The 119,724-nt window shown below is 46.2% G+C and overlaps 3 protein-coding genes, 1 long non-coding RNA gene and 2 pseudogenes across 5 annotated transcripts; 1 reads left to right on the plus strand and 5 right to left on the minus strand.

Moving 5' to 3' along the window:
• Positions 1–3,097: 3,097 nt before the first annotated feature.
• On the minus strand, positions 3,098–7,395 carry LOC105465858 (dopamine receptor D5). 2 transcript variants are annotated; one of them, XM_071093869.1, is made up of 2 exons: positions 7,020–7,313; positions 3,098–6,718 (listed from the first exon to the last, which is right to left on the minus strand). In XM_071093869.1, the coding sequence occupies exon 2, from the start codon at positions 6,663–6,665 to the stop codon at positions 5,451–5,453; it is 1,215 nt and encodes a 404-aa protein (XP_070949970.1). In that variant the 5' UTR covers positions 6,666–6,718; positions 7,020–7,313; the 3' UTR covers positions 3,098–5,450. The 2 variants fall into 2 exon arrangements, with proteins under 2 accessions (XP_070949970.1, XP_011712804.2); XM_011714502.3 differs by having other exon boundaries at positions 3,098–7,395.
• Positions 7,396–32,404: 25,009 nt separating this feature from the next.
• On the minus strand, positions 32,405–70,199 carry LOC105465857 (otopetrin 1). Its single transcript, XM_011714501.3, has 6 exons — positions 69,732–70,199; positions 56,894–57,030; positions 49,992–50,050; positions 46,614–46,744; positions 41,014–41,945; positions 32,405–33,388 (listed from the first exon to the last, which is right to left on the minus strand). The coding sequence occupies exons 1-6, from the start codon at positions 70,132–70,134 to the stop codon at positions 33,218–33,220; spliced, it is 1,833 nt and encodes a 610-aa protein (XP_011712803.2). The 5' UTR covers positions 70,135–70,199; the 3' UTR covers positions 32,405–33,217.
• An 8,666-nt stretch (positions 70,200–78,865) lies between these two features.
• Positions 78,866–91,929, minus strand: LOC105465855 (transmembrane protein 128). The gene is made up of 5 exons (XM_011714498.3): positions 91,515–91,929; positions 89,385–89,526; positions 83,589–83,747; positions 81,094–81,202; positions 78,866–79,580 (listed from the first exon to the last, which is right to left on the minus strand). Exons 1-4 carry the CDS (start codon positions 91,609–91,611, stop codon positions 81,103–81,105), a joined length of 498 nt encoding a protein of 165 aa, XP_011712800.1. The 5' UTR covers positions 91,612–91,929; the 3' UTR covers positions 78,866–79,580; positions 81,094–81,102.
• Positions 91,930–97,342: 5,413 nt separating this feature from the next.
• On the minus strand, positions 97,343–108,174 carry LOC139362253 (SH3 domain and tetratricopeptide repeat-containing protein 1-like; annotated as a pseudogene).
• A 100-nt stretch (positions 108,175–108,274) lies between these two features.
• On the minus strand, positions 108,275–111,270 carry LOC139362457 (uncharacterized). Its single transcript, XR_011621548.1, has 3 exons — positions 110,248–111,270; positions 109,746–109,904; positions 108,275–109,586 (listed from the first exon to the last, which is right to left on the minus strand). It is a non-coding gene; the product is annotated as an uncharacterized lncRNA (long non-coding RNA).
• Positions 111,271–111,679: 409 nt separating this feature from the next.
• On the plus strand, positions 111,680–119,457 carry LOC112423336 (zinc finger protein 669-like; annotated as a pseudogene).
• The last annotated feature ends 267 nt before the right edge of the window (positions 119,458–119,724 follow it).

Below are 119,724 nucleotides of genomic sequence, written 5' to 3' on the forward strand. Positions count from 1 at the left end.
TTCTACTAGAAGGAACCCAGGTCACCTTGGAAAAATGACTGATTCCAAGGCTTGGACAGGGAATATGAAAGATGAGTCTGACATATTTTGTGTTGAAAAGTAACAAACTACTCAAAGAATAATGCCAGCATGTCAAAAGGACACAAAAACCAACTTAAAGGTCTCCCACTAACCAAATCTAGGGCAACCTAAATCCAAGTATGGATACCCTCAGTTCACTGAGAGATTTGAGGGCAGGGACAGTCTTAGAAGACAATAGAAAACAGTGTTCTGAGTGTTGCTCCTAGACTGAGCATTGTGTTAATATCCCACAAATGGGACACATGTGTCCCCAGGTCCCATACTTGCAATGTCAAAATAGTATCTCATTAACAGTGTCAAGTAAAGGATTACAACCTTTTATAAAAACTAGAAACCTGGACCAGGCACGGTGACTCATGTCTGTAAATCCCAGCACTTTGGGAGACTGAGGCGGGAGGTTTGTTTGAGCCCAGGAGCTGGAGACCAGCCTGGGCAACATAGGGAGACCCCGTCTCTACAAAAATAAAAAAATTACCTGGGCATGGTGACATATGCCTGTGGTCCCAGCTACTTGGGAGGCTGAGGTGGGAGGATCACTTGGGCCCTGGAGTCAAGATTGCAGTGATCTGTGATCATGCCACTGCACTCCAGCCTAGACAACAGAGTGATACCCTGTCTCAAAAACAAACAAACAAAAAACTAGAAAACCAAGATTCTATGCCAATGTAAATAAATATATAAACAAATGTTTTTCCTTAAAGTAGAAAACCAACAATAAATTTAGAAAGATGATGGAATTTTTTTAAAAACAACCTTTTCACAACCACAGTAATAACTGATTCAGGGAACGGTCACTAATAAATGCTAAAACCAATGGATGCAAGTTTGAGAGATAATAGGACATCTTCATAGTCTCAAAGTATTTCTCCAAAGGAAATACTTATTAATTATAAAGGGTAAAACGGTGGACAGCACCGTAACCCCACGAGCAAAGTTAACGCTGCTGGTAATGGGACTAATTAACAGCACCTGCCCCTCTTGCCATGAGCTAGAGAAGTGCAGCATGGCTTCTGTGATATTCCCGCCCAGTGTGCATGACAGAATCTAATCACGGAAAAGCACCAAAAAACCTGAGTTGAAGGACAATTCTACAAAGTAACTGGCCAGGTAATCTTCACAAAGGTCAGCGTCATGAAAGACAAAGCAGCGGAACTTTCAAATTACAGGGGACAGCTAAATGCAACACATGGTCTTGGATTGTTTTGTTGTAAAGGACATTATCGTGAAGTCTGAATAAAGTCTGTAGATGAGATGAGAAAATTCCCTGTTTTTAGGAAATAGGCAACAAAATACTCAAGAATAAATGGGCATCACATCTTAGGTGACTCAGAAGAGAAAGGGAAGAACAGAGATAAGTGATACAGTGAAATATTGATGTTTGGGGGATCTGGGTAAACAATACTTAGGAATTCTTTGTACCATGTTGCAAGGTTTCTGTAAGTCTGAAACTGTGAGAACAAGTTTTTAAAAATAAAGCATAAAATGTAAAACATCTTTTCTGCAAATTCTTTGGCACTTTTCCCATGAAGAGGTGAAGTCTAATTGCCTCCCCTTGAATAAGATTTGGACTTAATGACTCACTTCTAACCAATGAATATGGTGTATGGAGGCCTGATTATAAAAGAAGATTCAGCATGTATCAGAGCAAGAAAGTTCTGGGGCATGTGCTTTGTGTTATATACACTCTGTGTGGTTCGTGTGCCCATTGCTCAGATAAAGAAGCCAGAGCTCAGAAAGGTGCCCAAATTCAGATGACTAATAAGTGGTGGAACCAAACTTCAAACTCAGGGCGGTGGAGCCTCCAATCCCAGGCAGGTGGACTTGTGGACAGGGAGCTGGGACCTGGAGTCTGTCCGCCTGGCCAAGGCCTCTTGGGTGCTGCAACATGGGTATTTGGGGCTGGATGATTCTCTGTCCACCACAAGTTGTTTAGCAGCATCTTTGGCCTCTACCCACAAGATGGCAGGAGCACCTGACACTGAGCTGTGACAACCAAAAATGTCTCCAGACATTGCCAAATATCTGTGGGGGTGCAGGGTGCAAAGTTCCCTCAATTAAGAACCACTGACCTACACTGAACCCTGGTTCCACCACTACTCACATGACCTTGGACAAACAACCTTGTCCTCAAGGTCCTCTGTGCCCCCATGTCCTCATCTGTAAAATGGAAAAATAATAACGTGTAAGGTTAATGTGAGGAATAAATAAGAATACAGGAAAGCACTTGGCCCATCATGTAAGAGCTACTTTGCCCATAACCCTAGGGTGCCTTCCCTCCAAACACAAAGCCGTGCACAGAGCAGGTACGCAATGAAGATCTGCTGTCGTATAGCTGTGGGGATGAATCAGTTAACCATTTCAGTAATAAATGAACAAAAAACTGAATGTTCCGATCTGTGAACTAGTGCATTTGCTGACTGAAGGTGTCCTGGCATCCTCTCTCACCATCAAAGTGCAGTTAGGATTAAAGACTCCACGGTCAGGCTACCTGGGTTCAAGTTGAGCTCTGCCACTCAACAGCTCTGTGACCACAGGCTGGTTATACAGCCTGCCAATGCCTTCATCTCCTCATCTGTAAAATGGGGTAATAAGGGTGCTTACCTCACAGGGCAGTGTGAGTCAAATTAATTAATACATATGTTGTACCCACCACAGGCTGAGTCTCCATCATGCCTGCTGCGATTGCTGCTATGGCAATTAACATTAATCCTATCATGCTCCTCTTTTATAGCCTTCCAGCCACACTCCTCCGAGGGCGCCAAGAACAACCCCATTTCCAAGCCTTTGCACTTGCCACTCCCTCTGCCTGGATTGCTCTCCTTTTCAGACATTAGCAGCCCTCCAACCCTTACTTCATCAAGGTCTCTCTTCATGTGCGTCTTTGGAAAGTCCTCCCCTGACCACCATAAATAAAACAGCAGCTTCACCACCCTGTTCACCCTGGGTTTTTTGCAACATAGCAACTACCCCTGCCTGGCGTTACCTATCCTGATCAGTACAGCACAGTGCAATGCAGTGCAGTATAGTACAGAACTCTTTATTGGCTTATCTCTCCCCCGACTCACATAAATGTCCCAAGACAGCAGAGAATTTGATTGACAACTATATTCCCAGCATCTAGAGCAATGCCTAGTGCATAGTACATAATAATGGTGAGTGATATTTTACAGGAAATTCCAAAGTCCTTACATAATCTATTTTCCATAACACAGAACTTGTCTAAACTGGAGCCTAGAACAGTGTTTTTCACAAAAGATTTTGCTCATAGCAACCCGTGCTTTAGAACAGAATATTGTAAAGACTTCCAGATCAGTTAGATTTGAGTTTCTCAAACCGTGACTGTGGACTCCAGAGAAACAGTAACAGGAATTCCACCAAACAAGGTTCACAAGGTGAACGGCATTGGGAACTGATACAGAAACTTCCCCAACTGGAGGATGCATCGTGCACAGGAGAAGCTCTAAGAAGTCCTATCGAGAAAGCAGGTATTGAACCTGGGTTTGCTGAACTTATTTCACCAGAGACCCCATCCATTAACATTTGCATCGCAAAGCACGATTGAGTAAACAGTGATCTAGTATAAGTGTTTCCATTTGCAGACACAGACGGAAAATGAGGCCCAGAAAGGTTAATTGAGTCATTCAAGGTCACGCGACCATCTCCTGAATCCTATAGCTGTGTACTTTTCACTGCTCCTAATGTTGCCTAATGGTTTGCTTAGCTATCCATTCACAGGAGGTCAGAAACTGAACACGGACCTCAGATTCCAGTATCATTTTGACTAAATTATATATAAAAATTGACATACTGAATAGGATTTGCTTTCAATCTCACTGTTCCAGAAATAGTCATTCATTCAACAAGTATTCATTAAGCATTATGTGCCAGGAACTGCACATTTTGCAGTGATCAAGATATGGCTGCACAGAAGACTGACAATAAAATTATCCTTAAAGAGATCAAAATTGATTGAACTGTCCTTGATAAAACTGCTTCAAAGCAGGGACTTGCAAGAAATTGCATATTCTCATTTCATTTGCTTCCATTAATAGTGCTCACATTTAGATCTGATGGTAATAATATGCTCTCAACTGGTGTGGGTCTGGAATAAAACACTCCCCTTGACTGTGCACACTGCAGAGAGCAAAAACAAAATGATTGGAGTCAGCTGGGCTTTTCTGTTGAGCACTTTGACCTACAGATATTCCAGTTTCAAGTTCATTCACATTTCATCTCTGGCTTCTACATCTTAGTTAAAAAGCATTTCCCTATTTTGCTCTTGTCCACTAAGGAAAATGCCTATTTAAAAATAGCGTTTCTTTTTTAAAGCATCTTGATTCACACATTTCAAAGCTCTTCAGAAAACATGATTTCTCAAAAGCCATGTCATTCTAAAACATGCTACAGATTTCAGATAGAGAAAGATTCAAGGTATTATTCTACATGATCTTTTCAATGAACTGATCGCAACTGTCTAGGAATCAGGTGAGTTGTCTTATGTTACTTCAAAAAGGATTCCAAATGAGAAAAGAAAAAAAAAAAATCTGGGCTTGAGAAGATCTAATGCCATGCCATTGAATCCAAGTTTCAGCACAGAGCCAACATGTGTATAAGCAATAAAAAGAAACCTGAGAAAACAGAAGCTCCTCAAGGTCCTTTGCCCTGGTGTATCTTTAAGGCCAAACTGTAAAGAGAATAAGCATGTACTTCCAGACCCAGCAAATATCTTCTTTGCATTTTAAGGATGCACTCATGGTTTTCTCAGAAGCAATCCTGAAGCCCAGTGCAGCAAAGCAAAGACAGTCACCGCATAATACAAATAATTTGTGTTTATTAGACACCAGAATAAATCAGGGAGACTTCTTCAGCTATGGTGAAGAGACACCCACCAGCACAGAGAGAAGAAATGACATGAGCACAGAGTCACGGGAATCCAGACACAGGAGAGCTGTGCTCCCACCGCATCACTGCACACACACACAAACTGCTGTTTAAAAATCAATTCAAACACAAACAAGTGACTGAACAAGCCATTAGTTTAAAAAGGGAGGGGAGAGCATATTTTTTAAGGACCAAGTATCACTTTTTTTTTTTTTTTTTTTAAGGATGCAGCACCATACTCTCTTCTCTAATATGATCATTGGTCCATCTCTGGTAGGCTGGGTATATTTGACTGAGTTTATTGCAACTGCTTCGGCCAATTATTTGAACTACCAATCCATGGGGTGAGGTTTCTAAGCACATGAACTACTGCACAGAAACACATGATAAAGGGAGAAGCACTGGAAAGGCATGTATTTGCGTGTGTGTGCATGCTTGTCAGTGTCTGTGCAGTTATGCAGATCCATGAGGGCGTTTCTTAATGCAGTTTAATGGAATCCATTTGGGGTGAAAGGTGTTATTTTGCCTAAAGAAATCTCCCCCTCGCAGTCCAGCTCCCAGACAGACTCTGCAACAGGGTCACCATCTGGGGATGTCTGATAGATCTGGGACATGCGATCGAAAGGACCCTCCTCCTCCTCATCGTTGTCCACCTCCGGGTCGCCGGGGGTAACAGCGTTGGGCATCATGTGGATGTAGGCAGCTGCGATTTCCTTGTGGAAGACGGTGTCTTGGTTGTAGGAGATGAGCTCATTGCTGATGTTCACCGTCTTCACCGGCGTGCGGGAGCAGACGTGGCTGCACCCCAGCAGCTGGGCAAACACCTTCCGGAAGTCGGCGTTGAAGGCATAGATGATGGGGTTGAGTGAGGAGTTGGCCCAACCGAACCAGACGAAGACGTCGAAGGTGGTCTCACTGACGCAGGGGAAGCCGGCCGGAGGGCCTTCGGGGTGTCCACTGCAGAAAGGGACCATGCAGTTAAGGATGAAGAAGGGCAGCCAGCAACACACGAAGACCCCCATGATCACGGACAGGGTCTTGAAAACCTTGGTCTCCTTCTTGATGGAAGCGCGCAGGCTGGTGTCGGGCGCGCAGGCTGCGCTGCTCCGGCAGCTCTGCGCGTGCTCTGCGGCCCTTTCCAGGGAGGAAATCCTGCGGATCTGCACCTGGGCGATGCGGTAGATGCGCGTGTAGGTCACGATCATGATGGCCACAGGGATGTAGAAGCTGACGAGCGAGGAAGAGATGGCGTAGGTTCGATTCAGGCTGGAGTCACAGTTCTCTGCCCTCACGTCGGGTTCCCAAACGTCCTCCTCCCAGGGCGTCCAGTTGGCCAGGTTGTTAGTCAGGTCCAGCCCGCCCCAAGAGCCCGCCTGGTCCCTGTGCCAGTTGAGCTGGACCGGAATGAAGGAGATGAGGATGGACAAGGTCCAGGCCAGGCCGACGATGACCAAGGCCATGCGCTGGGTCATCTTGCGCTCGTAGCGGAAGGGCCTGGAGATGGCCCAGTAGCGGTCCACGCTGATGACGCACAGGTTCAGGATGGAGGCTGTGGAGCACATGATGTCGAAGGCCACCCAGACGTCGCAGAACGCTCCAAAGGGCCAGTAACCGGCCACCTCGGCGACTGCCTTCCAGGGCATGACCAGCAGCGCCACGAAGAGGTCTGACACGGCCAGAGACACGATGAAGACGTTGGTCATCTTGGCGCGCAGGTGGCGGCTCCGCACGATGGCTGCACACACCAACACGTTGCCTAGCAGGGTCCAGATGATGAGTAGGGTCAGCAAGCAGGCGGTGACCACCTGTGCGGGCCCCAGTGGCGGTGCCCCCGCCGAGCCCCCCACAGTGTTCCCCTGCGCCAGCTGCTGTTGCAGCGCGAACTGCCCCGGGTACGCAGTGCCGTTGCTCCCTGGCGGCAGCATTTCGGGCTGGGCTGCAGGGGCGGTCTCTGGGCGGTCCCAATTTCAGCCCTGAGACCCCAAGGCAGCCCCATGGGGCACCCTAAGGATGCGCCCCCTCAGCCAAGGGACCCTCGAGCCCCAGAGGGCGCTCACCATGAGCTGCGCCGGGCCCCGGAGCGCGCGGGGACTTCTCTTGCCTCCTGAAGCGCCTCTGGCTCGGTGGCGATGGTGCGCCCCTCCAGTCTTAGCGCTGGGGACAGGAAGCGGCTGGTGCCCGCTGACAGCCAGGGCTGTTCTCGGGAGTCTGCAGCGCGCCGGACGGCAGCGGCAGCGGCTGTGTCTAGTTCAGAGCGAGAGAAGAGAACAAGCCGCCACTAAGGGGCTGGGGCAGGCAGCCGCGGGCGCCGGGCTGGCACTGCGGCGCTGCCGCGGTCCCTGGCCGCTCCCGGGCCCCGCGTCCCGCCCCCAGCGCCTCCGCGCCCAGCTCTCTCGAGCTCCCGCCCCACTTGTGCCTTGGCGACCTCGCTCACCGCGCTCAGCGCGCCAGAGTTTAGGGGAGATCCCGCAGGTCTGAGGGGCGCCCCAGCGCCAGACCCTAGCCTCGGGCCGGGGAAAATTCTCCCCGGGAAGACCGAACGGCGCTTGGCGCAACCCTGGAGCCCTAGCCCTGGCCACGCTTGGGGAACAAGAGGTGGGGTAGGGAGGAGGACGCGAGGGCTTCCGGAGGAGGAAAGAGCATTTGAAGGGTAAAGGGGGCAGCCTTGGATTGCCCACAGACCTGAGTCCCAATCCGGACTTTATTCCCAGCTCTGCAACTTTGAGGGCCCTACAAAACTTTACCTGGCCTTGGTTTCCTTCACCGCAGCGTGGGATAATGAATGATTCCTACTCCTGGGACAGTGTCAGAACTCGGGGAAGCCGTCTAGGATGAGGTGTCCAGTAGACAGTGTCTCCTAGGAACAGGCTCCCGCTTCCCCCAGCCCCTCCCTCAACACCCTGAGGCTGGGGCTTCACCTGACCTCTTGGGAGACTGTCCTTGCCCCACCACCGCCCTAAATCCTTGAGCGATTTTTCCCTTGGGGAATAATTTGGGATGAACCCAGAAGACAAGAGGAGGAAGAGAGTACCCCAGAGGGTTGGAAGCCTCTTCTTTGCAGGGCACTTTTACAGTCTTTCTCTTTTTCAACCTTGAGAGGGATGGATAAATAGCTCAGTGTTAACAGAAAAGAAACTGAGGGGGCCCAAAACCCAAACTGAAAGAAAAGAATGATGGCAAACAATAAAGAAGGCAAACAGTGTTCCTGAGCTCTGAGCGCACCTCCCAACTGACCAGTTGCATTTGTGAAGTGTTTTGGCCTCTGCTGGCCTTAAGCTCAGCTGAAGGCAGCTGGGAGAGAAAGGGATGTAACAGCAGCCAGCTGCACAGCTCCATCTGCGACCTGCTGGCCCAGACACCTGCAGCATGGTGAGGTCTAGAAACAGACTGGACTTTCTCCTCCCTTCCTAGTCTCCCCCTCCACCAAACACACCTGCACCCTGGACCAATACCTGCAAGTGGCCCAGCTTCTCAGACTTAGGCTACTCAGCCTACGCAGTCCCTTCCCCCAACCTCCTTCCCCTTCAGTGCTTTCTGCTGCTGGAGAGGGTAAGACCATCTGTCCAGGTGCCTAAACCTGAAACCGAAGGGCCATCCTCACCTCCTGTCTCTCCTCATCTTCTGGGAGCTGGACCACTCCTCTCGCCACTGACATCCCTGTCCAGAACTGTGCCTTCTCTACCCTGTTTGATGGTTGCGCTCTCCTGGCCTCCAGGCTCTGCCCTGACCCTCTGTCTTCCCAGCACGCAGTGATCTTTCCTGAATGTGACTATGCTCATGTCACTCCCCTGATGAAACACCCTCAGTGTGTTTCATGATCAGCTCCCTGTGGCCCCTGTTCCTGGCCCGGCATGCAAGGTCTTTTCCTCATCTTGCCCTCATCTTTGTCCATAGCTCCTGCTTCTCCTTTCACCACTCTGCATACAGCCTAGATTCAAGCTGCCACCACCGCCGCCACAGCCAGAAAAGAACACACATTGTAAACGGTCATATGGTACTTCCTGAACCTGGAATGACCTTCCCCCATCCTCTCCTCCTGGAGAACGCCAAGTCATGATGTCAGACAAGAACTTGGATTTTGGAGACAGGGGTTTGAATTCCAGTCACTCATTCTTTCATTCAGTAAATATTTAACAAGTACTGACATGTCCCAGATGTTGTTTTACTCACTGGTTATACAATGGGAGGGAGAGAGAGAGAGAGAAAAAGAGAGAGAGAGAGAGAGAGAGAGAGAGAGAGAGGTGCTATTCTAAAAGCTTGAAGTCTAGGCTGTGCACGATGGCTCACGCTGCAGGATGACTGTAGTCAATAATAACTTAATTGTACATTTACAAATAACTAAAAGAATGTAATTGAATTGTTGGTATTAGAAAGGATAAATGTGCTGGGTGCAGTGGCTCACGCCTGTAATCCCAGCACTTTGGGAGGCCGAGGCGGGCGGATCACAAGGTCAGGAGATTGAGACCATCCTGGCTAACACGGAGAAACTACCTCTCTACTAAAAATACAAAAAATTAGCTGATCATGGTGGCGGCGCCTGTAGTCCCAGCTACTTGGGAGGCTGAGGCAGGAGAATGGCATGAACCCAATGAGCCGAGATCACACCAACGCACTGTAGCCTGGGCAACAGAGTGAGACTCCATCTCAAAAAAAAAAAAAAAAAAAAAAAAGTTTAAAGTCTCGATAGGCTTTAACCCAGGAATAATCCAAAGAAATGCACAATTACAAATGTGACAAGGGCTGTGAAGGGAAAGTTCACAGCCTTATTGAAGTGTACGGTAGTTGGGGAGGTTGGCCAAGGCAAGATGTTTAGGGATGGCTTTCCTGGGGAAATTTCTCTTTGGGTTGAATCAAGTTAAGTAGGCAAAGGGGAAGACAGAGGGAAGAGAAGTATGGCAGGCAGGAAGAACCGGCACTTACTAGCTTTGGGATATCCGGCAGGTCGCTTGATCTCTCTGAGCTTCAGTTTTCTCATCTGGGAAATTAGGTAATAATAGTCGTTTAGAAAGTGTGATGAGACCGGCCAGGTGTGGTGACTCATGCCTGTAATCCCAGAACTTTGGGAGGCCAAGGCAGGCAGATCACGAATCAGATCGAGACCATCCTGGCCAACATGGGGAAACCCCATCTCTACTAAAAACACAAAAATTACCTGGGCATGATGGCGTGCAGGAAGCAGAGGTTGCAGTGAGTCAAGATCGCGCCACTGCACTCCAGTCTGGGTGACAGAGCAAGACTTCCTCTCAAAAAAGAAAAAAGAAAAAAGAAACTGTGATGAGACCAAAACAATTAACACATGAGTGTTCTGAACCTCCTTTCTCCCTCTGCTGTATCTGCAGTTTCTTGACCTGGGCTGCGCTCCAATGAGAATTCTAACTTGGCTTTTGTGATAGAGAGTGGATACATTATTAGACCTGAAAAGCTGGAGGAGGGAAGAATGGTCCCAAAAGGAAGAGACTGTGCTTGTCTTCACAATAAAGAGCAGAGAAGTGGGGAGAGGTATTGAAAGCTGTGGGTGGAGTTTTGCAGGGAAAATTGCATGAAAGAGGTGAGAGAACTGGGATCTGGGGGAATCTGGATAGGAGAGTAAAAGGGAATTCTAGAGAACAATCCCTACTGACTTCACAGAATTTAAGAAATGCAAGTAAAGGGCCGGGCACAGTGGCCCACACCTGTAATCCCAGCACTTTGGGAGGCTGAGGCAGGTGGCTCACTTGAGGTCAGGAGTTCGAGACCAGCTTGGCCAACATGGTGAAACCCTGTCTCTACTAAAAATGCAAAAATTAGCCAGGCATGGTGGCATGTGCCTGTAATCCCAGCTACTCAGGTAGTTGAGGCAGGAGAATCACTCAAACCCAGAAGTTGGAGGTTGCAGTGAGTCGAGATCACACCACTGCACTCCAGTCTGCTGGGCAACGGAGCAAGATTCGGGGGGGAGTTGGGGAGAAGGAAGGAAGGGAGGAAATAGAAATAGAAATGCAAGTAAAGAATTTCCATTTGAAAATTGCCTTTTGTCTGCTGAACATGAGACTGCTTGGAGACTGGGCAACATGGATCTCTGTAAGTTGTACAAAGCACTTAGCAATGCTCAAACCTCTCCATCTTTTCAGAGCCCGCTCAATCACTTCTTCAGAAAGGCTTACTGAGTCCTCTGCACTGAACAGGTGTCCTGTCTCCAGGAGAGCCCTGGGCTGGCTCCTAATACAGCTGTTAGGACCCTGGACTGCACCATCTTTCACATCACTGCCTGGCCCTCTAGAATCTCAGCTTCTTAAATCAAGAAATCGTGTCTTGTTCATGTCTGAATTCCCCAAGCGAACACAGTGAGTGGGTGCTTGACAAATCTTTGTCGGTAATGAGCAAAAAAGGGATCCTGTGCCCAGCACTGTGAAATCAATGCACAGAAGATGCAATCAAACCAAGAGAGGTGCATAGACGCTGGCCACACACGCTGACATTTGTTTCCAGATATTCCAGTCCCCCTGACTTCCACCAATCCATTCATTCACTCCACACGCATTTTTGATGGGATGGAGGCAGGGCCATACAGGTCGTGTAAGTCACAGATAGGGTGGGTTTGTATAATGAGTATAAAAAACTTCCAGCAGAAGTTGATAAAGTATATCAAGAAAGGGCTCTCTTCAAGATCACTCCACTGCACTCCAGCCTGGGTAACAGAGGGAGTTTCCATAAAAAAAAAAAAAAAAAAAAAAGCATGGATGGGGGAAGGGAGCTCTTTTTTTCTAATTAGCACAGGATTGCCTTTTCAGCTAGGGGTTCTGCTGCAATCACCTCCCAGACCCTATTCTAGGGCCCAGGGATAGAAACAGAATAAAAAACATATTCCTTGTCTTTCTAGGGCTTGTGTTATTGAGGAGAGAGAAATAAACAATTTCAAAATAAACAATGTCATACAGTGCTAAGTGCTATAAATAAAATCAAACAGAATAGCGAAAGAGAGAGTAGCTAGACTGGAGGGAAAAGCTGCTTCAGAATGAGTTGTCGAGGAAGCCTCTTTGCAATCAGAAAGGTGAGAAGGATTTAGTCAGGCAAATATCAGGGGTAAATTATTCTTGGAGGAAAGTGAGCCCAAGCAAAGGCCCTGGGGCAGAGATAAAGAGGTAAAGGGGTCAGGATGTCTGTAGCAATAGTGGCCAAGGGAGGGAGAGGTATGAGACAAAGGAGGTGAGCCCTGTTGCCATGGTGAGGGCATGAGGATTTATTCTAAGTTCCAGATACCTGGAGTTAAAGTCCCCTGAACTGGACAATAACTACGAGTCTTCATATCCCAATGCTACAGTCTTTAAGCCCCTGTTATAAGAGCTCAGAGGCTTCAGAGATGACAGGAAACACCAGAACGCTATGGTGGAGCATATCTAGGTGCCTTCTCCCAACTCAGACCCTTTGACTGTAAAAAGACACAGGTTTCAAGGCTGAGATCCACAAAACTCTAGCAAATACTGCACAGACACCGATCAATGATAGCACGTGCTGCCTGTCACCCTGGAGCACCAGGCAGGGTACCAGAGCACCCTTGCTGCGCCAGCCTCTGATTGTTGGTTATAGGGCGGTCTGAGGTAGTCCCAAAAGCTGGGATGTCCAAGGTAGCTGGGGTCAGTCAGGAGGCTCAGGGCAGTGGCAGGAAAGTATTTTCCCTCCCTGGTAGAGCCACAGCAGGGTATCAAGGCTGAATATCAGTGGCGAGAAGGACCATGACACAGCACCAAGATGTGGGGAACAAATTTTGTTGGAGCTGAATCCAGAAAAACAATCTTCTAAGCCACTCTCCTGCCCCTCATTTAATCATTGTGCTTTTGGGTGCACTTAGACTACTCTGAAACATTCAGAACTCTGTCAAAATAAAAGAAATACCTCTTTCCTCAGCACCTCTCCCACTTGGGCATCAGTCTTGGCTTCCTCTCTACTTGCTTTCACTTGCTCCTTGTGGCAGAGATGGCCCCCAGCAGATCCTTCCCTTTGGGTTCCCTTGCTGTCAGGTGGAGGCTAGGGAGTGAGATTCTGGCCAATAGAATGTGGGCAGAAGTGATGTGAACCACAGATCTGAGCCTTGGGAACATCCCACAGGATGAGCTCTTCCTCCAGCTGCTGCAGTGGTCTTGGAAGCCCCGTGTGTTCTACAAGTGTAGCTACAGATGGAGAAGGCCCATATGCTAGCTAGTCTCCAAAGATGGCGTATTAGGCCATTCTTGCATTGCTATAAAGAAATATCTGAGACCAGGTAATTTATAAAGAAAGAGGTTGAATTGGCTCATGGTTCTGCAGGCTTTACAAGAAGCATGGTGCTGGCATCTGCTTGGCTCCCAGGGAGGCCTCAGGAAGCTTACAGTCATGAGCAGGCACATCACGTGGCCAAAGCAGGAGCAAGCAAGAGAGAGTCCGTGGGAGGGATCTACCCCATGGTCCAAACAACTCCCACCAGGCCCCAACTCCAGCACTGGAGATTGCAATTTAACATGAAATCTGGGTAGGGATAAATATCTAAATTATATCAGAGGGACTTCCCTGGAACCTCCTGGTTTCCACGTCCCCTTCCATGCTGCTTCTGGGGTGGCCCCCTGGGAAGCCAAGACGGCAGTGGCTCTGATGCAGCATGGGGGCTGAGGCTCAGCCATGAGGGGGTTCACAGCTGCCACTTTGGTCTTTTGGAAACGTTGCTCATGAGAGTCTCCCCATTGGGCCCTAGTCACCATGCTATAAGAAATGAAAGTCGTGCGGAGAGGCCACATGGAGGTTTTCTGGTCTAGAGCACAACTGAGCTCCCAGAAAACAGCCAGCATCAATGGCTGGCCATGTGAGCCAGCTGGCATGGACATTCCAGACCAGTCTGTCCTTCTGTCACCTTAGCTACAGGGAAGGCCCATGACCCCAGAAGTGCCTGTCATTATTCTGAATTCTCTGAACTCAGCGGTCCACCGAGGTATGGAAGCATGTTTCACAAGGGTCCGATGGAGTTCTGGCCTGGGTTGATGTGTAGATGCTGGAGAGAGAAGCTGGGTTTCTTTCTGCTGGGGTGGCTCTGCTGGGATGTGGTGGGCCTTGGGTTTCCAGGTGGTCATTTTCCTTATTTGCAGTAGAAGGAATGAGGCCCATATTGAGAATAGAGCAAATTAGAGGGAGAGAATGAGAAAGAAGTAGGGAGAGAGGAAGGAAGAGGAAAGGAAGGAAAAAGAAGAACAAGGGAAGGAGGAGAGGAAAGAAAAAGATAAGGAAAATGAGAAGGAGGAGAGGAAGAGGAGAGAGAGAGAGAAAATGACTTCTTTGAATCTCTAAATTCAGGCATACCATGGTCTCTGCAATTACAAAAGTCAGTAAGTCACCCTTTAGCTGAAACATGTCTAAGTGGAGTTTCAGTTGTTACAACTGACAAAGCCCTGACTAGCACAAGGAATAAACAATGTTCAGCAGTGGCATGAGAACAAGGGACGACCTGTTTGATGGGCAGCACAGGAAAGGGCTGTCCAGAAAAGATGACACTTGGGCAAGAGGGCAAAGTGGAATTCACCAGCATGCAGGGTGGAAATACGACCCTAACAGAGGGAACAGCAAAGGCAAAGCCTCAGAGGCAGGAAGCGTTACATGTGAAAGGATACGTTTTTAGAACACTAAACATTCTCCCTGTTATCCAAACAACTGAGTGTCTCATCATTTTTTGGCCAGGTGTGGTGGCTCACGCCTTTAATCCCAGCACTTTGGGGGACGAGGTGGGCAGATCACCTAACAGGAGTTCGAGACCAGCCTGGCCAACATGGCGAAACCTCATCTCTACTAAAAATACAAAATTTAGCTGGGTGTTGTGGCAGACACCTGTAATCCCAGATTCTCGGGAGGGTGAAGAATCACTTGAACCTGGGAAGCAGAGGTTGCAGTGAACTGAGATTGCGTCACTGCACTCCAGCCTGGGAGACGAGATAGAGCAAGACTCTATCAAAAAAAAAAAAAAAAAAAAAAAAAAAGGACTGGGTTTCTCATCAGTTTTGGAAACTGAGTTTTTTCTGTATCAAGACCTTATGATGCAAAATATAATATAATATGCAGCTAGGTCTCCACAGCCTTCAGTCTTTCCCAGGGAGAGCTCCATGAGCTGCTTGTCTGCTGGGGATGGTGGTTTTGAGTAAGTAGTGGGTGTCCTTTCTTATCCAGGCTCTTTCCCACAAAGAGTTGGGCAGAGTTAAAAACTGCTGGAAACCAAGATCTCTCTCTGACATTGACTTGTCAGAGCTCAGCCTCATCAGCATAGGCTCTAATCAGCTAAGCAGCTAATAAACTCCTGCCTCATTTCATCCAGCCAGAGCCCTGATCTCAGGGGATGATAGAGAGGAAATGATCCTTTCACATGCCTGGCTCCTGCAAAATTGTACTAAGAGGATTTTCCTCGAACATTTCAGCACAGAGCGAGTTTTCCTAATCCAGTTAGCAAATATTCTTCTAGTTAAACTCACTGGCCCTCCTTTTTCTGAAGATGTATTTTAAATTGGATTTGCTTCACTGAGACAAATGGAAAACTTGATAAGAAAATGGGAGGGATTTTGCTGCACCCGCTGCTGGTATCGAAACAGTCAACTCTGTATGACAGCAATAAAAGCTCTGTTCCGTGGCTGCAGGATACATGCTGAGCTCCCAGCCACCAGCCCTGCCAATATGCTCAGCTTGGCACAGGGCAGGGAGCAGGGTGGGGAGGAGGGAATGGGGAGGGGCAAGTGGAAAGGCCCAAGTGATGAGCCAGCCACATCACCTCAAGCACAGGCCCCCTGATGGTGGCCCTAGAGCCTCCTCTTGAAACCCAAAGCTCAGTCCCTCTCCCCAGTTCAGGAGCGAGGAGGTTTCTGGCGGGTTAAAATGGGTAACTCAGGAGCTTGGCAGCTTTGAAAGGCAGCACTGTGTAGACAGAGGGAGAAGGATAGTCTTACAAAACAGTCCTGGGTTCAAATCCTCCTCTGACTTACCAGCTCTGGAACCTGAAGCAAGTGATGTAACCTCTCTAAGCTTCAGTAGCCTCATTTTTAAAATGGCACCCCTAATCCTTACTATGAAGAGATATCATGGGGAAATAAGATGCTGTACTTAGGAAAGGGCAAGTGCCTGTATTGGTCAAGTTTTTTTACAGCAATGCTGCATAACACACAGCCCCATGGTCTCAGCAGCTTAAAACAAGTGTTTACTTCTTGCTAATAATTTGCAGTCAGCTGGGAAGTCTTGCCTCGGACTGGGGTCCAGGCTCTGTTTGCTTCTGTGTGTCTCATTCACAGGCCAATGGTTCCTTGGAGCTTGCTCTTCTCATAATGCAGGGGTGGGGGTCAATGGGGTCACCCGACATCACATTCAGTTAGAGCCTCCGGTCAGACCAAGCGTGCACTAACTCTGCTCATGCGTCTCTAGCCAAAGCTGGTCATGTGCACAGCAAGAAATCTGCTCTGTCCACAGGGAGGTCGCAGGAATGTGGAAAGGCCAGGAAGGATTGTGAGCCAATAATACATCTTGACAGTCCACAATAGATGGAAGCTATTATATATTCATTATCTCAAACTGGCTCCACCAGCCAACCCCTTGTATCCATCCCCAGTGCCACCTCCTAATTCAGGTCCTTGATGCTTTTTGCTTGCACGGCTGCCAGAGCCTTTGGGTAGGTCTCTCTGTGTTGATGTCTTCACCCCCACTCCTATCTCCTCCATCCAACACTCTACCACCAAGGCAATCTTCCTAAAACACAACCACAGTGATCTTCATATTCCCTATGATTCCCTGCAACCCACATTATTTATCATTAATCCAATTAATAAAAATAAATGCATTAATTCCCAGCTCCTCAGTGTGTCCCTTCACAGTCTGCTTGTCCAGCCTCATCTCTTGCCTCACCAGCTTTCCCCAGCAGACCCCTCTCCCACCCATCCCAGTGCTGTCCTCTTCTCCCAGCCTAGTTCTTTCAGGCCCTGTGCCTTTGCACTTGCCCCTGTCTGAAATGTCCTTCCCACTTCTTCCTAAGGGGGTGAGTGCCCACTCACCTCTCACACCCCACACCAATGCACACTAGGATCTCCCCGAGACTCCAGGGTAGTAGCCACCACCTGTATTTCTGCAGCACACTGCATCTGCCTCTAGCACAGCTCGACAACCCACTGAAGTGGATAATATGTTCACTCGGTGCTGACTTGCCTTTCTTCCCCAGCTGCAAACCACCCAAGTTAAAGTCAGCCTCTTGGAGTCAGCCTTACTGGGGTGAACCCATTGATATGTATTGCATAAATGAACATATCGTGGCAGCAGTGATGAGGGATCTCCAGCTCTCCGTGTACTCTCTATGCTTCCCAGACTCTTGGGCAGTTGCGTTGGGTACTGACTGAGTTCTGGAAAACAGGAATGTGAGCAGAGTGCTGCAGCTCTCTTTGTCAGGAGCACCTAAGAATTGGCATGACTCTACACCCTCTCTCCTTCTGCAATGACCTCGTGTCAAGATGGCAGACCTGCAGAGATGAATGCGCCTGGATACCTGAGTCACCAGGTGGAGAAAACTCCTATTGTCCTGCATCAGACTCCACATATGACACCCTCCTTTTTCTGCACTGTCACCGAGGTTAGGGATTATTACTCACTGCAGCCTAGCCTAGCATTAAGTAGCTTGACTAATACAAGTTTGAATAAATGTTGCTCCATTTCCCATGGCTTCTGACTGAATGCTGTGCAATATCCACAAACCATCCAGATTGTGGTTTATAAATACCACCCTTTACTAAAAGGACCCAGAGCTCCTTGGAGAAGTGGCTGATGCTAAGGCTGGGGTAGGGAAGTACAAGGTGAGCCCAGAGTGCTGTGTGGTGCCAGAAAGCAAGGAAGCATTCAAAGAATGGCAGAGACATGTCAAAGGACACATTAATCAACTGGAAAGGGCTTCCACTGGCCAGATCTGGGATGATGTGAGCATCCAAATGAATAATGACAATGGTAGGTTATAGTCTATTGAATAAAATGAGAACCCATAGCTATAGAAAGAAAGAAAAAGGAAGGAAGAAAGGAAAGGAGAGAGGGAGGGAGGGAAGAAGAAAGGAGTCTTTCTTACAGTAGAATGCCAATGAATAAATATAGAGGGAATAATAGAAAACTCCATTTGCAACCATAGTCATAATAGTTTATTGAAGGAAGAATCATCACTGAGTGAAAATTTAAAAAGGTAAAGTATATTTTCATGGTCTCATAGCACTTCCACTCATATGGTTTATTAATTACAAAGAGAAAAAGTGTTAACAGTAGAGAAACCTGGCAGGTCCTCCCTTAATGAACAGAACAAAGTTAACGTCATCAGGAATAGGACAAATGGGTGCCAAGTGTCTCTTGATGTGACACACTGGGAACACAGCATCGCTTCTGTAGCATTCTTTTCCCCGAAGGAAACATCAGACAAACACAGATGGAGGGACCTTCAAGGACTGACCTGAACTCTTCATTGGTGTCAACCCCATGATAGACAAAAAGAGGTGGAGGAATTGTTGCAGATTAAAGGAGACTAAAAAGGCATGACAGCTGGATCAGGGGAAAGGTGCCTTGAGGGGCGTTATTGAGACTGTTGACAAAATTTTAATGTGAACTATTAGACAATTATCAAGGACTAGACGATTGTATGGCATCAACCTCAAATTTCCCGAACTTGAGCACTAGACTCTTCTTGTTCAAAGGGAGTATGTTCTGAAATGTTTAAGGGAGAGGAGAAGGATCCCTGCAACTGAATTTCAAATGGTTCAGGGAAAGATAATAGAGCAGAATAGACTACATAGATGGAGAAAGTAAATGTGGCAAATAACAATTGGTGACATGTGGGTGAAGGGCATGAAAGTTCTTTGCCTTACAATTAATTCTTCTGTTAAGTCTGAAATTATTTGAAAATAAGAGAAATGTTTTCAGCTGTGACTAACAGAAAGCCTGACTACTTGTGGCTTTTGCAATCCAGACATTTAGTTATCTAACGTAACAGGAATTAAGAGGAAGAAGGCAGGGGCTTGCAAAGGCTCAGTGATGTAGCTGAGCCTTTACAAGATTCCCTTTATCTTTGCAAGATTCCTTTTATCTTTTTGTCCAAAGGCACCACCTTCCTGAATATTACTGCTTTATACCCTTGGAGCCTCATGGTCACAGGATGGCTGTTATAGCTCCAGCCATCATCACCAAGTTCAGACTCCAGGAGCAAGACAGAGGAAGCTATGTCAAGGGAGCTTTTCTTGATGTGCCTCTTGCCTTTAACCAATGAAGAAAATCTTCTTAGAAGGATCCAGCAGACTTCTCCTTATGTCTCATTATCCAGAAGTGGACCACAGGACAGTCCCTACTGTAAACTCTCTCAAGTATCAGTGAGGAACAAAAGGAACAAAAGCCCCCAGCCTGGCTTAAACCAACCATGAGTCATAATCTGACACTGGACACTTTGTTTCCCAAGCAAAATCAGAATTTTCTCTTAGCAAGCAAAGGAACTACTCATGGGTGAGAAATTAACAGTGTGGGCCATAATTCATATTTGCTGCCTAGCATCTCCTCAGGCTGATGCCAAACGTGGGGTTATAGAGATGAAGATGCAGCTTCTATCCTTGAAAGCTCACAGTCAGTGCTTTCAGGGTAATCCCAGTAACCTCCTCATCACAATTATCCATCCAGACCATGCAGGTCCCTTTACTACCCAAATAGGAAGGAGTGCCAGAAAAAAGTGACCTCACCAAGTTGACTTGAGTTTTTCCAAAAGCAAATAAATAAATAAATAATTTTTGAACCTGCACAGCCAAGTATCAAATAAATATATGTATGTTTTTGGGGGGACTGGGGGGCGTGTTTGGGGTTTTTTGTTTTTCTGAGCTTCCTGTAGTATTGAAACTATCCCACTTCCTCTTTTTTGTCTCAAAAGATCTTAAGCATTGGGCCAGACACAGTGGCTCCTGCCTGTAATCCCAGTACTCTGGGAGGCTGAGGTGGGCAGATTGCTTTAGCCCAGGAGTTCGAGACAAGTCTGGGCAACGTAATAATATCCCATCTCTAAAAAAAAAAAAAAAAAAAAAAAAAAAAATACAAAAATACAAAAATTAGCCAGGCATAGAGGTGGATGCATGTAGTCCCAGCTACCTGGAAGGCTGAGGTGGGAGGATCACTTGAGCCCCAGAGGTCAAGGCTGCAATGAACCGTGATCATCACATCTGGGCAACAGAGCAAGACCCTGTTTCCAAAAAAAAAAAAAAAAAAAAAAGATCTAAGCATCCATTCGTTTTAGTTCATTTGAGGATAATTATTGAACTCCTCTTCTACCACCACTAGAGATACAGAGGGGGAGCAAACAGTCATTGGTCCTGCCTCTTGAGGCTCACAGTAAATTGGTAAAGAGGGACCACTATTCAGAGAGTCACACATCATTGTATGATCAAAAGCTATGACAGACGCAATGAAGGAAAGCTAGGTGGTGGTGTGAGGCTTCATGGCAGGGACACCAGACCTGATCTACAGGTGAGGGAAGACTTCCCCGAGGCACTGGCTTGAATGGAGAGCTGAAGGAGGAGTAGGAATTCACTAGAAGAAAGAAGAGGAAGCAGCAAGTGCAAGGCCCTGCTGCAGCAGGAGGGAGCATGGCACGTTCAAGGAACTCAAGGAGCTGGCAGTGTGGATTACAGAGGAAGAGTGCGACATGAGGGCAGTGGCTTGAGATGAGGCCAGAGAGGAGGGAACACAGGACCAAGGGGACCAAGGCAAGGATTTTGGTGTCCATCCAATTGGAGGGTGCTGAGCAGAGGAGAGGTAACCATGTAATTGCCTTTCTCAAATGCCCCTCTTGCCACAGTAAGGACAGACTGGTAGAAGCGGGGGATGAACTGGAGAGATGAGTGAGGAAGCTGCTCCAGAAGACTCATCAGGAAATGATGGTGACAGGGAATTGAGTGGTAGGAATGACAATGGGAAGAGATGAGTGGAATCCAGGTATTTGTGGGTAGAAGTGGCAGGTGTGGCTACTGATTGGAGATGGGGCTGCAAGGCTGTGAAGGTGTGAGTCCTTTACTCATCCACCTTAAGGGTCATGACCAACACTCTTGTAACAAAAGACACATTAACAAGAGAAAAAGCAGAGCAAATTTATTTATTACAAGTTTTATGTGACATGGGAGGATTCAGAAATGACAACCCCAAGACCCAAGGAAAACTGTTGATTTTTATGCTTAGGTTAGATGAAGAATGGACAGCCAGGAAGAAATGTGATTGGATAAATGGGTATGACCTAGTGGGAACAGACTGAAAGGGGACCCAGCAAAGCTGTCGGCTCAGATTCTTCTTAGCCTCTCTGTGTAGCCTTCCTTCCTCCCGGGTATGGGGCAGGACCCCTTCTGAAATGAGGGTTTTCAAAGGAGAAGGAGAAAGTAGAGAGTGACCTTTCTAGGTTTTATAGTTTGCTTTAGCAGGAGGGTTTCTAGGTTCTATGACCCACCTTAAGGAAGATGAATTCTGGTTTATGTTACTCACTTTGGAGGAACAAGACAAGCAGGAGAGAGGGTGTCAAGAGAAGGTTGGAAAGACCTTGCTTCTGAGTTCCTTCCAATATCCTTCAGTTCAAAATACTCAGGCTCAGGCACCACGCTTTGGGGTGTCATTTTCTGAGCCCTGACAGAGCATAAGGGTAGAGTCAAGACAGCCTTTGCAGCCCAGCTTGCATAATGGACAGACCCTGGTGCAATCCATTTGGTTGGAAATGTGGAGTTAGAACCGGCTGGCGATGCCGGGAGTCTTGAGTTCAGTGTTGGACACATTGAGTGTAAAGTGCCTTTGAGACATCCAAGTAGGCTGTTGGAAATAACCAGCCTGGAGCTGAGAGGTCAGGTTGAAAATCAGCATCCAGACAGCAGGTGGACCCTTGGCCATGAATTAGACCACCAACAAGAGCAAAGTGAGAAGTCAGGAGGACCTAGCAGGGCCCCTGAAAACTCCAAATGGCTAAGAAGAGGCAAAGAGCTATAAACAATCCTGAGACGGGGCGGAGGGCAGAGCCACCTGGAGGGAATGTGTTATCGAAGTCACACCCTGCCCCTGCATCCACTCCTGACTCTGAAGATGGGAGCTCGAGAAGCCAAGGGACTTGCTCTATACCCAGGTCACCCGACTTCATCCTGGGCAAACTGAGATTACAATCCCCGGCTCTCATTTGCCCTCTTTTCTGCTTTTGGGTTTTTTTTTTTTTCTTTATATACTCTTTTGTATCTTTTTCTAGGTACATAGTAGGTGCAAATGGATGTGAGGTACATGAGGTGTTTTGATACAGACATGCACTGTGAAATAAGCACATCATGGAGAATGGGGTGTCCATCCCTGTCCATCCTATCCTTCCTTCCTTCCTTCCTTCCTTCCTTCCTTCCTTCCTTCCTTCCTTCCTTCCTTCCTTCCTTCCTTTCTTTCTTTCTTTCTTTCTTTCTTTCTTTCTTTTTTTTTTGAGATGGAGTCTGCTCTGTCACCCAGGCTGGAGTGCAGTGGCGCCATCTCCGTTCACTGCAAGCTCCAGCCCCCCCGGGTTCATGCCATTCTCCTGCCTCAGCCTCCCAAGCAGCTGGGACTACAGGTGCCCACCACCACGCCCAGCTAATTTTTTTGTATTTTTAATAGAGATGGGGTTTCACAGTGTTTGCCAGGATGGTCTTGATCTGACCTCGTGATCCGCCCGCCTCAGCCTCCCAAAGTGCTGGGATTACAGGCGTGAGCCACCGCACCCAGCACATTTATCCTTTCTAATACCAACAATTCAATTACATTCTTTTAGTTATTTGTAAATGTACAATTAAGTTATTATTGACTACAGTCATCCTGCTGTGTGATCAAACAGTATGTCTTAGTCATTCTTTCTAACATCATCCCCACCTGCTCTCGGCCCCTTCTCCTCTTACCAGCCTCTAGTAACCATCCTACCACTCTCTAGCTCCATGAGTTCAATTGTTTGATTTTTAGATCCCACAAATCAGTGAGAACATGCAATGTGTGTCTTTCTGTGCCTGGCTTGTTTCACTTAACATAATGACCTCCCATTCTATCCATGCCATTTTCTGCGTCTGTACAAGGCACACAAAGCAGGGCAATGGGACTCAATGGATTTTCCACGCTGCTCTAACACCCTACTGCAAACCCGGTGGCTTCAAACAATGCAGATAGATTCTCTCATAGTTCTGGAGGTCACAAATCCGAAACAAGTCTTCCTGGACTAAAATTGAGGTGTTGGCAGGGCCCTCGGTAGAAGCCCTAGAGGAGAGTCCATTCCTTGCCTCTTTGGTGGGGCATTTTGAATTGTGGCCACATCACTCCAATCTCTGCCTCTGTGATCACATCACCTCCTCTTCTGCAGTCGAATCTCCTCTGCCTCCCTCTTCACTTATAAGGACACCTTGCAATTACATTGCAGTTCCACACAGATAATCCACGATAGTCTCCCCATCGCAAGATCTTTGAAGTAATCACATCCACAGAGTCTCTTCTGTCAACATCCCGTTCACTAGTTCTGGACATCAGGACATGGACGTCTTTCGGGGTTATCATTCCCCCTTTCACAGGCTATCTGGGCTGTGTACAGAACCAGAGATCTTGGAATCATCTTGGCAGCCTCACTCTGTGAGCAGAGAAACGTCTGTCTATACTCAGCAGCAATCCCTGGAGGCAGAGACTGGAAATTACACCTGCAACCATAGTAAGAGCTTGCCATGGGCCGGAATGGGTGCCATACCTAGAGCTGCACATGCATCCCCCTCGATTCTCTCAGCAGCCCTTTGAGGTCGCTCTCTTACTGCCACCAAGGTGCAGGGTGGTGAAGGCAACTCGGAGCAGAGACCTGGCCTCGAAGCCTCGTCTCCCTGAGAAAGAACCAATCATCAGGAATCCATGAACACAAGCACAAGAGGCAATCCAAGTCCTTCCCCAGAAGCCTCACTCTTCATTCAATCTGGCTGGAATCCTGCCTTCCCTTCAGGGCCCACCTTAGGGACAAGGAGCAACCAGATCCTACCACCAGGGACACAGTCTTCACGTATTTCTGCAATCCGTCTGCAGCCGATGGTCTGAATGAGCATCGTGTCATCATAGCACTTGTAAATTGTTGGAGGGGCTCCTCCACACTGAGGGAATGTGCTTGTTCAGGGAAGGGCACACTCCCCCATTTCTCCCCGAACCACACTTCTGCCATGGGACCCTGTGGACAGAAAGACCCTCCCCTTGCACTGTTGCTTCGTGTGGCTTAGTCTTGCTTAACGAACATGCGAGGTGTGGAGGCTGAGAACTGCGTGTGGTGCTGAGGGCAAACAGGGACCATCTGGAAATGCTGAAAGCATTCTGTTCAAGTGGTGCCTTCCCGTCAAGATTGATAGGCCCATGATGAGAAGATATTGCAGGAAAGCACGACCTGGACCGCAGAAAGGACAGATCAATGGGTGGGGCTTTATGTGCTTATCCCTCCCACAACCCTGCTGCAGACCCCACCCACGCTCAAGCTTAGCCCCTGTGGCTTAGAACCCAAGGGCGCTTCTGAGCTGAGGCAGACATCAGGGGGTACTAGTTAGGCTGGGTCAGCTGCAAGTAACAAACAAACAAAATACACAGCAAACTCTGGCCCTCAGGGCCAAACACAGCCCACCATCTATTTTTATAAATAAAGTTTTATTGGAACATAGGTGTATCCAACCATTTACACTTTGTCTATGGTTGTTTTCAGGGTTATAGTGGCAACAGAGATCTTATGGCCCACCCAGAGCCTAAAATGTTTTCCACGTAGCCCTTTATAGAAAAAGTTCACCCACTCCTGGCTTGAGCAATGACAACATTGAATTATCTGGCATCACAAGAACTCCAGAGGAAGGCAGCTCCAGGGTCACACAGAGGCTCAGCAATGTCATCAAGGCCCCAGGCTCCTGTTCCCTCCTCAGCAGCTTGGCCTTTCTTCTCAGGCTGGTTGCTTCATGGTCACAAGCCTGCTGCCACAGTCACAGGCTTGACTGCCTCTCACAAGCACATTCAAGCCAGGAGGAAGGGCAGGCTTCCTCCTCACCTCTTCTTATTTAGGGATCAAAATCCTTCCAGGGTGGCGCAGCAGAGGCCACTTACCTCTCAGTGTTTAGACCAGGGGTCAGCAAGCATTTCCTATAAAGGGCCACATAGTGAGTGTTTTAGGCTTGTCAGGTCATGTACGATCTCTGCAGCATATTTGTGTGTGTGTGTGTGTGTGTGTGTGTGTGTGTGTGAGAGAGAGAGAGAGAGAGAGAGAGAGAGCGAGCGAGAGAGAGAGATGACCCTTTAAAAATGTATACTCCATTCTTCTCATGAGCCATAGTTTGTCACCACGTGGTCTGGCACTCTTCACGTGCCCACCTCCGTGCCCGTCTCCAGGAAAGGGGTAGCAGGCTTACCCTTGATATCAAAGGTGCTTGGCTTAGACCAATCATCCAAAACTGATGTTTCAGAGATGCCTGCCAGAGGAGTGCAGGCAGCTATTACTGATGTCAGAAAAACAGAGCTCCACTTCGTTCTCCAGCAGGAAGGAGTGATTGGCTGCTGGTCCTCCCCTGTCCGAGGAGGAGAACGGAACCCACCAAGCTGCGGAGAGGTGGACCCCACGGATCCCCTCGCAAGCCAGGTCTGAGAGCGAGCAGAGGGAAGAAACTCAAGCGTCTGTAGTCCTCTTTCTCAAAAGCCAGGCTTAAAGCGCCATCTTGTGTCTTCGAGGCAAAAGGAGGTCAGGATGTGTGTGCTAGAAGCAGGCAGAGGATCTTCACCAAAGTCTCAAAAACTAGAGAAGGAAACATGGCGATCCTCAGGGCCCATGGAGGCCCCCGCCCCTCCCATGCCCTGCGATAGTCTGGAGCTGGGAGGGTGGCCCACGTGTCCACGCAACCACATCAGGGAGGCCCCGGGAGAGGAGGAAGCACAGCTCCTGCCCTCATGAGGCAGGCAGTCCCATCCAGGACTGGACTGGATGAGCGCCAATAAATAAGAAAACACAGCTGGCGGCCGGCTGTGAAGGGGCTGGACAGGGTGCCGAGGTGAAGCGTAATGGGATGGACAGTGAGGACTTCACTACAGAGGAACACCTATCTACACACGGCCTAAAGGGTGAGAAAGATGGATCCTTGCCCGGAGCCAGAAGTGCACGCCCCAGAGAGAGCAGCTCCTGCGGAGGTCCTGCGGGGCAGGCAAGGAAGGAATATTAAAGAGAGGAAGCCAGGTGTGGGTGCAGCCGTGCAGGAGGAAGGGCGATGGGGGAGGGGAGGCGAGGCAGAGGATGGGATTGGCATGAGAAGAAAATGAAGATGCAGAGCCCAGATCGTGACAGCTCCGATAGACCATGGGTAGCAGTTTGTATTTTCTACTAAAAGCAATGGGAGGGCGGGGCGCGATGGCTCATGCCTGCAATGCCAGCACTTTGGGAGGCCGAGGCGGGTGGATCACCTGAGGTCAGGAGTTCGAGAACAGCGTGACCAACATGGTGAAACCCCATCTCTACTAAAAATACAAAAATTAGCCAAGTGTGATGACACGCGCCTGTAATCCCAGCTACTCGGGAGGCTGAGGCAGGAGAATCTCTTGGGCCCAGGAGGCAGAGGTTGCAGTGAGCCGAGATCATGCCATTGCACTCCAACCTGGGCGACAAGAGCGAAACTCTGCCTCAAGAAAAGAAAAAAAAAAAAGCAGTGGGAAACCATTGAACGGTTTTTAGCAGGTGGCCTGATTTGATTGACATTTTTTAGACATGTAGCTTCACTCTCATGGTTAAGGGGGTCCGTACGTTACTAACATTGCCGAAACCACCATGCCAGAATTACCCTCCCACTTGTGGGTTAAAACACTGCGCCCATCTGTCCCTCCCCAGAGTCCTCTTAGTGGCTGCTCTTAGGAGGAACTAACATCGCCTACATTCCCCCATCACACCGAGCACAAGCGCCCTCCCAGCCAGCTGCCCCAGCCTCCCCCACCGAACTCAGTCCCACTCACACCCCGCATGCCAGGGACTCTCCCATCAGGGGAACACCCTGTAACCCCCAAGTTCCTCCAAAGCCTCTTGAGACAGACCAGGGTGCCCTGCAGGGAGTGGGTCCTAGTGGGTACAGTGAGGGAACGTCCTTTCTGAAACAGGCTGGGTCTTGGCCGGGAAGTGGTGACAGGCATCTCTGACACATGCTACGGGAACCCAGCGCAGCCAATGGAGTCCAATCAGCACACCTTGCGCCCAGCCCTTTGTTTGGTACCTTGAGGCCACTGCCCATGCGCCAGGTGCCCCCTCTCAAGTTTGCCCTGAAGTTCAGGGAAAGGCGCCGGCGCCGCCTGCTAGTTGCACTCTCCTATAGCAGGGCTCACATTTTGGGAGAAAGAACCAGCTGTTAGCAGCTTTCATTCTTCACCATGTTAAGCAAAGTGCAGCATTTTATAAGTGGGTGAAAAGCCAGATGTTCTGTCAGCTGATTGGATTGTTCTGTACACATATCCCTGAGGCGTTGTTTAACGGATATTTTTACTGAGTTGACTTTCTTTATAAGATGATATGACTAATGAAGAGAAAAGGCAATGAAGTTCTTAAAACCGGCATGATTGGCCGGGCGCGGTGGCTCAAGCCTGTAATCCCAGCACTTTGGGAGGCCGAGACGGGCGGATCACAAGGTCAGGAGATCGAGACCATCCTCGCTAACACGGTGAAACCCCGTCTCTACTAAAAAATGCAAAAAAACTAGCCGGGCGGGTTGGCGGGCGCCTGTAGTCCCAGCTACTCGGGAGGCTGAGGTAGGAGAATGGCGTAAACCTGGGAGGCGGAGCTTGCAGTGAGCTGAGATCCGGCCACTGCACCCCAGCCTGGGCGACAGAGCAAGACTCCGTCTCAAAAAAAAAAAAAAAAAAAAAAAAACCGGCATGATGAACCAAATGCTGCCACTGACTACATAGGTACATGTGATCCAAAGGTTCCCTCTGTTCAAACAAAGTAAGTGCTTACCTAACCAGGTCAACTGTGAGCTGGGACTTCACAGACAGGTGTAGGGGGAGACGGATGCGGGAAGGGCTTCGTTAACTGAGAGGGTCATGCAACTGGAAGGCAGTAGCAAGCATTTTCCAGCTGGATCTTTTGGCTGACATTTGTGGTGGTGGGGAGACAAACAGGTCTAAGTTGCCCCCCGCGCGTGGGTAGGTAGGAAGATGCTGGTGGGTTTGGTTCGACAGTTTGGAGAATGTCTTGTGGAAGAGGTGCTTTTTCTAATGCACACTCAGGCACCATGGGAGCCTGTTGTCACCCTGGATATCTGGCTCCATGCCCTTGCCCTTCCACTCTGCCTCGACAAGAGTCATGGCACCCAAAATCCATGGTTCAAATCTGAGTTTCACAGGCTCAGGGAGGAACCCAAGCTACCAAATGCACAGGTCCCTCCTGTATACGGTTACAGCAGGTAAGGGAATAACTTACTCAGTGCAAGCTGCTATAACAAAATAGCACAAGCTGGGTGGCTAATCAACAGCAAGCATTTATTTCTCATGGGTCTGGAGGATGGAAGTCCAAGATCAGGGTGCCAGTGCTGGCATGGTTGGGTTCTGGTGAGGGCCCTCTTCCGGGTCACAGGCAGCTGTCTTCTCATTGCATCCTCACATGACAGAAAAGGAGTGCACAAGCTCTCTGGCCCCCTCTTACAGGCACTAATCCCATTCACAAGGGTCCTACCATCATGACCTCATTACCTCCCAAGACACCCACCTCCAAATACCCCCACATTGCGATTAGAGCTTCAACATATGAATTTAGGGGGGAAACAAACATTCAGTCCATTGCAGATTGTCCTGATAATATGTGTGCCCAGGACATTGTCCCCACAGCGAAGAGCTACATTGGAAGGCAAACCAATGTCAGGTTTCCTAATGTGCACAGAGTCATCCCTGGAAGAGTGAGTCCAGTGATCTTACCAGCTAATTGCATTGAGCTACCCCACCTCGGGGATCTACCTGCCAAGGAGAACAGAACACCGCTGACTTTGACACCCATCTCTCAACAATGATGGATGAATGCTGGAAATTTACCTGCTTGGGTGGCTTTGTCTAAGTTCATCTTGCTTATGCAGACTTTCTTTTTTTCTTGCTCTCAAATACTTTTATTATGAAATATCTCATTTAAAAGTTCATTAAAATACATTAAAAATACACTTAAAGAGTACATGTTTAAAGTGCAGATGAAAACATAATGAATACATCTTTGCTTAAGAAAAAATATTTCGGACGCAGCATGAACTCAGTTGTTGGTTCCAAGCCCCTCCCCTTCTCACTACACTGAACTTGGCGTGCATTCTTTCTTCAGGTGTGTTTGTAATCTTACTGCATATGGACATATCCCCCAGTAATATCAGGGATTGTCTTGCTTGTTCCTAGACATCATATTAATGTATCATACCAATTGTACCCCTATGCTACTTAATGTTTCATTCAGCACTGTTTTGGGGACTCTCCATGTTGATACATGAATTCAGGTGTGTTCATTTCTTCCTCTCGTGAAATATTCCATCATGGAAATAGTCCCTAGTGTGTCTATCTTCACTCCTAATTGACAGGCATTTAGGTGTTTTCCATTGTCCTAATTACAAGTGATGCTGAGTGAACATTCCTGAACCCATGCGTGAGGTTGTCTCTGGAGCACATGCCAAGGAACGGAATTCTTAGGTGGTAAGGCATGTGTATCTCCAGCCTTCGTCAATATTGCCAATTGCTCTCTAATCTGATTTTATTCATTTACACTCCCACTAGCAGTATATATGAGTCTTTCTTTCACATCTTGCCAACTCTTGCCAATCTAATAAATGAGAAGTGGTAACTCATTATTATTTCAATTTGTATTCCCTGTATTAATCCCTGAGATCTTAACAGTTGCGTATTGCACATTCTGGTTCCTCTTCGGCAAATTGCCTTGGCATTAAGATAGTAAATTTTCCTTGCCACCTACCCTGGTTGAGTCAGGATGCTTAATTACTTGGAGGTAAAAAGCACCTTCCTGAGTGCAGATTTCTGGGCCCCCCTCCAGACTGAATCTGCACTTCCAGCTTGAAGGGCTGGAATCCTAACAAGTTCCCCAAATGAGTCTCAGGCACACTAAAGCCAGAGCGTCAATGCCTGGGACCCAAAATAGGGAAGAAATAGCCACCCCTGAGGCTGCCTGTTGGGGATAAGAGATGCTCCGTCCATCTTGAGGTCCTTTCTTGGAAACGCTAAGCACAGCCGGCCATGCAGGCTTTTCCAAGCTCTGATGCTGCCCTGTGTCCACGATAGCATCCCCACAGCCTAGATCCATCATCCCAACATTATGATGGCTCCTTTGTCTCCTTGCCAGAGCCCAGAGCCCACAGCTGAGGCCACAGGGCTGTTCTAATGTGCTTAGAATGGGGATAAAGGTAATGCCAACCAAAATGGGGAAACCAGTATTCCTGCTCAGTCACTGCCGAGTCAGCATAAATCGCTCCAGAGCACAGCCTGTCACTGACCTCAAAGACTCAGTTACAAAGATGATCACCATAGCATTGTTTATGGTAGTACCACCAAAAGGAACCACCTAAATGTCTCTAAATGTCCAACATCACGGTTTGAAAAAATAAGGAATGGTACATCCTTCCATGGAATGTACTTTAAAGCCACCCAAAATCATACTGCACATGGATACTGCACAATCACACTGCACAATGTCAAGGAAACTTGCTCAGGAGTCCATGGATTCCCAAGTAGATGCCTATCAAAGGGAATTGGCACCCCCTGAGATGCTGATGAAAGTGCAGATTTCCGGGCCCCCCTCCAGATTGAATCTGCACTTCCAGCTTGGAGGGCAGGAATCCTAACGAGTTCCCCAGATGAGTCTCAGGCACACTAAAGCCAGAGCGTCGATGCCTGGGACTCAAAATAGGGAAGAAGCATGCTGGTATATCAAGAGGAAAAAAGCAAGTTACATACAAATACAGTATATATGTAAAAACCACCTCCTTCATGTGGGTGTGAGTGTATGTGTACTTTTGAAAAAAAAAAAAAAAATTATCGCCGGGTGTGGTGGCTCACATCTGTAATCCCAGCGCTTTGGGAGGCCAAGGTGGGTGGATCACCTGAGCTCAGGAGTTCGAGGCCAGCCTGGCCAACATGTTGAAATCCTGTCTGTACTAAAAATACAAAAATTAGCTGGGCATGATGGCAGGCATCTGTAATCCCAGTTACTCCAGAGGCTGACACAGGAGAATCACTTGAACCCAGGAGGCGGAGGTTGCAGTGAGCCAAGATTGTGCCATTGCACTCCAGCCTGGGCGACAAGAGTGAAAGTCCATCTCAAAAAATAAAAAATTAAAAAAATATATATATATTATTTATTTATTTATTTATTTATTTATTTATTTATTTATTTATTTTTAGCGACAGGGTCTTGCTGTGTCACCCAAGCTAGAATGCAGTGGCATGATCTTGGCTCACTACCCAGTCTCAAACTCTTGAGCTCAAGTGATCCTCTACACTCAGCCTCATGAGTAGCTGGGACTAGAGTCATACCCCACCGCACCTGGGTTTTTTTGGTTTTATTTTTGTTTTTTGTACAGACAGGGTCTCACTATGTTTGTGTTCCCTGACTGGTCTTAAACTCTTGGCCTCAAGCGATCCTTCCGCGTCAGCCTCCCAAAGTGTTGGGATTGCAGGCGTGAGCCACCACGCCCAGCCTGTGTGTGTGTACTAATAGCTACCTAGATAACAAAACTTAACAGCAGTTACCTCTAGATTACCTCAGCACCATTGACAATCAGCCTGATGCCTCTTCGCAGTGGGGCTGTCCTGTGAGTTGTAGGGTGTTAGCAGTATCCCTGGGCGCAGTAATGTAACAATCAAAAATGTGTTTGGTAGCACAAAAGCGCAACTATAGTTAAGAATAATTTATTGTATATTTCAGAGTAACTAACAGTGAAATTAGAATGTTCCTAACACAAAAAAAGATACATACTTGAGGGTATGAATATCTCAACCACTCTGATTTGATTATTACTTATTATATGTTTATATCAAAATATCACATGTACCCTATAAGTATGTACAAATATTATGTAGAATTTAGATTTATGTAAATTTTAATAAAAAATAAATATTAAAAAACATCTTAAGATATTGCTAAATGTCCCCTCAAGGAACAAGATCCCCAGGTGGAGAACTGATTCTCTAGATGGGACATGTATAGATGATGTTTTTCCTTTGTTTTTTAGTACATATGCCTATTTTTTAGTTTTTTCTAAAATAAGTGTACTTTAGTCATATTAAAAAAACTTTGTATCTATTATTGTACCATTGCCTGCACTGTCTGAAAAAAAATACACTCAGATGAAAAGATATTCACACTAATACTTACAGTAAGAAAATTACTTTTATTATTATTTTAAAATAACTATGGAAAAACTATACAAAGGCCTCCCAGATATCAATATTCCTTAGGCAACTTTGAAATATTTATAATCTTACTCTTTGGACTAGGCATCCTAATTGTAATTCCATATCTTAAAGAAGCAATTCTAAATATAGGAAATGCTTCACAAATAGGATTGATTTTTGCAGAGTTACTTATAAAAGCAAAAAGTTATAAACACTGTAAAACCAATCATAGGAAACTACGTTAATTAAGGTACATTCACTTAATAGACTACTGTACAGCATTAAAATGATATTTATAAAGAACTTATAACAATGTGGGGGCAAGGTTTATGCCATATTGTTAAGTGGGAAAATAACTGAATACAAAATCAAATATGTTACATCACATTCAAAGGCATAATAATGACAACGAAAAGAATCTCATCAACGTGGTCAGAAGAAATACACCAAGATATTAAAAGTAATTGTTAATTGAACAATGGCATCATAGGTGACTTTTTCACTCTACTTTCCTGAAATATCCAAATTTTTTACAATAAACATGTACGTATTTACAGTGAAAGAGAGAACAGTGAAATTTCTTTTTAAAAATACTTGAAAATGATCACAAAAATGTGCCAACATTTCAGGTAAGAAATATCTTTTTATATTGGATAGATTCCAGCCACCTCATGGATTTTGATCTAACTTGTTTACATTCATCAGGGGTGATGAGCAGTTCCAGCCCACAGGAAGCACAATCTTTGCAGACAAAAGGTGGCCCTTCTCATATTTGTCAGGCAATATTTGTCCAACCTGGCTACTCCCAGGTGGCTCCAATGAACTCTTGTTACCTCACTCCTCTGTCTCTTGTGGACCCAGACTATATGTTACAATAGACCTCAAAGAGGGAGGCAGCTGCATGCATTCGGTAGAAAATAGAAAAAGGCATGGCCAGGTTGACCACAATTATCCAGGGTTCAAAGCCAAAGACAATCTCCTCCAATCCGTTGTCATACTCGGGTCGACAGCCAAAGGCAGGAGGTATCCAAAGCTGCAAGAGAAGAGAAAATGGCCTGTGGTGGGGAGTGGCTTTGAAGCCACCACAGAAGCCTCACTCAAGTCCCAGGCCTCGTGGGAGCTGACCTGGGTACATGGAGACTGAGTCGCCCCTGACAGAACAATAAGGAAATCTCGTGGCATTTCCCATCTCCACAGAAACCACCAAATCCATATCTGCCATGATTCTGCTCACTTCCTCACCCACCCTTCCCTGCAATCCATCCCGAATGAGTGCTTTTTGAACCCATCTAACTCTCTCCATCCCTACAGCCCTCACCCAGCCTCAGTTTCCTCATTTGTAAGATGAGAATTCTAACACGTGTCTGAAAGGGCTTAGATGAGAACTAAATTTGCAAAACTGAAAGCAGTGACTTTTGTTTGTGTTGCTCACGGAACCTACACACTGTTCCCTGCTTCTCAGTCTCTTCTCTGTCCCAGTTCTCTCTCCTTCTGCCACCCCTTGAGTTGTCAGGCTCCTCACTCCCGCTTCAGGCTGCACACTTCTTCAGCTTCCTCCACCCCCTGGCTGTGGCAGGCAGCCTCTAGGATGACCCTCAATGCTCCCCAGCTCCTGCAGCCACCCTCTTGTGGAGTCCCCACCCCTTGAGCGTGGGATGCACCTAACAACTCACTTCCAACTCACAAAATATGGCAAAAGGCCCAGGAAGTCACTTCTGAAATTAAGTTGCAAAAGGACCTGCTATCCCTCTTGCTGGTGTTCTCCTGTAAGACAGTTGGCAGAGCTGCCACGCTGCGAAGCAACCTATGCGGCAAGGAGCCCAGGGAGCACTCCCGTCAACAGCCAGCAAGGAACTCAGACCCTCAGTCCAACAAGCCACAGCTGAATCCTGCCAACAGGCACATGAGTAGATTTGGAAACAAATCCTCCGCCACCTCTCACAAAGTCAAGCCTTGAAATGAATGCAGTCCCATCCAAAAGTTTCAGCCTGGGAATGGCCCTGTGCAGAGACACTCAGCTAAAACTAGTTGGATTCGTAACTCAGAGAAACTATGAAATTATAAATGTACGTTGTTTTAAGTTGCTGAGTATTGGGGTGCTCTCTTCCATAGCAATAGGTAACTGAGACACATCGCCTTCATTAGTATCACCATATGGAAAACGCCCTGCTGTGTACAGCCGACCTCTGTATCCAGGGACCTGTGTCTGTAGATTCAACCAACCACGGATCAAAAATATTCAAAAAATAGGCTGGGCACAGTGGCTCACACCTATAATCCCAGAACTTTGGGAGGCCGAGGCAGGTGGATCACCTGAGGTCAGGAGTTCAAGACGAGCCTGGCCAACATGATGAAACCCCATCTCTACTAAAAATACAAAACATTAGCTGGGCGTGGTGGCACGTGCCTGTAATCCTAGCTACTTGGGAGGCTGAAGCAAGAGAATCCCTTGAACTCAGGAGGTGAAGCTTGCAGTAAGCCAGGATCATGATGCTGCACTCCAGCCTGGGCAATAGTGAGGCTCCGTCTCAAAAAATAAAGATAAATAAATTCAAAAATAATATGGTTGGTTGTGTCTGCACTGAATATGTACAAACTTTCTTCTTGTCCTTATTCTCTAAACAATACAGTATAACAACTATTTACATAGCATTTAAATTGTATTACGTATCCTAAGTAATCTAGAGATGTCTTAAAGTATACGGGAGGATGGGTAGGTTACATGCAAATACTACCCCATTTTATATAGGACTTGAGCATCTGTGCATTTGGTATCCACCACGGGGGCCCTGGAACCAAGACCCCTCTCTTCTACTTTGCTTACTGGCTTCTGTGACTCTTAGGGTCTCTCCTACCTGTTTGTCGGGTCCAGATTTACATTTTATGGAAATCAGATGCTGTCCCTACCTTGATTAAACCCCCAAAGTCTGCCCAAAATGTTTAAAATAAAAGCTACACTCCTGCATGGGGTGATAAAGCTCTCTGTTAGCTGATTTCTAACCACTGCACATGCTTCTCCTCACTCACCCCACCCACTTGGCATGCAGCCCTTCTTCCTGTTTCTCAAACCAGACCCGCTCACTCCCACCGGGGGTTTTATACCAGTCCTTGTTCCCTCTGCCCTGAACATGTGTGGCCAGCCCCTCCCTGTTTCACGTCACCCTTCAGCGAGGCCTTCCCGCTAAGCTGGTCCATCTGATCTGCAATGGCCACCCAAGAGCTATTTCCCACACCCTCCTTTTCCACTTCTCTGCTTAATACGGGTACACTATAAGGTGTCTGTCTTGCTCAGTTGATGGTTTTGCCTGCTGTTGCCTGGTTTGTAAGCCCCATAAGAGGAAGACCAGAGATCTTGGTCATTGCTGTACCCTCACCATTCATAGCAGTCCCTGGACCTCTGTAGGTACTCAAGGGACACCTTTTAAAGGAAGGGAGAGAGGAAGGGAGAGGGAGACAGGGGGGAGAAAGGAGAAGAAAGGAAGGCAGGAAAATGGGACCTCTTTTCTGAAATCCACATTTTGATATCTGCTGTTCAGCTGTCTGTAAATTCTTGTTACTTATCCTATTGAGAGGCGGCCTATGATCTCTTTCCTTGAATCTATATGGACTCTGTCACTACAGGACTAATAAAATATGGCAGAAGTAACACCATGCAGTTTCCAAGCCCAGGGCTTAGGAGACAAGCAGCTTCCAGTTCAATCTCTTGGAGGGTCGGCTCTGAGACCTTAAGCCACCAGGTACGGAGTCCGACAACCCTGAGACATCATGCTGGAGACCCAACTGTGGATACCCCAGTCAAGAGTCCCGCTGAGCCCAACCTCCCAGCCACTCCCACCCAAGACACCAGACCACGGAGCTTCCTGCCAAGGCTTCACCAACTTCACTTGATACTGTGAGGAACAGAACTGCCCATCCAAGCCCTGCCACGAGTCACAATAAATGCCATGAGACAAAAACAGTCATGCATATTGCTTTTGTCACACATTTGGGGTAGCTCATTGCATGGCAATAGAAAACCAAACTATCTGCCTGTTGGGTTCGTCCATTTGGATGCCACAGAGGCACCTGAAACGGAACACATCCATTACTTAACTCTGGTCCTTCCTTCCACACTGACCTCCACCCACCACTCTCAAGGTTGCCCCTCCTCCAGTGTCCTCCGTCTCCAACATAGGATCACCATCTCCCCAGGAACTCAAGTGTGAAGGCAGGGGTAACGCTTGGCATCTGTCTCCCTTCATGAGTTGCAACCTGGAGACCTTGGAGGGTGTTATGATGAGTAGTCACAAAAGCACTAATACTCCACAAATCCACTTATATGAGGCATCTAGGAGTCAAATTACTAGAGACTGAAAGAACAGTGGTTGTCAAGGGCTGGGGAGAATGAGGAGTTCATATATAATGGGGCAGAGTTTCAGTTTTACCAGATGAGAATAAACTGGAAAAGGGCATTGGTGATGTTTGCGCAACAATGTGAACGTACTTTACTCAACTATACACTTGAAAGTGGGTGCAATGGGAAAGTTTATATGGTATTTTTTTACCACAATTAAAAATATAATAAAATAAGCATGAGTCAGATCTCATCACTCTCAGTGTAGACCCTTCCACGGTTTTCTGTTGCATTTAGGATCGAGTCTTGGCTCACAGGCCCTGTGTGGTCTCCCCTCTGCCCTCTGCTCCATGCTCCCAGGTCATGTCCAGTGAGCCCTGCCTTGCCTTGCGTTCGTCCCTTCCCCACACCTGCAGCTCTGCCCTGATAGTCTCTCACCACAGCCCCATCCACACCCTTCCTTAGAAGAGGCCTTCCCTGACCCGTCTCCCATAGCACCCTGCCTTTCCCCGTCACCACACCCACCCTCTGTTGTCTCCAGTGCCTCGGCTCCTGGAAATTCAACTAACATTTCCATCTCCATCTCTGGAGTGGAGCCCACTCCACCTGGACATGCACATCAGCACCTGCAGCTGGGGCCTCTGGACTGGCTCCCGATGCTGGAGAAGACAGCTCTTGCTGTCTGCCAGATGCCTTTGGCACCACCTGAGGTCAACCACAAGGTTTCAAAATACCACCCAATGAGCCAGCATGGGCATCCTAAGACACCACCCTGTGATGATTTCCATCCTCTGGTTCAATCCCCCAGAACCCAACCAGTGCCTGGGGGCATCATGGGCCAAGGACAGGGAGGAAGAAACGAAGCCCACTCTTTTCCTTGGACTGGGCCCTGGGTCTGGCCTTCGGGTCCTGACAAACCATCAGTTGCCACTTGATTCTGGTATTTCGGACAGTGCTATCTTTCTTCAAGTGGGTCCAAAAATGCAAGCCAAGTATTTCACCCAGTGGTCAACGAAAAAGGCAACCAGGGAAAAATAACTTTTCAGAACTTAGTTTTAAAAAGATATATCAGGCCAGGAGCGATGGCTCACGCCTGTAATCCCATCACTTTGAGAGGCCTAGGCAGGCAGATCACCTGAGGTCAGGAGTTCAAGACCACCTTGACCAACCTAGTGAAACCCTGTCTCTACTAAAAATACAAAACTTAGCTGGGCATGGTCAGTGCATCCCTGTAGTTCCACCTCCTTGGGAGGCTGAGGCAGGAGAATCACTTGAACCCAGGAGGCAGAGGCTGCAGTGAGCCAAGATCATGCCATTGCACTACGGCCTGGGCAACAGAGCAAGACTCCATCTCAAAATAAACATATATTAATATTAATCACAGGATATGTACAAAAAGCATATGCTTGAGGAGGATTCTAGAACTAGCTCTGACTTTACAAGAATTTGCATTTTGGAATATGCACCTCAAAAAGCTGCAGCTGACTAGAATCTAGCTCTCTTGTTAACTCTTTAAATTCTTGGTTCACTGCTGTGCCCCTGACATAGTCCCTGGCATACAGCAGGTGCCTGACAAATGTCTGTTAGACGGAGAAGAGGGTCTTCCTGCAGCCAAACTCTTCTTGACCTTCCCCCTTCAGAGCCCCTCCTCACTGCCTAGCGAGCTGAAGGAACCTGGGTGATCCAAGGCTAGGTTGGATCAGGTTTGCTTGGCAGACACACATCCATTCTGACTTCAGAAGGGACCTTCCCAACTTTGCGTTCTTAGGGCTATATCAAAAGTTGCAGGCCTTGTATGCACCATCTGAAATTCAGGGGAGGAAGCTCAAAAGCCTCTGAGCTTCTGGGGCAACAGAGAGCAGGCTTGATAATGGAGGCTGGTAGCAGAGAGCCGACTTCACCCGGAGTGATGGGCAGGCACCTCTGTGGACTGGGGCATTCCCCTCCAGCCACCAGTCACCATCACTGCAGAGACTCATGCGGTGGCAAAGGCTGCTTCCCCCTCCTTCTCACCAACCCCCACCATACTTCCTTTATGTGTCTTTAAAAAAATCCCAACAGCACACAATGCTTCTTATTTCTTTTTCTTCTCTCCATCCCTCTGTCACTCCTTCCTGCCTGGGCTGTTGCACGGCTTTTTCTCTCAGTCTTTCTGCTTCTGGCCCTGTCTGTCTCCATCTTTGCTACACACAGCTGCTGGGAGGATCATTCCAAAACACAAATCTGAGTGAATTCTCCCCTACCCTCAGCATAAAGACCAGACTCTAGCCAGGCCTAGGAAGCCCTGCTCAAGCCAGAGTCCACCTAGCTGGGCCCTCTCTCCTATTTCCCATTCTGCTGCTCTGCTTGACACACGTGGAATTTATGCCAAACTACTTGGTGCCCCCAGAACATGCCATGGTGTCTTTGCTTCTGTGTCTTCACATATTGTGTGCCTCTGCCTGAAATGCTTTTCCCTGCCTTGATCACCTGGTGAACTTCCAGTCATTCCTTGCTGATGCAGACAAGATTGGGTGAGTGACTGTACACCTTCCTCTCCCTTGCTACCTTCCATCAGAGAAGCTGGAAAGCAAACCATTCACTTCTCCAGCCTCCCTTGCAGCGAGGGGTGCCCACGTGAGAGACACAGCCCTTCCCTGCTGCTTTCTGTCTTGAACCTAGATGTGATGCCTGGTGCAGCTACAGCCATCTCATGACCATGTGGCAACAAGTGCCACACCACCCAAGTGACAAAATGAACAGTGCCTGGATGCCTGATGACATGGTTCAGCTGCCAGGCCAACGCCAAGCAGCCAACCTCTGGAATTCTCATGAGACAATTAAACATTGTTAAGACTGAAGACACTGTGAATAAAACCACCTATCACTTGCAACCAAAAGCACTCCTGATTGACACTGGGCCTCACCTCAAGCACCCACTACTCACTGAAGTCTTTCTGGATCCCTGCTCCTAGTACACCTTGCACAAGCCCCTCTCAGCACTTGTCCTGCTTACTGTATTAGATTTTCTCATTGTCTCCCTCCCCCGTTATACTGAGACCTTTTAGAGAAAAGAGACTGAATCTTTCCACTTTATCTTTAGTACCTAGCCAAGCCCCTAGCATGCAGCAAGTCTTCAGTAGGTAGATTTGTAGAATATAGGTCTACTTTCCAGCCTTATATTTTAATTTTGTACTTACAGTATTTTTATTACAAGCTGCCTCCATTCCTTATTTTAAAAAGGCAAGAGAAACCTAGATGTCCATTAGTAATGGACTGGATAAAGAAAATTTATTATGGCAGGGTACAGTGGTTCACATCTGTAATCCCAGTACTTTGGGAGACTGAGGCAGGAGGATTGTTTGAGCCCAGGAGTTCAAGAGAAGCCTGGGCAGCACAGTGAGAACCTATCTCTACAAAAAAAAAAAAAAAAGTTTTGGCCAGGCGTGGTGGCTCACACCTGTAATCCCAGCACTTTGGGAGGCCGAGGTAAGCAGATCACTTGAGGTCAAGAGTTCGAAACCAGCCTGGCCAACATGGTGAAACTCCATCTCTACTAAAAATATTTTCAAAAACTAGCCAGGTGTGGTGGCTGGTGCCTGTAATCCCAGCTACTCTGGAGGCTGAGGCAGGAGAATCACTTCAACTCGGGAGGCAGAAGTTGCAATGAGCCAAGATCACACCATTGCACCATAGCCTGGGCAACAAGAGTGAAACTCTGTCTCAAAAAAAAAAAAAAAAAAGTTTTTTTAAAATTTGCCAGGTGTGGTGGCACATGCCTGTGGTCCTAGCTATTCAGGAGGCTGAGATGGGAGGATTGCTTGAGCACAGGAGGTTGAGGCTGCAGTGAGCCGTGATCATGCCACTGCACTCCAGCCTGGGTAATAGGGCGCGACCCTGTCTCAATAAATAAATAAATAGAAAATGTGGTAGCTATACACCATGGAATATTACGCAGCCTTAAAAAAGAATGAAATCACATTATTTGCAGCAATGTGGATGGAACTGGAGTCCTTATCCTAAGTGAATTAACCCAGGAACAGAAAACCAAATACCACATGTCCTCTCTTACAAGTGGAAGCTAAACATTGGGTACTCATGAACACAAAGATATGAACAATAGACACTACTAAGCACTAGTAGAGGGGAGAGGTCAGAAGTGGGGTGCAGGCTGAAAAACTACCTATCGGGTACTATGCTCATTACCTGGGTGACGGGATCATTTGCTCACCAAACCTCAGCGACACGCGATTTACCCATGTAACAAACATGATGTGTACCCCTTGAACCTAAAATGAAAGTTTAAAGTAAAATTAAAAGAATAAGAATAAGTTGGTGCAGATTACCGAAATATTGCAGAGGAACAAGAAGGCTGCAATATTCCTCAGGACTTTTCTCTTGGCGTTGCCCTGTAAGAAACGGGGAAGGCGGACTGGGCTTGGGCTCCCTCCCCAGCTGCTCTCCTCCTGCTTCTCCTCCTCCTTGCCACAGCCTTCTCTCATGCACACATTTCCTTTGGCTGCTGGTGGCATGTCCCTGCCCCGGGGAGCCACATCTCCAGCCACACCTCCACTCTTGAGGCAGGAAGAAGCAACGGGCTTGCCATTGCAGACTGTGACCACCCGAAGAGTTCGGATGTCCTCAGAGAGCTTTTCAGGCTCTCGGTGAATGGATTCGATGATGAAGAGGTTCTGGATGTACTTCTCCACCATCACCAGGATGGAGTAGGGCAGGTTGTACCAGGTGTAGCGGGGGTGGTCCTCGGCACAGAGGATGGCCAAGATTGAGCCCCAGGAGATAAGCCAGGAGCCCGAGGCGGTGCCCACCAAGAGGTCTGAGTCCAGTTTGCGGGCTGGATTTTTGGACTCATCCAGTGATTTCTCCTCTATCCTGTAAATCCGAATTCCAGCCAGCCCCGCAGCCCCCATAAGCATCAGCAGGGTGATGGCATACAGGTAGAACATGATGAGCGCCGACTCGCTCTTGGTCTTGGAGCGCCCAATATGAATCAGGTACACTACCACCACGGCAATGGTGGCGGCCAGCGCGGTCAGGCCCAGGACTGCGCCCACCGTGACCCCATCAGACTTGAATTGCATCTTCTGGCGCTGATGGCTGTCAACTTTGCGCCCGATGTTCTTCCATAGGACATAGAGCATTGTGGAGGCCAGGATCTGATACTCTATGTTGAAGGGGTAGAGGTAGTAGATCCCGTGGGAGATGGCAGTGCAGAGAGTTGGGGGTGTGCAGTTACACTGCGGCGTGTGGTCATCTAAAACTAGGGGAGACAGGTAGATCACACAGGAGGGCGATTAGCATGTGCAAGGGGAAGCAGAAAAGCACAGAAAACCGTTTCCACCGTGGATTCAGGCTTGGATCTTCCCACTGGATTACAAGCTGTATCATATAATGGCTTATTATCACGTTTAATGTCATGGCTAAGTTGATAGCCCTGAGTGTCCCCAAAGCGTATGCATTACCTAAATCGCATTTATTTTGTGGGTTGCCAAAGAGGATAGAGAAGATGACTCTATTGTTGTAAAAAAATAGATACGTAGATGATAGATAGATGGATAGACAGACACACAGATGGGAAAAATCTGGAAGGACACAAACTAACATCTTAACAATGGTTATCTCTGGGTGGAAAAATGACAGATGATTTTTAATGTCTTCTAGATTTTGCTTCCCTGTATTTTCTAAATTTTCTCTGTGAAGATGATTTACACGTGTGATTTTTAAAAATTAATTTTTAAAAATACTTTCTGGAGAAATTGCCCCTTTTAACTAGCAAAAGATATGCCCCTTAAGACTCCAGTGCTAGCAAGCATGCAGGAGACAGGCGCTCTCCAGCATCAGTGCGGGGAAAGCAAATGGGCCACCTTCTGGAAGAGAAGCTGACTGTGGTATGGAGGGCCCTGTCATCACAGGAGGGCAGATGCTGCAAGTAAATGACGAAACAGGTCACCAAAGTCCTAAAGGCAATGCAGTCTCTGACCCGTAATTCCATTCTTCCCATTCTACCCTTCTACTCAAAGGGACGAATAAAAAAATATAATCGGCCGGGCGCGGTGGCTCAAGCCTGTAATCCCAGCACTTTGGGAGGCCGAGACGGGCGGATCACGACGTCAGGAGTTCGAGACCATCCTGGCTAACACGGTGAAACCCCGTCTCTACTAAAAAATACAAAAAACTAGCCGGGCGAGGTGGTGGGCGCCTGTAGTCCCAGCTACTCGGGAGGCTGAGGCAGGAGAATGGTGTAAAAACCCGGGAGGCGGAGCTTGCAATGAGCTGAGATCCGGCCACCGCACTCCAGCCTGGGCGACACAGCGAGACTCCATCTCAAAAAAATATATATATATATATAGAGATATATATATAATCGAAGAGTCAGGTAAGGCCGGGCGCGGTCACTCAGCCCTGTAGTCTCAGCACTTTGGGAGGCCAAAGCAGGAGGATCACTTGAGGTCAGGAGTTCAAGACCAGCCTGGTCAACATGGCAAAACCTCATCTCTACTAAAAATACAAAAATTAGCCAGGCGTGGTGGCAAGCCTCTAATACCAGCTACTCGGGAGGCTGAGGCAGGAGAATCGCTTGAACTTGGGAGGCAGAGGTGGCAGTGAGCTGAGATTGCGCCACTGCACTCCAGCCTAGGTGACAGAGCGAAACTCAATCTCAAAAAATAATTTTTTAAAAAAAAAGGTTAGGTAAAATTATGTATGTGTATGTGTGTGTGTGTGTGTGTGTGTGTGTGTGTGTGTGTGAGAGAGAGAGAGAGAGAGAGAGAGAGAGAGAGAGAGAGAAACAGCTCAATGTCCAACAATTTAGAAATTGTTAAGTAAATTTTAGTATATCCCAACAATGAGATAGTAGGCAACCATTGTACATTATAATTAAGATGTGCTTTATGGTTTTTTGGTATTTGGGAGGGGACATTGTTTGTTTGTTTTGAGACAGTCTCCTGTTGCTCAGGCTAGAATGCTGTGGCACAATCTTGGCTCACTGCAACCTCAGCCTTCTGTGCTCAAGCATCCTCCCACCTCAGCCTACTGAGTAGCTGGGACCACAGGCCAATGCCACCATGCCTGGCTAATTTTTATATTTTTTGTAGAGACAGGGTTCTGCCATGTTGGCCAGGTTGGTCTTGAACTCCTGAGCTCATGCCATCCACCCACCTCAGCCTCCCAAAGTGCTGGAATTAAAGGCATGAGCCACCACACCCAGCCAAGATGTGTTTGAATATTAAGAAAGTAATCCCGTTTCAAGGAAAATGGGAAAAAGTGGGAACAAACTGTATATCTATTTTTTTTAATGCAAGTCACAACCCAGTACCAGGCTGTAAAATCAGGTAGCAACCAACTTTTTTGTGGCAGAAATAATTTTAAGTGGACTAGAATAGCATAGAATGGAGTGGAATCACCTACCATAAAATTTGGGAGCGTCTCTGACATAGTAAAAGTAAGTATCATTTCATCACCCATACACACATAGGTATGTGCGTGTTTGGGTTACAGTGTAATATCTGTCTCTTACTGTAGGTTGCAATAAAAAAAATCAAACATATAGTATAAAATCAACTATAAATATGTGACACACTACAAAAAAATAACCAAACATTCACAGCATTTACTGCATTTCTGGGTAAGTGTTGTGGATTTTTTTTTCCTTCACACTTTGTCATTGTTTTAGTTTGTGATATGTATATATTACTTGTAAAATCTGAGAAAAGTTATATCGTAGCATTAATTTTACATTCACAGAACACTATGTAATTTTCTTTTTCTTTTTCTTTTTTTCTTTTCTTTTTTGTTTTTTTGATATAGAGTCTCCCTCTGTTGCCCAGGCTGGAGTGCAGTGGCACAAACACAGCTCACTGCAGCCTTGACTTCCTGGGCTCAAGTGATCCTCCTGCATCAGCCTCCCATGTAGCTTTAGCTGGGACCACAAGCCCATGCCACCATGCCTGGCTTTTTTTTTTTTTTTTTTTTTTTCCCCAGAGATGGGGTCTCCCTTTGTTGCCCAGGCTGGTCTCAAATTCCTAGGCTGAAGGGATGATCCTGCCTTGGGATTACAAAATGCTTAGATTACAGGTGTGAGCCACTGCCCCCGGTAATAATCTTCAATCCATACAGGGCTTCCCTAGCACTTACAATTCAATACGGCGTTATGCAGAAGACAAGGGAAGAAATCAGGAGGAAAAGTTCAGAGTAACAGAATGTTAGAGCTGACAGAGTTCTTTTTTAGAAAATTAATCCAATCTCATCTTTCACAGAGGGCCTTGAAGCCAGATTGCTAAGATTCAAATCATGACTCAATCACGTGTTCACTGTGTTACCCTGGGCTAACTTCTCCGTGGCTTGGTGGCTTCATCCATATAATGAGGTTAATATTGTCTACCTGAGGCCAGGCGTGGTGACATACGCCTGTGATCCCAACATTTTGGGAGGCCAAGGCGGGTGGATCACAAGGTCAGGAATTCGAGATCAGCCTGGCCAACATAGCGAAACCCTGTCTCTACTAAAAATACAAAAATTAGCCGGGTGTGGTGGCACGCACCTGTAGTCCCAGCTACTCAGGAAACTGAGGCAGGAGAATCGCTTGAACCTGGGAGGCAGAGGTTGCAGTGAGCCAAGGTCGTGCCACTGCACTCTAGCTTAGGTGACAGAGTGAGACTCTGTCTCAAACAAAACAAAACAAAAAAACACATATATATAGCTTACCAGAGAGTGTGGGGGCACAAATTAAATGACATGTGTAAATTTCCAAGAACAGTGGCAGGCACTCAGCAAATGCTTAATAAAAGTTTACTTTTGTTATTGTTGCCATTGCTGCTACTGATATTGATACCAAGGAGGACATGAGGCCCAAACACCAAGAGTGGCTGCTGGTTGGGGGTGGTGATTTCATTGTCTCCACCCCACTGATGACGAAACAGGTTCAAAGTGGTTCTCTAGGACAGGCTGGGTGTACACAGCTGGCACAGACTCACTGCACATTAAAGCCGGAAGGGATCTTTGCAAGTGCATGATTTGGATACCCTCACTTTACAAAGGAGAAAAGGGAGACTCAGAGAGATTAAATGTCCTTCCAAAGGTCACACAGCTCGCACATGATGGGAACAAACCTGAGACACCCAGTTCCCTGCCCCACATTCCCCTCAGCCTGAAGGTTCTAATATAGGAGTGACATACTGTAAATGCTAAAGGATTTTAGGAGAAAATATAAAGATTGGGGGGGAGGGATAGCATTAGGAGATACACCTAATGTAAATGATGAGTTAATGGGTGCAGCACACCAACATGGCACATGCATACATATGTAACAAACCTGCACATTGTGCACATGCACCCTAGAACTTAAAAGTATAAAAAAATATATATATATATATAAATATATATATATATATTTATATATATATATAAAAAGATTAACCCAACAGGCTCTCAAATGGGAACAAGGTGGAACAGACATGAGCTAGAATTATAAGCCAAGTACAGTTAAATTAAAACTTTAAATGAACTACAGCCTATTAACCACAACCTACCATTAGACTTCTATGAATTTTTAAAAGCCATACTTTCACTAGAAGGAACTGGTAATAGAGGTTTAATTAAAAACACAAGCAGAAACAACCATCAATCTTCTCTAGCTGAAAACAGACATTTATTTCTGCGGCGAACTGGACCGTGAGGAATGGCCATCAGAATGATCACTGTCGGTCTCACAAGTCCCTGAGTCATGGAAGAAACCTTTAATTACACATCACGTATGAGAGATTCAGGTTTTGGAAGATTTTCAACAACAGGGGGCTGTCTGGCTGATGCTGAGGTGGGTGGCCCTGCAGTTCTTTGGAACCTGCACTCCATCTCTGAACACTGTGGACTCTGCAGGTTTCCAAGATATTCCAACATGGCAGAAGGGCCACTTACCTCTCTCACCACTCACCTGTTGTTATGTTCCCAAAGCCCAGGGTGATGAGCCGTTCCTTGTGCTCATTGAGTTGGTGCTTGGACTCATTGAGGACGCCGTTGGCCCACAGAAGCAGGTTGGTGAACACTGAGTGGATTACCCCAAACCTGAAAAACACAAGGACTCAGTTCTCAAGCAGCCCTGGGAGAGCCTCAAGCAGCCCTGGGAGAGCCTCAAGCAGCCCTAGGAGAGCCTCAAGCCCCACGGGCTGAGACAGACGTGTGCACACAAATACATGGCTCCTTCTCAGCCATGATTCTGGTTTCACCTAGCAGCTCAGACTCTGGATGGGCCCCCTGCCTGGCTGGGTGGGGTAGATCCATGGAACCTTCCAAAACCACAGACTCTTGGCATTCAGCCTTAGTCTTGAACGTGCCAGTACTCAACTCAATGCCTATAGGACATCAAAGAAGCTGGGTCTTGGAAGCAGAGCCAGAGGGATGAAAATTTACTAAAAGCAGAAAACCCACCCCACCACACCCCAAATCTTTTTCCCAGAAGAGAAGAGGAGAGGAGAGAACAATGAGGGAAAGATGAAAGAGTACCACTGGAAATCTGGAGAGCAGGTCCACCCTTACTGCTGATTGGCCAGCCCCAACCATCATCCACCCCTCTACCACGCCACCTACTTCTAAGGACATTGAAACAAGCCAGAGACTCCTTGGCAGCTAGGCATGGCCATTCTGGCCAGTGAGATGTGACCTTTAGTCTACTGGGCACTACTGAAAAGCTTTTGCTTTCCTGACAAAAGAAACAAGAATAAGAAAAGTCTGCTATGGTCCCTTTCTCCTTTTTATCTAGCCTTGAATGTGGACATGAAGGCTGGAGCTGTGGCAGCCATCTTATGACCATGAGACAGCCAGCTTGGGCTAAAGCTGTAGCCCACTGAGGATGGCAGAGTGGAAATCTAGAAAGAGCCTGCTCGGTAATGACTTTGTTGAGCTGCAGGAGATCGATAGGCTCAAAGATGAGCCCATGGTCACACATGGAGTAAGCAGCCACATGGGGGTTTGCCAAGACGGTAAGCAGCAGAGCTCTTCTAGTCTGATTCCAGAGTCCTGCCCTTGGCTCTGTGCCATGCTGCCTCCTACGGCAGAAGATAGAAAAGAGAACTAAGTGGAAGGTAGACACTGGACTCTGGGTAGCAGGCGAGAGATCCATGGGGAATGCGGTCCCCATAGGGTCACTGATTTCTTCAAATACTCCAAAGTCTTCCTACATCTGCAGGCTTAAGGTGTATTCACACTGGTAGCTTTCAGGGTACTTAGCAACGTGCCTTGCAGGTAGCAGGTGCAGCAAACACTGGTGATTTGAGAGAGGGATTCTTTAAAACTTTCTGTGGAATTGATCACTCCTAATTGGAAAGCAGAGGCCCACAGGAAGCATGATTCCAGTTTCACCTGGCAGCTCAGGCTCTGGGTGGGTCCCCTGCCTGGCTGGGAGGGGCAGATCCATGGAACCTTCCAAAACCACAGAGTCTTGGCATTCAGCCTTAGTCTTGAACTTGCCAGTACTCAACTCAATGCCTATAGAACATCAGAGAAGCTGGGTCTTGGAAGCAGAGCTAGAGGGATGAAAATTTACTAAAAGGAGACAAACAAAGAGACCCCTCAACCATGATCTGCCCACGGGAAAAATGGTGCACCTGCGTCCTCAACCTCGACCCTGCCTCTTCTCTCAGTTTTAACCTCAGCTGATCTCTCTGGGACTCTCACGGGAAACTGCAGGCAAAACCTTGCCTCATTTGAATCCTGGCTTCCTTTGGCATAATGTCCAAGCACAACTGGAGAAGGAAACAGAATCCCAGGGTGTCTGAGTCAGGTGTTTGCCAATCTGTTTGCCCCTTGCGCTTGCCCAGTTGCTGTAGATCATGGCCAGCCTTCCCCAAAGCATCTGGGAAGCATTCTATAGAGCCTTTGACAAACGCAGACAATGCTGTTTGCCTCATACTGGCTGGCTTTTCTTTTACTCATAATGCACACAGCTCCCCTTTCTTCTCTCCTTTTTCCTGGTCCAAATGGCACTATCCAGTCCCAGGCCCATGGAGCTCAAGGAGGTAGCACTGTTGCCACGCATGGCTGTAAGCTGTTCCGCCACGCAAGCTCCCTGCAAGCTGGCAGCCTCCTGTTGGCTTGATCTGGAAATGGTCCACAAACCAAGGGCAGATGTCATTTTCCCATGCCAGGCTGCCTTTCTCATCACTGGATTTGACAATCCCAGACTACTGTAAAGGGAAGGCTCTCATGAGCCATTTCTAATCTCAGTGTATGTTTCCTTCATCTGTGTGTGTGCACCTGGTGCTTTCTTACATGGTAACAACACCTTGCAGTTAGGAGTTTCATTCTATTATCCTGTTGATTCTTTCCTTCCATCCTCATAATCCCCTGGGAGGGTGGTGGGTGGACCTAGTAACAGATCCTACACTTGCTGAGTGCCTGTTACATAGTGCTTTACATCAATTCCTTCATTCAGTCCTTGAGGCAGGCTACGTTATTTTCTCTGAAAGAAACTGATAGATTCTTCTCCGTGACACTGAAGATTGTTAAGCGGCAAAAGGTTAAAAACGCAGGGGACATTGCCTCTCCCTGTGCCTGCCTGATGGCAGGATGGCGATTCACGAAAACAAAAGATCTTGCTACCTCCCCTTCCTTTCCTGCATACAGACAGAGATGTAAGTTTTGTTCTTACTGGGGACAGCTCTGGGCTCTTACCAGCTCAGAAATGAGGTCAGCAGAGATAGGAGAATATGGGAGCAAACTTAGCCTGGTCTTGTTCTTGTAAGATTTATGGCTCTTCGTTAAAATACTATCTAAGCAAGGCCCCCAAACCACTGCCTTCACAGAAATTTGTTAGAACTGAGGTCCCCCTCCCACATTATGCACACTCGGCAAGTGTCAATAAACTCCTGTTAGTTTTTCTCTTGTTAAGCTGACCTTTGTTTTCAGGACAGCATCTCAACTGAGAATTTATGAGGGTTAAAAAAAGAAATTACATTTTCTTCCCTTCATCTCCATTTCATAGATGAGGAAACTGAGGGTCATAAGGGAAAAGTGCCTAAGATACAGACTCAAATTCAAAATGGTCTGAATTTCAAAATCAAATTCAAAATTCAAATTCTAAGATACAGACTCAAATTCAAAATTCAAGGCCACTTCATGCTACTTCTGGACCCGTCCCATGGAGAAGCCAAAGGCAGAAACCCTCTTCTGTCTACCGTAAGTGAGGGCTCAGCTTTCAGGACTGAGTGGAGAGTTGGTCTGATTTTATCATCAAAGCGAGATGGCAGTGACGAATTTTGATCATTCTAAACGAATGCCAAATTCAACATAGAAAGCAATTACCCACAATTTTTACCTTTCCAGTGTTTTGAAAGACTGGATAATATCCTTTGCATGCCCCCAAAGAAAATATACCTAGATGGAAATAAAGAAAGAAAAGAAAACTTGGTGATACACTCATCATTACGGTTGCAAACTTGAGAAGCTATAAAACTCAAAGAAAAGGTATGAGAAAATGCTGGGACATCAGTGACCTCCTGCTCCATCTTAGGTGGCAGTGCCACTCCCCAGTGGGGACAATGATCCAGGACTACCGTGCAGAAAAATAAAGTGAGGCCTCTTGGTTCAGGAAGAAACGGTGCTGCAATTCATTAAGGATGTTTTCTGTGTCTTCTGTGAGATGCGGTGATTGATTTAGGATGTCTGCTGTGGGACAGGGTACGGAAGTAGTAGCCTGCCTGACATTAATCCTATAACTGGTTTATATCACATGTTAGTTTTCACCCAAGAAATATTCACTGTACAGTTACTGTGTGCCAGTGGCCAGAAAGGAAATGTTGAGAGCTTTAAATGAATAATGAAATTGATTTGGGCTGGTTTTTTATTTCAGTCTATTATATATGCTAACAATCCCCCGGTTATGCAGTCACTAGCAGCAATACAGGGAAGGGATTGAAATCAGGGATTCTATATAGTAACACACCTGTGAAAATCCTGACTTCCTCACTGAATAACCCATGGCCTTGAACAAGTCGGGGAACCTTGCTGAATCTGTTTTCCTGTCTTTGAAATGGGGATGATGGGAACTTACCCTAGAGGGTGTTGTGAGCAATTAAATGAAATGATCCATGTCATTCACTTAGACTAGCACCTGAAGAAGCGTGTATGTTTTCAATAAATATTCTCCACTGTTCACTCACGAATTCACTGACATTGTCTGAGCTCCTCCTATATACCAGGCATTATTTGGGCTTCTAAAATGTTTTGGGCTTTATTTTAGAGATAAACACATATTGAGCACCTACTGCATGCCAAATACCACTAGGCATTTTATAAATTTGTCTCATTTAATCTTTATTTTCTAATTAAGAGTCACAAAAATAAAATCAGACAGTACAAAATAAAATAAATATCCACATATCACCTCTTTCACATTCTTTTACCTAAGATTTACCGTCTTACTCAGGAAAACACACTCAGGGCATTAACTGTCTTGAAACATCCAGTAATAAAAACAGACAGCAGTGACTCCTGTTAAAGCATTCAGCCCAATAATAGAGAAACAGTTAATTAGCAATTATCAATGATTTGAAATTAGACAGCCATTTAATTGATGCTTTTTATAAAAACTACCTACCAACACTGAAACCTTTTTTTAGTGAAAAACTTGTAATAAAAAATTCTACACCCAGAAACTTTGAGAAGAATGTACACTTTAAGTACAAGGAATGGAGGAAATACATAAAAACAATAGTAAATGCTGGTTTCAGTTGATTTGCTTACAGGTGCGTTTTTATTATCTTTTCCATTTTTTCTCAGTGATGTTACATTATATTTTTAAAATAAATGCTTTTTGCTTTTTTTTTAGAATTACCATATGGTCCAGCAATACCACTTCTGGATACACACACACACACACACACACACACACACACACACACACATACATATATATATCTCCAAAAGAAGTGAAAGCAAGTTCTCACAAAGATATTTGTCCACCCATGTTCATAGCAGCATTATTCACAATAGCCAAGAGGTAGAAGCAACTCAAGTGCCCACTGATGGATGAGTGGATGATCAAAATGTAATATAAACCAAAAAGTACCTGAGATAGGTCTCAATCAATTTAGAAGTTTATTTTGCCAAGATTAAGGACACGCACCTGGGAGACATGTCTATGCCTTTCTTTACAGATGATTTTGAGGTCTTCAATATTTTAAAGAGAAAGGAAAAATACTGTGAAACAAGGAAGAAATGTTTTTATAAAGGTGTGGGTAGATAAGAGGCAAATGGTTGCATTCTTTTGAGTCTTTGATCAGCCATTCTCATGTGAAGGGGGTAGAGGAATAGTCGCTTACGCATCCGTCTAGCTCGGTGAAACTGCGTTTCTACTAAGATAAAACAAATGTAGGGCACAAGAAGCCATCAGGTATGCATTTGTCGCAGGTGAGCAGAGGGCTGACTTTGAGCTTTGTCCTTTGTCCTTTTTCCTGTGCCTGTGAAGATCAGCTATCCATTTACATTGTGAGGGTGAAATTTAACACAACTGTTTTAGAGTAAAGATCTTGGATCCCACAAGGAATTTCCTAGTGGACAAATTGTGAGGGAGGTTTGTAGCTTTTTAAAATCTTTAAAATCTGTGTAGCTATCTTATTTAGGAATAGAATGGGAGGCAGGTTTGCCTGATGCAGTTCCCAGCTTGACTTTTCCCTTTGGTTTAGTGATTTTGGGGTCCCAAGATTTATTTTCCTTTCACAGTGGTATAGACATACATGGAATTTCACTCAACCTTAAAAAGGAAGAAAATTCTGATACGTGCTACATCGTGGATGACCCTTGAGAATATTATGCTGTGAGAAATAAGCCAGACGTGAGAAGACCAATACTGTATGATTCAATTTGAATGAGGCATCTAGAATAGTCAAACTCATAAAGACAGAAAGTAGAACAGAGTTTGCCAACAGCCGGGGAAGGGGAGGAAATGGAGAGTTGTTTAGTGGGCTCAGAGTTTCAGTTTTGCAAGATGAAAAAGGCCCGCAGATTGGTTGTACAATAAGTGAATGTAGTTAACATTACTGAACCCTACAGTTAAAATGACTAAGATGGTACATGTTATGTGATTGTCAACCTAAAAAGAAAAGACACTAGAGAAAATTATCTCTAAATATGTTGGATTTCCTTGGAAATAGAAATAGGAATTACAATCCAGAATGCATGGAATGGCAAGCCACCAGTGCATTCGGTGAGGGAAAGGTAAGGAGGAGCTGTTATTAGCAAAGAGAAATTTACATAATTCACTGAGAAACAGAGTTCATTGGTTCTAGAGGCTCAAAGCCAGAGTTGTCATCGGTTCATTGGTGGAGATGCCAGTGCTGGGCAAGAGTTCTTCCAGGAGCATCTTATCTGCTTTACTGCAGTCCTAAAGAATGTCTAGTAATGTCTAGCTTCATCAAAGCAGGAGATACATGAAAGGTTTTTAGAAAGTCTTTGAAACACTTTGTATCTCAGACACATAGGCAGGAGTCACCTCTCCTTGGTGCTTTCCCAGGCCTGTTTTGCCTGGGTGACAAAAGTGATTTCATCCTGGTATCTACAGGTTTTACAGTATTTGCCACAATTTTAAAATAAATACTCTGTTTTTTAGAAGAGCGCCTAATTATTACATATGTGTGTGTGTGTGTGTGTGTGTGTGTATACTGTTTTCCATTCTCCAGTCATCTAATGTAGCAAAAGCACATGGTAAGTGTCCAAAAGGTATAGAATGATTAATTCATTGACTTGCCAGGCCAATAAAATGCCTTAAATTAGGAAGCTAGGATCTCCAACCCACCAACTAAGAGGGATATTTTGAAAATTCATATCTGTCCCGGTCATTCTTCTGCCTAAAGCCTTCAGTGGCTCCCCATTGCCCTCGAGGTGAAACTCAAGCCCCTAGCTGATGGTCAGCCTTGACCAAGAATTTGCTGCGCACCTAGCCCTGTGTTAAGTGCTTTTCATACACCTGTGCCTTTAATCTATACAATGAGCTGATGAAGTAGGTACTGTGATTGTCCCCACCTCGCAGGTAAGACCCATGAGGCCCAGAGAAGTTAAGTAACTTGCCTGAAGTCACAAAGCTGTGGTCAGAGCCGGAGTCATGCAATCTGACCAGAGTGCAAGCTTACAAGCCCTACACCAAACCACGAATCCAGCCTGTGCCCACACATCCTCTCCCTACCCCACTGTGAGGAAAGATTGCACGTCCCAAAGACACCCTCTTCCAGTGGCCTCTGAGCCTCTACCCCTGTGCTCCTCGCTCTCTCACAGATGGTTCTGGGACCTTCCCTGGCAGAAAGCGACCCTCACGCCAAGCTGCCAAAATGCCCTTGTTTGTGTTCCCTCATTGCTCTGGGACACTCTGGTCAAAGCACTGAGCCCAGTGTTGTCACCGTTTGGGGACTGTCTGTCACCTAACTGACACCCTCATGGTGTGTGCCACAGACCATGGCTTTGCACCCTTGTATTCCCCATGCTGAGAACAATGTTCACCCAGTACTTAAAGATGAACTGCATGAAAAATGAATGAATGAACGAATGCAGTTCTTTCTGGTCTCATTAAAGCTTCCCACATTGTCATTGAATCACTGTAAGACTTTGTCTTCATGGGATTTGGCTCCCCTGGAATGAGCAGCCAGTTATCTTTGATCGGCTCTGGCTTCCATAACAAAGGACCACAGACCATCAGCTTCAATAACAGGAATTTCTCTTCTCTGGGTCCTGGGGCTAGACATCCAAGATCAAGGTGTTGGCAGGGTTGGTTCCTTTTGAGGCCTCTCTCTTCGGCTTGTAGGTGGTCAATTTCCTCCAGTGTCTTTACATGGCTGTCCCTCTGTGTGCATCTGTGTCCTTCTCTCCTCTTTAAAGACACTAAGGCCAGGCTCAGTGGCTCACGCTGTAATCCCAATACTTTGGGAGGCCGAGGCAGGTGTGTCACCTGAGGTCAGGAGTTCGAGACCAGCCTGGCCAACATGGTGAAACCTCATCTCTACTAAAAATACAAAAACTAGCTGGGCATGGTGGCAGGTGCCTGTAAGCCAAGTTACTTGGGAGACTGAGGCAGGAGAATTGCTTGAACCCAGGAGATGGAAGTTGCAGTGAGTGGAGATTATGCCATTGCACTGCAGCCTGGGCGACAAGCAAGACTCCGTCTCAAAAAAAGATGAAAAATAAAGACACCAGGCATATTGAATTTGGGCCACCCTAATGATCTTATTTAACCTCAATTTCCTCTAAACGACCCTATCTCCAAATACAGTCACATGCTCAGGGACTGAGAATGAGGATTTCGGCATATGAATTTCATGGGGATACGACTCAGTCACTCAGTCCATAACATAACAGCTTTCAAGTGCAAGGTAGCCCCTCCAAATGAGCCCCTCAGCAAGCTCCCCAGCGATCCCACTGTGCCACCACTGAGTTAAACTGTTTCCAGGCTCACTGGGCATGTTCTGTCTGTTAGCTTCACTGTTCAAGAATGTGTTTGATCTAGAGAAACACTCTAAGGTCATCCGGTGCTATCTGGTAAGTCAGCTGGGGATACAAACTGAAGGCCACTTTAGGTAAAAGATGAAGTTTTAAAAATGGCATCCCTGGTTTTCTAGAGGTAGAAAACTTTCCAAAGAACATTCCCAAAGTGGGAACTCAAAAATATTTCCAGCAATGGCAGGATCACTAGAACAAGTTCATGGTCTTCCAGGGTGACTTGTCAGGAAAAAAATAATCATTGTGTCTCCGCAGTGACTTTGAGCAAGTCATTTGTCTTCTCTGAGCTCCAACTTCTTCCTTAGAAAAGAATGAGGGCAGAGCCTACCATTTGCAACAACATGGGCAAATCTGGAGGACATCATGCTCAGTGAAATAAGGCAGATACAGAAAGAAAAATACTGCATAATCTCACTTATATGTGGTATCTAGAAAAACATTTTTAATCAAATGCATAAAAACAGACAGTAGAAGCTGGGCATGGTGACATGGGCCTGTAGTCCTAGCTACTAGGGAGACTGAGGCAGGAGGATCACTTAAGCTGAATTTACGGCTGCAGTGACCCATGATGGCACCACTGCACTCCACCCTGGGCAACAGAGCAAGACCCTGTCTCTAAAATTAAATTAAATTAATAAATAAAAATAACATAAAGAGTGGAATGGTGGTTGGAGGGGGAAAATTAGAAGATTTTGGTCAAAGGGTACAAAGTTGCAAATATGTAAGATGAATAATTCTAGAGATGTAATGCACAACTTGAAGACTATGGTTAATAATACTGTATTGCATACTGGAAATTTGCTAAGAGAATGGATTTTAGGTGCTCTTACCATATCTAAAAAAAGAAAGGCAACTATGTGAGATGACAGACATAAATATGCTTGACTGTAGTAATCACTTCACTACGGATAGGAATATAGAGGAATCATGTTGTATACCTTAAACATATGCAATAAAAAAGAAAAACAAATGAGGCTGACAATTCAACAATTCAGATCCTGACTCTGATAACATTACCACGGATTTCTGCCAAGGGCGAACACTACCCTGAAGGCCCATCTAACATTCTTTTCAACCATGAGATTTTTCTGACCCTGAGCTATGTATTTAAATCATGTTTATCAAATCCTTACTTCTGAGCCACACCAAGTTTACTGGTGCTACGGGAAAAAATCCTCATACATTTCTAAAAGATTTTAATCCCCAAATGAGAAAACAAAAGTGTTTCCATGACCCAGAGGAGGCACTGCAAGGGCACAAGGTTTCTAGGTAGGAAGAATATTAAATTTTTAAAAATAAATAAAACTGATTTTGGCAATGTTGCATAACTCTATGAACAGACTAAACCATTAAATTGCACATGTTAAATGGGCGAATTATATGCCATGTGAATTCTCTCAATAAAGCTGTTACATACCCAGAAAATAAAATTCCCTCAAGCCTTTACTCTAGACTTTGGCTTGGCAGAATTTCCTGACTGTTCAACATTAGAAGTTCTGCCTCATAGGATCCCTGCAGAAACGGCCATGGGGACACAGACTTTTATTTTGCAATGGAGGCAGCTGAAGAACTAAGCCTCAAAGAAAGGCTTCAGTTCACCTTGGGACTGGCTGAGCAGTCCACAGCTGCTCACACTGGCTCCACTTGCCGCACGTCTTGATGTTACAAGTTTCTACACACCCTGGGAGACACTTCACAGGAATGAGACAACATAAATAAACATCAGTGGTTTACCTGCAACAAAGTGTGCACTGCATGCATGACAGGGAAAACTCCTTCAGTGGCTGATAAACATTCTGAAAATCCAATGAAGTATCCAATTTTAAGGCATCCCAGGATGATGGTAATGACTGCAAACAATGTGATACTACCTAAATGCGGGATGAAAGAGGAAGTGGAAACACACACATTGCATTGATATACATTGATGTCATTTCAAAATAATTTATATTATGTATTAAACCCTTATGTATATGGTCAAATGATTTCTCCCAAGGGTGCCGAGACCATTCAATGGGAAAGGGCAGTCTTTTCAACAAATGTGGTGGGAAAACCGGATATCCACATGCAAATGAATGAAGTTGGACCCTCACCTTACACCATATACAAAAACTCACTCAAAACAGATAAAAGATCTAAAATAAAAGTATAAACCTTATAAAAGAAGACATGGGGGAAAGCTTCATGACATTGGCTTTGGCAATAATTTCTTGGCTGTGACACCAAAAATTCAAGCAACAAAAATTAAAATAAATAAGCTGAACTACATGAAAATGAAAAATTTTGGCCGGGCGCGGTGGCTCAAGCCTGTAATCCCAGCACTTTGGGAGGCCGAGACGGGCGGATCATGAGGTCAGGAGATCGAGACCATCCTGGCTAACCCGGTGAAACTCCGTCTCTACTAAAAAATACAAAAAACTAGCCGGGCGAGGTGGCGGGCGCCTGTAGTCCCAGCTACTCGGGAGGCTGAGGCAGGAGAATGGCGTAAACCCAGGAGGCGGAGCTTGCAGTGAGCTGAGATCCGGCCACTGCACTCCAGCCTGGGCGACAGAGCGAGACTCCGTCTCAAAAAAAAAATAAAATAAAATAAAATAAAAAATGAAAATGAAAAATTTTTGCATATCACAGGACGCTACCAACGAAGTGGAAAGACAACCCACAGAACTGGAGAAAACATTAGCAAATTATGTATCTAATAAGTCATTAATATCCACAATATACAGATTTGTTTACATTAAATACCTTGTATAATGAAATCGTACAGTACTGTCCTTTTGTGGTTGAGTTTATTTTACTTAGCATAATGTCCTCATGGCTCATCCATACTGTATCATGTGTCGGAATTTCCTTCCTTTTTAAACCAAATAATACTTTGTTGTATGTCTATACCTCATTGTGTTTATCCGTCCATCTGTGGATGGATGCTGGGTCGCTTCCACCTTTTGGAGACTGAAAATAATGCTGCTATGAGGGAATTTATAGAGAATTCTTATAGATCAACAACAGTGGGCTGGGCACAGTGGCTCACACCTGTAATCCCAGCACTTTGGGAGGCCTAGGAGGGTGAATAACTTGAGATCAGAAGCTGGAGACCAGCCTGGCCAACATGGTGAAACCCGTCTCTACTAATAATACAAAAATTAGCCGGGTATGGTGGTGCATGCCTATAATCCCAGTTGCTTGGGAGGCTGAGGCAGGAGAATCCATTGAACCTGGGAGGCAGAGGTTGCAGCGAACCGAGATCACGCCATTGCACTCCAGCCTGGGCAATAAGAGCGAAACTCCGTCTCCAAAAATCAATCAATCAGCAATGACGAAAGCCAATTTAAAAATTGGCAAAGGACTTGAATAAACATATCTCCGAAGAAGACATAAAGATGGCCAGCAAGTACATGAAAAGATGCCCACCATCACTAATTATTAGAGAGATGCAAATCAAAACTACGAAAATACCACCACACTATCAGGATGGCTACTATCAAAAAAAAAAAAAAAAAAAAGAAGAAGAAGAAAATGATAGAAAATAACAAGCATTGGTGAGGATATAGAGAAATAGTGCTCTGTTGGTGGGAATGTAAAGTGGCATAGCTACTCTAGAAAACAGTAGGGAGGGCCTTCAAAAAATTCAAAACACTATTACGGCATGATCTGGCATTTCCACTTCTGAGTATATACCCAAAAGAATTGAAAGCAGGGACCCGAGGGAATATCTGTATCTCCTGTTCATAGCAGCATTATTTTCAGTACCCAAAAAGTGGAAGCGACCCAGCATCCATCCACAGATGGACGGATAAACACAATGAGGTATAGACATACAACAAAGCATTATTCAGCTTAAACAGGAAGGAAATTCTGACACACGATACAGTACAGATGAGCCATGAGGACATTATGCTAAGTAAAATAAACTCAACCACAAAAGGACAATACTGTAGGATTTCATTATATGAGGTATCAAATGTAAGCAAATTCATAGACAGAAGTAGAATGGTGGTTGCCAGGTGCTGGAGGGAGGGAAGAATGAGGAGTTAGTGTTTAATGAGGACAGAGTTTCGGTTTTGCAAGATGAAAAACTTCTGGAGGTTGGTTGCACAGCAGCATATATGTACTTAACACCACTGAGCTGTACACTTAAAAACTGGTAAGTTCGTAAATCTTATATATATAAATGCATGTTTTACCATGATTAAAAATGTTAATAAAATAAATTCTAGCCCAGGCATGGTGGCTCATGCCTGTAATCCCAGCACTTTGGGAGGCCATGGCGGGAGGATCACTTGAGGCCAAGAGCCTAAGCAACTCCATCTCTACCCAAAAATAACATAAAAATTATTTCTAAATAAATAAATAAATTCTACTGTTGAGTTGCGAAGGTAAAACTAGAAGGCAGGTGTTGTGTCCTGTTCATCACTGTACCTACCCCATAGCCCAGAGTCTGACAAATGATATACAATCAACGAAGCCTGGTCCAATCAACAGAAGGCTTCTAGAAGCTTTTTCAAAAAGGAGCAATCTAAGAACGTCACTGTTCTACTCAAAAATCTACTCTAATCCTAAAATCCTGTTCTCTGAAGAGTAAGAGTGCAGCTGGCCAGGTGCAGTGGCTCACACCTATAATCCCAGCACTTTGGGAGGCCCAGGTGGGTGGATCACCTGAGGTCAGGAGTTCGAGACCAGCCTGCCCAGCATGGAGAAACCCCGTCTCTACTAAAAAATACAAAATTAGCAGGCATGGTGGCACATGCCTGTAATCCAGCTACACAGGAGGCTGAGGCAGGAGAATCACTTGAACCCGGGAGGTGGAGGTTGCAGTGAGCCAAGATCACGTGATTGCACTCCAGCCAGGGCAACAAGAGTGAAACTCTGTCTCAAAAATATATATATATAAATAAGAAATTAGAGTGCAGAGTGTGCAGGTCATATAGGTATACAGTAATTCTCTGAACTATCTTTGCCACTTTTCAATAAATCTAAAGTTTTTCTAAAATAGAACGTTTATTTATTTATTTATTTGAGACAGGGTCTTGCTCTGTCACCCAGGCTGGAGTGCAGTGGCATGATCTTGGCTCATTGCAACCTCTACCTCCTGGGTTCAAGTGATTCTTGTGCCTCAACCTCCTAAGTACCTGGGATTACAGGCGTGCACCACAATGCCCAGCTAATTTTTTGTATTTTTAGTAGAGACAGGTTTTTGCTATGTTGGCCAGGCTGGTCTTAAACTCCTGGCCTCAAGAGGTCCGCCTGCCTCAGCCTCCCAAAGTGCTGGGATTACAGGCATGAATCACTGAGCCCAGCTGAAAGCATATCAAAAAAAAAAAAAAAAAAAAAAAAAAGATGAGTAAGGGCTCTAGAGTAGTAGCGGAGGAAGGGCCTGTGCTAGATGTACTGAAGAAAGGAAGCAATCTTTGATAAGATAATGAGCATGGTTTTGCCCAAAATATAAAAACAAACTAATAAAAAATATGCATATAAAAAAGACTGGAAAGGAATATACAAAATACATTAAAAAGACACTTGGTGACAAATGAAGAAATTAGTGAGAAAAAGGCCGTGATTGTGAGCGCTTGATCAAGTCAGAGATCCTCATCTCTCTTCTGGGCTAGTATTGACCGCCATTTACACATTTGCTCCCACCAACAGGAGGAAACTGGATCATGTAGGACGTGCATTAAGGCACTGAGCAGAGAGGAGGGCATGAGCCATAACATTGGGCTATAACATTACAGCTCCAGCCTGAGAAGCCTCCTGAAAAGTAATGCAATCGCCTGGCACTTTTCCACTGCTCAAAGCCTTATAGAAACAACTCTAACTCACTTTTTTTTTTAATCCTAGAAATGCCCCAATGAAATCAGAAACTTTGTAAGAGTGGAGATTCGATCCCAGTGCTTTCAAATGTTTTGACAAATACGTGGTTGGTTTTAATTACAAAAAAACATAGCAAGATGAGGCGAGGCAGCGTGGTTGAGTGGCAAGAGCACAGGCCTGAAACTATAGGAACCTGGACACTCACAGAACACGTGAGTCACTTCCTGCTCCCAGCCTCAGGATCCCATACAGAAAATGAGGATGGTCTACAGCAGTGGCTCTCAAACTGGAGCCTGCATCAGAATCATCTGGAGGGCTTGTTAAACACAAATTTCTGGGCTCTGCCTCCAGAGTTTCTGATTCAGTAGGTCTGGGCGGGGCCCCCAAAATTTGCATCTCTAACAAGTTTTCAAATGGGGCTGCCACTGTTAATCTAGGCCCCACTTTGAAAACTACTGGTCTAAACCATCTCTGTGGTTGACATGTCAAGGGTTCAGTAATAAACATTTACATATTTTCTTATACTCTTTAAGTCCTCCCTTTCTTCCGGTGTTCATCCATTCATCCATGGATTCATTCACCCAGTTATTTATACAACAAATATCTTGGGGACTCCTACTATGCATGAGACATTGTGCGAAGGGCTCAAAGACAGACATACGAGATTGCTATAGAAACAAAAATATACAAGTATAATATTGCATAAGTTGGGGTGTGCACGAAATATCAGAGAGATGAGCTGGCAACAGACTTTTTCTGTGCAGCCTGGGAAACCAGAAGACAATGGAAGAATCTGCCGCAAGGAAAGGACTGCACCTCAGAAACCTTATTCCCAGCTAAGATGTCGCCCACGTGTCAGGGCAAAAGGCAGAACGATGTTTGAAGATATACAAAATGTTATTTTTTCCACAAGTATTTATTGAGCAGCAACCATGGGCCAGGCATTGTCCCAGGCACTGAAGAGATAAAGGTCAATAAAACAGAGTATCTGCCTTGAGGAGTTTCACATCTAGTGGGGAAGGCAAAAAATAAACCAGTAAATAGTAGACATATAAGGAATGTCAGAAAGTGCTAAATGCATGAAGAAAAGTAAAGCAGAAAAGGGGACTGAGGTTGAAGGTACATGGACAGGAAAGGAGGTGACTGTTGAACAGAGAACAGAGGGTGAGAGAAAACTGTCATGCACATAACTCGTCTGACAAAGGACTTTAACCAAACAGCTTGGAACTGGAAGAGAGTCCCCAAAAGAGGGGAAGATGAAAAGGAGAGCAAATTACAGTGACCAATCAACTTTGTAGAAGGCTGGAGGCATAAAGGATGGAGAGACAGATAGAGATAGATAATTAGATTAATAGGAGAGAAAAGAAGAAAAGAACTTAAATTCAAATGGATAAACTGCCTGAGATGTGTAATTTACATGCCCTATAAAGACTTGTCATACAGAATAGACATTTTGAGGCGAAATTCTATTAATCATCTCTACAAAACCCCTAAGTTCGGCCGAGTGCAGTGGTTCACACCTGTAATCCCAGTACTTTGGGAGGCCGAGGCAGACGGATCATCTGAGGTCAGGAGTTCGAGACCAGCCTGTACAACATGCTGAAACCCCGTCTTTACTAAAAATACAAAAATTAGTCGGGTGTGGTGGCAAGCACCTGTAGTCCCAGCTACTCAGGAGGCTGAGGCAGGATAATCAATTGAACACGGAAGGCAGAGGTTGCAGTGAACCAAGATTGTGCCATTGCACTCCAGCATGGGTGACAGAGAGAGACTCTGTCTCAAAAAAAAAAAAAAAAAAAAAAAAAAAACCGCCAAAAACAACAAAAACAACAAAACCTAAGTTGGAGAAGGACTGGATACGGAACAAAGAAAAACCTTTGAAAGCCTTCATGGTAAATAAACAGAAAGGGAGAGGGAGGAAGGGAAAGGAATAGGGAGGTAAACGCACGCTAAAGGTCCCATCCCATGAGATAGAAAGGATGTGGGAGCAGCAAGCATCTTGGACTGGCACACAGTGTGGCTCGCTGAGGGAAATATTCAATGTTTTGTTTTCAAATAAGAATGAAGTAATAGGCAGCTGGGCGCGGTGGCTCATACTTATAATCCCAGCGCTTTGGGAGGCCAAGATGGGCGGAACACTTGAGGTCAGGAGTTCGAGACCAGCCTGGCCAACATGGTGAAACCCCGTCTCAACCAAAAACTTATCCCAGTGTGGTGATGGGCACCTGTAGCCCCAGCTACTCAGGAGGCTGAGGCAGGAGAATCACTTGAACCTGGGAGGTGGAGGTTGCAGTGAGCTGAGATCATGCCACTGCACTTCAGCCTGGGCGACAAAGCAAGACTCTGTCTCAAAAAAAAAAAAAAAAAAAAAGAATGAAGTAATATGCATCTGATTATGAGAGTAAGGAAAGGAAAAAAATGGCCATTAATGGAATTAAAAAATCACAATAAATATTTCAAATGCTCAAAAAAGACAAAAATGTGGAAAAGGAAAAGGAAGAATTCGGAATGTAAAATATATCATAAACATCGTAAAGAAAAATGGAAACAAAAAAGTCAAATATATAAATTATTACTGTAAATTAGAATGATCTAAATCCTCCCACTAGGTAGTAAGCAACAATAGGAAGATTGAATTAAAAACAAAACCTAGTTACATGATCTTTACACAAATCACAGTTTTAACAAAGTAATAAAGGTTTAAAATAAAGTAGTGGACAAAGAGGAATCAGATAATGCGAACAAAAAGAAAGTCAGAATGGCAATATTAATATCAGACCATACAGAATTTAAACTTAATGTAGTAAGTAGGATAAAGAATCCCTCCTCCTTTGTCACTACATATGATAAAAGACAGACTGTATGAGGAAGATATAACAGCCACACGTGTGCCCAAATAAAACAGTTTTTGCTTTATATATACACATATATGTATAAATATATATAAATATAAATAAATATATATATTATACATATATATTATATATATATTTTAGATGGAGTTTCGCTCTTCTGGGCCAGGCTGGAGTGCAATGGTCCAAGCTCTGCCCACTGCAACCTCCGCCTTCCAGATTTAAGGGATTGTCCTGCCTCAGCCTCCCTGCTTTATATATTTAACTGCTGGTAATAAAAAAAAAGAATGGAAAATTTCAGAACTAGATAGATCAAGTAGACAAAATATAAGACATAGAAGAATTGAATCATACAATCAATGAACTTGTTTTTATATGTATATAAAATCTTGCATACCTCAAAACAGAGTATACAATGTTGGATGTACATGGAATATTGACAAAAATCATGCTCTAAAAGACAGTAGAACATAGAGTGGCAGAGGCCAGCTGCCCAATTCCTACCACTTATTAGCTGATGACCTTGGGCAATTATGTAACTTACCTTTGCCTCAGTGTCCCCATCTCTAAGATGTAATGACAGTAATAACACCTATCTCATAGGGGTGCTGAGGAGATTAAGTGAGTCATTACATGGAAGTCGCCTAGAACAGTGTTCCTTACCTAGAAAGTTCTATAAGCAGGATGTTATTGTCATCACTCAATTGCCAAGAAAAAGTCGATGCATTAGAATCAATTAGAAAGTTTACCAGCTACAATACTTGAGAATAATCCAAAGACTACCTAGGGTACCCATCTAGTGATGGCAAAGGGACCCCCCTCCTCTTTGGTAGGCACCCAAATCCCTCCTAGGAGGCTAGAATCTTGAACCCCCCTCTTAGAGGTGGAAAGTCTCACAGAGTTAGTCTACATTCTATCTCATGCAAGAATGCTTTCCAATGCATCATGACTGGCAGCCATCTGACCTCTACTTGGACAAACCCAGGGCTGGGAGGCTCAACATCTCTCAAAGCGCACTCTTCCATCACCAGCTGGTACTTACTTTATTTATTTTTTATTTTATTTTATTTCATTTTATTGAGATGGAGTCTTACTCTGTTCCCCAGACTGGAGTGCAGTGGCATAATCTCAGCTCACTGCAAACTCTGCCTCCTGGGTTCAAGCAATTCTCCTGCCTCAGCCTCCTGAGTAGTTGGGATTACAGGCACCCCACCACGCCCAGCTAATTTTTATATTTTTAGTAGAGACAGGGTTTCACCATGTTGGCCAGGCTGGTCTCAAACTCCTGACCTCAGGTGATCTGCCCACTTCAGCATCCCAAAGTGCTGGGATTACAGGCGTGAGCCACCGCGCCTGGCCTGGTGCTTACTTTAGAATGCTTTCCTTTATATTGAAGTGCAGTTCACTTCCCAGAACCATCATCCTCTTCCCTGGAGCTTCTATCATCATTCACTTATGCATTCACGCATCTAGTCATCCATCCATCCATCCATCCATCCATCCACTCATTCATTCATTCATTCCATTATTCAGTAGATATGAATTGGTATTTACTACATGTTAAGCACCATGCCAGGAGCTCAGGATACAATGGTAAGCACATTCAGACAGGGTCTCTGTCTTTAGGGGCTCAGTCCAGCTACCCCAACAGTCACTGAATAATACAATCTCCTGCTTGATTAGTGCTAGAAAGAAAATGAAGAGTGCTATGAGACCATACAACCTGGGAGCTGCCCCTGGTCTGAAACTATCTGGAGAGGCTTCCCCGAGGAAATGACTCTTATTTGCTGAAAGACAGAGGATGGCCTGGAGCTGACAGGTGCAAGGCAGCAGCACTATCTACTCTGTGACCTCCTCATCCTTCTCTCTTCTAGACTGACCCTCCTTTGGTTCCTCCTGCCACCACTCTTTCCAGGGGCCTGTAAATGCTCAAGTAGGATGATACCCTCCACGCACAGTCTGAATGAAAGCCAAGCTTGCATCTGATTTTTTGGCAGCAACGTTCTCTTGTTTGTGTTGAAATTGTGACACTATGTCTATATTTTCCATTGGACCAGAAATTTCATCTAAGAAAATAAATATGTAAGAAAATGCATGCAGTTAAGCAAGACTCTCATAGTGGCCCCAGAATGGATCTTGGGGATCACTCCTCTTTTTCCTGAGGGATTTGCCCTCTGCCAATTGATCTAAGATTGTCACCAGCACCAGGGCAGAGCTGAGTTCCTGGGTCAAACCTGTCTTTCCAGCTAGAATTCCAGAGGAAACCCTAGTCCCTGTTGGAGTGCTTCCTTTTGGCACCAGGGCCTCCCGACACTAATAATTAGCTTCTTGCTTCTTTGATGAACCCACAGGAATGGCCAGGTCTTTGCAAACTGCTTCTCTCAACATCCCTCAGCTCCTCCCAGAAAGGCTGGGATTCTTATCTTACTGATGAGGAAAGCGGGACTCAGAAAGGTGAAGGTGATAGAGCTGAGACCTCAAGTTAAGCCTTCCAGAGCCAACACCATTTCCGTGATACACACACCTCACTTGAATTACATTATTATGAGGAAACTCCCTGAATGTCTAAATAGCCACCATCTACTGAACACCTATCACGTGCTCTCTCTACCTCGCCCATTTATTCCCTCTCTACTTAGTGTCCCAAAGACACCTCAAACGTAGCATGTCCAGAAGAGAAATGTAACATGTCATTGGTTTTGTGTCCCACCCTGCTCTTCCCTTTGGCTTCCCAATCTTGGGAAATGGTGCAACCGTTCACCCATAGACTCAGGCGCCAATGCTCGGAGTCAACCTGGACGGAGGCAGAGAAAGAGAAAGAACAAGAAAACATGGATGGATGGATGGATGGATGATGCATAAATGAATTATGATAGAAGCTCCAGGGAAGAGGATGATGGTTCTGGGAAGTTAACTGCACTTCAATATAAAGAAAAGCATTCCTTGGATAAGCACAGACTGACAAGAAGAAGAAGGAGAAGGAGAAGGAGAAGGAGAACATTCTAAATGTACCAGGCCAGGTGTGGTGGCTCACGTCTGTAATCCCAGCACTTTGGGAGACTAAGGCAGGTGGATAACCTGAGCTCAGGAGTTCGAGACCAACCTGGCCAACATGGTGTAACACTGTCTCTACTAAAAAATAACAAAAATTAGCTGAGTGCGGTGGTGTGTGCACCTGTAGTCCCAGTTACTCAGGAGGCTGAGGCAGGAGAATCACTTGAACCCTGGAGGTGGAGGTTGCAGTGAGCCATGATCGAGCCACTGCACTCCAGCCTGGGCAACAGAGTGAGATTCCATCAAAAAAAAAAACAAAACAAAAACAAAAAACAACAAACAAACAAACAAAAAAACAGCAGGGGAGAGAGGAAGAGAAGAAGGAAGAGAAAGAAAAGAGAGAGAGAGGGAAGAGGGATGGTGGAGAGGATAGAGGAAGGAAGAGAGGAAGAAAGGATGAAGGAGGAGAAGAGAGAAAGAAAATGAGGAAAAAAAGAAGGAAAGGTAGGCCGGGCATGGTGGCTCACACCTGTAATCCCAGAACCTTGAGAGGCCGAGGCAGGCAGATCATGAGGTCAGGAGTTCGAGACCAGCTTGGCCAACATGATGAAACCCCATCTCTTCTAAAAATACAAAAAATAGCTGGGCATGGTGGCAGGTGCCTATAATCCCAGCTATTCGGGAGGCTGAGGCAGGAGAATCGTTTGAACCCAGGAGATGGATGTTGCAGTGAGCCAAGATTGTACCATTGCACTCTAGCCTGGGAGACAGGGCAAGACTCCATCTTAAAAAGAAGAAGAAGAAAAGAAAAGAAAAGAAAAGAAAAGAAAAGAAAAAAAGAAGGAAAGTGAGAGAGGAAGGAAGGGGAAGAAATAGGGAGGGAGGGAGGAGGAAGAAAGGAAAGGAGAAGGAGGGAAGGAAGAAGGGAGAAAAAAGGATGGAGGAGAAAAAGAAGTGAGGAACAGAAAAGGGGGCTTTGACTGCAGGAAAGCACAGGTAAAGGCTCATGTGTATAATCCTTTTTAGCCTGTGTAAGTCAATACCCTAAAACAACACTTTGTGCCTTGTTTTAAATAGTACCAGATTCACTGTCATTCACAGAGTCACAAAACCATGAACTTCCCTAAAACAACCATTTTCAGAACAGGAATTTGGGCCAGCCTGCAATGGTATCAAATTTTCCCAAAAGCAAGATACTAGATCCAGTCCCTGAGCCTAAGAAGCCTAAAATCTCATCTGGATGATAAGGTTCATATCCAATAGTCATAATACAAGGCAGAAATGGACAAAGACCAAAAGACCTTTACAGAAGGAAGGTCATGGTGGCCCATGGAAGTGAGGAGTAATTCCTGCCAGGCATTTGGAAAGAAGGTGGCATCTGGCCAGGACCTTTGAAAGAAATGTGGAAAGGAGGCCTACTGTGTGCTGGGCAGCCACCTCGTCAGTCACTGGATCCTATCCAGTGCGGGGTCCCTGTTCTACAGATGCTGAACCCAGGATTCAGGGTAAGGGAGGCAATCAAGTAACTTGCCCAAGCTCATGCATGCAAGGAACACGGAAGCCCCACTCTAATGGAGATTTAAATTCAGGTCTAATATGAGAATCCAAGTGGCCATGTGTGATGTGTCTGGACCACATGGTGTGAAATGCACTCAGCCTCTCCCAGGAAGGTTACTCAGACAGAGGCTTTCTTCACAAGCATGCTCCCCATGACCTCCTCCCTTTCACCTGCACCACATCTGTCTCCCATTCAAGACTGTCAGCACCAGCCAGGCACAGTGGCTCATGCCTGTAATCCCAGCATTTTGGGAGGCCAAGGCAGGAGGATCCCTTGAGGTCAGGAGTTTGAGACCAGAAGACAACACAACGAGTCCCTATCTATATAAAATAAAACAAAACTTAGCCGGGCAAGGCCATGTGTGCCTACAGTTCCAGCTATTCAGGAGGCTGAAGTGGGAGGATTGTTTGAGCCCAGGAAGAAGAGGCTGTAGTGAGCTGTGATTGTGCCACTGCACTCCAGCCTGGGAAATAGAGCAACATTGTCTCAAAAAAAAAAAAAAAAAAAAAAAAAAAAAAAAAAAAAAATGGCAGCCCCTTGAGGAAGGGAGAGTTCCTATCTTGACAATTTCAGTCAATACCTGTGAATACCAGCAGGAGCCTCTATCCCTCTCTGCCCCACTCTGCATCCACGCATTCATTACTTCATTCATCCCCCCCTCATTTTCTCAACACCCACTTCGTGCCAGGCCCTGAGGTGGCTCTAGGACCGAGAGACAGGGATCACAGAGCTCCCCAGTGGAGTGGAGGATACAGACATGTCGACAAGAACACTGGGGCCCAGTGCGGGCTGGGGGCGTGTGGTCAGACCTGCAAAGCGGGGAGGAGAAGAGGGTCGAAGAAGCTTCGCGGGAAGAATGGGGTGAGGCCTGAACCCTGTCTCGGAAAGCAGGGAGGCAGGCGGGAGAGTGTAAAAGACATTCCTGGAGGAGGGAACCGAAGGTGCCAAGTGTGCAGAGGCAGAGATCATGCGAAGGAAGAAGAAAGTCAGCGAGAATGACCCCAGGACAGGATGAGAACAAAGGAGGGGATCAAAGGAAACGGGCCCTCGGGGGTCGGATGCTAGAAGGCCCTGAGTGCCAGGAGAGGGAGTGTGGCCTCCATCATGGGGTCAGTAGGGCCACTGCATGGCTTTAAGCCAGGGAAGGACTGGAGAGATTTCTGTAACTGTAGCTGTAATGATGGAAGCGTCTGGGAGAGAGAGAGGAAAGAAGGGCAGAAGGGAAAGCAAGGAAAGATGCACAGAGACCAAGGCAGAAAAGGTTGAAGGGAAGACGGCAGCGGTGGGAAATGCGCAGAGCCGCCTCAGGATGCAGCCAGCGGGCGAGGAGGCTGAGACCCGCTCGCCCGGTGCCTGGACTCACCGCGCAGCCAGCCGGCGCCGGCGTGCGTGTCCTTGAGGCGGAAGAGGCGGCGGTGCGCGGAGCTGCGGCCCACGTACCACAGCATCCACAGCAGCTGCAGCAGCATGAGCGCCGTCAGGAAGCACAGCAGGTCGCTCTTGCCCACGCCCGCGGCGTGCACCGCCCAGGCCAGCAGCAGCAGCAGCCCCGCCACGAACACGATCAGCCCATACTGGCTGCTCAGCGTCTCGGCCAGCTTCTGTGGGACGCTGGCACGCATACCGCCCCGCCGGGGGACCGGGGACTCCGGGCACCTCGGGGCCGAGGGGGAGGGAGGCGGGCAGGCCGCGGGCCCCGACGACCCCACGACCGAGGTGCTCGCAGCTGCCCGTGGCGAGGCGGGCGACCCCAGGCCCTCGAGCATCTTGGAGACACCCGCGCCAAGTCTGGTCCCGGGGGTGGCTGCCGTCGGGCTCCGCCTGCGTTCCTGGCTCCTGTCCTTGCCCCGACGCCTCTGCCAACCAGCACCCCCCTTTTCACCTCCCCTCCTGTTCCTACCCCACGCCTCTGCCAACCTGCTCCCTCTCCTGTCACCTCCCGACGCTCTCCCTCGCCTCTTCTGCCCCTTCGTCCTCCGTCAAGGTACCACCCTGTCCACTTACCCAGCGCCCCACCCCGCTGACCCAGGATTCTACGAGCTCCCCTGCCCACTGCCTCTCACTGGGCAACGCCCCGAGCAACCCCCTGCCCGCTCCGGGACCCACGCGGACAGCTCCCCGCTCCTGATTCCTGGGACACAGGCCAGCGCTGCCGCGACGCTTGCGCGTCCTCCCGCACCTCCCCCCGCGCGCCCGGCCCCTGCCCGCGGTCTGCAGCCCTCACCCCTGCGCCGACCCCCGCCCACCTTGCCCCTGTCCGGGCGCCCCGGAAACGCTGGGTGACAAGAGGTGCCTCCCGGGGTCGCGGGGTTGTGGGGCTGGGGAGAGGGGGTCTCCTGGAGCCAGCCCGAGGGGGTGTGCGCGGGGGTGGGGGTGGCTGTTGCCAAGTGGGGTGCCCGGGGCTCCACAGGGGCGTGCGATGCTCTGGGCCTTCCCCGAGGGTCTCCGTTGGGGAACCCAGAGGTCCAGGTGATCCTGCCTGGGTCCGTGTCCGAACGTCCTTCGGTCTGTCCTCGTCCCTGCGTATTTCTGTATTGTCTTCTCTGTGCGGGTCACTCTAGCGTGGGTGTGTCTGGTTAGGGGTGGAGGAACGCCCGTCACTAGGTCTCTGAATTGGGGGAGGGGCCGCCTTCTGTGGGTTTTTCTGTTTGTCCGTCTGGTGTGCCTGTGTGTTGGCTGCGAGATGCCCCCAAGCGGAGTAAGACCTGAGCCACTTTCTAAGAAGAGACCATCCCGTACCCTCTCCCAAAGGAGCGGCAGCCATTCTGGACCAAGAGGAGCTGGAATGGGGGACGCCCCGGGGTCTGCCCTGGGGCTACCCGCGTCCAAGCCTCTCCACCAGCCCCTTCCAAAGCCCCGGTGCCCGCCTGGCACCCGCCTGCTCCCGGAAGGGGACTGCGTCCGCCAGGGCTCCCCGCTGGGGTGCCGCTAAGTGGAGGTCTGGGAAGTTTCTGCAGAAGAGCATCCTACGGGTCGGGCGTGGCTGACAGGAGGCGCCGGACCCCAGCCGCAGGTTGGAGAGGGGAGTTGGCAGCCGGGCGAGGGCGAGTCCACATCCCACCGTGCAGCAGCCCAGGGCTGGGCCCCGGAAGACAACCCTTTCCCTCTTGGTTTAAGGCTCTTGACGTCTTGAAATTCTTAATTTTTGAACAAGAGGGCCCATATTTTTGTTTTGCGCTGAGCGCAGCAAATTGCAATAGCAGGTCCTGACTAGTAAAGGAGGGGCGGGTAGCCCTGGGCCGGCAAGGAGTCAACCTGGGGGACCTTGCCTTGCCACCATCATCCTTCCAATTCATGCGTTCATTCATTTGATCAACACATATTTATGTGTTGACTTATGAATCATTTGCTGGTCTCTGTTCTAGGCGCTGGGGTTTCAGCTATGAAAGGCTCTGCTCAGGTGGAGCTGATGTTCAGGCAGAGAAACAGCAATAGACAAACAGCTAATGAGCCCTCACTGGGAAGCTGGGGAGCATGACCTGTGAGAATTAGCCCTCAACTTCTAGGAGACTGGGGGTGGAGACACAGTAAGCAGCACAGCACCCTTAAGCAGGGCTAGAAGAGAGGCCTGGGAGGAACCCAGGTCTGCAGGAAGGCTGAGAGGTTCAGGAAGGAGGCAACACCTGCACAGTCTTCTTTCTTTCTTTATTTTATTTTTAATAGAGACAGGGTCTCCCTATGTCTCCCAGGCTGGAATGAAGTGGTGTGATTATAGCTTACTACAGCCTGGAACTCTGGGGCTCAAGTACTCCTCCCACCTCAACCTTCCCAATAACTAAGACTACAGGTGTGTGCTACCACGCCTGGCTCTTTTTTTGTGTTTGTTAGTTTGTTTGTTGTTTTTTGTAGAGACAGCGGTCCCGCTATGTTGTGCAGGTTGATCTCAAATTCCTGGGCTCAAGCCATCCTCCCACCTCAGCCTCCCAAAGCTTTGGGATTACAGGCTCAAGCTACTGCGTCAGGCCTCCTGTACATTCTTTAGGCTTAGGAGTGGATGGCCAGGCGGAAGGGAGCAGGGTCTGGAAAGGCAGTCCAGGAAGAGGATCCAGCAAACCTACTAGGAACCCTCCACATTCTCCCCTCCTCTTCCTAGCAATGGATGCCGACAACAACAGCTAGAGCAACCTGGGGCCCTGAGCTGAAGGTGGAAGAGGCAGTCTGCCTGTCTCCCCAGTGACCGGTGAGGCAGCTTCCTCTCCCGAAGCTGGACCTTACACAAGTGAGAAATAAACTTCCATTGTGCTAAGCCACCACAAGTCTGAAATGTTCCAGTAGCTAGCAGTACCTTAACCCGCTGCGTACAAAGATAAATAGCACTCAGTCACCATCTGAAAAATCAGGTGGAATGCCTGTCTCTGGGCTATCTGCATTTTTATTTTTATTTATTTTTTATTTTTTATTTTTATTTTTTTTTGAGATGGAATCTCACTGTGTCACCCAGGCTGGAGTGCAGTGGCACAATCTTGGCTCACTGCAACCTCTGCCTTCCAAGTTCAAGCGATTCTCCTGCCTCAGCCTCCTGAGCATCTGGGATTACAGGCATCTGCCACCATGCCCGGCTAATTTATGTATTTTTAGTACACCATGCTGGCTAGGCTGGTCTCAACTCCTGACCTTGTGATCCACCTGCCTTGGCCTCCCAAAGTTCTGGGTTTACAGGCGTGAGCCACGGTGCCTGGCCTGCATTTTTTTTTTTTTAAGAAGCAATGAAATGAAAGTTTCTGGAGGCTAAAGTCAGCCCTCTTTATTGTAATCTCAAGACAATGTTAAAACTAACTGAGACCCTGTAATCCTAGCACTTTGGGAGGTCGAGACAGATCACTTGAGGTCAGGAGTTCGAGACTAGCCTGGCCAACATGGTGAAACCCCGTCTCTACTAAAAATACAAAAATTAGCCAGTGTGGTGGTGCGTGCCTGTAATCCCAGCTACTTGGGAGGCTGAGGCAGGAGAATCGCTTGAACCCAGGAGGAAGAGGTTGCAGTGAGCCAAGATTGTGCCACTGGACTACAGCCTGGATGACAGAGTGAGACTCCATCTCAATAAATAAATAAATAAATAAATAAATAAATAAATAAATAAATCAGAGATTTACCCACACTGTGTTCTGCCTTCCACCAGTGAGATTTTTTTTTCAAAAATCTGAGCCACACGGGGCCCCCAATTTCTTATGACTGACCCCTGCTCTGTGGTGGGCAGATACAAGGGGTCAGAAATGATGCTGGTGGCACCCAGGCCTTCTGTTTTCACCACATTTGGCACATCTTACCCCTGCTCACACTGTGTCCTGAGAACTGTGTGGCATGGCTCAATCAGTGTAAAAGCTTGAAACGTTCTGACCAGGCAGCTGCCTCCCAATGATGATTCAGTACCACGCAGATGGACAGGCAGACATGCTGCCCTCAGACATAGGCTCCCTTCTTTTTTTAATTTTTTTAAATACTTTAAGTTCTAGGGTACATGTGCACAACGTGCAGGTTTGTTACGTATGTATACATGTGCCATGTTGGTGTGCTGCACCCAGTAACTCATCATCTACATTAGGTATTTCTCTTAATGCCATCCCTCCCCTGTCCCCCTACCCCACAAGAGGCCCCAGTGCATGATATTCCCCACCCTGTGTCCAAGTTGTTCTCATTGTTCAATTCCCACCTATGAGTGAGAACATGCGGTGTTTGGTTTTCTGTCCTTGTGATAGTTTGCTCAGAATGATGGTTTCCAGCTTCATTCATGGCCCTACAAAGGACATGAACTCATCCTTTTTTATGGCTGCATAGTATTCCATTGTGTATATGTGCCACATTTTCTTAATCCAGTCTATCATTGATGGACATTTGGGTTGGTTCTAAGTCTTTGCTATTGTGAATAGTGCTGCAATAATCATACATGTGCAGGTGTCTTTATAGTAGCATGATTTATAATCCTTTGAGTATATATCCAGGATTGAGATCGCTGGGTCAAATGGTATTTCTAGTTCTAGATCCTTGAGGAATCGCTACAGTCTTCCACAATGGTTGAACTAGTTTACAGTCCCACCAACAGTGTAAAAGCATTCCTATTTCTCCACATCCTCTCCAGCACCTGTTGTTTCCTGACTTTTTAAAGATCGCATGAGCTCCCTTCTTCCAGTGAAGATGATGGGATTTCACAAGGCCAGAGGCCCCCTGGCACACTCAGCTACCAGAGATAATAGAAGGTCTCAAGGGGCAATTAGAACATTTTGCCCCCAGTCACCTTTGGTGGTAGCTATGTAATTCCAGTATTTTTAAGAACAAAAGAGTTAGTGTATCCGTTTCTTTTCTTTCTTTTTTTTTTTTTTTGAAACAGAATCTCACTCTATCGCCTAGGCTGGAGTGCAGTGGCGTGATCGTGGCTCACTGCAACCTCTGCCTCCTGGGTTCAAGTGATTCTCCTGCCTCAGTCTCCCAAGTAGCTGGGATTACAGGTACACACCACCACGCCTGGCTAATTTTTTGTATTTTTAGTAGAGATGGGGGTTTCATCATGCTGGCCAGGCTGGTCTCGAACTCCTGATCTCGTGATCCACCCACCTCGGCCTCCCAAAGTCCTGGGATTACAGGCGTGAGCCACCAAGCACAGCCAAGTGTATTCATTTCTTAGGATGGGTGTAACAAAGTGCCACTAACTGGGTGGCTTTAAAACAATGAAAATTTATTCTCTCACAGTTTGGGAGGCCAGAAGTTCAAAATCTAGATGTCAGAAGAGCCAAGTTCCCTCTGAAGGCTCCAGCAGCGCTGGCCTCTTCCAGTTTCTGCTGGTTGCTGGCAACCCTTAGCATTCCTTCCCTGGTACCTGTATCACTCCAATCTTTGCCTCTGTTGTCATTTAACCATCTTTCCTCTGTATCTGTGTCTCTTTTCCTCTTCTTATAAAGACACCAGTCATAATGGGTTAAGGGCCCACCCTACTCCAGTATGACTTCATTGTAATTTACAACTTAATTTACAAAGATTCCATTTCCAAATAGGGCCACAATCAGAGGATTAGGATTTCAACAGATCTTCCAGTGAGAGAAAATTCAAACCATAACACACAAATCATAGTCAAGATATGCAATTAACCTATGCATCCATCAATGGATGGACAAAGAAAATGTGTGTATGTGTACACATTGTATACATACACAACAGAATACTATTCATTCAGCCTTAAAAGGAAGGAAATGGCCAGGCACAATGGCTCACACTTGTAATCCCAATACTTTGGGAGGCCATGGTGGGTGGACCGCTTGGGCCAAGGAGTTCAAGACCAGCTAGGCAACATGGCAAAACCTCAACTCTACAAAAAAAAAAAGAAAAAAAAAAAAAGCCTGAGCACGGTGGCTCACGCCTGTACATCCAGCACTTTGGGAGGCCGAGGCAGGTGGATAACCTGAGGTCGGGAGTTCGAGACCTGCCTGACCAACATGGAGAAACCCTATCTCTAGTAAAAATGCCTATAATCCCAACTACTCAGGAGGCTGAGGCAGGAGAATCACTTGAACTCGGGAGGCAGAAGCTGCGGGTGAGCCAAGATCGCGCCACTGCACTCCAACCTGGGCAACAAGCGTGAAATTCTGTGTCAAAATAATAATAATGATAATAATATTAGCCAGACCCAGTGGTGCGCACCTGTAGTCCCAGCTACTTGGGACGCTGAGGTAGGAGGATCATTAGAGCCTGGGAGGTCCAGGTTTCAGTGAGCTGAGATTGTGCCACTGCACTCCAGCCTCGGTGACAGAGCCAGACCCTCTCTCAAAAAAAGAAAAAAAAAAGGAAATCCTGACATTTGCAACAATATGGATATGAACTTGGAAGATACTATGTTAAGTGACATAAGCCAAGCACAGAAAGACAAATGCCACATGATCTCATTTATATGTAGAATCTAAAAAAGCTGAGGTCATATAGGTAGAGAGTAGAATAGTGGCTACCAGGGGCTGGGCAGCAGGGGGAATTAGGGGGTTGGGAGATGTTTGTCAAAGGGTACCAAATTTCAGTTAAGAAGAGTAAGTTCAAGAGACCTATTGTACACATAGTAACTACAGTTAATAACAATTTATATCATTTTAAAAATTGTGAAGAGAGTAGATTTTAAGAAATCTCACCACGAAAAATAAGTACGCAAAGTAATGCATATATTAATGAACTCAATCTAGCCATTCCACATGTACCCTCGGACTTCAAAATTTGGAAAAAATGAATTAAAAATAATAATATAAACTTTATTTCTCAACATAAGCTCCATCAAGTTCAAGACACTTCTGTAAGTCGTGATACAGCCATGTAGCCCATCCCTAAGGAACTGGAGGTCCTGAGAATTTAACCATATCAATACAGTCTTTTACACATTAACTGAAGATAAAAGGGTACCCTTTACAGAATTTTTAAGATTAGGAAACGAAAAGAAGTTAGGAGGAGCCAAATCGGGACTGTAATGATTTCCCACCAAAATTCTCCCAAAATTGCCCTTGATGACAGGAATAAGCAGAAGCATTGTCGTGGTGCAGGAGGACTCTGCTGAAGCTTTCCCAAGAATTTTCTGCTAAAGTTGTGGCTTTCTGAAAACTCTCTCATAATAAGCAGATGTTACCATTCTTTGGTCCTCCTGAAAGTCAACAAGCAAAGTGTCTTGAGCCCCAAAATACTGTTGCCATGACCTGTGTTCCTGACTCGTCTGCTTTTGCTTTGACTGACCCACTTCCACTTCTTGGTAGCCATTGCTTTGATTGTGCTTTGTCTTCAGGAATAGTACTAGGAAATCCATGTTTCATATCCTGTTGCAATTTTTTGAACAAATGCTTCAGGATTTTGATCCCACTTGTTTAAAATTTCCATTGAAAGCTCTGCTGTTGTTTGCAGCTGATCTGGGCACAACAGTTTTGGTGCACATCAAGTGGAAAGTTTGCTTTCAGTCAGAATTGTGTAACCTGAACCAATTGTTCAGTGTCTATGACACTGGTTATTGTTTCTGCTATTGTTAACTGCTGTTAATCATCAGTCCTCTTTGATTAGGGCATAAACAAGATTAATTTTTTCCTCAAAGATTCACGTGTAAGGTCTCTCACTGAGGGCTTCCTCTTCAACATCATCTGCTACCTTCTCAAAACAAGTTATTCATTTGTAAGCTGTTGATTTCTTTGGGGCATTGTTCCCATAAACTTTTCGTGAAGCATTAATGATTTCACCATTTTTTCACCCAAGCTTCACAATAAATTGATGTTTGTTCTTGCTTCGATTTTAGCAGAATTCATGTTGCACTGATGTGGTCTCTTTCCAAACTGATGTCTTATCCTTTTTAGTGTCTCAAACTACATCCTGTTCAGACATGTTATGACAAGTTAAAGACTCTGTCTCAAAAAGTCTCTTTTTAAGTAATAGGATAATCTTCATACCATCCTAATTGGCCAGTTATTAGCACTTGGGAAACTAGATTTTAACTAATTGTTTTAAACACATCCCAGCCTTAGATTTCTATCCATGTTGTAAGCACACTCTTCAAGAAAAAAATAATAATAATAATAAAAGACAGATAGAAAATGTGTGAAGGCTGACATGGGGCACTCTTCACCCAAGCTCCCTCCAGGGGATCTGATCCAAATGCCCTACCTTCCAGAGCTGCAGCCTCAGTTATGCTGGACCCTGACATCATTGCCTGATTCATCACTGCCTGACTCAGCTGCCTGACTCAGCTGCCTGACTCAGCTGCCTGATTATGGCCTTCGCCTGGCCTTGCTCCCTATTTTAAATGACACTCTCGCCACACCTGCACATACCCATGACCACAAACTGGGTTTGCTTCTGTCTACTCATCATGCCTGACTTTCCCTTTTGCAAATGTCATAACCGGATGTGATATTCCTGATCCTAGATTCTGCTTTCCCTTTCCCTCTCCATTACCATTTATTGAGTGGACACCTACTGTGTGTCAGGCACTGTAATTGGTGTTTCACAAACATTATTACTATTACCCACAACCCACAAGAAGACAGATATTATTCCCACTTCACAGCTGAAAAAAGACTACAGGCTGACTACTACTTCTCTGAAATGCTTGGGACCACAACTGTTTTAGATTTTGGAATATTTGCATTATATTCCAAAACCTGAAATGCTCCAATGAGCATTTCCTTTGAGTGTCATGTCAGCAATCAAAAAGTTTCAGATTTTGAAATTAGGGATACTAAATCTATACTGCTGAAGGTCTTGCAGCTAGTAAATGGCAGGGTATGATCTGAACCAGACACACACACAAGTGGTGATTAAGTCAGGTCATTATTAGAAGTCACCTTACAGAGAAAACAATCAACATGAGGTACCTTCTGTCACAATGCTTATGCTGTTTAGATTAAATGCAGACATATTGCATTTGAAAGTGCAAATACTGTCTTTATAAAGTCTTTGAAGAACAGAGCCCTTGTTATTTATATAGTTAATTCAAAGTGCTAATAGCTAAAAACCAGAAGTTATTCCAAAGTTTGCATGAACAAAACTCACAAGAAAGTTATAAAAATATTTTATTTAAATGGTACAGAAAAAAATATGTATACTTAAAAATGATTAAAACTTCACATTAGGAAATGCTAAAAACCCAGTAATTTACACAATGATAAAATCTAAAGTGATGGGAAAACGTAAAATACTTTCATTTGGTCCTGTACCTAACAAAACTATCATAAATATGAGATTATGGTAATTACTAAAGCTGGTTAAACGCACATGGCAACATAATTCCTTTATACACATCCAGTCATTTTATATAAGGAACTGCTATCCCTTAAATGGAAGAGTGAACTATTTGTTTAAAATATTAAGAGTGCATTATGCACCTATAATGAAACCACCTTCTCCAAATATTCAAATGGATTCGCATTGCAAAATAGTATTCCTATATCACTGACTTCTGAAAATTTTAATAATTTAAGAATATGCAAGTGAAATATAATTTATTCTGATTTCAACAACAGTTATACAAAGTCACAATTTTTCCCAGGAAACCATTCACTTCATAGTTGCAAAAACACACTGTAGCTTTTCTGTGAGGGTCCGCCATACTTTCAGCCAGCTGGATGTTTAACCATTCACTTCCAATTTACATGTCCAGCCAGGCACGGTGGTGTGGGCCTGTAGTCCCAACTCCTTTGAAGGCTGAGGCAGGAGGATCACTTGATCCCAGGAGTTCAAAGCCAGCCTGGAAACACAGAAGACCCTGTCTCTTAAAAAAAAAAAAAAAAAAGTATATGTCCTTAAATCTGAAAGAAAACCAGTATTTATGTACCAAGGAAAACCTTCTATCTTAAGCTATTGCATTTAACACTAAAAAGCATAGTTCACTCTGTGATCTACAACACTGAGTCTCCATTACCAATTATAAATCCATGTCAGAGTAAGAGCTCCCAAACATCTGTAAAAACTCAAAATTGAAGAGCCAAAGAAGGGGCTGAGAACATGAGGAGCGAGATGGCTGACAGGGTCAGGTGAGGAAATGTTCTGAGATGTGCAGGATTCCTCCAGGCCCAGAGCCGCTTGTGGCACCACAAGTGTATAGGAATGAAGGGCCTCCAGTGAGGGCTTCCAGTGATCCCAAGACACAGCGGGTGCATGAAGGAGGCTGCAGACATTGGAACGGGCATGGAGGTGCTAGCAACTATTTTCAGACTGCTAACAATGAGACTATGTCCATTTCTTCTGTACATGGTTACCACTGACCTTCCTTTAAATCCCATAGAGAGAGCATGCTGTTGGCAGAAATGTCAGTTTTTCATTAACATCTTGAAAATTTAGTGTATTAACTTTCATTTCCATAGGCCTCAGTTTCCACACCTGTCAACTGCTGTATAAAGCAGATTTTCTGCAAGTTCTGATGTAAGTGACCTGACAGGAGGCACTCTGTCCTTTTCACTATGCCCCTAGGCATCTGGAGTGAGCATTCTCAATATACACTTATTTAATAACAGAGTTATCCGACACTCAGAAAACAGCCTCCACTGTGTAAGGCAGCAGATCTCAGGATGGGGTTATCTGCGGGGAGGCAGAAATTCTATGCATAACACCAAACCAAAGCTGATTGTGTCCTCCAACACATTTTTCTGAGGAAGTCAGGACAGTTAGAAGATGGCAGATTTTTTTTTCCCAATTGGGTAAAATTGTCCATTCTTCCTGTATTCCCATTTCTTAAGAATGATCTAGCCAACAGTCATTGAATGTAAGTTGACCGAAATTAATATGATCTCAACATAAAATGGTCTAATGTGTGAATTTAACTATATTGGAAGGTGCAAGTCCTGTCTTTATGAGGTCTTTGAAAGGCAGTGTACCTTTTCTAAAAAGTAGTAACTTAGAACCAACTTTTTCAAAAGAAGGAGTCTTAGTCCCCCATCCCCACCAGCCTGGGCAACACAGGGAGACTCTGTTTCTACAAAACATTTTTTTAAAAATTAGCCAAGCATGGTAGCACATGTTTGTAATACCAGCTACTTGGGAAGCTGAGGTGGGAGGATTGCTTGAGCCCCCAGGTGGTCAAGGCTGCAGTGAGCTGTGATCATGCCACTATCCTCCAGCCTGGACAACAGAGTAAGACCCTGTCTACAAAGAAAAAAAAAAAGAGTCTCAATCCCTTCTATTTCAGAGGTCAATGGATGGATAATTCTAGTGTGGACAACAAAATTGTCATAAAAGACGTTTTTCAAACGAGTTCATTTTTAGAAAAACCATTCCAGATATCTTACCTTCAAAAATCATCCAAGGAGTGTGATAAACATTACAACCCCCATAAACTGGGTAAACAACAACAACGGAGTGAAAAATGACCACACATGCCATAGAGCAATGTTGAAGCTGAAAAAACAACAAATACACAGTTGACGACTCTGATATGCATCAATATATTTTACTCTAGAATCTAGATTTAAAGAATTCAATGTGGAAAAGTTCATCCAGTCAGCAACTATCTCTATGTATCATAATTCTCTTACGTGACTTAGCCAATGCTGAAAAGGAAAACTCTAGATATACTTACACAATTATCACAATTTCTTCAAGAAGGCCCTGGAACTGAAACCACTAAAGGTCTCCTAATAGGACTTGACATGGCTTAATAGAAACTGAAGTCTCTTAGTTTCTGCACCTGAACAAGAATTTAAATGGCTACAGCTTGTTTTTATGAAATCACACACTAAATTATCACAGTAAAAAATATCAAAGTATTTTCTCTTAAAAACAGAATGAAAACAGTTATCATTTATAAGCTGCTATTATATCTTTCATTGAGAAAAACACTATTCCTGTCATCAAAGTAAAATTAAAAACTTTCTAAGTATAAATGATTTTTAATAACTGAAATTTCTAAGAACAGAATACTATATTCAAATAAGTTCAGATAGTTATTGGTTTTAATATATAATATTTTGATAAGTGTGAGTATTAAATAACTATAATCACACTGTCTACAAAGTAATGTTTCTGGAGATGGCCTTAGCCTTATGGGAAAAAGTAAAACAACATATCTGCCGCCACATCACTAAAAAAGTTAACAATAACCGTATCACACTGTCAAACAACTTTGAACTTCAACTACAGAAAGTGAGTCATAGAAAGAATATATTTAAACTGAATATGTATAAAGGTATGTGGTTCTTCCAAAATAAAAATTCAATTAGGCTGAGGTGGTCATGGTGCACGCCTGTAATCCCAGCACTCTGGGAGGCAGACACAAGCAGATGGCTTGAGGCCAGGAGTTTGAGACGAGCCTGAGCTGCATGGCGAAACCCTATCTCTACAAAAAATACAAAAAAGAGCCAGGTGTGGAGGTATGTGCCTGTGGTCCCAACTACTCAGGAGGCTGAGTGAGGTAAGAGGATCACTTAAGCCTGCGAAGTCAAGGCTGCAGTGAGCTGTGATCACACCACTGCACTCTGGCCTGGGTGACAGAGTGAGACCCTGTCTCCCTCCAAAAAAAAAAAAGTCAATTGATATAAAGAAAGAAAAAACTAAAGAGCTACACACAACATAGGAAAACTAGTTTTCTTTCTGGTTGGATCATAGGATGTATTTCCTTTGTGTTTTTCTGTAATTTACAGATTTTTTTTCCTCAGTGAGCAAGTCTTACTTTTATAAACAAACCCAAAAAAACCCTGTACTTTTCATTGAGTACTTAATTAACTTATGAAGAAGGTTATTCATTGTGGCATTGTTTGAGTATAAATATAATTAAGTCCAACAGCAGAAGACAGGTTACATAAATCATGATATGTCCATGCTGTGAAAGCTATGCAACTGCTTAAAAGAATGAGAAACATCTATAAGTACCATTATGGAAGAATCCCAAACTATAAGAATCCATTGAAAAATAAAAGGAAAAAAAAGATGAACAACCACTTTGGAAAGCAGTTTGGCATGATTTACTGAAGTCAAAGGTATGTACACCCAACAATTTTACCCCTTGGGGTACATATATATATATACACACACACAAATACACACACACCAACTTCAGCTGGTGCTACAAGAGCCTTATACAAGAATGCTCTTTATAGCATCCTTTATAGTAACCCCAAATTGAAAAAAATCTAAACACAATCAACAATGGAAAAGAGAAACTGGGATTCAATTAAACAATGGAATGCAAAAGGGCAATGAAGATGAGTCACTGTTCCGGGCGACGATATGAAAGAATTGCACATAATGCTGCACACAGCCAGCTCAATGTGAAGGAATACACCCTGTACCAATCCCTTTCTATAAAGTTCAAAAGCGTAGATGAAACAAAAATAGAATACCTAATGAAGCAAAGCAAGTAGTTACCATGAAGGTCAAGGCAGTATTTACCTGTGGCAGGAGGGAAGGTGTAGGAACTATGAGGGAGAATGAAGGGGGTTCCCAGTGTGCTGGCTCGATTTACACCAATACTCACTTCATAAGAATTCATTCACTAATTCATTCATTTTAGTTTTTTCCACTTTTCTATATGTATTGTATGTCAGATACATTTAAAAAGCAAAATGCAAAATATGTACAGAATGTCACCATCTGTGCTTTAAATAACTAGATCCATAAACAGAAGGAGAAAGAGATACTAATGAAAAGGGAACCAGAGAGCATGAATGACCAGGAGACTACTTTTCTGTTATACCGTTTTTCTTTCAAAGTTTGGACCAAGTATATCACTATCTGATCAAAAAAAATTTGTTGTTCATTCCTGTTAGTCATTTCAAAGTTAACTTACCAAATTCCTGCTGCAATAAAGGAGGCAGTGGTAATAGGTATCAAGGCTGGATACCTGACATCATATTCTCGAATTCCACAATACCATTCCAGGTAGACTATGCAGTAAAACGCAATTGATAAGCTGACGAGCAACAAGGCACTGCCACAGACAAACCAGCTGTGGAGATAAAAACAGTAAGAGGGCTGACAGCACTTAATGAATCATCGGGTATCTTAAAAGTTTTCATTAACAGCTTAAAAATCTACTTCTAAGAGGCCGGGCACAGTGGCTCACTCCTGTAATCCCAGCACTTTGGGAGGCCGAGGCTGCTGGATCACCTGAGATCAGGAGTTCAAGACCAGTCTGGCCAACACGGTGAAACCCCGTCTCTACTAAAAATAAAAAATTAGTCAGGTGTGGTGGCACATGCCTATAGTCCCAGCTACTCGGGAGGCTGAGGCAGGAGAATCAATTGAACCCGGGAGGCGGAGGTTGCAGTGAGCCGAGGTCACGTCACTGCGCTCCAGCCCAGGCGACAGAGTGAGACTCTGTCTTAAAAAAAAAAAAAAAAAAAAAAAAAAAAAATCTACTTCTAAGAATATCAAGTGGTGCAGAAAAAGCCATACTTAAACAATCCAGACTTTCAGAAAGTCTCTATCTATGGAAGATGGGGGTCAGAAAAAGAGACACACAACTCAGGAAAGAATGAAAAGACAGACCTGAAATACATGCATTTACATATACACTCTCATCAGCCAACCAACCAAGGGAAAAGTCTGATCACAACAATGCATTTTCTTTAAAAATACAAGGAAGAGGCTGGGCACAGTGGCTCACGCCTGTAATCCCAATACTTTGGGAGGCCGAGGCAGGCGGATCACCTGAGGTCAGGAGTTCAAGACCAGCCTGACCAACATGGAGAAACCCCATCTCTACTAAAAATACAAAATTAGCCAAGCATGGTGGCAGGTGCCTGTAATCCCAGTTTCTTGGGAGGATGAGGCAGGAGAATCGCTTGAACCCAGAAGGCAGAGGCTGCAGCGAGCTGAGATGGCGCCACTGCACTCCAGCCTGGAGTGCTTGGGCAACAAGAGTGAAACTCTGTCTCCATAAAAAAAATAAAATAAAATAAAATAAAATAAAAAATAAAATAAAATAAAATAAAACAAAAATACAAGGAAGATAGTGGCTTTCTGGTTGTTTCTGAAGTTTTGAGTGTGACAGGATTAAAGAAGTTTATCACTGGGAAACTTCATTCCTCCAAGTTAAGTGGACTTTATAATTCAAATTTTCTCTCATAAAAGATTCCTAAATGAAATTCTCCCATTTTCAAAATATCTTCTACCCACCACCTCACCCTCAATGCCAATGCCTTTTGACTCCCTTCCAAGTCTGCCTGTGATCTGATTCAGCCAGTGTGAGGCAACCTGGACAACCCCTTCCCTCCACCCCAGCTGGACTTGGGGACTGAGGTCCCTTTCCCATTCTCCCAACTCAATCCAATATCCCATCATCATCTGCTTCACTATGGGAAAAGCCTGACAGTCCACGTGGAAGAGAGAGGGAGAACGGATGGCTACAACTGTTAAGTTACAAAGGCACAAAGTGAGCTTCCAATAATGCAAGGTTCCAGATTCCATGAAGGCTTTTTATGACGATGCAATTCTGAGATTCGGAGTCATGAGAGGCAGCAGAGTGAAGGGGTGAAGAGCACAGCCTCTGAAATCTGTCTATATGGGTTTGAATCTTAACTTGAGTAAGACTAGTTTTGTGACCCTAGGCAAATTACCTAACCTCCGTGTGTTTCAGAAATATTGACAGTACTTAACTCAGAATAGCTGTAAGAATTAAATCAAGTAGTCAGCAAAGTGCTCCTCACAGCTCACCCTCAATCATAATCATTATTATTCCACTCATGTTATTTTTATTTTCATTTATTTATTTTTGAGACAGAGTCTCGCTCTGTTGCCCAGGCTGGAGTGCAGTGCCGCAATCTCAGCTCACTGCAACCTCTGCCTCCCGGGTTCACCAATTCTCCCGTCTCAGCCTCCCGAGTAGCTGGAATTACAGGCGCCGGCCACCACACCCAGCTCATTTTTGTATTTTTAGTAGAGATGGGGTTTCACCATGTCCATGTTGGCCAGGCTGGTCTCGAACTCCTGACCTCAAGTGATCCACCTGTCTCAGCCTCCCAAAGTGCTGGGATTACAGGCATCAGCCACCATGCCCGGCCATCACTCAAGTTATATCTATGAGGAAAAAATGTCCATGTTCATCTTTAGGAGTCTTCAAAGACCTCTCTTCTGCTAGAGTGTGCAGTCTCACTGTGGGGAGTATTGCCCCCAAAGTGAAGAAAAAAATCTGGCTCTAATTGTATGTATAAAGCACAGATATGCATGCAGTATATAAGTGAATATATAGTTTATCTAACTCCACATTCCACAGGGATGATTAGAAAAAAGATGTCTAAAAAGACTCCTTAGGGGTGATAACAAAAGGCTGAAAAGCACATACTGGTAAAGGATATAAGAAATTTTTTTTTTTTTTTTTGAGACAGAGTCTCGCTGTTGTCACCCAGGCTGGAGTACAATGGCACGATCTCGGCTCACTGCAACCTCCACCTCCCGTTTTCAAGCGATTCTCCTGCCTCAGCCTCCTGAGTAGCTGAGATTACAGGTGCACACCACCATGCCAAGCTAACTTTTGTATTTTTAGTAGAGACGGGGTTTCACCATGTTGGCCAGGATGGTCTTGAACTCCTGATCTCAGCTGATCCACCCACCTCGGCCTCCCAAAGTGCTGGGATTACAGGCGTGAGCCACCGTGCCCGGCCTAAGAAAAATTTTTAAACTGCCTGAACAAAATATAATACTATCAGTCAGTGGTCCTCGGCTCTGGCTTTATATCATAATCACCTTGCACCTTTCTAAGAGAAACTACCTAGTCCGCAGTTTCCAAAATTCTGGGCCCGAGCATCTGGGATTTTAATTTTGCTTTCTGCTTTTAAGTCCACAGTTGATTTTGACGCACACAAGCAGAGTTTTTTAAACTGTGATTTCTATAGCATCACAGTGTTTTTCAGTTTTTAATACGGCCCTGCTCTCCTATCTTTGAACAATATAAAGAACCTTAAGGCCTCAAGCTTCTAAACCTAGGCTACAGCCAGGGGAAAAAGAAATCACCTCAGGTGTCAGAGGAACAAGCCATTTTAGCCATTTTCCAAAAGCAGAACTCAGCCAGCACTGTCTTTTGTGCCGCCCTCTCATTTCATGGCTGCTCAATACCCTCCAACACCCCTTAATGAGTCCTTCCCAAGAAAACAATGCGACTCAAAATCCTCAGCCTTTGAGAATGCATTTATGCCTTTTTCTCTCTAAGATGACACCTTGTTGAGGACAGATTTATGACTTCTACTTTTTTTTTCCAACCCCCACAGCCCTGGTCCCATTGTCTGCGTCCTGGCTTTGCCACACAGCAGCTGTGTGGTCCTGGGCACTCCACTTCACTGCAGTTGCCCCCAAACATCTTATGTGTGATCATTTCTTACTCTGCCATTTATTTAAACTACCAGAAATACCCAATAAAAGGACACAAATAGAGAAGTTATCTCACATCTCCTAAAACCTCAAAAAGATCTCAGTCCTGAAGCTGACCTGGACTAGGTACCCCTCCTAGACGCTCCCATAATACCTTGCGCCTACATTTACAGAGCACACATGAGGCCTGGTCACTTGTCTGCTGCAGCCTAAAGTGAGCTGTTGGAGAGTTAGAAATGCACCTTCCATGTGTTTGGCACCCACAGCCAAACACGTCTCAGGTTCCGTAAAGTCTCTGATGAAGGAAAGAGCAGCTGCTGTTGGTGGTGATTAAAGTATCCCTCCCCTCCAGGCAGGTGCAGTGGCTCCCACCTGTAATCCCAGTACTTTAGGATGTCAAGGTGGGAGGATCACTTGAGCCCAATAGTTTGAGACCAGCCTAGACAACATGAAGAGACCTCGTCTCTATAAAAAATAAACCAAATTAGCCAGGCATGGTAGTGTGCGCCTATAATCCTAGCTACTTGGGAGGTTGAGGTGGGAGGATCACTTGAGCCTAGGAAGTCAAGGCAGTAAGCCATGATCACACCACTGGAGGGTGACAGTGCAGCAAGACCCTGTCTCAAAATAAAAATAAAGTATCCATCTCTCTTTTCCCAGCCCACATTCTAAGACAGATGACTGAGTCAAGCTGATGAAGATTAAATGTCTGTTATACTGATGCAGCGGTGGGAAGAATATGGCTTTGGTGAGTGGTGACAAAGCACTTCCTAATACCGGGTCTCTGAGACCCAGAAACAGGCAGGCTTACCCACTGGGTTCCAGGTCAAAATGAAAACCTAGAGACCTTTTCCTGTGAGGGCTGCCCCCGTGAAATGACACCATGGGAAGGCAGACCAGACTCTGCACTTCCTACAGGCAGCTGACGTGCAGGAGAAGGTGCTGAGCTACCTTTGTCCAATTCTTCATCACACACTCAATCAGTCACGCCACCTCCCAAAAAGGAGTGAGTGACAGGGAAGGGCAGAAGATGGGAGTGTTTAGGGAAAGTTTCTCCCCTAGAAAGTAGAGGACAGTTTAAATAAACTCCCCTCTGCCTACTTTCCCAAGGGCTTGTTCCATGTGGCTCGACAGTCTCCCCTGCCAGAAATCACTGCTCCTCCTGAAGGCCCTTGAGGAGAAATCATGTGTCCTGCTGTGATACCAGGGGACCACAGTCCTGTCTGCATCTTCCTAACCCCACTGGTACTTCCAAATTACTACTCTTGACCCTAAGCACACCAGCCCTCCCAATGCCAGCTCTGCTGCTCACCAACATACCTCTCCTTTCCGTTTATTATCTGAGGGTCTCCACATCACTCTCCAATGTGCAGTAAGGACCCTAGGATATGATTCCAACCCTCTCCTCCATGTCAGCTCTGCAGACTATACTGAAGGGATCTCAGCCCCTGCGAATGAGGAACTATTGTACATCTGGCCTGGCCACAAAGCTCGCACTCCTCCCACTGCTGACCTTCACCTGCACTCCAACGCAGTCACACCCCGTAGTTACCTTGTCAGCTGTAAGTACCCTCTGAAACCAACCTTGAGACCCGGTTCTCACTGGCCACAGTTCTCAAGCCTTCCTCCCAGTACTCTTGTACTTGGTCTTCATGAAGACCTTCAGTCAGTCTTTCTCCCTCCTTTTTTCCCCAAATGGATTAGGTCCTTCTTAAATTTCTTACCTTCGTCATCCTACAATATATTTATTTGCACAAAAATAACTTCCAGTTCTCTTCCACTCTACTGTGTATGCCCAGAGCACACACCCTCCCATTGGTTTTATTTTTTCCATCTTTATTGAAGTATAATGGACAAATTAAAATTTTATATATTCAAGATGTACAATGTGATGACCTGATATATATATATATACACACACATTGTGAAATGATTACCACAATCAAGTTAATCATCACACTCATCACCTCAGTTACCACTGGTCAGGGAACAGGGGAGGACACAAGACCTACTCTTAGAAAATTTCAAGTATACAATACAGCATTATTAACTATAGTCACCATACTGTATGTACATTAGATCCCCAGACCTTATTCATCTTACAACTGAAAATATGTACCCTTTGATCCCCATCTCATATTCATCTTCGTATCACCAGCACCTCCAACACAGGGCCTGGCACAGAGTAGGTGCTTACTGTTTGAAGAATTCAACTAACAAAATATAACATGAAAAATCAGACATGCGTTTAATTTATGAAGCAATAAAGTTTTCTTACCTGCTAGTGTGGAAGTTTTCTTTAAGAGTTTTAAAGAAGTCAACATAATAGGTCACAACAATGGATGCCAAAATCCAGAATCCAGAATGGATATTAAGTCTTGGAAGAGGTTTCTCCTTTTTCTGAACAGCTGTGGAGGTTTCTGCAAATAAGGGAGATTTCAACTTATTAAGTTACCATAATTTTGCGAGGAAAAATTACACTTAATTTAAGCCAAATAAAATAATTTCCTAGAGCTAGGAACCAGAGTCTCTCCCATGATAAATTCTTCTGTAAAACCCTTGACCATCCTGGCTAACACAGTGAAACCCCGTCTCTACTAAAAAATACAAAAAACTAGCCCGGAGAGGTGGCGGGCGCCTGTAGTCCCAGCTACTCAGGAGGCTGAGGCAGGAGAATGGCATAAACCCAGGAGGCGGAGCTTGCAGTGAGCTGAGATCTGGCCACTGCACTCCAGCCTGGGCAACAGAGCGAGACTCTGTCTCAAAAAACAAAAAAACAAAAAAAACCCTTGAGATAGGTTTATATTTACAAAAAATAATAAGAGCCCACTAACAAATACAGTCAATTTATTTCCTCTAAATATATTTTGAAATCAAATATACATTTTCATCGTCTTTCAGAAATAACAATGCCACCTGGAAATGTAAGAATTTTAATATGTTTCACATTTCTTCTAGGAAAGGAGTTAGTCCTGTTGATTAGGAAAAATGCCAAAGGCAAATGGTAGCGCATGAACTGGACTTGTGGTCTTTCAAGAATACTTTTATAACTAAATTCTATTTTTTTTTTTTTTTTGAGTCAGAGTCTCCCTCTGTCGCCCAGGCTGGAATGGAATGGTTACATCTCAGCTCACTGCAACCACCGCCTGCCGGGTTCAAGCAATTCTCCTGCCTCAGCCTCCAGAGTAGCTGGGATTACAGGCGCCTGCCACCACGCCCGGCTAATTTTTGTATTTTTAGTAGAGACCGGGTTTCTCCATGTTGGCCAGGCTGGTCTCTTTGGCCAGGCTGGTCTCGAATTCCTGACCTCGTGATCAGGCTGCCTCGGCCTCTCAAAGTGCTGGGATTACAGGCGTGAGCCACCATGCCCAGCCTATAACTAAATCATTACTTTAAACACAGCTCAAAAGTGGAAACGGCACACCAGAGCTCTAGTTCCAGCACAGCCCTGTCTAGACAGGTGATGGACAAGTCATTTTTCCTGTCTGGAACGCAATCCGAAAGAAAGGGTGGATGGGGTTGGGTCAGATGGATGATTTCTAGAAAGTTTTCCGAGGATTCTGACATGCCCTCTATGTTCACGTGAGAATGAATGGTCCACATATGAGGTTTTGGGCCTTTAGATGACCATCGGAAACCCTACGAAGCATGTTCATAATATTCTGGAATATCCTCAAAATGTATACATCATCATGCCTGGGCATCAGGTAATTCATGTTTATTTTGAAAAGGTAATAAATGGACACGGTTTTAAAACATATGGGTTACAAATATCCAAAATGAGGTATCTGACTCCCATCCTTAACCTCAGATCTAATCCCCAGAAGCAACCACCACTTACAATTTCTACTGAATTCTTCCATTATTCTATGCACCTACAGGTGAACATACATCACAGGTTACCTGTTTTGTACCCAAATGGCGGCATACCATAGTGTTCCGCACTTCCCTTTGAAAATCATCCCCATTGGTACATACAAGTCGACCTGGCGTGTCATGTATACACATATCCAAATTTACTTAACCAGCCTTCTGCTGACAGGCAAGACAAGTATTTCTAGTGATTCGCTATTGCAAGCAATGCAGAGGTGAAACACTGTGCACATCATTGTACACTGCGATACAGGCATGTTTCCGGTAAATTCTTAAGACTTAGAACCGGTGGGTATTTTTAATTTTAACCGATATTTCCAAACAGGTGTCAAATCAGCTCTCCAGAGAATTCTGAAGCGCAGCTGAGATGACGATGCACAGCACTACGCGATTCTAAGGATCTTCCCTGACATCAAATATTCGACTTGCAAAACCGAAACTCGGTCCCTTCAGACTGGGCCGGGGCCGCCGGAGGCCGGCCATTTTCCAGCGCCTCGCCTCTGAGAACCTCGGGGCGGCTTGGTGCGCGCCTCACCCGGCCTGGCGTTACTCTCGCGGTCCAGCTGGGCCTCGGCGTCCGGCAAGAGAAGGAATCGCCGACGGAGCTGTTCCCGGGCCCGTGAAGAGTCCATCTTGGTACCGCCCCAAAACGCGACGGAAGTGACGTCAGGTAGAGCGCTTCCGGCGTCGGCTCCGGAGTTGGGTCTCCTGGCGTTTGGATTGGAGACTGTGTTCTCTTCGCGGTTTTAGTTAACGAGCAGCTAGGATTGAGTCGGCCTGAAGGGTTTCGCTCTCACGTCGGCAGGTGCGATTTGAATTTTAAAACACTGAGCTTTCCGGGTCGAAAGGTTCCCAAGTTTATTCCGACCTATGGAAGCCCAGAATGACCAGGATTACCGCTGCCGCAGGATGCGTCCAGGTCCGGGATGCGAGACCGTGAGACGCTGCGCTTCCGAAGCCCTCGCAGACTCCCGGGTGCCAGAGCAGGAGAGATACCCTCTGTCCGGGCCTCTATCCTCAGCCCCCAGTTTCTTTCCTACTTTTGCTTTTCAGGAGTCGCCCAGCAAGATTTGAAAGGAGGAGAAAGGCCTGCTGGACAGGATGCTAGAGCCTGGCAGTGACCACTTGAGGACCCCTGGGCATTAAATAAACTTCTTGGGGCCCGTTTCGTTATTACACTTGGCTCTAGATTTGTTGTGCGTTTCAGTGAGAAGCACCTGTATGTGGTTCACGTGAGCCTTCTCCTCGCCACTTGTGAAAAATCCTCCCAGCCTGAAGCGAGGGAACTAAATTACTTTCCCAGCAAACTGCCGTTTTCCACACTACTCACGCCCACGAACTGTGTGTTACGAGGTCACAACTTTTTCTCCGTCAGTAATCCCGCGTATTACTCTCCCAACCCTTTCCCACCGAGTCATGTGCTGAGAAATGGTGGGCTTAACCACGCAAACGTTTGCTGAGCACCTACTATTTGCTAGAAGCTGTTAGGCACCATGCCAGCAGTGGAGATAAAGATGAGTAAGACATGGCCTTGCACGTGAGGAGCTCCTGGTCCAAAGAAAACCACAGAGGTGTACTACAAGGTAACTCTGTATTTATAAATTTGTGAAAGCACTTTATCAGTATAGCCAACATTTTCTGAGCGGCTGCATGTGATAAAGTGGTGAGGACAGAAGTAAGAATCTAGTAGAGGAAGCAGCTTCAATACAGTACCATAATAGAAACACTGTACATGGGGCATAATAGAAGCACTGTACATGTAAAGGGCAGTTTATTCTGCTGGAGTGTGGGAGAGCAGGGAGAGTGATTTCAGGTGGATTGAATACAGGGGTGGAGAGCCAGTGAGCTACATAGGAAGTAAAATTTGAATTAGTAGGCACTGTTTAATATCTACTATGTGTTGGGGTGTTTGTAAAAGGAAAGTAATAAATACTCAAGAAAAGAGTGCCAGCTGGGCACGGTGGCTCACGCCTGTAATCCCAACACTTTGGCAGGCCAAGGCGGGTGATTCACGAGGTCAGGCGTTCGAGACCAGCCTGGCCAACATGGTGAAACTCTGTCTCTACTAAAAATACAAAAATTAGCCAGGCGTGGTGGCCAGCACCTGTAATCCCAGCTACTCTGGAGGCTGAGGCAGGAGAATCGCTTGAACCTGGGAGAAGGAGGTTGCAGTGATTGCGCCACTGCACTCTAGCTTGGGCAACAGAGCGAGACTCCATCTCAAAAAAAAAAAAAGAGAGAGAGAGAGAAGTACCAAATCTCTACTGATTTATCATTTCTTCAGCCTTTCTTCACCCTTCGGAGCACAGGATTTAACAGCTGGGTGGATCATATGGCCTTTCTAAACAATACCTCCTTTTTTTTCTGTTTTTTTTTTTTTCTTTCAAGACTCCTAAAGAACTGGATTTGTTTCTTCAAAGCCAACTAAAGTCTTTGCCCTCCCTTCTTCTCTCGTACAGGGTTAGAAGCCTTGTTAACAGGAAGTGAATTTGTCCCATCAAATACAATCTTCTGTTGATTGTCTCCTCGAAAAAGGGTCAGTGCAGGGCCTCCCTGGTAACTGAATACTCCCAAGAGCATCGCCGCTATCCCAGGTTCCCATACATGGTATGTTCAGGTCAGATCAGGTTTCTCCTTTTGTGGTTTCGGGGCCTTTGAATTTGGATCTGAAATCCTTCCAGAGTTTTTTTCTCTGCAATTTTAAATGGCACTACTTGCACACCATATTGATACTTAAAAGCAGGTTGGAAAAATTCCAGTATTTAATGACCACATCTTCATTTCTGAGGTCCATTAAAGAAGCCCTTTGGGCATGTGCGGTGGCTCACGCCTGTAATCCCAGCACTTTGGGAGGCCGAGGCGGGTGGATCACCTGAGGTCAGGAGTTTGAGACCAGCCTGGCCAACATGGTGAAACACCCTATCTCTACTAAAAAAATAATAATAAATAAATAAATTAGCTGGGCGTGGCAGCAAGCGCCTGTAATCCCAGCTGCCTGGGAGGCTGAGGCAGGAGAATGGCTTGAACCCAGGAGGTGGAGGCTGCAGTGAGCCACAACTGCCCATTTCACTCCAGCCTGGGCAGCAAGAGTGAAACTCTCTCTCAAAAAAATAAAAAAGAAAAAAAAGAAAGAAAAAGAATAGAAACCCTTCAATGTGTGTACTGTGGCACCCTAATTATAAATAGATATGTGATACCAGATTTGCTACCAATTAAGACGTTTTCATTTTCAATGTGGGTTACTTGTGGGAAACAATGAATTTCATTGTGACCTTTGCTGGCCTCCCCTTAGCAACATAGTGAAATCCAAGGTGTTTATAGACTGTTGAATCCTGCCTCCATCACTGTGGGTCCTTGGGCAAGTTATTTTATTGTTCTGAGTATCAGTTTTGCTCATCTGTGAAACATCAGGTATTGGAGTGAAGATACATGTTTATCGTTTAGCTTAGTGCCTGGCATATATAGTTTGCCTCCAAACATCAGTAGTTACTATTCACTACTCCTTTATTTGGCCTGCCGGGCTGTCAAGATCTGGCGCCTGTTCACCCCTTGATCAGTATTCCCTTGTCCCTGGGTTCCAGCTACTCTTTGTTCATGTCTCTCTTCCGAGAATTACCAAGCTTTATTGCTCTTTTCCTTTTGCCTGTGTTTCCCTCAGTTGATTGGGAGAACCAACCATGTCTTAGTATGCCCCAGTGCCCTGCAAACACCGAGCACATAGCAGGTCCTTGAGCACAGCTAACTTGTCTTCAATATGGACATACACATGTCTGCCTACAACCCTTCCTCTGAGAAGCCACTACTGCTTTCTATAGTGGTCCTGCTCAGTTTCCAGAGACTGACCCTGTCCTAGGGGAGGGTACAAGACCCAAAACAGACCTCTTATAGTCCAGGTCTTAGACTGGGAAGATGTTCACGGTTGCTTTGATATGGTGCGCTGTGAGGTCAGTTTGGGCTTGGGGGCTGCTGTTCTGGAAACAGGGGAGCCCACGTGGGAAGATAGTGCTGAGAGGCAAGCTAAGAGGTCTTGGTAGCATTGCACCGCCTCCCGGATCTAGCTAAGCCTTAGTTAACCCTGTTAAGGAACTGAGCTCTGGAGCTAGCTGCCTGCCTGGCTGTCATTGCCGGTCCTGTCATTACTGACTCTTCCAACCTTGAGCAAGCGTCTTATCCACTCTTTGCCTTAGTTTCCTCACTTGCAAAATGGGGTTAAGAATAATATCCACCTCATAGGATTGGGTAAAGATTAAAAGTATTAATACATGCAGAGTCCTTAGAGCAGCCCATAGAAAACTCTCAATAAATCTTAACTGTTATTATCCATTGCTGAGACTTTACAGATGGTTAAATTTTCCTTTTTTTTTTTCAAATTAACTTTAATTTCAGTTGTTTTCTGTTACTTGCAACTCTGAGGCCAGACCAGTACCACCCTGTTCTCTCATTGTGCCATGTAGCTGCCCCCTTGGTCCCCAGGTATTCTATGAGCACCTCCAGGAATGAGAATACAGGTAAAGCTCTTAGAAAGCACCTGGCATGTGGGAAGTGCTCAGTAAATGTTAATGTTAATATCTATCATTTGGGATACTGTTCTTCATTCCAAGAAGAAAGCTAGTTTTAGAAAGGTCTTCCATTCATTGTATAAAAACAATAAAAATGTGTGTCTCTTTCTACAGAGCTGTGATTATTCCCCTGGTAAAAGCTATAGCACTGGAATCACTAGATCAAAAGATGCAAACATTTTAAAGACTTTTTTTTTTTTTTTTTTGACAGAGTCTTCCTCTGTTGCCAGGCTGGAGTGCAGTGGCACGATCTCGGCTCATTGCAACCTCTGCCCCCCAGGTTCAAGCAATTCTCCTGCCTCAGCCTCCGGAGTAGCTGAGACTACAGGTGCATGTCACCATGCCCAGCTAATTTTTGTGGGGTTTTTTTTTTTTTTTTTTTTTTTTTTTCTGAGACAGAGCCTTGCTCTGTCGCCCAGGCTGTAGTGCAGTGGCACCATCTGTCTTCATTACAAGCTCTGCCTCCCGGGTTCACGCCATTCTCCCAGCTCAGCCTCCCAAGTACTCCGGACTACAGGCACCGGCCACCACGCCTGGGTAATTTTTTGTATTTTTAGTAGAGACGGTGTTTCACCATGTTAGCCAGGATGGTCTCGATCTCCTGACCTGTGATCCATCCACCTTGGCTTCCCAAAGTGCTGGGATTACAGGCCTGAGCCACCGCGCCCAGCCATTTTAAAGACTTTTGATTGATATTTTCAAACAAGCTCCAGAAAGGACTTACCATACTATTGTAGTTTAAATTCCCACCAGCAGAGGGCAGGAGAGGCCATCTTCAATGTTTGCACCAGCAGTGGGCTTTATCATTTTGATACATTTTTCCCAAGTGATAGTTGTTGGACATAGGGACCTGCCATTTTAATTTGCTTTTCTTTGCTAACAGATTTTTGTATGTTAATCGAGTATGCATATATCTTTTTCCTTTTGGAATTTTCATTTTTGCATATTTTGATAGATCAAGGCTGTCTTTGAACCTCAGATATGTGGCAAGTCTACTTTTTTCCCAATGTGTTTGCCTTTTAAGTTTGATCATGTTCAACATATGTTCATACCTACGTTTTGTTTCTTACTTCTCATACCCTGTGATGAAGAGAGTTGGAATGGGCTTGCCCTGTGGGATCTAAATGGAAAAGCATATTTCGTGGGAAGTGTTCCCGATGTTAGTGTCTTTCACTTAGGGGACATACTGTGTGGTAGAAATCACTTGAACCATCTTCAAGTGAGCCAAGTTTTCCTCACCCATTCATTACTCAAACTAGCTGTACTGTGAGAGGTTCTACCCGCAAAGGTCACCAACTTTAACCAGCCTCTGATGGTGAGTACTGTCAACTTGATTGGATTGAAGGATGCAAAGCATTGATCCTGGGTGTGTCTTTGAGGGTGTGGCCAAAGTAGATTAAGATTTCAGTCAGTGGGCTGGGAAAGGCAGACCCACCCTTAATCTGGGTGAGCCCTATCTAATCAGCTGCCAGCTCGGCTAGAATATAAAGCAGGCAGAAAAACGTGAAAAGGCTAGACTGGACTAGCCTCCCATCCAACATCTTTCCCCTGTGCAGGATGCTTCCTGCCCTCAAACGTCAGACTCCAAGTTTTTTAGTTTTGGGACTTGAACTGGCTCCCTTTGCTCCTCAGCCTGCGGATGGCCTATTGTGTGACCTTGTGATCGTGTGAGTTAATACTTAATAAACTCTCCTTTATTTGTGTATGTGTGTGTGTGTACATATACATATATATGTGTGTGTGTATATATATATGTGTGTGTGTGTGTGTGTGTGTATATATATATACACTGTTCTGTCCCTCTAGAGAACTCTGACTAATACACAGCCTAAGCAAAATAATAACAGTAATGACAACAGTAATATTGGGCCGTTCACAGTGGCTCACACCTGTAATACCAACACTTCAGGAGGCTGAGGCGGGGGGATCGCTTGAGCCCAACAGTTGGACACCAGCCTGGGCAATATGATAAGACCCTGTCTCTATCGATCATAATAATAATGACAGTAATAATCATTATCATCATAAAATGCATGTACAGTTTTTCAGAAAGAGATCTATTAGAATTCCTCTGAACTATTTCATAAGATTGAAAGAAAAATAGGATTTCCATCAAGCCTGAGTGAGTGTGAAGCCCAGGACAGCTCGTGATGCAGCTTTGAGGACACTGTGCATCTGTCACATATGGTGTGCCTGCCGTCATCCCTGTGGAACTCACCACTTCAGTGCCTGCCTGCCCTACTTCTGACTCTCAGCACCTGTGCCACTTTGCCTGGGGTTTTCTCCGGATGCATTCTGTTTACGCAGCGAGATGGAGGGGATTCTCACAGAAGCGAAGCCAATGTGAGTGCAACAGCTCTCTGCTGCACTGGCAGAAAAGGGCTGCGAGTGAGCCTCTAAGGACATAGGCAGCGTGTTGTTTTCTGAAACAGGATGTTGGGGAGAAGAACAGAGAAGAGAGGTGCTAGTCTCAAGCAAAATATCGGGAGCGGGGAAAAGGACAGTTCCTAAAACCAGAAAGCAGAGGGGAGGGGTAGGAGGGAACTGGCCTCGACTGAGAGGCCTGGTGGGCAGGACCTTTGACTATGTAAGTGTTCCAAGCACTCCTGAAATTTCTGGCTGTGTGGCAACATTTGGGTTCCAGTTCTGTGGGAGGACAATTTCTTTTATTAAATTGCTGCCATTCAGGTTGAGGGCCACTACTAGACTGGCAAACCTAGAGGAAAATGGAGATGGGTCCTGGCTGACTGCCCTTCCCAGGTGAACCATGCAGCCTTGTCAATCTTGTCACTTGCTGATTGTTCAGTGCCTGGAACTTGGTCTGTTACTGGTTTGCAGATGATCAAATAAAACAGACTCATTTTTTTCTCTTTCAAAACAACCCCTGTATATTTGAATGATGGCTGTGCCTGATGTTGTCATCCATAAAACTATGATAAAGGCTTTCTGATCACATGGCCTATCATGGAACCCACTTAGAAAACCCTGTTGTTTTTAATTAAAACCCTACCTGCAAGATCTTTATAATAATGACCTAATCAGTGCTGAGAAAGGGAAAGAGAAACAAGAGGGAGGTCCTGACCAAGGGAAAATGCTGGCTAGGAGAATACAAAGAAATCAGGGAGACACCTGTTGTGCCAAACCCCTATTGATTCCAGTGGGGATGCCACCAGGTTCAAGAGGCGAAAGAAGAGACCCAGAGACAGAGAAAATGAGACATGGGGTGTTACATACAAGACAGAGTCCAGTGATGGAGGCCTGGCCTGGATAACTGCAACTGCTTTTGAAAGGCATAGAGCTTATATAGCATCTTTTAACACCCTCTCCCTAACAACCTCCACTCTACGCCTAGCAACCTTCATGCAACCCAAAACTCAAGGGTTCGATCCTCTCTACAGCTTGTGTTCCATAGGACAGGACAGGGGCTCAGATGACAAGGAAAGAATCTCCAGTTGGCCACTCCTGGATTCCCTAGCCTAGAACACATATTCAGGTGCATCTGCCATAAAGGTCATTCCCAGGGTCTGCTTAAGTTATTTCTGTCAGGTATTTACGGAGATAGATGGATGGACGTAGGGATGGATGATGGATGGATGGATGGATGGAAAGATGAACAGGTGAATGGATGGATGATGGAAGGATGGATGGATGGATGGATGGATGGATGGATGGATGGATGGAAGGACCCACAGGTTGATGAGTAGATGATGGAAGAATGGATGGATGGATGGATGATGGATGGATGGATGGAAGGATGAACAGGTAAACAGATGATGGAAGGATGAATGGATGGGTGGATGGACAGGTGGATGGATAGACAGGTGAATAGATGGAAGATAAAAGGATGGATGAATGATGGATGAATGGACAGATGGATGGATGATGGATGGATGGATGACGGGTGGATGGATGGACAGATGGATGATGGATGGACGGATGATGGATGGATGGATGATGGGTGGATGGATGGACGGATGGATGATGGATGGATGGATGATGGATGGATGGATGGAACGATGAACAGGTAAATAGATGATGGAAGGGTGGGTGGATGGATGGATGGATGGATGGACAGAGAGTGAACAGCACAGGGTCCCTCCTGCATCCCTTGCCACTCACCTGGATGTACAGGTCCACCAGCTCGCTCTGCCGCAGGATGTAATAGATCTTCCCTGCTTGCAGCCAGGCATGACCTCCTTCTCTTTCTTCTGGAGGTCAATGAAAATCCCCAGACTTCGTTTGGTGTAGTCCAGAGCGGATTTGTAGGCCCTGGAATCAGATACAGGTGTCAGAACAAGGGCTCTCATCCTCCTGGAACCAGTCTGCCTCCTCCCGTGGGTCTGGTGACAGATGAATCTGGAATGTGGGGACTGGGAACAGCTCTCGTGTGTGCAGTGTTCTGCCCTTCCCAGGCTGCTGGGAGGGCCAGGGTGAACACACACGGCGTGGAAAAGATGAAGGACATCCTTCTGAGGGAATCGAGCATCATGCTGCCCTGTGGCAGGAGGAGTGTGCTAGTCCATCTCCCCTGCCTCCCAGGCATGGCCTGTGTGCTCCAGATGCACCAGGAGCCGTTAGTGTTCAGAGGCTATCTGGGCCGATGGTTAAGGTGTGCAGGCATCACAGTCACCCGGAGGCCTGTCCATATAGCTTGCTGGCCCTGCCCCTAGAGCTTCCGGCTCCACAGGCCTGGGGCAGGCCCTAGAACTCCCACTCGGCACAAGCTCCTAGGTGACATGGATGCTGCTCTGCTGGTCCAGGGAACACACTTTGAGAAGCATGGTTCTAGCACACTGACCCATTTTCCTTCTGTGAACCTAAGGCCAAGACTGGAGCCAGTCTCCCGGGTCCCCATGGAATCTGGCTCCTTCCCTGCTCTCTCAGTAAGTCCGACACTCCAGGAGGTGTGACTGCAGCAATGTCACCGGGCCCTATGGGTGGGGTGGCCAGGGCCATGATTACCCTAACAAGTCAGGATGCTCTGGGGAAGCCGAGTGGGCCACATATGGGATGTGAGACCTTGAAAACCTGCCCCAGGGAAGCAGGTGACACAACTGGCTCTGTCTTCTGTGGGAGAGAAGCCACAGGTGGCTGCTGTGGTCACATTTAAGGGGACAGATGAAGGCCAGGAGTGAAGACTCGGGGCAGGCAGAGGTCAGATGACAAAAGCCATCATAGTAGGAAGAACGGTCCAGAATGCACGTACTGCCTCTGCTGGGGTTGAGATGACCTTTGGGGAGGTGTGCAGGCAGGGATGGGAAGACGTGTCACCCAAGGGAGACTCAAGCTGGGACTCACGGGCCATCAGCAGCCCTGGGACGACCCCAGGCCCACCAACTCAAAGCATCTGATGCCAAGGAACCAAATGATCCCAAGGAGAGGGGCTGCTGGGGCCCTGGGCCAGCTTCCCTGTGCCCCCCTCCCTGCCCTGCTCCCCCACCCTCTTTGCCCCCCTCCCCGCCCCCACCACTACAAAGCCAGCCCTCACCGCTTGGTGCCCAGGGACAGGTAGAGCTGACTGATGGTCTCCAGGCGCTGCCCCTCCAGCACCTTGTCGGCCACCTTGCGGGCCAGAGAGAGCTGGAGCTCGTGGTAGATGACACACTGGGCCTCGCTGGGCATGACGGTGCTGTAGAAGTAGCACAGCTGCTGGATGGCCCGCAGCTGGCCTGGGCAGAAGACAAGAAGGAAGACGTCAGCCTCCCAGCATCGAAGCGAGGCTGGCTGGGCTCAGAGGCGCCTGCGCTGTGCTTACCTCTTTCACACCTCTGTGAGCCTGGGCCCCATAGGCGGGGAGCCTGAGCGCAGACAGGCCATGCACCCATGCAAGGGCAGCCGCCGAGCACACCGTGACATGGGCACAGCTTGGTGCAGATGCTCATGGTAGAGCCCGGCCTTCTTTACAACCCCCAGGGCCGAGGTCCTGGCCAGGCTCAGCCCCTGCACCAGGTCGTCTATTTCTGTTCCACAAAGCCCCTCTGGCCAGGACCAGGGCCGCCTTCAGCCTGAGCTGATGAGGCCAGGGGTACAAGTAGCCCCTGCCGCAGATGGAACCCTGAGAGAGCAAAGCCAGGCGTCATGTCTGCCACACACGGCATCATGTTGGGGGAATAGGGTTCAAAGCCGGCCCCTGGCATTCCCACACATGCTTCTCTCACGCAACCAGGCTCCCAAGCCACAGGCTCACTGGCCTCTCCCAAAGCCAGGGCGCTGGGAATGGTGGAAAGCTTCTGATTTTTCTAGTGTCAGAAACATTCTGGAGATTAACACAGGAAACCAGGTACGCCGAATGGACATCTGTCACACACGTCACCCAACAACAGCTGAATACACAGTCCTCTCGAGCGCCCACGGGACATTCCCCATGACAGACCACGTGCCAGGCCACAAAACGAGCCTCAGTGAATGGAGAAGGACTGAGACCAAAGCAGAGGTGTTCTTCAGCTGTACTGGCACGAAACGAAATCAACAGTGAAGGAAATGTGGGAAATTCAAAAATATGTGGAAATTACACATTCCTAAACAACCAGTGAGTCAAAGAAGAGACCATCAGGGAAACTGAAAACTAATTTGAGAAGAATGCAAACAAATACACAGCCCTGGCCAGCGTGGTGGCTCATGCCTGTCATCCCAGCACTGTGGGAGGCCAAGGCGGGAGAATCGCTTGAGTCCAGGAGTTTGAGACCAGCCTGGGAAACATGGTGAAACCCCGTCTCTATAAAAAATACAAAAATTAGGGCCAGGCGTGGTGATGCTCGTCTGTAATCCCAGCTACTCAGGAGGCTGAGGCATGAGAATAGCTTGAACCTGGTAGAAGTTGCAGTGAGCCAAAATTGCACCACTGCACTCCAACCTGGGCAATAGAGCAAAACTCTGTCTTAAAAAAAAAAAAAAAAAAAAAAAAAAAAAAAAAAAAAAAAAAAAAAAAAAAAGCACAGCATATCAAAAATTCCAAGATGCAGCTAAGGCAGTGCTGAAAGGGAAATTTATAACTGTTAATGTCTACATTCAAAGAAAGAAGAAAAATCTCAAATCAAAAACCTAACCTTTCACCTTGAGAAACTAGAAAAAGAATGAACTAAACCCAAAGCAAACAAAAGGAAGAGAATAATAAACATGAGAGTAGAAATGGGAAGTAAAAATACAGAGAATGGAAAAACAAAAGAGATAATCAACAGAACCAAAAGTGGGTTTTTTGAAAATAACAACAAAATTGACAAATCTTTCACCAGACTGACCAAGAAAAGAAAGATGGACACAAATGACTGAAATCAGAGACTGAGCACCATGGTTCACGCCTGTCATCCCAGCGCTTTGTGAGGCCGAGCTGGAAGGATCGCTGAGGCCAGCATTCAAGACCAGCCTGGGGGAACATGATGAGACCCCATCTCTAATAAAAATAAATAAATAAAAAATTAAAAACCCAAGTTTCTAAAATCAGAAATGAAAGAGGAAACCTTATTGCCGACCTGACAGAAATAAAAGGATTCCATGAAAACACCACGAACAATTGTACACCAACAAATCAGACCATCTAGACACAACAGCCACACTCCTACAAAGACACAAACTACCGAAAGTGACTCAAAAATGACCCCAAGTAAGCATGTGGGGTATCAGCCCCGCCCTCAGTCTCCTCGACTGTTCAGCGCAGGGTGGGGAGACAGGGAAGCATGATCCCCGTTCCCTGGCCCGCATTTCCAAGTCTGAATCTCCCAGCACCCCACGGAGGGCCTCGTAGGAGGAGGTGCCACAGACTATTGTGCCAGGAGCCACCGGAGGCTGCAGTGGGGGCTGGGGCGCTGGGTTCCTGGAGGGTCTCCTTCCAGTCAGAGAATGCCCCTGGGGAAGAAGCCTGGGTCTGAACCCCCTACCCCTCCTTGGGCAGATGTGTGGGACCAGGGCCCCTTCACATGGTCCTTTCCAAAATCTTATCCCTCCTAGGGCCAGGAGTGGTGCCAGGCCTGTGCTGGGAAATGGGCAGATTTGGCCACAGCCCCTGGGGCTCTGGGCCAGGCCACAGGAGGCACCTCTGAGTGGTCTCACTATGCCATGACAAAGCGCTGCAAGACAGAGGGGACCCACAACAGTATCGCTTGTCTCAGCCATTTCCCTGGACTCAACTTCCTCATCTATCCTCTGTGGCCTAGATTTCGGACAGCCCTGCCCACCTACTGTCCGTTCACTGCTCAGTCTGCAGTGACTGTTCTATAGCACTCCATGGCTCCCCAGTGCTCTTGGGGAAAAGGCCAAGCACAGCCTGAGGCCCCAGGCCCTGCTTAGCTCTCCAGAAGAGCTTCTCACCATCCAGCACCCAACCCACCCAGTCCCAACTCTGCACCTCCCTGCATAAGCCCTGCTCACTCACCCCCACTCACACCACACTCATCCCCGCTCACACTCCCGCTCACTCACCCCCACTCACTCACCACCACTCACCCCACTCATCCCCGCTCACACTCCTGCTCACTCACCCCCATCACACCTCCGCTCACTCACCCGCACTCACCACCACTCACACCCCACTCATCCCTGCTCACACTCCCACTCACTCACCCCCATCACACCTCCGCTCACTCACCCCCACTCACCACCACTCACACCCCACTCATCCCTGCTCACACTCCCGCTCACTCACCCCATCACACCCCCACTCACTCACCGCCACTCACACTCCACTCATCTCCGCTCACACTCCCACTCACCCCATCACACCCCTGCTCACTCACCCCCACTCACTCATCCCTGCTCACACTCCCGCTCACTCACCCCCACTCACACCACCACTCACACCCCACTCATCCCTGCTCACACTCCCACTCACTCACCCCCATCACACCCCCACTCACTCACCGCCACTCACACCCCACTCATCCCCGCTCACTCACCCCCACTCGCTCACCCCTGGGCCTTCACACAGGCTACACCACCAGCCCCTCCCCCACCACCAGCCCCTCCCCCACCACCAGCCCCTCTCCCACCACCTATTACTTGACTAAATCCTCTCAACCCTGTGGTCCCAGACTAAAGACGCTTCCCTAACCCGGGGCCAAGTGCTGCCCCGCCATCATGCCACTCACCCTTTTGTGGCTTCTCTGGCCTGAAGCTCACATTCCCATGCTCAGCCCCTGCCACCCGAGGACCCCACAAGCCCCATTTGTGGGTGGGGCCTGGCACACTCTGCACAACGAGCTGCTTTTGCATGAACTGCTCTGCAGCTTTGGGCAATCACCCGCCCCTTTGTCCTCTGTGAAGTGGGATGACAAGTGCACAGGCTGCCGAGATACCAAGCAGATAACACGGGCACAAGAACCGGCGTTCAGGGCCTGGCTCATGCAGGGGCCCCAAGTCCCAGCTCAGCAGAGCCTGCCTTGATCCCAGGGTTATGTCTAGGGATTCCCAGCATGCAGGACTTTCAGTGCTCAAGGCAGGATGGTCCCTGGGCAAACCGGGAAGAGCTGGCTGCCCCAGTAGGGCACAGAGGGCCTGGCCCTGCATGGGAACCGCCTGTCTCTAGGGCTCTTGCCAACATCTGCTGTTGGCCACGACTCAGCACTTTCGATGGTGGAAAAACCACCACTTGTTTCTGAATCACAAACCCCAGGTGTGCCCTGACCCGAGTGGCCCCGGAAGGCGCACAGGAGGAACCGGGGCACTCACTCTCCACGTGGCCCATCTCCACAGCGACCAGAAGGGCCCACTCATAGTAGCCCTTGCCCTGCTGGGCCGGGCCCTGGTGGGTGCAGAGGTGGCCCAGCTGCAGGAGCACGTGGGTGAAGTCCCGGCCACACTCCCCGCAGGGCAGCCTCGATAACAGCCGCACGGCCTCCAGGAGGTAGTGCTGGGCCAGCCTGCTGGCACCCGCGTGCAGGCACAGGGCCCCGAAGTTGGCCAGCGCCACTGCCTGGTTCCTCCGCTGGCCCAGGTCCCGAGTCACCCGTAGGGCGCGGTAGTAGCCCTCGGCTGCCTGCCTCGTCCGGCCCGTCCTCTTCAGAGCCACGGCCACCATGTTGGCAATCACACCCTCCTGGTCCTCACTGGCCACCACTGCATCCTGGACAGACTGCAGGATGTCCAGGGCCACCGGGCTCTGCCCATGAAGCACATGCAGCCAGGCCAGGGCCACCAGGCGGTCCATGATGGCACGGACTCCGGCAACAGCACTGGCTTCCACCGCCTGCATCATGAAGGTGATGGCCGGGCCGTGGTAGCAATGGTGGCTGTACAGCTGGGCCAGGCTGGCGTGGAGAAGGCCGCGCAGCGCCTGGCCTGTGCCCGGGGTTAGGGAGGCCAGCGCTCGCCTGAGGTAGTGGGAAGTCTGGGTGGGGAGGCCGTGGGGCTGGAGGGCGTTCTGGAGCACCAGGTTCACGCTCCCCAGCGAGCCGGCCAGCGAGTCCTGTGTCCTCAATGAGGCCACCTTGACACAGCTCAGCACCAGGTGGGGCAGGCACTTGCGGCTGTAGATGTCAGCCAGGAGTAGGGAGCAGTCTGAGAGCCACGCAGCCTCTAGGGCTCCCGAGTCCCTGTGCAAAAGCAGCAGCCGCTCTAGGAAGGGCAGGGCCTCCTCGGGCTGCTTGAGGTGCACGTGGTGCCTGGCCAGCAGGAAGCAGGCCCGGGCCTCGGCCTGCAGGCTCTGGCCACCCACCGCCCACCGAAGCGCCAGCTGCAGGAGCTCCCCCTCCGCCTCGGTGCTGCAGATGTGGCCGGTGTCCCCAGGAGCAGGGCCATGGCTTTGGGAACCACCTGTGTACACTTCTCCCGGTTCTTCTGCTTCCGGTAAATGCCGGCCAGGTTGGCGTACACAGCCACCACCAGGAACAGGTCCCCGAAGCTGCCCTCCAGGGCCCCCAGTGCTTCCTCAAAGTACACCCGGGCCTGGGACAGCTTGAGCCTCCTGCTGCACAGCTGCCCCAGGAGGAAGCAGAGCCTGGCCAGGGCCATGACGAGGCCAGCGTTCTTGGCCGCCCCTCGGGCCTGTGCCAGGCGCCCAGTCAGCTCCTCCTCGTCGCTAAAGCTGCAGAACACGCTGCTCAGCCATGGCAGCGCCACGTCGTACAGGCCACGGAAGCTGGCCTTGTACCCGGGGGCGTTCAGGAACAGCAGCAGTGAGCTCAGGGCCTCTGGGTCCTCCCAGTCGTCCTCAGCTTCCAAGCAGAAGGAGGGCTCCTCAGGGTCCTGCAGGCTGTGGCTGTGCACCCCTCCTGTGATACTGTTCTTAATATCCTAGGGAAGAGAGGATGATACTACACCCAGTATCGCAGGAGGTGTACACCCACCCAGTGATATTGTTCTTAAGGTACTCCACCTCCCACCACCAGGGATATTGTTCCTAATATCCAGAGGAAGAGAGGATAACATTATGTCCAATATAGCAGGGGAGTGTACACACCCTCTGTGATGTTGTTCCTAGTATCCAAAGGTAGAGATGATGATATTACTGGCCATATCGCAGGGGGTGTACACCCTTCTGTGATATTGTTTTTGACATTCAGTGGGGGAGAGGACAACATTAATCCCGTTATCGCGGAAGGTGTACAGACCCCTGTGATGTAGTTCCTAATGTACAGGGGAGAGGGAAGAATATTGCTCTCGATATCGCAGGGGGTGTAACCACCCTGCTCCCCATATATTGTTCCTAATATGCAGCGGGGTAGAGGCTGATTTTACTTTCGATATCACAGTGGGTGTACACCACCCCCAACCCCGGGGTATCGTCCCTAATATCCAGGGGGGAAGAAGATGACATGGCCGACAATATGGAAGGGGGTGGACACCTCTTCTGTGATATCGTTCCTGATATCCAGGGTGTGAGTGGATGATATTACTCCCAATAAAGTAGGAACCATACAGCCACCCTGGGATTTTGTCCTTAATAACCACAGGGGAGAGGTGATATTACTACCAATATTGCAAGGCGTGTACACCCCTCCTGTGATCTTGTTTCTGATGTCCAGGAAAGGAGAAGATGGCATTACTACCAATATTGAAGAGATGTACAGCCCCCATGGGATATTGTTCTAAAGATACAAGTTGAAAGAGGATGAGATACAAGTTGAAAGAGGATTGAGATTCCATCCAATATAACAAGGGGTGTGCACCCCGCCTATGATATGAATTGTAAAACCTAGAAGAAGAGAGAATGACATTCCTTCCAAAACACACGAGGTGTACACCCACCCTGTGATATTGTTCCTGTCATCTAAAGGAAGAGATGATGATACTACTCCCACAACCAGAGAAGGTACACACCCCCCTGTGATATTGTTCCTTATAACTTGTGGGGGAGAGCATGATATTACTTCCAATATGACAGTAGCTTGACACCCAGTCTGTGATATTGTTCCTAATTTCCAGTAGTATGATGTTCCTGCTGAGAGTAGCAGGTGTACAGCCACCCGGCGATGTGTCTCTGATTGTTCAGGGAAACACAGGACGACATTACCCCAAATCTCCCAAAAAGTGTACACCCATTGTGTGATATGGTTCCTAATATCCGGAGGTGCAGAGGATGGTGTTCGTTCTCCTATCGCAGGCTGTGTACACACAACCTGTGAAATTGTTCCTAATATCCTGAACTAAAAAGACTGCTAATAATGGACACACATTGCAGGGGGGAGTCATTTTTACGATCCACATCGTAATGGGGAGTAATAGCAACCCCCTCTCTCCTCCTCACTGTTACCATCCACATGGCAGTGGGCTGAGGCACCCCCCGTGATGGGTGAGGTGCCCCCCAATGCCATCGCAGGCTTTAATGTATTCACTTAAAGTTTTTCCCTCATTTAGATCTGCCTTTCCCTTAATAGGTCTAATTGCTGCCTGACCTTCTGTATTAGCATTTTCATGAGCAAGCAGCTGAACGATCACTTTCTTGTCATGAGAATCGGAAATAGCCTTTTGAGCCGCATCCTGCAAACGGGCAATAGAATCTGGATAAGGCTCCCTTGGACCCTGTTGAACTGTGTTAAAAGAAGGATAAGCAGTAGCAGGGTTGTGAATTCTTTTCCCAGGCTCTTAGGCATGTAGTTCTGAGCTGATCAACAGCCTCATCACCCATTACCATCTGTTGATTTAGAGTACCCCATGCCTGTCCGATTCCAAGCGATTGATCAGATGTGGTATTAACGGGATGTTGGGCTCGAGCATTTCTGCGTGCCTGATTTGTTGCTTCATCCATCCACCAGGTTTTAAATTGGAGAAATTCAGAGGGGGACAGGGTGTATCGGGCTAGTGCCTTCCAATCTGTAGGTATTCAACGTCTGTTATAAGCCACACATTGTAACAAGGAATGAACATAAGGAGAATTTGGCCCATCTGTCCAATTGCTTGCTTTAAGTCTTTTAATATTTTAAAAGGAAATGGCTCCCAGCATGCTTGAGCAAGTTCTCTGGGCTCCTCAGCTGGCGAAAGAATTGCCAGAAACTGCCAAGCATTCAAATCCCCCATTTCTTGTGCCTGGCGAATGGATGCCTGGATTGTCCCTGTGTCATCATTTGTATTGGGACCGGCTCGCAGCATTCCTCTACCATAATTAACAGATGGGCAAGCCTGGATCATTCCCTCATCATGATTGGCTGTTGGACAAGCCTGAAGCTTCCCTTCACCATAGTTACTGGCGGGGCCTGCAACAATGGGAGCCCCAAGGCGCCTGTCAGGCTCCCCTTCCAAAAATTCCTAAGGCTGGCCTGGGGGCGGCCATTCCAGACCTTCCCCTAAAGGCGCAGTAGGTGGCACTGTTTCTTTTATACGTTTTTGGAGATTAGCATACATACCTTCCCGTTTCTCGCCCTTTTTAAAATGAGACTGTCATGGTTCACTTAGCTGATAATTAGACTCCTGATTATTCAACTTTCCTATGTCATCCTGGAACTACTCCTCCTCCTCCTCAGTGTGCAAGGGCTCCAGTGCTGTTTTAACTGCCGACCATACAGACCAAGCAGAGACGGGAATATCGCAGCCCTCTTGTGCTCGTTTTAAGTCTGATCCGACCTTGTCCCAATCTTTTACATTGACGGTTCCATATTCCGGGAACCAAGGAGAATACTTGTCTACCAGATGGAACAAAGATGTGAGATTCGGGGTACTCACAATTACCCCTCCCCGGCGCAGTAACTGCGGTACAAGGCTTAAGTAATTCGCGAACTTACTCTCAGCCTGACCCACATTTTCCGGAGGTTTCCCTGGAATTCTCCGAGCGCCCTACTTACCCTAGAGCTTGAAGTGAAAACCTACTGGGAAGTCCTTTTTCGGTCGTCCTCCGCTTTCCACGCTCTGGTGTTCCTTCACTGGATTATTTGTAGACATTACGGGGAGCCCCGCCTTGGGCACCAGAAACCAGCTTGGGCAACCGAGGGAGACCCCCGTTTCTACCAAAAAAAAAAAAAAAAAAAAAAGCCAGGTGTGGTGTCGCGCGCCTGTAATCCCAGCTACTCCACGAGAAATCAGACAAAACCTGGCACCAGAGACTGCTTTTCTTCTAAAATGCTTTCTCCAAAATATTTTTAAAACAAAAGGGGGAAATTGGAAAGGAAAATATTTTGGGCCCCCCAAATCACTAAGATAAAGGGAAAAGTCAATCTGGGAACTGCTTAGGGCAAACCTGCCTCCCATTCTATTCAAAGTCATCCCATGCTCACTGAGAAGCATGCATATCTTATTGCCTCCTTTGGAAAGGCTCATCAGAAACTCAGAAGAGTTTCTCTCACCTACCTGTGACCTGGAAGCCCCCTCCTGGCTTCGAGTTGACCCACTTTTGCTTCAGGTTGTACCGGATCAAACCAGTGTTCATCTTACATATGTTGATTGATGTCTCCTATCTCCCTAAAATGTATAAAACTGTCAGATACAGTCAGTTTCGCTTCCAAGGTTTGGCATGTTAACGTTCTTGTTTTTTGTTCTGGAACTCAACTTTCTTGTTCTCCATGTCTCCTTGCCCTTAGTTACTGTAAACAACCTTCCCATCAGTTCTAATCAATAACTCACATCTGTTCCCTTGGTTACCTGCTCTGCACCCATTTCTCCCTTCGAAACAACACGTCCCACCGTTGTAACTCACATCCCCTTTCCCCCTTCCTTATTTGGGAAAATATTCACAAATAGCCCACCGGATCGGTTTAGATCTTGAGGTCTGGCCCCAGCCCATGCCAGAGGTAGGGATTGCGTTAGGAATAAAAACCCCTGCTTTCCTTTGTTCCGTGTGCTCTTGTGATTGTGATTGATGCGAGCAGCACGCTTCTGCAGAAGTAAATTGTGTGGCTGAGAAAACTTTCGCTTGAGTGCTGCTTTCACTTTGCGGCACCGAGCATTTATCTCCAACAAAACCAAGCTGTGCTCTGACCACCTTGGGCCACTGTCATCAGGACATCCTGAGGCTGTGTCATGCACAAGCATCCCCAACCTTGGCAAAATAAACTTTCTAAATACTCTTATCCCCGAATGCTCAGGGAGACTGATTTGAATAATCATAAAACTCCGAGGCTGCACTCCAGCCTGGGCGACAGAGCAAGACTCTGTTTCAGAAAAATAAAATTAAATTAAAAACTCCAGTCTCCCGCACAGCCGACTCTGCGTGAATTACTCCTTCTCTCTTGCTATTCCCCCCTCTTGAGAAACCGGCTCTGTCTAGGTAGCGGGCAAGGTGAACCCACTGGGCAGTTACAGAATTGTCATTATATTGCTTGCAATTTTATATATATTTTATGCACAAATAGCTATAATCTTCTTCTACACAAGTTTAATTGGGAATGTCCTTGCATGGTGAGATCCCAGGGCAGGAAGGACGCACCCCCTACAAACCGCTAGGCCAAAACGGTCTTTCTGGCCTCAGCCAGCCTCGCGTGAGCTCGCAATCTCCTGTCACTCAGGGCCTGAGGGGGCGGGGCCTGAAGCCCCCTGCAATCAGGGGCGTTGGGGCGGGGAGCGTTCAATCAGGCGCGCCGCCGGAAAGGAGAGGGCGGCTTCCGGGATCCGGCTGGCGGACGCTCTGTCTGGCCTTGGCCACAGTAGGCTCTTTCTGTGAGTCTCCGCTGCTACTTCTTGGCTCTGGGAGGCCCAGGTGGCTCTGCAGCAGCCTCGGCCACCCTGTGACCTGCGGGTATTGGGACATTCCTCGCTGACTCCGGGACATCCGGGGAGCCGAGGAATGGTGAGTGGACTGCGCCTGGCTTCCTGAAGTGGGGAAGAGCGCTGGTTGAAACCTGCTGGAGCCAGCCATCGGCTGCGGAACCTGCGGACCGAGTCGCCGCGGCGCAGCCGGGCCTCAGTCCCCTTCTGTGCAGGGCCGGGCGGGGCGGGCAGCGGGACCCCTGGGTCCTGTCTGTGCCTGCGGGCGCCACTTCCGCCGGCCGGAGCCCTTTCGGGAACCCCGCGCCTCCCCCACCCAGGTAGTGCGGTGACCACTGGAGGGTGATCCGGGAGAGCCCCGACACTGTGAGGGGGGTTCCAGCGTGGGAGGAACTGTGGTTCATGGGCTTCCAGTCCCACCTTTCTCCCCCTAAAATTAACCTGAGACTTTGTTTAAACGTTAAACGGTGTGTTTGAGCAAACGGTGATTCACAAACCGGGTACCGCAGTCATGGTTTGTGGTTTGGGGTCCACAGGAGGGGCGTAAATGAAAGGCTTTGATAAGGTTAATGAGGAAGCAAACCATACATACATATATATACACACACACACATATATATATTTTGTTTGTTTGTTTTGTTTTGTTTTGAGACAGAGTCTCACCCTGTCGCCAGGCTGGAGTGCAATGGTGCAGTCTCAGCTCACTGCAACCTCTGACTCCCGGGTTCAAGCGATTTTCCTGCCTCAGCCTCCCAAGTAGCTGGGCTTATAGGCACCCACCACCACGTCCAGCTAATTTTTGTATTTTTAGTAGAGACAGGGTTTCGGCATGTTGGCTAGGTTGGTTTCGAACTCCTGACCTTAATTGATCGCCCGCCTCGGCCTCCTAAAGCGCTGGGATTACAGGCGTGAGCCACCTTGGCCAAAATATTTTTCTCTTTCCAAGTATTTTACATGAGAGGAAAGTGGAGAATAAATCATCTGACACTCTACTATAAAAAAAAAAAATCTTTGTGCCTCTCTTCTTTTTCATCCTTCCTAAGTGTACATATGACCAAAATGTGTTTAGGTTGAGGTCTCCCCGTGAAAACTTTACAGGGTGTTGTGTCCTCAGCCACCCTCCTGTCTTTTCCTAGTCCTGGCATTTTAAAACTGTCTGGGGATGACCCAGGATACCCACAGTGGCCATGTCTATTGGAGGGTCTAGTGAGTATCAGCCCTGGGGTCATCTCATCGCCAAGGACAGCCTGAGGTAGGGGGTAGAGTCTCTCAGGGGAGCAGCTGGGTGCTCTTGGCCTTAGAGGAATCTCCTGGTATAGTTTCATCTAAAATGGTGACGCCTTAGGGTTATTGAAATTTTAGGACATTAAAATTAATGGACAATACAACGTAATGTCATTAAAGTTAGGTCATTAAAATTGTTCCTCCAGCCCGAGTTTTTATTCCTCGGAGACACATCGATGGTCTGCCAATCGGATGCTGATATTGAGAGGAAAAGGCAGAAATGATTTCTGCTCTCTAGATTGTCTGAGACTTGTGAAGAGAGAAAAACTGTCCCAAAGGGCAAGGAAAACCCACCCCAGAGAGGACGTGCAAGAACTTGAATATTAAAATGCACTTAAGGCGCACAGGAGGACAAAGAGCAGTGCCAGTGCCTCCTAGGTGGTCACTGAGTACTTTACTGAACAGGATGGGTGTCCCGAGTGATAGAATGGCCTGCCCTGACACTTAGAAAGGTCTGTGTTGGAGTCAGCACTGCCTCTCCCTGAGTTTGTTACCTTGAAAAGGCTTGTCTGCTTATTTGAGTTTCAGGTTTTCATTGACAATAAGATACATTTTGTCAGTACAGCTTGAAAGATAAAAATACTATTTCCAAAGAGGCAAGGTAAAATGATGTATTTTATTTGCTAAAAATCCATATTTCTTTCTTCCCCAGAGTGAGTGTAGTAAGTTTTAAAGTTCTGTTCTTTTTAAGGGTAATTTCAAATGGAATTGTAGGACTTAGCTTTGTAAATACTACTGGTGAAATAAAAGTGTGATAGATAAATTGATGATTTACAAAGATTCACCAGAATGTCAGTTCCCCTCTTGCAGCATGGTGAAGAATTTATGACAGTGGACACATCTGTATCCTGGTATCTAAATATCTGAGGTTTTCTTTTGTTGTTGTTTTTTGTTTTTTTGGAGACGCTGTCTTGCTCTGTAGCCCGGCTGGAGTGCAGTGGAGCCATCTCTGCTAACTGCAACCTCCACCTCCCGGGTTCAAGTGATTCTCCTGTGTCAGCCTCCCGAGTAACTGGGATTATAGGCACCCACCACCACACCCAGCTAATTTTTGTATTTTTAGTAAACACAGGGTATTAGGCCTGGCACGGTGGCTCATTCCTGTAATCCCAGCACTTTGGGAGGCCAAGGTGGGCAGATCACGAGGTCAGGAGTTCCAGACCAGCCTGGCCAACATGATGAAACCCTGTCTCTACTAAAAATCCAAAAAATATTAACTGAGCGTGGTGGCAGGCACCTGTAATCCCAGCTACTCGGGAGGCTGAGGCAAGAGAATTGCTTGAACCCAGGAGGTGGAGGTTGCAGTGAGCCAAGATCTTGCCACTGCACCCCAGCCCAAGCGACAATGCAAGACTCCGTCTCAAAAAACAAACAAACAAACAACAAAAAGACGGGGTTTTGCCATGTTGGCCAGGTTGGTCTCAACCTCCTGACCTCAGGTGATCGCCCGCCTCAGCCTCCCAAGGTGCTGGGATTACAGGCGTGTGCCACCACGCCCGGCCCACTCTATTTTCTTTTTATTCCCTAAATTTTAATATGTTTGAGTTTGTCTGTTTCTTTATCACTTTTTTCTTACATAAAAAAAATTCTGCCTAATCCTTCGTAAAAAAAAAAAATCTTCCTGTGACTTCTGAAAGTGTTCTGGTTTTATCTTTCATATTTGATATGTAATAAGTTGATTATTGTTCATGGAATAGAGAAGAATGCAATGCATTTTCCCAAGTAGGTGCCAGCCTGGTTTACCTCACATTTTAAAGTGCATATGATTTCTTTTTCTATTCTACAGTGCCTACTCTATCATTCCTCAACTTTCCATATAAATGCTGGGTCATTAAGACTTTTTTCCCTTGGTCTGCTTGCTCATCTCTCTGCTAATACTGTCCTGTCCTGAATATTTTCATTTGAAAATCTTAGAAGTATGTTAGACAAGCCATCACTCTTTTTTTAGAGGACTAAAAACCATTAGACATTTGTCATTTTTACTACATATGAAAAAGTAGTTTTTCTTGCCTAATGTTTTAAATTCCCTGATTTGGGAATTTTTGTGATTTCATAGGATTAGCATCTGGAAGTGGTGACATTAATGTCATTTTAAAAAACATGTGTCATATTTCCTCTTATTCCTTTCTGCCTTGACATTGTGCAATACAAATTTTAAAAATTGTTGTCTTAGTATTGTTAAATATCAATTATTGGTTTTATTTACTTCTCAATTAAATTTAATAAGCCTATTCTGTCTTGGTGTAATCACATGGAATGGGCTCACCTCCCCAGTTAACAAGTGACAGCACATGTAAAACATTGTCTACCAGGGAAACTCATTGAACACTTAGTGTTCAGACTGTGTTTTGGTGTCTGGTTCCCTAAGCACCGCTGCAGTGACACAAAATAATAGAACTTCAGCAGAAAAAGTTGTGGCAAATATATTGCATAAGCCATTTAGATGTAGTGAGTCATTCTTATTACTTGGGTTGGTGGAATCCCTTTCAAAATGTAAGTTACTAATACAAAGACTGAACTTTGCGAGCAGCCATTTTTAAGAATAAGTAGTCTCAGGACTGATAATATTAACTCACTTATGCACATCAGGTAGGACTTTATTATGGCAGATACTAGAAATGTACAAAGTGAAGTTACAAGGTAACTCCTAGCAGCACATCTTACTTCTTGGCTTCTCTAAAGAGATGGGTGTTTCTACTTTGCTGTTGCCTTTTTGAATAGTTCAATTCTAGCATTCGTACTGCTGTGTCGGGGGGAGTATGTGTGAACAGAGTAAGAGTTGTGACAAGTCATAAAATAAATGCTTGGAAATTTTAGAATCATGTAAATAGCTTATGAATTGAGTATAGATTCCCAGTGCTGTCAGTCTCACCCATCCTTCTATCCACATGTGTGGAATGTTCTAGGACTCCGTGGCTTTTGAGGATGTGGCTGTGAACTTTACCCAGGAGGAATGGGCTTTGCTAGATTCTTCTGAGAAGAATCTCTCCAGAAAAGTGATGCAGGAAACCTGCAGGAACCTGGCTTTTGTAGGTGAGAACAACAACACATTTCACTTAATTACAGAAGTATTTCCCTATCTTCAGTGCTATTTGTGATTTGGAATGTAGCAAGGGAATGATTTGGTGAAGAAATCAGGCATGGGCACTGTGTACAATGAACATTAAATGTAGTAATGTTTCTATAGTTTGTAATAATTCATGATAATTTTGTGGGTCTGCATTTTAGGAAACAAATGGAAAGACCAGAATATTGAAGATCACTTTGAAAAACCTGGGAAAGATATAAGATAATTTGTACTGAGAAGAGGAAATAAAGTCATCTGAAGGAATCTTAGCATGTCATGAGCTTAAAAACAAGCAATCAAAACAAATAAGAGTCACTTGAAATTTATTTCTTTTTAGAAAAATTTCACCCAAAATGTAATGTACTTGAGTGTAGCAGTCAGTGTTTGAAAAACAGTTTACTTGAAAATAGTACTACAAAATTGGGTATATGAATCTGACTATTTTGGTCACAGCCGTGCAGGTGGTAGCTGTATTTTCAGTAGTAACCCATTTACTTTCAAATAATTCAGTCATGGCAAAAAAAAAAAAAAAAAAAAAAAAAAAAAAAAGCGTTTTCCCTGGTATTGGTAGCAGTGTAAGTCCAAGACCTATTAATAAGTAGAAAGTTATAAAACCAAGCAATAATAATGTGCTTGTCTTTTTTTTACAGAAATCATATGGTACAGAGACTGTGTGAAAGCAAAGAAGGTAGTCAGTATGATGGACAAGTTGTCAGCCAAATTCCAAATCTTGATCTCAATGAGAACATTTCTACTGGATGAAAACAATGGGAATGCAGTATTTGTGGAAAAGTCTTTGTACATCATTCCCTCCTTAATAGGCACATCCTAGCTCACTCAGGATACAAACCATATGGAGAGAAGCAATATAAATGTGAACAGTGTGGGAAATTCTTCGTTTCTGTTCCAGGTGTTAGAAGACACAGGATAATGCACAGTGGAAATCCGGCTTATAAATGAACGATATGTGGTAAAGCTTTTTATTTTCTCAATTCAGTTGAAAGACATCAGAGAATTCACACAGGAGAAAAACCCTATCAATGTAAACAATGTGGTAAAGCGTTCACTGTTTCCGGTTCTTGTCTAATACATGAACGAACTCACACTGGAGAGAAACCCTACGAATGTAAGGAATGTGGGAAAACATTCAGATTTTCTTGTTCTTTTAAGACGCATGAAAGGACTCACACTGGAGAAAGACCCTATAAATGTACCAAATGTGATAGAGCCTTCAGCTGTTCCACTTCCCTTCATGACCATGGAAGCATTCATACTGGAGAGAGACCCTATGAATGTAAACAATGTGGCAAAGCCTTTAGTCGTTTGAGTTCCCTCTGTAACCATAGAAGTAGTCATACTGGAGAGTAAGCCTATGAATGTAAACAATGTGACCAAGCCTTCAGTCGCCTCAGTTCCCTTCACCTCCACGAAAGAATTCATACTGGAGAAAAACCCTATGAATGTAAGAGATGCAGTAAAGCCTACACTCGTTCCAGTCACCTTACTCGCCATGAAAGAAGTCATGATATAGATGCTGGGTGTAGTGACTCAGCCTATAATCCCAGCACTTTGGGAGGCCAAGGTGTGTGTATTGCTTGAGCCCAGGAGTTCATAACCAGCCTGGATTAAAACAATATGAAATAACCTGGGCAACATGGTGAAACCCTGTCTCTACAAAAAATAAAATACTGCCAGGCACAGTGACTCACGCCAGCTACTCGGGAGGCTGATGCAGGAGAATGGCGTGAACCCGGGAGGCGGAGCTTGCAGTGAGCCGAGATCGCACCACTGCACTCTAGCCTGGGCGACAGAGCAAGACTCCATCTCAAAGTAATAATAATAATAATAATAAGCTGGTCATGGTGGCACATTTCAGTTCTCTTAGTTCTTTTTCAAGGACATAAAAAGCCACAGGAGGTTCGGGGGAAGCCCACGCGGATCATGAGGTCAGGAGATCGAGACCATCCTGGCCAACATGTTGAAACCTCGTCTCTACTAAAAATACAAAAATTAGCTGGGTTGGTAGCATATGCTTGTAATCCCAGCTACTCAGGAGGCTGAGGCAGGAGAACCACTTGAACCCAGGAGGCGGAGATTGCAGTGAGCCGAGATTGTGCCACTGCACTCCAGCCTGGCGACAGAGTGAGACTCCATCTCAAAAAAATAAATAAATGAAGCCCCTTGAATCTAAGAAATGTGGTAAAAAATTTACTCTTTCCCATTCCCTCATAAACATGAAAGAGCTCACACTGCAGAGAAACCTTAAGAATGTAGGAAGTGTGGTCAAGCCTTCAAATTTTCCTGTTTTTGAAGATTTGGGAGGACTCAGTGGAGAAAATCCTTTTGAATATAAATTTATGGTAAGGCCTTCAGTTGTCTTAGTTCCGTTTGAAGACATCAGCTCATTCCTGAGAAAAACCCTTTGAATGTCCAGAATGTGGGAATGTTTCCTTTCTTTCATACCCACTCAAGGACATAGGAAAATGCAGACTGTAGCTGGCTGGACCTTGTAAATACAAGAACGTACACAGGATTAAAACTCTAATAGTTTAGAAACTGCAAGAATATTTTCGGTTTTCACATTTACTTGAAAAGTCATGTGAAAACTCCCACTGGAAAGAAGTTCTATAAGTGAAGCTTTTCTAATTTGGAAAGCCTGACGCAAATTAACTATCGTGCAGTGCTTGAAAAAAATGTATGAAATGTTACACAAGTTACAAGTATATTGTTTTTATCAGTGGCTCATTCTTAAAGAGTCTTGAGAATGCATTTCACCTTGTTTTGCAGGGAAACCTTGAGGTGAGAGTTCTGTCAATGCTCTTTAAGCAGTAGTACTTGAATTTCATAGATAATGGTATTTTCTTAAGTTTGTTGGTAGAATTTTTGTCTATTCATCTGATAATGTGCTGGATTCATGGTTGAATTTTGATGTTTTTCTAATATGTAGGTAAGTTTAATTTTTTTATTTCATTATTACTATTTTTTTGAGATGGAGTCTCACTCTGTTGCCCAGACTGGAGTGTGGTGGTGTGATCTTGGCTCACTGCAACCTCCACCTCCTAGGTTTAAGCGATTCTCCTGCCTCAGCCTCCCGAGTAGCTGGGACTACAGGCGCCTGCCACTACGTCCAGCTAATTCTTTGTATTTTTAGTAGAGACAGGGTTTTGCCATGTTGGCTAGGCTGGTCTTGAACTCCTGACCTCATGATTTGCCCACCTTGGCCTTCCAAAGTGCTGGGATTACAGGCATGAGCAACTGCACCCGGCCAGGTAAGTTTCATTTGTATGTATTGCCCTGTGATTAATGGACCAGTGAATAATGATTGTGAATTGTTGGGATTGTCTTACTAGCCTCATTTGACAAATTTTGTTTATCCCTTGTCCATTATACACATTCCACCTTTGTTTATTAAAGGAAAAACTACTCTTGATGTAAAGATGTTTATTTTTTGCTAATAATGAGTTGGTATTAATTCCTAAGTACATAAACTTTACCATAGAGTATCATCTCGTGAGTTCTTTGCATCTGTTACCCTTTATTCTTTACTATTTCTGTCTGTTATTTGGATCGTTCACTTTGAATGAAGGAGAGAGAATTGTGATAGGACAATATGTTGTAACCAATCTGAGGGAGGAAGCCTTCAGTCTCTCAGTCACATATGATAGTGTTGGGCTTTTCATCGATGCCTTTGGTACTGTAGTATTATAATTTATATATTGTATTTTAGAGTATTGCAGGCTTACCAATCAGTGTCACATGATTCAGTTCCCTAC

This window comes from Macaca nemestrina, chromosome 3 (assembly GCF_043159975.1).
Source record: "Macaca nemestrina isolate mMacNem1 chromosome 3, mMacNem.hap1, whole genome shotgun sequence".
In the NCBI taxonomy this organism is placed as follows: domain Eukaryota; kingdom Metazoa; phylum Chordata; class Mammalia; order Primates; family Cercopithecidae; genus Macaca; species Macaca nemestrina.

Excerpts from the sequence above, each read along its gene's own strand:
- LOC105465857 (XM_011714501.3), bottom strand. The coding sequence starts at position 70,134 with ATGCTCGAGGGCCTGGGGTCGCCCGCCTCGCCACGGGCAGCTGCGAGC. Across the intron at positions 57,031-69,731 it reads CGGCGCCGGCTGGCTGCGCG|GTAGTATCACATTGTTTGCA; the intron begins GTGAGTCCAGGC and ends TCCCGCATTTAG. Across the intron at positions 50,051-56,893 it reads CAGTGCACACTTTGTTGCAG|GTATATTTTCTTTGGGGGCA; the intron begins GTAAACCACTGA and ends ATTTCCATCTAG.
- LOC105465855 (XM_011714498.3), bottom strand. The coding sequence starts at position 91,611 with ATGGACTCTTCACGGGCCCGGGAACAGCTCCGTCGGCGATTCCTTCTC. Across the intron at positions 89,527-91,514 it reads CGAGAGTAACGCCAGGCCGG|AAACCTCCACAGCTGTTCAG; the intron begins GTGAGGCGCGCA and ends CCTTATTTGCAG. Across the intron at positions 83,748-89,384 it reads GAAAACTTCCACACTAGCAG|CTGGTTTGTCTGTGGCAGTG; the intron begins GTAAGAAAACTT and ends TTATCTCCACAG.
- LOC105465858 (XM_011714502.3), bottom strand. The coding sequence starts at position 6,887 with ATGCTGCCGCCAGGGAGCAACGGCACTGCGTACCCGGGGCAGTTCGCG.